At 45.9% G+C, this 144,179-nt stretch overlaps 5 protein-coding genes across 6 annotated transcripts in view; 2 read left to right on the plus strand and 3 right to left on the minus strand.

Moving 5' to 3' along the window:
• Positions 1–14,003: 14,003 nt before the first annotated feature.
• On the minus strand, positions 14,004–72,361 carry LOC119437254 (zinc finger protein on ecdysone puffs-like). Its single transcript, XM_049660394.1, has 14 exons — positions 72,277–72,361; positions 71,001–71,211; positions 68,364–68,654; positions 62,661–62,786; positions 59,120–59,143; positions 50,084–50,268; positions 43,430–43,529; positions 38,344–38,445; positions 38,198–38,246; positions 33,946–34,061; positions 33,349–33,499; positions 29,057–29,077; positions 21,509–21,949; positions 14,004–21,444 (listed from the first exon to the last, which is right to left on the minus strand). Exons 2-14 carry the CDS (start codon positions 71,205–71,207, stop codon positions 21,098–21,100), a joined length of 2,160 nt encoding a protein of 719 aa, XP_049516351.1. The 5' UTR covers positions 71,208–71,211; positions 72,277–72,361; the 3' UTR covers positions 14,004–21,097.
• A 250-nt stretch (positions 72,362–72,611) lies between these two features.
• LOC119437255 (suppressor APC domain-containing protein 2) lies at positions 72,612–88,256 on the plus strand. Its single transcript, XM_037704295.2, has 6 exons — positions 72,612–73,757; positions 73,835–73,959; positions 74,263–74,409; positions 74,877–74,978; positions 78,794–78,898; positions 79,172–88,256. The coding sequence occupies exons 1-6, from the start codon at positions 72,863–72,865 to the stop codon at positions 79,292–79,294; spliced, it is 1,497 nt and encodes a 498-aa protein (XP_037560223.1). The 5' UTR covers positions 72,612–72,862; the 3' UTR covers positions 79,295–88,256.
• A 4,191-nt stretch (positions 88,257–92,447) lies between these two features.
• On the plus strand, positions 92,448–93,877 carry LOC119437257 (alpha-(1,3)-fucosyltransferase C). Its single transcript, XM_037704296.2, has one exon. It carries the CDS (start codon positions 92,703–92,705, stop codon positions 93,801–93,803), a length of 1,101 nt encoding a protein of 366 aa, XP_037560224.1. The 5' UTR covers positions 92,448–92,702; the 3' UTR covers positions 93,804–93,877.
• Positions 93,878–101,776: 7,899 nt separating this feature from the next.
• LOC119437258 (calcium channel flower-like) lies at positions 101,777–106,733 on the minus strand. The gene is made up of 5 exons (XM_037704297.2): positions 106,442–106,733; positions 105,652–105,736; positions 104,201–104,326; positions 103,633–103,740; positions 101,777–102,931 (listed from the first exon to the last, which is right to left on the minus strand). The coding sequence occupies exons 1-5, from the start codon at positions 106,551–106,553 to the stop codon at positions 102,826–102,828; spliced, it is 537 nt and encodes a 178-aa protein (XP_037560225.1). The 5' UTR covers positions 106,554–106,733; the 3' UTR covers positions 101,777–102,825.
• Positions 106,734–107,433: 700 nt separating this feature from the next.
• LOC119437259 (hamartin-like) overlaps positions 107,434–144,179 on the minus strand; it is a 56,461-nt gene continuing 19,715 nt past the window's right edge. For both annotated transcript variants that reach the window (XM_037704298.2, XM_049660393.1), the window contains exons 9-21: positions 142,822–142,935; positions 136,801–136,883; positions 136,563–136,683; positions 130,490–130,821; positions 129,333–129,648; positions 125,580–125,752; positions 122,342–122,472; positions 120,068–120,164; positions 115,153–115,390; positions 110,854–110,942; positions 110,703–110,771; positions 109,739–109,847; positions 107,434–108,152 (exon numbers count right to left, since the gene is read on the minus strand). In XM_037704298.2, the coding sequence (XP_037560226.1) occupies positions 107,881–108,152; positions 109,739–109,847; positions 110,703–110,771; positions 110,854–110,942; positions 115,153–115,390; positions 120,068–120,164; positions 122,342–122,472; positions 125,580–125,752; positions 129,333–129,648; positions 130,490–130,821; positions 136,563–136,683; positions 136,801–136,883; positions 142,822–142,935 (2,144 nt within the window). In that variant the 3' untranslated portion in view covers positions 107,434–107,880. The remainder of the gene's footprint in view (positions 108,153–109,738; positions 109,848–110,702; positions 110,772–110,853; positions 110,943–115,152; positions 115,391–120,067; positions 120,165–122,341; positions 122,473–125,579; positions 125,753–129,332; positions 129,649–130,489; positions 130,822–136,562; positions 136,684–136,800; positions 136,884–142,821; positions 142,936–144,179) is intronic.

The raw sequence follows: 144,179 nt of genomic DNA on the forward strand, positions 1-144,179 counted from the left end.
ACTGGAATCGGTTACGAAGTGATATTGTGAAAATAACTTCAAATGATATGTCCGTACATACAATCAATCGCTTCATGATTTAACAGTATAGACATGAACATGTTGTGCTGTTTTATGCTATGTGGGCCTGTATTACGTTTCTTCCTTTGTTTTCTTTCCTTCTTTCTTTCATGTACTCCCCTCCCCTCCCCTGCTAAACTAAAACTGCCTATTTGCCCCCGATGTGCTTCGATAGTTTATTGCAACGGATAGAATAAACACTTTTAGTTTAGCGTAACAGTGGGCTTAGTGGAATAGTGGGGACGAAATGCGCATGCGCAGAACACTAAACGACCCATAGCGTTTAGCCTACGGACGCTATTTCTCAGATTTAACGTTACCGTCTTTGTGTGGTTTACGTAGTTCACGTAAACCATGGTGGTGGTCCCGGTCGCCCACTTCGAACTGAATTTGGTGTTGCTTTTGTAGAATTCACTTAGTTCTAAGCAAATTACTATGTACACGGCTTTCGCTTACTCTCAGGCCGCTTGTACGACGCAGTATTAGGCATAATCTTGCGGAGTTTTCGAGATCGCTTCTCGTTTCGAACGCGTCGAAGTCTAACGGGTAAATAAATAAATAAATAAATAAACAAACAAACAAACAAACAAACAAACAAACAAACAAACAAACAAACAAACGGACGGACGGACGGACGGACGGACGGACGGATGGATGGATGGATGGATGGATGGATGGATGGATGGATGGATGGATGGATGGATGGATGGATGGATGGATGGATGGATGGATGGATGGATGGATGGATGGATGGATGGATGGATGGACGGATGGATGGACGGATGGACGGACGGATGGATGTTATGAGCGCCCCCTTTGGAACCGGGCGGTTGGTTGCAATGGATGGATGGATGGATGGATGGACGGACGGACGGACGGACGGACGGACGGGTGCTAGGAGCGTCCCCTTTGGAACGGGGCGTTGGGTTGCGCCACCAAGCTCGTTATTATATTACTTAATGTCCTACCCTGTCATCAAAACAAAAAAACAAAAAAGGCAAAATAAACACGCAGAATTTTCATCATCAAACTTTCTGAACCCCTAATGGTTTTTGTACGCCTCCGTTGTTTGTCGTTTCCCTACTTCCACCAATCTTCCAATCGCCTCTCACTAATCTCTACATGTTTATTTTCCCCCAGTTAATTTCCTGTCCCTTTTCTCCTCTGCTAGCTTCAATACTAGTTAAGGGAAGGTGTTTGAGGTCCGAAGTCGGCGCCCCTCGACGACTCGAGTGCACTGTGGCAGCGCGAAGGAAGAGCCGTTGTCCGGTAAAGACACGCTTTATTCAACGCCAAGGCGTCTGTCCGGGTCCAAGCCCGAACCTCCGCTCTCTCTCTCATGCAACCAAAACATGATTCTTTAAACCCTCAGTTGCACAAAGAGTCACAAACCAGCCAATCACACTTGGTGGATCCACACTTGCAGCCAATAGTGCCAACACTTTCATGACAGACACGGCATTGGTCAAAATCATGTCACAATCTACCACACGCAAGGGGATAGGTTCACTGGACGCCCCGTCTCATCTCACTCTCCCCTACGTTAGACCTCGGGTATTGGCCTTGATTTGATGTCCGCCGGCACCGGAAGCCAGGCTCGACCTCGCACTTGTCTTTGTGTCTACGCACCAGACCGCGGGCTAAACATCTCCTGCAAGAAGCTGCCACACCAGCTGCGAGAATGTTCCCACGAAGCCACGGCTCTGGACGATATGTGTGCCTAGCTGCCTAGTTGCCTAGCTGCCTAGCTTAGTGCTGGCTGCCTAGCTGCCAGCGCTAAGAAGACTCGGTCACTCCGTGCAGCTGTGGGCCGGGTCGCTTGAACACCCCGAACGCCGTAATTGTGATCCGAGGGCGATCGCACACAAAAGCGACCATCGGTCGCAGCCGGCTAAGTGGTCGTAAAAGTATTTACGTCTTCTCAAGGCATTCTCAAAAGGCGCGCGCGGATGCCAAACAGTGACACTGAAACCGGGTGGCCGTGTGTCGCGTCGCCCAACTTCCGTGACTACGCTTGCCCATCCAGCGACGAGGCCCACAAACAAACGACCGTAGCGGCCGAGAATGTCAGCGGTACATCTAGGAAGTCCGGGGGCGTCTAGCGGTGTCTTCAAAAACACTCCTTCCTCTTCACGCCCGTCTCCCCGAACGCTTCCCATTCAGCTCGGACCGTCTCCCCTTTTGTTCCGAGTGAGGGTGCGCATCCGGCTGCTCTTCCACGGCGCAACGACTAAGTCGCATTTCTTTCCATGCGTGGGTGTCCCCCGCGTCCTCTCTTCGCGGAGCCGACCCGCGTCCTTCGTCTGCGGTAATTGGCCGATACAGCAGCGCGAGAAATCATCCTGCGCTTTGCAGTATACTCGCATAAACTGGGCCGCACAGCAACAGCAATACCAACTCCGTATACCTCATACTGACTGTATACCCTGCTCTCGCTGAACCCAAGGGCTTCAAGGAGGCCAGAGGTGCCTAAATCGACCGCTGGGCAGATATGTTCACGTTCTAATAGAACATGCTCCATCGTTTCCCTAGCTTTACGGCAGCAAGCGCATGCTTCTTCTTCTTTAATGTACCTCGCTTTACAAGTGCGCGTTCTAAAGGCATCCTGATCTCGCTTCCAGAAGTAAAGAGCTTCCCTTTGAGTTATTGTAAATTGTCTCTTTCCTGGTTTCATTTTTCTCCTCTTGAGTATAGTTACTCATAGAAGGTTCCTTTTCCATTGCCGCCACCCAAGAGATTGTCTCAGCCTCTCTGACTTTCCGCTTGACATTCTTTGTTGCCATGTTATAAACTTACCATACCGGTCGCGTACTTGCTGGTAAGCTTCCTAGTTTTTTTCCTCCACTGTGAATCGACGTTCTTCCTGCACAAATATCTGAACACTCTCCCAGCCCATTTACTTTCTTCAATATTCCTCGGTCGTTGTTCATAATCAATTTTACGAAACTTACATGTCCAGCCCATATCACCCTGCACAGCTTCATGTGTAGTCTTCCCGTGAGCGCCCACTGACCTTTAGTTGCCATCGAGTCCCGATTGTACCCCAGACTTCAAACAAACAACCGCATTTACAAATGAAAGCCCTGGAACCATTATACCTTTTCACATACCCCGGAGCACCTCGTACCTACTGTATCCCCATAGCGCTCTGCGTTTCATTATGGCCGCATTTCTGTTCCCCTTTGCTGCTATTGTTTTTTCCCGTTTTTACATATATCTATTGCCTTCGTTTATCCATATACCCGGGTATTTATATTATTTTACCCGAGGCTGGCCCTGTATTGACACTGTCTGTTGACTGTTTTCACTGAATACCATAACACCCGATTTTTTAATGCTAAATTTCAGACCTAAATTCTCGCCTTCCCGTCCACAGATATCAGCCAGACGTTGCATATCACTTTGGTTGTTACCTAGCAATGGATGGATGGATGGATGAGGCTAAACCCTTTAAACCGGGCGGTGGCATACGCCACCTAGCCATGACTATTAACATATTTTGTACTTTGTGGTGGGTGAAATTTCACCCCTGCCTTGATTTTATCCACCAATCAGATAACCTCTGTTTGGTTATTTCTACCCGCTTAAAGTCTATTTTGCCTTCACTGTCCCTAAACCCCAATGCTTTGAAAAAATCAGCCCCGTTGCTTTGCACTGTAGGGTTAAGCCCTTTACAGAAAAGTATGAGGTGTTCAGCCATTTCCTCCTCTTCTCCACACGCACAGCACAACGTGTCTATACCTTGGTACTTGACTCGGTAAATCTTAGTCCGCAATACTCCCGTCCTGGCTTCAAACAACAAAGAGCTTCCCCTATAATTATCGTAGATATTTTCTTTGGCAATTTCTTGCTTGAAAGTTCGGTATGTTCCCAGTGTTGATTACGTCTGCATCCCTGCTTTCCACAGACCCCTCTCTGTTTCCTTAACCTTTTTCTTAACCGCTGTTTCCTGGTATGCAGCCCTCCTGCAGTCCAAATATTTGATCGACAGTTTTCTGGTCAGCTTCCTCCATTTTGTATCAACATTCCTCATGTACAAATAACTGAAAACTCTCCTTGCCCACCGCTTTTCTGCCATTTCTCTCAATCGCTCCTCAAATTCTATCTTGCTGCTGGCTTCCCTGCCCTCGAATGACGTCCATCCCATGTCACCCTGTACCCCCTGATTTGGTGTATTTCCGTGTGCTCCCAGAGCCAGCCTACCTACCCCTCGCTGCTTAACTTCCAACCTTGCTCGAACCTCTGATCTCATGCACAGGACCGCATTGCCGAAAGTCAAACTAGGGACCATCACCCCTTTCCAAATCCCTCTCACCACTTCGTACCTATTGTAATTCCACAGTGCCCTATTTTTCATCACAGCTGCATTTCTGCTATCTTTAGCCGTCACATATTTTTCATGTTCCGTTAGGTACTCAGCCCCATTGTTTATCCACACTCCAAGATATTTGTACTTATCCACCACCTCCTGCGTAACCTCCTGTATCCTATGCCCGCTGCCCTGATTATCATTAAAAGTCATGACTGCCGATTTTTCTTTACTAAACTTGAAACCTAAGCTATCTCCCTCTTTACCACAGATGTCCATTAATATCTGCAAGTCTTCCTTGCTGTCAGCCATAAGTACAATGTCATCCGCATACATCAGTCCTGGTAATGACTGTTTAATTATCCATTCTCCTTGCTTGAAATAGGAAAGGTTGAAGCCAAGTCCGCTCCTCTCTAATCCTTGTAAATACAGCATGAACAACAGAGGTGACAGAGGGCACCCCTGCCTAATTGCCCCTGCTAGCTATATCTCTATAGGCCCAGATACCTTGTTTTCCCATTTTATAAGCACCTTGTTACTTTTATAGATATCTTTTAAAAGATTTCTTACTCCATCTTCCACATCTAGAGTGCCCAGTATGTCCCACAAATCCTTTTGGATTACACTGTCAAAGGCTCCCTTGATATCCAGAAATGCAAGCCATAGGGGCCTGTGTTCCTTTTCTGCTATTTCAATACACTGCGTCAAAGAGAACAGATTATCTTCTAACCTTCTTTGTTTCCGGAACCCATTTTGTAGTTCCCCCAGCACCTCCTCGCTCTCCACCCATGCCTGAAGTCTGTCCTTTATAATCTGCATCACCACCCTGTAAACCACTGACGTCACTGTTATGGGACGGTAGTTGTTTATGTCGGCTTTGTCCCCCTTTCCCTTATATATCATGCTCATCTTGCTCAGTCTCCACCCGTCGGGGGCTTTACCGTCCCTTATCATTTTGCTCACTGCCTCTCTTAATGCTTTCTTAGATTTTGGGCCCAATGTCTTTATCAACATAATTGGGATGCCATCAGGACCTGTCGACGTGCTACTAGGAACCCTCTTCTCTGCCCTTTCCCACTCGCTTTGTGCCAGTGGAGCCACTGCACTGACTAGTCCATCCTCACCTGATTGAGCACATGCTATGTTTCGTTCTTTAAATTTTTCTGTCATCATTGTTCTTATATTCAACTTCCGGGATTGCAGCGCCACCTATCGACGAAGCTGGGAGATAGATGCGACGGCATGAGGCCTCTGAGGACATATCGGAGGCCATGGTCGACAGCTTGTACTGATTTCGCCTCGTAGAAATAACACGCGCTCCCGGCTTTCATTGCGCTGCCTCTCGCACTTTTCGGACGCACACACAAAAACGGCGAATAGACAGAATCACTTCGGTGTACTATGTATGCGAAATTTAAAGCGCAATCGAATAACGTCCCGCCCGTAAACTACACTATACTATAACTCGCTTTCTGCAAAGTTAGTTTGCGGAACGGTAACGCTATTTCCCTTAACCCCGCTATTACGCTAACTAAAACTGTCGAATATTTATCACCTTCGTCGCACCGTAGGAGACGCGAAAGCCTCGCGTCGCACCTGTTGCCTTTTCGGAAGAGCGTGCGCTGAGCGCGGAACACAACTTAACGCGACATGATCACGTGTTGGGCCGACTTTTCTTGGCTTCGAATTTTTGTTGCGTAATGCCATCCTCCTGTTCTTTCCTCCCCTCCGCTGAGGCAACCCGTACTATGCCAAGAGCGAATACAAAATTCGGGCAGAACTCATCTATACGATCCGAGTGCGCGAATTGCCGAAACGCGCCACGTACGAGACGTGTGCATCAGCCGGGCTCCTTTCATGTGCTTCCCTCACGACGCGCTGCGCCACCTTGCAGCGCCGCCGCGAAGTCCGCACATACCGAGTGATGCAAGCTGGCGTCCGAAGTCGGCGCCAGCTTGCACATACCCAAGTTGGCGTACAAAAGCGGCACATACCCAAGTTGGCGTACAATATGTTTTTTTTTTTTTTTTTTTTTTTTTTTTAAAGCGGCACCTACCCACGAGAATGGCCCGCATACTTAGACAGCACAATCTTCGGGATCGGCTAATATTTTTGGTTAGGTTTGACAGCTGGAAGGAAATTGGTCCGACAGCCAAGAATGGCCATTCGCATTCAAAGGCCCCTATAACAAGGGGTATGAAAAGACGCATATCGCCATAAAGTGTTTAGCGGCCAGTCAGAATTCAAAGCTTCGAGAAGAGATGTGTACTGCTATATCTCTGAGGCACCAGCAGTTATTCACCGAGTGCATGCTAAGTGGTGCCACAATACTGTACCGATGCAAACACCCCCTGGCTGTTCTGGCCCATGGCGTAGAAGCAACTCTCACCTTCTTTGGTCGAGGCACGTTTGCAGTCGTCGTGAGAGCAGAAGCAGCTGTGGATAAAGTCACTGGAACCTGCAAAGTACCGCAGCCCTTTTCTCTTCGCCGCCGCGCCGCCGATTGGGTCAGTTGCCGTCAGATGATCCCTTTCCGACATAGATGGTCCACGCCGCGCCGGAGCGGACAAGCAGACAAAGGCATCGCTCGCTCACGCCTAACGTATGAGCGATCGACGAGGTTAGATTTTGCATTTTGTGTAACTTAGGGCATATGTAACTTTCGCAGACTTAAAACGAAAGGAAGTGCCCGGGTACTGCGCTTCCGGCTGCAGCAACCACCGCGAGTCTGGGAAAGCTCTTTTCGCAACACCAATTAAGCGGAAAGAGCGACAGCAAGCGCCGTGCTGTCTAGCTGCACCGGATAATGCTCGACAATTTCATTCCCACTGGATATATTTGATTCGATGAGAAGCTTTGTGGTATCATCGAACTGCCCAAATGCATAATGTGATCGAGAAGCTTTTTTCACGCGTTTGCTTCGAAGGCTGTGGTTTGCCTTGCCCAAACAAAACGAAGAGATGCTCAGAAATATGCAGAACCGAGCAAAATCTGGCGTCGGAACGCGGGCGGCTGCGTCAAAAATAGCGTAATGTAGTGAGAAAACCACTGCAACAAAGATCCATCGACCTGTCAATGTCGAATAATAAAATACACATTTTCTGGTGTGTTGTTGTTTATTACAGCTTAAAACAACGAGAACGTGACCTGAATAACTGTGTTGGCATCCCTTTCCTTGTACTGCACTCAGGGACCCGTTTATCTTCGTCAAAGTTGAATTGTATCAATCGTTTCGAGCGCGGGCAAATCAGTATAGCCACGTTAGAAAGCGATTACATCCACGCTTATAAACGATGCGCGGCAGAGCTTGATAGCTAGTCAGCCTAAAAAATACTCTGTGGCATACGAGCATCGGGTTCGTTTTGCATTTAGAACGAGTGACGCACAGTTGAATGCTTCACTTTCCGAGTACATGTAATTTATATTGTATCTAGCTAAGCGAAACTCTTTTTTGTTTGTGGATTTCACCATCGTGCTGTTCTTCACTCTAGCAAGACTATAAAAGCCGAGGAAGAGCCGCTCGAGTTTGCCGCAACGCGTCGAATAGCTACGAGTAAGCTACGAGGGTAAAACAGTCACTGTAAACAAGCCCGAGATACACGTAGGCCTGCGACGTATAAAGTGCTTAAAACACGAGCAATGTTGCTTAATTATGCACGTTGTTAAGCAATTTAGTATACTCCTTGCATAGCTTCTCAACGAGCACAAAAGTTATCGGGAAGGACAACAAACGAAAGGACGGCCTCTCGAGGGCCCGTCCTGTCGCTGGTCTCGCCGCATGCAATTTGGCGACTGTTAAAATCTTCCGACCGTAGTTATATATCTCTGCCGCTTCCCACGCATAGGACGATTAAAGCTGTCGATTTATGATAATATAAACCGCTGAAAGCGAAACTACATTGTGGAGCTGCTGCCGCCCGAGAGACGCGTTGGACCAAATCTGGCAACAACAGCGCAGTGTTGCCTGCGCGCGCTCCGGCGGTACACTCTAGTTGCGCTACTTTCCAAGTTCCAGTGACTTTAGCTGTTGAGTGCGCCGAGTGACGCCCGGTGTCCGATCATTGCACCAGTGCGCGCGCCTCCGCGCTAGGTGCGCGCCAGGGCCGGTATTTTGTAGCGATGCTTTTCCGATGCTAATGCCTTTTCGCGCTTGGTCAGTGGTCAGAGCGACGGTCCGCTCACGTTATCAACGGGATCAGCCGGCCGTGAGCGGTGGATGATAAGACTAGTATATAATAAGTCATAACTTGATAAGGCATCGCTACGAAATACCGGCCCAGGTGCGCAGTAGCTGAGCCTCTAGCGCGTGAAGGGGGCGGAGCTTCAGACTTCGCTGCAGGTTACGTGACCTTCGTTACACTGTACCTTCGTGCCCGGGACGCCCAAAACTATTGTATAGTCACGTGACGACCATCTTGAAGGAGTCACCAAATTTTGAGGCTATAAAAATTCTGCTGCAGGCTTCCTCTGCAAGGACACTCAACATGAAGTGTTGGACACAGCAAACGCTTAGAGGGATACGGACACAATCGTTGGGGGGTGTTTTTTTTTTTTTTTTTTTTTTTTGCGTCGGAATAAAAGTTTAACAGTTGAAAATAACGAATACAACAAGCTGCTTTGAAAAAAAGAACGAGAAACATCTTTTTTTTTTTTCGATTTTCTGTTGCACCTTGTCTCCAAGCGGCCGCCGGCAGAAACTGAAATTTGACGTCATAACACCCACCAAGTCGGCCACAGCCGTCGCAGTCTTTCCGGGGGTGTCGGTCCCTTGCAGCGTTTGTTTAACCTCTTTCGGCGATCTTCGCACGTGGTCCATCTGAAACATTATCCCCGTCGGCGCTCCACGCAGGTGGTGCGTCTTACATGCGCCTTCCCGCGGTCGTCGCTCGGTATTGACGCGTTCGTCGCGGCGGAAGGAAATGCCCAGACATTGCTGTTATAACGGCATCGGCGGTCGTGACACGCCGTCGCACACGTTTCCTAGAGACGAGAAGGTGCGTAAACTTTGGATACCTGCCTGTCAGCCATCACGCACAGCCTGGAGACCTCTAAAAAATGACTTCATTTGCGCGGACCACTTCGTCGACGATGATTATGTGACCAGCCTGGCTGTTCTGAAAAGCCTCGGCATGCCGCTCAAAAGGCAATGCTTAAAAAGCCTGATGGTGTGCTATGGGTCTTCTCATGAAAACGCAAGGCAGAAATGATCAGCGGCGCGTTAGAAAAGAGGAGGCGAAAAGATGTCGGTACTGTTTTCGTTCACTTGCAAGCCTTCTTGAGCAGTGTGAGGGCGAGGCTAGGGCGAGATGCCCGAGGTTGGGCACGAAGGCAGTAATGTCTTTAAAAATGTTGGCAAAGCATAGTAAAACAATACAAGGCTAGCGAGCGCGACTCACGAGATCAGACACACAGCTCTGCTTTTCCATAGGCTAAAAGCAGAAAAAAAAAACTGGGCAGAACGCCAGACAGGTGCTGCCATCTGTCGGTCGACTCGCGAAGTGGACGTGAGAGTCTCGGAGGTACTGATACCTCACAGCAGTTGCTCACGCCGACGGCATAAACTACTATTCAGTCATCCACACAGTGCTGAAGTACCCCACAGTTGCCTCGCCTGCGTGCGCGCTTGAAAAAGCAAGTTCACATAGGAAATGACAAATAATTTTTGCAAAAGTGTCTGGTGCACAGCGAAATCTTCGCGCTACGGTTCGCGAAAACCTGACCGGCATTTCCACGGCCGCCTGCTCTTCTTCGTCGCTTGAGGCGGAAATGCTCGTAACCGTAAGCGGTAATATTTCTTGCCAAGTTGGAATGGTCCTCGTCTTCAGACGTGTACTCATTGCTGGAAGAGGCACCAGAACTCGAATCCATGCTCGCGATGGCGGCGTCGGCGCGCTTCGAATGACCGCGGCCGGCCGGTTGGCTATCCGACGAGGGTGTCGTGACGTCGCGCCTTCTAACTCCCGCGGCTCGGGCGGCGAGGCGCGCGCTCACAAAAACGCCAAAAATAAAGCCATCGGCTCAAAAATGAGCTAAGTGACTTCTTTTCCGTGTAATCACACACTGAGGATTCATTATCAGCATTGTCGTATAATTTTCCGATTTCGTGTCCGTATCCCTTTAAGATATAATTCAATTCGTTTCCAAAGAGTGCCTAAATGCTCGTTCTCGCGATCGAGACCCATCGCTAGCGCGATTGACACCGACGTCACTGTGTTGAAAGCGTCACGAAAGTTTGTGACGTCATTCCACATTAGAGGTGACGTACAATGAGCGGTGACCCAGAGCACCGGGCAAGCCTAGAGAGCCTCGAGTCTAGAGAGCAGTGAGCCGCATCGGACGCAGCCGCAAAGTCAGAACCGGAGCTGCCAATGACAACTGTCGGCGTGGTTTTGTTTGCCTGCGCTCGTACAGAACGTGTGCGCCAGAGCAGACGATGCAGCAGTGCGTGCGTCACAGCTTTGTGGGCACACGTGACCAAGCTTCCTGCACAGTGACGCCACTGTCCAACTCGGCGCCCAGAAACCGAAACCGAAATCACTCACATAAATAATGCGATATTAAATTATTTACCGAGAACATATGAATCTTCGAACGTGTATCGTGCTTGCTGGAGCAATGAGAAACGTTTTATACAAAGAACGCGCAAGCCACAAATTTCACGTCTCAACCCCTTAAATGAACCGTTACTGAATAGATAATACAATTTTCTAACTCCCAAGTTAGGTTATCACTTCACACTCCTCACAAAACCAAGAAATTGAGTTTTATTTTAAAATTCATTGACTGCATATATCCTGCATTTTCAGTGTTATAGACATTAGGTGTAGTTTGATTGTAGCAATTCGCGGAATTTGTAAGCGGGAAAACTATTTTTTTTTTTTTAAGGCAGCAGGTGTGGCCATTTTGAGCTGACAAGCGCAGTGCATAAAATGCGCGCTCACGATCAGTTTCTGCTAAGAATTTCATTGTTACGCGCCGGAGAAAGAGAGAGTGATCAAAAGAAGACGATTAAAATTTCAATCTAAAACGTCGTTTGCCCTTCTCCTTGCGGGCGCCACGCTCCAAGACTATAGGGGATGACGTATATCAGCAAGTGCGCCTACGCACAAGTCTATGCTGTGACGTCGCCCATAGTGACACGCGACACTTCCGAATTATTCAAGGCAACATCTGTTACTTGTGTAATCTGTTGCTTCAGTACACAAATTACCGTTGAGATATAGTAAAACAGAAACCGAATGTCTGCGTGTTTTCGTTTTACGTCGCACCGCCGCAAGAGACCGCGAAACTACGTCATTTCCTACCGTGTTCCAGCGCGCAATCATGTTCTGTGACCCGCTTGCGCCTTGTGTAGCACTGACTGATTGATACCGCTAGTAAGGTGTTCTGCACCACGCGCAAAATCATGCACTGCGCGAAACGAGGGACAAACGCAACAGCTCGCGTGCGCGACTGTCAGCTTGCGGAGGCTAGAGGTGGCAAGTGGAGAGTGTCCACGTTGGCGGTGACGCTCACCTCCCGAAATCTTGGGTTCGCGGCACTAAAGCTGGCGCCGAGCCGTGCTCCCTCAAGGGCTGCAGAAGATAGCGCCAACCTTCCTTTCTCACAACGAACCACTTAGTATCCACATAAATTTTTCTATCTCGACTACTAATAAATCGATTAGAAAAATCCTTGCGGTACAACGCTCCCAAGAGGACACGTAACAATTTCCAGCGTATAACCAAAATTTGATATGTGGCCTGCCGAGGGGCCCTTTAAGGTGAACTGACACTTTTTTGTGACCTTGCCGCGTTTTCTGCGGAATGCTTCGCATTAATAATCGGCGCTTTTCCCACAATCAGACGCGATCTGACGCCTACGCGTACGCAGTCCAACGCGCACCAGAATAGAAACTGCGCACCCTAAGAGCCACGCCTTGCTTGCGTTTCGTACCCCTTTCGCTCTTTTGTATACCGCGTGTAAGAGACGTAACCTAGCAAAGTTTTATGCGATGCCTTTTTCTCTCCAATAATTCGACCATTTCTATATATAACGGTCGCAGCGAAATCCGAACGAACCTCTTTACTGTACATTACGCTCAGGCTAGCGTTACCCACATCGTGCACTTTTTAACATCGAAGCTGTTTAAACCAGCCGTAATTTGTGGTTCGTGGTGCGTTTCAAGAAACTACCAAGAAAAAAAAAAAGAAAATAAACTTTCTTGCGAGCGTTCTCAAGGGCTTCCCAAACCTCAATGAGGTGGCCCACGACCGTGCGCGAGAACTCACGCGCCGCGACGGTCCGGAGGGGCAGGAAGAGACTCAGCAGAACGATCCACTTCTCACACTTAATGAAATTACTAAACATTACCGACTTGGCAGGAGAGTTTAGCTCAGCAGAGCTCAGTCAGCTACTCTTAGAATGTTGCAGACGGGATCTTTCCCGTCGCGGGGATTCCTTAGTAGGATATATACTCAGACGTGGACCGTGGTTGTCCCGACTGTTATGAAACCTTTGCTCTATGGCTCACATGCTCTGGCGATTTCCCGCGTTGCCTAACGACCTTCTCTCCAGCGAAGCCGAATGGGAGGAGGCCATCAGAAGCACGGTACTCCGAAATCAAGCCCAGGTTATACAGATGGCCCAGGAAAGGGCGGAGCCTCACGGCGTTCTGTCCTCTACGTGGGCGCTGCCAGCGGTTATAATGACCTCCCGTTAGGGTGTCCCGACAGTAGCTCCTCAGGATCAAATAAAGTTCGTTGTCTGTCTGCCGAGGCGGGATTCGAGCCCGCGTACCCCCGGTCCCAAGGCGAGCGGCGTAACCACTAGGCTATACAGCCACGCCTGCAGAACATGCATTTATGCGAACCATATGATTGCGTTCGAGCGTCGTCGTCTTCGTCCACAGCGCCTTCGTACGCTCGTGCTCTGCGAAGTGGAGGTTTTGCGCGCTACGAGAGCGAGAGAGAGAGACGCATTCACGGAGCGGATTTCCTGGAACGCGGTGTCGGTGTTGCAAGCTGCGCTATGCAACGCAGTGACGGCCGTAGGTCCGAGAAGCGCGAAAAGAAATTATCATCATCATGAGTAATAAGATGAAAAGTTCGCGCGCACTTCCGGAAAATGCTGGGCTACGATCGCCCAGCTTCGCTGTTTCAAGCGTTGCACGGCCGAGTGCAAGGTTGTTGTTTACTTCCGACGTCATTTTACACAAGTTTGTTTTGTAGGCAAGAATTGTGCTAAGAGTATGCCAGCACATTCAACTTACTCCATGACACCCACTTGCACACGCACTACTTTAACCATGCCCTTGACCTGCAGGCACATGCCTCGTTTCTGGACCATCGTGGTCTGTTCAGCCTGTGCCCTAATAATCTGCAATTGCCTTTATCTCCAAGACCGGAAATGCAGCACTGCGCTGCTAAGCACGAGGTCGCGGTTTCAAATCCCGGCGGCGGCGGCGGGCGTATGAGGGGTGAAACACCCGAGTGCCGTGCATTGGGTACACGTCTAAGGGCCACAGTTAAATATTAATCCGGAATTCACCACAGCATGCCTGATCAGATTATGGTTTTGGCGCGTAAAACCCAACATTTTAAATTTTAATGCAGAACGCAGCATGCAGCTACAAGAACGACAATAGGCGGACCAGTGACACGACCATTACAGCAAGCTTTATTTGGCTTGATCAGCAAAAGAAAAAGTGTAGCAGCTTTCTACAAGAAGCAAATGTTATGTTCTCCGTGGGTGATATTTACAAGAAACCTGCAACCGCCCCTGTAAAAGCAGCAGTGCTTTTCACACAATTGGACACAATGAGGGCTACTGACACCATTGTGTATGGATAAACTGCAGTCATTGAAGCCCAATCACAAGTAAAAAGTTTCATTATGGTCAACAATGCTAGATAGCATATTAAGTGAAAATGTCACATGGAAGAATATTTGACAAGCTATTTTGGTCAAGACTGTGCGGCAATTGTATAAATGTTGATATGAAACCGTCTCCAATGAAAATGCTCAAAAAGGAAGATGGGAGGGGACAAACAAAAAAAATGGCTGTTTGAACAGACCACCAATAATTAAACTGCAGTATGAACAGCTCAAGGTGCACAGTGCAAGCATGCAGTTGGTCAGGCATATCCAACCCCATGTACAATCCCAAGTCTAAATGAAAACCAAGGACCACAAACTCCAATGCTGCACAACAGTTTGCTTTCATCGATACTCATCAACAAAAATCACTAACTTTTGACAATTCCAGTGTCATCTGTGACAGAACATGCAAGTGGTAACAGACCATACATGCAGGTGTACTAGTGAAAATATCTTAACACAATTCCGCAGCTTCGCTATATCCATATATTTAATGAAAGCATGGTAATCAGAAATTCATTGACTGTGGTTCCAATGTCTGCAACAAAGCATGCCAGCTGCGCCAAGTGTACTGAAATAAAATGTTTACAAACACAGCACAACAGCTTCCAGGTTGTAAACATGACAAACAAAAAGAAATATTGTCTTGAATCTATTACCACTCCGATACCATATACTATACCGTATATTCTTGTGCAAGATACACATCCCTAAGTTTAGATCTAAATACTCAATTTTAAAAAATGCAAATTCCACGTGCTATAGGAATCAGTTTAAGTAAAGCTTTTATTAGTGTTTGCGTGGAACTGTTTAGTTCCATGCAACCATTCGCAAGTACAGACCATACAAAGAAGTTGGACATGTTTCAACCGGGAAATGCCTCACTCAACATAAACTTACATCACTCCGACATTGCAGACATATCCGACCAATGCCAGGGCCAGTATAACGTAGCAATTAAATTATCCAGTGCTTATGACTGACTAATCCTGGTGATAACGTAGGCAGACCACTAACAAAGCACGAGAACAAAATGAATTGGAATAGGATCGTTAATTTTCTCAGCCCAGAGTCTATCGCACACTACACCTTGAAAAACAGTGTGTGAAGGGCACGTTACCTTAACAGTACTAGTTTGCACCCATAACTGACACGACCTAGGTCTGCTGCTGTCACGACTGTATCGACGCTGCCCGGCTTCACGTTTATGAGCAAGTGTGCACTCTCCTTCCAGGCCATTCTTTGCATCAGCCACATTTCACAGCAAAATGTTTACTGTGCTCCCATTCACAATTCAATGCTGCTCCACTTTGCATTGCAATCTCTCAACCAAATGATCTTTATTTTCGCCTCATGCGTACAAGATGCAGCGAAAACATTTACAAGCCAGGGCTGGTATATCCTCCCGAAACCCGAACACAGCTACGAGACATCACTCAAGGTAGTTTTCATTGTATACTGTTATGTTATGAACCTGCAAAACAATTTAAAATTTAAATACCACGTTTAGATGCCAAAAGCTGCATTTCCATGTCTCCACTATCTCCATCTTTGCTATGGTAAAAACCCCATTTCATTGCTTAAACGCAGATAAATATGGAAGTATGTGTAGTACATTGCCATGTTGCTGCCGCATCCGGTATTTTCATGCACAATCTCAGTGATTTCGAAACACACCTCAAGGTTGTTTTTGGCCATCTGTCAAATTTCTCGAAAGTGGATGACAAGAATGAGTAAACCACTTCTTTACAGTTACAAATGCACCGTACTTCATACCCAGAATGAATATTTTGCGTAATCACTCACGAGTGAATTTCGAAAATAAATGTCGCAGTTTCACCCGAAAGGCGAAGCATCAAGCAAATTAGTAGAGAGCTATATGGAGTAAGAATAGTAGTTTTATCAGCTGTATAAACTTGGACATGCAGCAGCACCAGCAACACGCAGAACTGTTGTCAACGCCGTCGGCGTTTCGCCCGCGTTGGCGTCGAACCTACACCGCTTTGGTGACTGTTGCCGGTGCCTCTGGGGGCTGCTCGGAGGTTTTAGACGAGATCAGAACGGGACACTCGTCGAGCAGCGTCAGAAGTCTTTACCACCTTCTCGCCTTGCAACGTTTTTATACAAATGCGCATTTGGTGCTGCAGCTAAACACTGCCTCGCCTCGCCTTTCCTCCCGTCCCCCCCGCAGCCTCTCGCGGGACGGAAGAAGTCGCGTTTGCTCTCCGCCGTGCGTTCGCTCCCCGTGAAAGCGCGCGTTCCTCGCGCGCTGTCACTCTCACATACAGCATACGGCGCGCGGCAACAATTTCATCGCCGTTGCTCTATACGGAACCTCACGGCGACGGGATAAATCCGCTTCGAGTGTCCATATAATTGCTATCGCAATAAAAGTTGAAGGCAATGTTCAATGTATTTTATACAAGGGGTGTGATCCGTTTCGAGTGTCCATATAATTGCTATCGCAATAAAAGTTGAAGGCAATGTTCAATGTATCTTATACAAGGGGTGTGTCCCAGCTATCACGCACCATTAAAAAAAGGGGAAAAAAAGTGGGCTTTAATCTACGTTGTGAAGGTGGTTGGCCAGCGATGCTGTGCTAGACCCGATAGACCAATGTGATGTAGCCTTGAATTGGGTCCTGCCGAGCCTGAGCACACCGCCGTTCCTTTCGTCGCTCATCGTACTTGCGTTGCTCTTCAGGCGACCTAACAGTGCTGTTATGAACGCACTGCACATTGTTCTGAACGCACTGGGCGTTATCAAGGCGCTGCGGCCCTCAGTCACAACGGCTTCCCCGGTGACGCTTCACCGCCGAACTGTGGGCATGTGGGCAGCCCCTGTCGCACTCGGACATGCAGAGCTGCAATCTCCTCTTCCTATGGATATAAAAGGCTGGGGCCTCTGGGATTTAGCGCCTTTTCGTCATAATGCTTAGTCCTCGTTAAGAAGTGAACATTCTTTACCGGGAACCGCTGCATCCTGCCTAGCCTGAGCAAGATGCCGTTGTGCATATTGACGTTGCTGTTCCCATTGCCACTCATCGTGTTCATGCCGCTCTTCGGGAGTCCCAACAACACAGATGAAATCAGTTGCTAGGCGGGTTCTTTTACAAATGAAAGTGCAGAGACACCACTCCCTGCTTCATATGCTTCATATGATTATGCAACCATAATCTTTACCGGGAAACGCTTGCGTTGATCGCTATGCACGAAGGCGAGCTTTCTGGTTCTTTTTCTTTCCCCCGCACAGCCGGTGCCGTCGCGGAGAAGAGCGCCATCAGGTGGTGCTCCAAGGAACCCAGTTGTTCAAGACTTAAGACTGTAGTGCCCACCCGTAACATGGGTGGGTGCTAGAGTCGGCACTCTCAGCCGGCACCTTGGTGCCGGCAGCAAAAGAGAAAAATAAAGATGCGCAGCGCATGCTCGAAGCGCAAGCTCGACATGCGCAGTCTTGTTCTGGAAGCTTGCCACGCTATTCGTCGTAGTTGAAGTAGGAACAACGGCACAGCTTGTGGGCCGCAGTCACGTCCTCCGACAGTGGTGACCCGGTGAAGCACTCCTTTCACCGAGCGACACGCTGCCATGGCTAACTGGCCAGCGCCTCCGTTTGACCCATCACTGCCGCCATTCTGGTCCCGCTGCGATGGCGCCGAGCATGGTTCGCCCAGTTCGAGGTGGCTCTGGAGCTGAACTACAAAACTATCCAGGAGTTCAAGTGCGCGGTGCTTCTTGACGTCCTGCCGCTTGATCTCCAGCTCCACCTCTGCGTTCCATCACCTCACCCGCACCCCTACGACGAACTGCGGCAGTCCATCCTGAACTTCTGCGGCGCTGCCTACCGCCCTCTTCCAGAGGTTGACCACACGGTACGCGACTCATCTCGACCAGCGCCCTCACAGCCAGCACCAGGCGCGTCTCTTCCTGTGCTCGTAAGCCGTCATCAGGCCAGCCTTCACTCGTCCTGCCACGATGCCGTCTCGTCGACTAATAGGTGCGCTAGCGCACAGTCCCCAGCCTCAGGGTTTCATCAGGGGTCTCTCTTGTGCAAGTGCACACACCCTGCTCTAGTCAAGGGTATCAGCACGAAAATCATACCAACCACTTCATCACCTTTCTCACCACCAACGATGGCACGTGACAGTGGTGTCATCGCCGACCCATCGCCGGCTTTCGTACCGCACGCCATCGGGTCTGTGTCAACCAATGTCGCACCTGTAACTCAGCCCTCGACCAACCCTCCACCCAATCGGTCCGCTGAGCGAGTTTCGAAGTGAGCACGCGAGATCTGCCCCGTGCCGACTCCGCGGCACCTACAAGCCAGTGAGAGTGACGCAGCTGCAGCAGCGATCTCTGTCCTTGCCCTATGCTGCCCATCCTCTCCTTCGGCAGACTTACCGTCGAGCCACTCTGGCGACAGCTTCGACAAGTCAGATGTTGCAGGCCATGAACAACCGTCGCGCGACGCGGATAGGGCAGATGGACTGACACCAACATCCCAAGACGCAAGTACTCATGCTGTCTCGCATCCACCACCTCTTCCTGACCTTCGCGTCGTGCCCGCATTGGAGCTCACCAAACAAGATGAATCGGCTGCTGCTGCTCAGGCTCTCGCAGCTTTTTCGCCAACTCGCATCGTAATAACCAAGCTCCGGCTGACATGCACCAGAACCTCTTGTCGATACACGGGCGAGGTCACATGCAGAAGCCTCCAACTTGCGACGATCATAAGTCGGGCAAGACCAAACAAGCAGTGAACAGGCTCAATCCAGTGAGGCTCACGCACCTGCAAAAGTGTGACGATCAAATTTGCGGCATGTCGTGTTCACCACAGACAACGCCCGGTCCTCTTTCAATTCACATAGCCTCCGCAACTCCTACAGAGGCATCTGCCTTCACACTCTGTGCAAACGTGCTCTGTACCATTCATCCAAACCACTCACAGCCTCGCCACCGGAGGTATTCGCTAGTCCCCTTCGCTTTCAACGGACTAGCACTACTTGGACTGCCAACGGACCCTTTTGACACTGGTTTCACCAACTTGCTTTATCGCCGTTCCGTCTGGGCGGGGAGCCCTGTAGCGCCCAACGATGCCACAACGCGGGGCACTTTGGTCGGCGCTCTGAGCCGGCACCTTGGTGCCGGCTGCAAAAGAGAAAAATAAAGATGCATGGCAAACTTCCAGAACAACACCACGTGCCGAGCTTGCGCCTCGAACAGTGTTGTTCTGGAAGCGTGCCACGCTGGTCGTCACAACCGTCGCTCAATTCGCCGCCTTCACCCTTCAGTTAAGGGAAAAGTAAAAATGGCACGGCACGTGGGCCGCCGTCATGTCCACCTCCAAGATAATACACACTTGAAAAGTTTTGCATGCGCCTTGGTAGCAGTGAGCCTGCAGCACCCAGAATCTTCAGGTCCTATGTCCTATCAGTTTACAATGCAGGGGGAGGATAAAAAAACTGAAGGGTCCAACATAGGAGACATGACCTTTATACGCTTTTAAATAAAATAAATGTGCATCATACCTCAAGTGCACACACAATATTCCCTGTAATTTACGGTAACACTGACTTGTGAATTTGTAATTAGCTTGAGAAAAGAAATTGTTGAAAATGTGCAGGCATGTTTTGCCACACTGCTGCAGGTCACCATACTCTCTTCCCTGCTTTACTTCTGTGAGAAAAGCCAAAACCTTGCCAGGGTATGTTAGTAAACAGCGAAATAAGCATTATTGTGAATACTCGTTTTGCTCAATTCTATTCCTTTCTTACCCACCATTCACAAGCAACCGATCGGTGATAACGTAGGCGATGCTTCTCCTTAAACCACTGAGAATGTGCGAAAAGGAACAGCATTATATTAAAATTCTTTTCTTTTCCAGCCCAGCACATGCTTGTTAAACGATTTGTCCCATATCTAAAACGATTCTGCTCCACTCAAAACTTCTTCCATGGCTCCGTCTCCTCTGCACTAAGTACACGCTTTAGCCCCATTGTGTGTTGGAACTGGTGATTTTTTTTTTTTTAACACCAGCTGTTGACACACTTCTGTACTACACACGAGGCGCACACCACCAACATTACTCAGGGCACCGACGTCATGCGAATTATGTAAGATGGCAGCAGCCAGAACTGCTGCAGCCTTTTGTAGACAGCTACTGTCATCGTTAATTGATTGAAAAGCATACCACCGATCCGGCCACTCAAGTTTGCACCTCCATACGACTGTTATCGACTGAAGCATGCCACCTTCCCTGTATTTTTTCATCATGGAACCTCGCACGCGGCGCAACATCCGAGGACAGCTTTATCTTGTAACAGTGCGTTTGCAGTGAAATAGATTGCAGCTGGTGCAGCTCCAAGGCTACGTCCAAGTAACGAAGAATAAGACAGCAAATGAATCTAAAACGAAGGTTTCTCCAGGTTGTCACGCCTGGAAGATACAAATCTCTTTTTTTACTCATGTGTGAGCCTTACGCAAGAAATTTGGCTCAAAATTCATGTAAAATGTGAGGCCTTTACACAAGAATATACGGTAGTTAAAATCAAGCCAGCTGCTCTAGTTCACACATTTTTCAGCCTGAGCTCAAGTATGCTGAAGTGTGGCACTTGCATTTAAGCAGAGTGCTGACACAACAGTTGTCAAAATAAGTGCTGGCCAAGGATCAGATAGTTTTAATAGAAGCCAAGAAAAAGAAAGTAAAGTGATGACAGAGTGGAAACCAAGATGTGTTAGTCAAATGACCTTTTGCCTTTAAGGATCTAAAAAGAGAGATTGGGAGTGAAAGAAAGAAAGAAAGAAAAAGAGCTTGGCAAGGGGGAAGAGCGGATGGCCTGCCACCCAGGAGACCGCCAGAGAAAGAAAGCAGGGCATTAGCGTTTGCGTGCCCGCACTGCTTTGGGTGCCCCCCTGCCGCGACCCCTCACCATGCTGCCCCTGCCTCCTCCTGCTGCTGCTGCTGACCCTGCCGCAGTTGGCGGCTTCTTGGCGGGTGCAGCTGCTGCAGTAGCAGAGGCCGCAGGAGCAGAGGTCGCGGCAGCTGAGCCTGCAGCAGTGCCTGCCTTTGAAGCAGGTATCCTGGTGGCAGCCGCTGCGACCTTGGGTGTTATGGCAGCAGCTTTAGAAGCTGGCACACTCTTTGCAGGCACTTTGGGGGCTGCAGCCTTCGGGGCAGCAGCTTTGGCGGCAGGCGGATTGGCTTTGGTGGCAGGCGGATTGGGTTTGGCGGCAGGCGGATCAGCTTTGGCGGCAGGCGGATCATGCTTTGGCGGCAGGCGGATCAGCTTTGGCGGCAGGCGGATCAGCTTTGGCGCCAGGCGGATCAGCTTTGGCGCCAGGCGGATCAGCTTTGGTGGCAGACGGATCTGCGCTGCAATCAGGGGCAACCACAGCAGGCATTTGCTCTTCCATGTCTTCCTCCAGGCTTTTGCAACCATTTGTGTCAGGAATGTTGCCCTCTTTGAGCTCATCCAAGGTGGAAGTAGCCTCATTCTCAAGCGCCTCTTTGTTCTCCTTGCAATCCTCCTCAAGGGCATCCTGGCCCTGTAATTCGTCACCCTCTGCCGTTGCTGGTTCAGTCTTGACCTCAGTTCCTGGATGCTCGGCATCCTGCTCAGCTTCAGGCCGTTCCCTTGTGGTGTCCGAAGCCTCTTTCACTGGCGAAGCCTCACGAGTCTCGTCAGCAGGCTTAGCTTGCTTGGGTCCCTTAGTTCCTTCAGCTGCACCTAACAGAAGGCACCGCGAAAGAAGGCTTAACCAACTGCACCTTACATAGTGATGCATCAAAGATTGCAAAATGCATTCAAGGCTCATGGCTGAATTAAAGGCTCATTCACGACTCTGGAGCTCTAATCAGTCCACCATAACGCTCAACAATGCACAGCAGTTTTTAGCCACACAAGTGCATGAAAGTCTGGCTAAGAACTGTAATGTGCACACATACACAAACAGACAGAACTAATAAAGTCACTTATGAGGTGAAGCTTGGAAATGCTTGAAACAGCTTCGAACTACCTTTACAAACAAGTTGTCATTAATGGAATGCCTACACAGCCAGCTGTTTACAGCTGCTATGGATGACTGGGGGTGTCATAAAAGTCACATTATGTTTGAAAGCAAGTTATTAAAGCTTTCCTTACACCTAGAAATGTGCTCATTTTCAGTGCTCTTACGTCTTATCTCTTTATTTCAAGACATATTAGTCTCAACATATCCTGATCATTAGTACTTTGAATGGAAGTAAAGCAGAAATAATTTCCTAAGTTTAAGAATTCTTATGTAAAACTTCAAAGCAGCACCTCAAGAAGCATAAATGAAGTAATAGTATGCTATTTTTAGTATAAATAATGAGTAAAAAACTGTCAGCCCTTCCACTGGGGTGAAGATAGAAGACCAGCGAAGCTGTACTATGGTGGGAATTATGTATTTCCAATTATGACAACTAAGATGCAATGGTGTAATTGGTTATTTGAACTATTAAAGAATGAGAAATATATATGATCCGGTTGTTTTTATTTATTTAGTGACCACAGGGACCATGGCCTTACAGTCGCTACATTACACCGCCATAGGGTGTACGCCAAGGGTTGGCACGTTCTTCATAAACACGTCACCAACGCCGCACGCGTTCGGTGCGAACACGGGCACAACGCCACCGTCGACGACAACAGTTGTGCGTGTTGTTTGTGTGACCACACACAACCGCTGTCAAAACGCTGGCTACGTGACGGAACGGCTAAACGCCGTTGTCGACACTGTTAGGGGAGAGGCGAGCGAGAGCCTAGGGAGAGTAGGCGTCTCCTCAGGCGGCAGAGGCCGGCAGGGCTGCGCGCATGCGCCGCAGTGGGAAAGCGGGCACGCACACGCACAGCATAGGGTGCCTTGATGCCCTCTTCGCTCACCGCTCCCCTTCCACTGGGAAGTCGCGTTTGCTCTCCGCCGAGCGTTCGCTCCCGTGAAAGCGCGTGTCCCTCGCCCTCGCGTGCTTTCACTCGCACATAAGTCACGTTTGCTCTCCGCCGTGCGTTCGCACCCCGTGAAAGCACGCATCCCTTGCCCTCATGCGTTTTCACTCGCAAATAAGTCGAGTTTGCTCTCTGCCGTGCGTTCGCTCCCCGTGAAACCGCACTTCCCTCGCCCTTGCGCGCTTTCACTCGCACATACAGCATACGGCCAATGAGGGTTTTTTTCTATTGCCGGACGCGACCATTGAAGAGTGAACCCTTAACAGCTTTCCTGTAAGAAAATCCCAAATACTATACAAAATATGTACCTTGCTCCTAGTTACCAACTTCTATAGGACAGACCTCGAAAAAATTATATAAATATGCAGATTTATTGCTGTGTATATTAGCCACAGTAATGCCCATGCTATACAGGAAAGCCATGGCACTGCAAATGTGAAATTGGGTAAGTGCCTATGTTGCAGGGCGCATTTGTTTTTACTCACTACAGTAAGCTTTTTTTTTTTACTGCATTTTAAAACAATAGCTTTCTTCGCCTCTTTTCCCCATTGTGCAGTTCATGAGTTTCTTTATTTCGACACACCTTCAATGCAACGCTAAACCTTACTATCATTTTCAATGCTTTGCCTTCGGGCAAAACTGACTATTTTTTTTTGTCTCAGCACTATGGAATAATGCAGCACGAAAAAGTGATGACTGTAAAATCAATCCAATTGCACATTTTTGATCCATATATCTTGAGCGTGGAGCTAAGCGCAAATCTTACAAGTTTTAGGTTTACTATATTTGCAGACTTCAATATTGCAGCTAGGTGTCCCCTAAGGTCATTAATTAAAGAGTAATTAGTGAACGTTTGGTACATGATAATCATATTGTAGACTTTTGTTCATTAAGCATAAAACTGTATGCAAGAAAACACACAGCATGAAGAAGGCAGGATGGGCACTCGGCGCTCAATAGGAATAAGCATTTTGTCCCATCGCTTTAAAAAAGCTTCAGGCGATGTGTCCTTCTTGTGTTGTAATTATGTCAGAGTACTGAAACTACCTGGCCCAGCTTTCTGCTTTATAACGATTAGTGCAGCAGTCTAGAATGCAATTACTATCTGTCATACATTCACTAATTACTGTAATTATTTTAGGCTCTCGAAGCAAAGGTTATGTCAGAGCTCGAGCATGCACAAGCCTCCTCATTATTATTGTGTTTGATCAGCTTTTCTGTGCAAGCAAGGTAGTTGCGCCTTGAACTGGCGCTGGAGCCTTCATGTGCTTTGCACAATACTGCACAGTAATAAATAAGAGCATTTGCACAGGCGGTGTTCAAAAAGTAAGAGATTACCGTATTTTCTCGCATATAACCCGCACCAAAAATTGAAAAAAACATTGCTTAAAAAGTGGGGGTGCAGGTTATCTGCGAATATTCGCGAAGGGAGGGGGTGGGGGTTGGCTTCACAGCAACGCGCGGCCTGCCGTGCAGAGTCTGCACTGTCCGCATGCCTATTGACATCCAAGTGTGTTAAGCCAATAAAGAGGCCAACACAGTTTATAGACAGATCCACATCCATAGTCTGGCCAGTGGTACAGTGGATGGCCGACGGTCTTTACGCCCTCACACCGACGGGACGCGTACGAAGGCCAGGTATTGAACTGCTCTGCCAGTGGATCGTAGATGCGTGGGGGGCGATTCCGGCCGATATGGTGCGCAAAAGCTTCAAAGAAAAAAAAAAATGTGCCATAAACAACAGCTTAGATGGTTCCGAAGACGATTACGTCCGAGAGTGGCGATGAAGCCTCGGATGACGGCAGTGAATCGGACGACAGCACTGACATTGTGGTGGTCGTTTTAAAATAAATTTGTTTTGAAAACAAAACGATGACTGCGCGTAGTTGTAACTTCCTAGTCCTCATTTTTTTCGGATAAGCTTGCGGGTTATACGCGAAGTTATTTTTTTCTTTTTCATGGAGTTCAAAGTTAGGGGGGCGGGTTGTATGCAAGGGCGGGTTATATGCGTGAAAATACGGTAACTGCTAGTCAAACTTCCGCCAAAGGCCGGTGTGAAATTGACTGCATGCTCTTATACAAGTGAAAATTCTTCACGACGAGAAGGATTGCGTGTAATTAGTTGTACATATGTTGCCGAAACACTGCTGAATCAAAGCAACTGACAGCAGGAAAAAGTGAAGTTGCAGTTGATATTAGTCGAACACAAATCGCCAAAACAACATGCACTCCTGAGCATGTACCAATGTTTGCGACATTGTTAAAACAGCGTAGACGTCGGATCGGAAAACTGACAACCTGACAGAAGCTTTTGTGTCTTCACTGCTGCTGTCATTCAAAAATAGTGTTGCCGAGTCATCTTAAGCACAAGTTTTGCATTGTTTGACTGCGAAGTGCTAGAAGCACAGGAGGCTCGTTTTGACTATACCTCCTGTCGAAGTTTTATTTTCCCAGACCCCCCAATGTGCCAAAAATTGTCAAATCTGACAAATAGTTAAAGTGCAGTCGTCATTTCAAACAGTGCACAGCTCTGCTCGTAGAAGTTTCAACGGCAACGTTAAAAGTGTCAAGAAATATAAAATACATCTATTTCTTTGGGCCTGGTAACAAAAGAGTTAATGTTAAAGGCAATAAAGGAGCTACCACAACAGGTTTCACAACCCCTACTAGTAGTATGTTCAAATGTCAAACCCACAGTAATGTCAATGCCAAATGAGTATTGATGCATAATTTGCTCAAAGTTTTGTTTAGCATTCTGAAGACCATTGAGGGTTTAATTTTCTTACCTTAATTACTCAAATTTTACTTGAAGTTGTGATACCATTCCAATGGATATGATTACTTCAGCTATTAAAAAAAAAAGAGGGCAGCCCCCCACCCCCCCCAAAAAAAAACATATTGTGCCACAATTGCTGTCGTACTCTTAGGTACACTTCATAAATAAATAAAAAATACAGTCTGTGCTTCTTTCAATAAGTATTAAGTGCCAAAAGCATGCTGTAAGAGATACAATGTTCTTTCTCCCAACACTGCTTCACGGCATTCCCAAGTAAAGAATTTCAAGAAACTGCTGAACGGTCAGGTCAATCATTCGCATACAGTGTAGACAGCTTATAACGTAAGTCGCCGGAGTCGCGAATATCCGCACTATAACCAAAGCAACAATTTTCAAGTCCCGCACATATGCAAAACATGTGCACCGAGCTCGCCACGCGTATGCGACAGTCGAGGAATGCGGCTAGAACGTTTGCATTCAATTTACAGTCGAATCTCGTTAATTCGAACCAAATCACGCGGCGGCACCTCCGACCGGCATTGCTCCGGCACTGCCATAGAGTAAAAGCTTAGGTGAGACCCCTCAATGTCGCGCGCGAACAAAACAAAAAAAAGAAAGAAAACAAACGCGCCAGAAATTTCACCCTCTCTCAAATGGCAAGGTCGCCGATTCTGCGTTGTGCCGGAACATGCGTGTACGTGCCGAAGTCTCAGCCACGCTACCGTAGCCACGCATAAAAAATGGCAGTGAACCCTTCTTTCTCCTTTATGCTGCCTCTACTTTCTAGTCACATGTTGACCTTGCACGTTGCGGTTACGGCGCAGAGGGAAGCAGCGGCGCTGTCCCAGGCCGGCCAACGAAACTGCCCACGCCGGCAAACGCCCGCTTCACGATAACGGCAGAAAACGAAACTTCGGGGAGCTGGCGCCGGGCCAGCTGGAGCGGCGACGCCTGCACGGCGGCGGGCGCGCACAGTGACAGTCGAAAGTGTGGGAGCTACGAGGGAGGGCGAGGGGAGCCACTGAAGCGGCGGAGTTACCGAGGCGAAATCCACTTCCCTGCTGCCCTCCTCCCTCACATTCCACGGTCTCCGTGTGCGCCCTTCGCCGTGCCGTGCCGGCGCCACCCGCTCCCCGAAGTTTCGTTTACTGCCGTTATCGTGAAGCGAGCGTTGGCCGGTGTTGGCAGTTTCGTGGCCCTCGCTCGCTATGCGCGCCGTGATATTTCACGACTCCCACTCAAGATTCTGGTTTCAGCCTCACTGGCTGTTCGTTCGCACCACGTGCCCTTCTCCTCCACTTCGTCTCTCTTTCTTCCTCGAGCACTCCTTGGGGCGCCCGTTTGAGGGGAGCGTTCGCCGTCTCTGCTGACTTCCGTACTCCCAGGCAGCCACACTGTAACCGGTATTTCATTTCTCGCAACTGCACTATAAGCGATGCGTGTATACATGGAGTGCTATGGGAAAATTAACGGGAGTTTGAAAAGACCGCACTATATCCGGTCCTGCACTATAAGCGGTTACGTTATAAGTGGTCTATACTGTATAAGGATGCAGAGACTTACTTCCAAGACATTTGAATTAAACCCAGAAAATGTGTTTTATTGTTTTCAGAAAGAATTGATCTTCTATCTCTGTTACTTTGTTACCTGCAGCACCTTTTCTCAATGTGTATTTGTGAAGGATATGGAGTGTTTTAAAGAAATCCATGACGACTTGTTCAACTTGGTGTGTATCGCCAAGCCTAGAGTGGGTGCCATGGCATTCTTGCAATTTATATGGTACCTGCACAAGTTGCATACATTCTCACATTGTCTGGATCACTACACATGCTGTCAGAACAGAAATACACTAAAAATCTGAAACAGACTACACAAATTAAAAAAAAAAAAACATTTGCACTAATCACTAATCATGCAATACAGGGTGCTAGGAAGAAACAGACTTCCGAAACAGCCTCTAAAGTTCAAGGTCCTGGATCGAGGTTTAGAAGCGGTCTTTGTAGTCTAGCAAAGTTTTGTTCCTAGCTTGAATTGACACCACATGCCGTTCGAGTTCTGGACATCACCAGATTAGCAAAGCTTCAGTTCAGCTATAACTGAACAGCTTACACTCCTTATTACAGTATATAATAGAACGCAAAACTAATTGAAGTACGACCAGGAAAGAAAAGAGCATCAATTTGTTTCACGTCCTATTACGCCGTAATATGTATGAACCAACTAGCCTAGCAGCAAGTCGTGATAGCTATCGCTCCATCCATGGGCCTGCTGCCTCTGTCCAATTTTGCTCTCATTTGCTGGCACGGAAGCAAGTGAAGCCCGGACCAATGTGGTTGCGCTCATGGTGCACATCCAGAGGAACGAGCCATCGCTGCAATTGAACCTGAACTGTGGAACCCCTGCTTGTGAACGGCATGTCAACAGCATCCATCAAGCTAATTATGACAGCTGATGCCTCTCATATGCACAACCTGTGCTCGTTTGACACTAATCTTTGCATTAGTGTCATGACAATAATCTTTACATGGCACCATTATCCTCGGAAAAGCTGGAAGCTGTGCAGCCCGCTAGCAATGTGTATACAGGAAGTTCCTAACTGAGACAGGGTTCACATTTGGAAACCAGCAAAGGCAAAGCCCTTCTTTCTTTCTGATTTGAGTTTCAGCACTAGTTTCCGGGTCCTATATATACTGCCCTCTACAGTACCCAAAGATTGCAGTGCACTGACTCTGCAGCAAGTTGAAATACTGAAACAAGAAGAATGTCTGAAAATACTTCACGGAGCACCAACCTGCTCGCAAAAGCGTGCAGCACTTCCCTGCACAGCTTAATGCAATCACAAAGAGTGTCTGACCTCACATGTTTGCATGTGACCTCACGCTTCCATTTACATGAGCCTCTACAGGTGTAGACCCCGAAAAATGTGGTGCAGTGACTCAGAGTCAGACCTTCATAGTAAATAAAGCATGAAATCATCTTTCACAATAATATCATTCCAACACCTTTAAACAGACCATGCCATGCTCACTGCAGTATTACTTTATCAAAGTGTGCAATAAACCAGAGTACATGAAATAATTAGGTTTCCTCACCTTTCTGATTAGCCTTGCTCGCTTCATAGTGGGTTACAAATACAAAATCAAATAAAAATTATCTTTGATTTCAATAAATGACAGTCCAAAAACTCTTATGCTTACATACGCTAACAAAATTTTTATACATTTATTTACAGTACACTGAACAAGTACACAAACACTAGGGGTGTGCAAATAGCAATTTTTGAGATCAAATTGAATCGAATAGAATTGAACAGTATAGAATACTTTTTCAACAGTTTTCGAATAAACAACAGTAGTTTTCTGCAGTAACACAAAACAATGTTCATATCCCAGTATTTAGAATGCAAGTATCTGTTATAAAATTGTTGATTATGATGCAGTACTTATTTAAAAGCCCAAACATTTAGAACAAATGGGCAGTTCGCATACCCAGCAATCTTATGAGTGTGCAAATGATCACGACTTAGAACAGTCTGGCTCCCTGGCGGATGTATAGCGTGCTCTACTGCACAACTCTAGTGTTGCATATCAACTACTTTGGCCACCAGGATTAAGTTATTCACATTTCTAGGTACAATTTTATGTTTGATTGGGCATACTAGAGGAGTTGTAGTAGAAAAAAATTTGTATTTACTAACACAGACTATTCGGTTCGAAGACCAAATCTAACAAGGCGTTGTATTTGATTCGCTATTTGAAATTTACGAATACAGTCAAACCTCTTAATACGTAACCGTTTAATTTGTAGTTGCGGTTTAAACGTAGTCGCGAAGATTCCCCCACGCAGCCCCCATCGAACCCCATGTATCAGCTGACCGCTTAAGCCGTAGTTGCTAATTGCCCACCAAACGGTTAGTGCGTACTAAATATTCTTTCATGTTCTACACGCACAGACAAAATCGGCAAAATATCATGTGCTCATTCTCGGCAAAATCTCATTCTCGAGTTGCGACGCCCTGATGACAGTCGCCAGCGATAGTGAACTTAAAACATGGCCATCATGACTTATTTCCTGCTCGTACAGCTGTTGCCGATTGCCGCGCACAAAAGCATGGCCTTCAACATTAGCTACCGGTAACGTAATGCAGCCACCAGTAGGGGGTGCGAATTCGCTGTCGCCTTCGAATCCAATTCAAGTAGTAACCACGCAAAATCACATTTTATTGCGAAGCGCGTTGCTGCCGTCACCGTGGACGTTGCTTTGAGGTTCGGTATAAAGTTCAAACACGGCAACATTGTCGTACACTGTATGTGCGAGTGAAAGCTTGCAAGGGTCAGCCGACTCAATCTCGAGCACGCGAAAGAGAAAGGCGGGGCAGAAGCGCACTTCTGCCGTGCGCGAGGCACGGCGGGGGAGGGGAGAAAGGGAGGGGTTTACTTCAGCGGTGGCCGCGCGGGCCTCATCTTCAAAGCAATTTGCAGACAAAGTGCAACTAGTGCCGGTAGCTTCATATGCGCTGTGCTTTTGACGTCTAGCTCGCGTTGAAGCGAGATAAGGCATGCTCACTGCTGCTGCCGCGCCTATCCTCACTCCAGCGTTCTGACAGCGAGTTTCCGCAGTCATTGAGTGAGGTGTTCATGTTTACCTGCGCAAGCGTTAGACCGTGCTTGTTATATTGGTAGTAAGCGGGGCCTCATAGACAAACTGGCGGCCTTATCGCGTTTGAAGATGCCGTCGTCGCGGCAAGTGAAGATCACCGATTTTTTGCTGCTTGGCCACAAATAAAGCCTGTCTGAGTGCATGCGTTTGAGAGCATTGCAACGTAGTTCTTTTCCGGCCGGTAAGTAGCCACTAAACTGGCATTGGCAGTTAATTCATACATCGTTTAGTGCATACCTAAACGTCGTTCCCGACCGACTACGTATTAACAAGGTTTGACTGTTTTCGTACACCCCTACATACCAATGATGTAATAAGTGTGTGCTATAGTGGCACAATGTTAATAAGGACCCCAAATACAGTCACCAACCGATTTTTCGGACTCCGAAAATTCAGACTTGTTGGATATTCCAGACTTCATAAATGCCCCGTAAGGGTTTCCATAGAGCTAATGCATTCTCACGACCGATTTTTTGGACGAATTTAGGCTCCTAAGTTAGCTTCCCCCCCCCCCCCCCCCCCCAGACTAAATCGCTCGTTCCGAGCCGCGCTACCTATTCTCAGAGGCCGCCATGTTGGATTTTCAGCTGGTTTGCCCAGGCTTGGCTTCCAGTGGCCCGCTGTATAGCCTCCAAGATTAGGAAACGCACGAGAGAGCGCGTGCCATCCTTCCGTCTCAGAGGCCATACCTGCTCTTAGCTGACAAAACGCTCTAGGGGAGGACACTTTCTTTTTTTTTTCTTTTCCGGTCAGCACTATCGTCACAATCACTTTGCGAAATCCGTTTTTATTATTATTTTTTTTAATTTGGTTGCTATTTTGCACGTTGTGTGTGCGCCTCGGAGACGTGTGCGGCTTCACATTTGTGTGATCGGCACCACCTCCTGTGCCTTCATGAGAGCCAAGTGGTGTGAAGCGTAGCCTCCACGATCAGCTCCGGCAGCACGACGTTACTGAGCCGTTACAGAGTTAGCAAGATTACACTTCTCCGCTGGTCTACGCACCGAATGGGAATGAATGAATCAAATCAACTTTATTCAAGGTCCTGCCAAATGGGAAGGCCGGAGGAAATGACGTGCTGCCGGAGCCGATCGCGGAGGCCACGCGCGAAATAATGGGGCTCATTTCTTCGATATCACTGGCAATCTCCGCTAGTGGTGATCGTCAACGCGGCGACGCTCTTGTCGACCGTACGTGGAGACGTCAGTCTTGCCCAAATCCAAGCAAATCTGATCCCCTCCAAGCATAGTATGAAGCACGGCATTATTAGATTTTTTTTTTGTGCCACTCTAAGCCTAATAAATTTTATTTTTTAGGGTGAACGAGTTTTTCGGACTATTTTTCGGTCCCCACGAAGTCCACAAAATCGGTCAGCGACTGTAATAGGGTAACAACACTGTAAACACAACTGTCCTCAAGCATTTTTTTTTTTGGTCACCAAATGCATCGTAAAACATCTCTTTGCATAACTAAAGCTATAAAAAAATGGTAACAGTTCTCAGCCAACAAGTTTGCCAACAAGTCTTTCGTTCATGCTGTTTAAGAACTTAGTCATGGCCATACGTTCACTTTCTCACCAGCCCAGCTCACTGTTTTTTATATGAAACTGTCCAGAAACATCTCATTGCTGGCTGGCTGCTTTCTTTTCATCCCAAAGGTATACAGGAGCAGTGAGCTCCTCGGCATAAAATGGCAGGTACTGGTGTACAATAAAATCTGCAACTTCTTGAGCCTCCACGATAGCATTAGGTACACTTTTGCCTGCCTCTATTTATTATTTTGATTTGACCATTTTACAAGAAACAGCAGGGCACTTAAGGGGGGATGGATAGCAAACCTAGGTGTTCAGCTACTACTGCCTCTAACTTTGTTACTTCCGATGCAAACTCAACGAACTTCTGCAGGCTGTTTGAAATTGGCATTTACTAAAGGTATGTTAAATTTGGTGCAAAAATATTGAACCGTTCTTACAATATAAAGAAACTTATTTCATGAAAGAACGTTTTAAAAAACATTTTCATAGGTACAAAGGGCAAAACTTTTCTGGTTGTTGGACGTGTATTGGGTGTTCTTCTGAACCAAAAGAATAACTGTAGGTCTGATCATTATTTAGTAAAAAACTTGATTTCTAAGGACTTCAATTTTACGGCTTTAATAAAAAACAAAATTCCGGTGGAAACATATTTGGTTCTGTAGGGGCCCATGGTATTAAGGAACAATTCACAAACATTACCATTTGACAACTGCAGTGGTTGCCGAGAAAATGTTCCTTTTCTAAGCAGATTGCGGGTATGGTAACGGCGGGAACGCAGACGTAAACAAATGTTCGTGTGCGAACTCCCGTGACAATCATGGCCCTTTTTGTCCCTATACTGAAATACTGAAAGCATTAATTTAGCTAGATAAACTATATTTCTAAATGATGATATATGTAAATACATTTAGGCATCCTTTAATAAATAATAGAGCAAATGGCACAGCACATAAAACAAACTAGTGCGGCAGGTAGGCGGAGTCATGGGGGTAGGCGAGTTTGGCACTGTTGCGCACCTGATGGTGCCACTTGGTGGAAACGTTTGCCAAGAATGCCGGTATATTGTGGTATTAAAATAAACAAATTGCATCAATACCAACGTTTGAATCACAAATAATTCGAACCACCAAACAGCTATACCCACCGGTTTAGCTGTTTGGTGGTCCCACACTTAACTGCCTAAGAACTCACCTGCGGCATCAGAGGCTGCCCTGGCTTCATCGTCGCTGCCTACTTCATCTGTGATGGTGTAGGCCACCTGGTTAGTATCATCCTCCTCATCTTCAGCCTTCTCTTTTGCAAGTTTAGCTTTAAGAGCCGCTTCTTCTTTGCGCTTGATGTCCTGCAATGAGATTTTGAGTCTTGCATAATTCGAGAACACTTATCCGCAGCAGTTACTACGCGACCACAATAGAGACCTTAAAGACGGTGGCTTTCAGATTTGACAACGCAAGAGTGCACATCTCGACATAAAAGAGATGACATAAGATTAGAAAGGAATGAAATAGAAAAGGTGATAACAAGGCTGTTTTTGCATGCCCATTCAATTTTTGTGGGGTGCCAGCAGCTCCTAAAAGCCTTATCAAAAACACCAGCCATCACAAAAATAATGGTTCGATTTTGTACCAATTTATCAAACCTGATGGCACTGAATAAACCTGAAATCGGCAACATAGAAAAAAAATCTAGAGCGCATAAAGAACAATTTGTGACGCCCCCAAGATCCGCATCACACAGGCTTGACTAGCTTGTCTGCTCACAGCAGTGAAGAAACAAGAGTATGCTTACTCTGTGCCTCCTGTAGTGACCCTGGGTGCAGCAATGATGAGATTTCAGTTCAATCTTCAGCAAGAGCTTGCACAATGTGCAAAAATAAGCAGGGACTTCCTCAAGGTACTCCTCACCTGCACATACCATACACACACATCAATGAGAATGATAAGAGCAGCGATTCACATAGCTATAGTGCAGCAACACTGCACTATAGAATACTACTACTACAGAAATATCAGTGTGTTGCTCAATAGTGCATTCGACGAAGGAACGCGGGAGTTTTATACTACAGCACCGCACAAGTGCCGAACCCAGAGGAAAGCAATATACTCAGCGTGCAACAATCAGGTGTCTTTTGGGTTTGGAGCCGAATCTAGTTCGTTGTATCCATTGGCAGGACTATTGCATTTCATTACAGTCACCGACAGATTTTTCGGACTCCAAAAATTCAGACTTGTTGGATATTCCGGACTTCATAAATGCACCGTCAGGGTTACCATAGAGCTAATGCATTTTCGCGACCGATTTTTCTGATAAATTCAGGCCCCAAAGTTAAGATTTTTAGGACTAAATAACTGATCATATTTTGAGTTTATCACTCTGAATACTACTAATTGTTCGACCATGTTGTTTTGTTATCGTTTATTGTACCCACCTCCCTGTAACGCCCTTCTGGGCCCTGAGGGTACTGTAAATAAATAAATAAATAAATCACTCATTCCGAGCGACGCAACCCAACCGTGGAGGCCGCCATGTTGGATTTTCCGCTGGCTTAGCCTGGCTTGGCTTCCAGTGGCCCTTCCTATAGCCTCCTAGATCGGGAGGCACGCACCATTCTCCGTCTCCGAGGCTATGCCCGCTCTTTCTTAGCTGACAAAACGCTTCAGGGGACGGCACTTTTTCTTTTTTCGGTCAGCACCATCGTCATAATCACTTTGCGAGACCGTTCTTTTTTTACGATAAAATCATAAACATTTGCACGTATGTTATTGCCACTGTGAACGTGCAACTTTTGCTAACTACAAAAAAAGTTTCTTTGCTGCTGCAGCTTGATAAGTTACTATTGGTTCGGGGTTCAAGCTGAGCAGGTCTCAGCTACAATTTAGTGCTACATTAAAAAACAATACGCGGATGCAAACAAGAGCAGCTCCACCCCATTTTAGGGTTCCCAAGAAAAGAAAGTGAAATTAGTACAGCGGCCGAGTTCCTGTGATAACTCCGTTTTGTGGGTGCTATGCTGTTTATGCTAAACGTATAGATAATTTTTTAGCTTCATGGTCAACATCCGGCGACGGTAGATTCAATTCACCCATGAGTGCCTTGCTTCATGAAGAGGAAAGTTTGGTTCACTGGAGATACTGCACTTGCAAAAGCAGCTGAGTGTTTAGCACTTGGTGATTTCAGAACGGCAGAAGAACAACTACACACTGCAATTAACAAGCAACATGGCAGAGAGTTCTCATCGCCTACTTCAGCCTGCGAACATGACGCAAAAATACCTGAAGCTACTATTGATGGGAGGCCATCACCTTAGAGGGACACTTGTTGAGGCAAAGGGAGAGGGTCTCCGTTGGCAGTGACGCCCCCTACCTGGTCGCTATAGTAACACGACAGTTAAATTTCTTCTATCTCGTCCAATAAAAAACATACTTCAAAAATTATTTCGGTAATACGCTCCCTAGACGGTACCTTACAACTTCCAATGTACAGTCGAACCTGGATATATAGAAACCACATATAACGAATTATTGCGTATAATGAACAACAGTAAAATCCCCTTGAAAATTTCTGTAAAATTTTTATTATATACATTCTACGCTCGTTACAACGGACCCACATATGAGACTTTTGGATATAAGACCATATTTCAACCTTCGTTTGCTCTATCCATTTCATTAATGCAACTACGTTTGCTTTTAAAGGACCGGGCTACAACAGACTATCAGCTATAGCAGACCACATTAGCGGCAATTTTTTTCAAAATCACCGACAATGCTCTCAGCAGCACGCCAAATCACGTGGCGGTGCCTCCGACTGGCATTGCTCCGACACCGCCATAAAGCAAAAGCTTAAGAGAGACCCCTCAATGCCGCGCAGAGAAATAAAAAAGAAAGAAAAAAAAAAATACCCCGGCGAAAATTTCCTCTCTCAAATGGTAAGGTCGCCGTTTCTGCGTCGCGCTGGAACACACGTGTACGTGCCGACGTCTCGGCCAACGCTGCAGCGCAGAGGGAAGCAACACAGAGGCCCAGTCCAGCCAACAAAACTGCCCACGCCAGCCAACGCTCGCTTCAACGGCAGAAAACGAAACTTCGGGGAGCGGGCTAAGCTGGCGCCAGGCCGGCAGGAGCGGCGGCACCGGCACGGCGGCGGGTGCGCACTGAGACAGACGAAGGTGAGGGAGCTACGAGGGAGTTGAGAGGGAGGGCGAGGGGAGCCACCGAAGCGACGGGGTTGCCGAGGCCAAATGCGCTTCACTGCCGCCCTCCTCCCTCACCTTCGACGGTCTCCGTGTGCGTCCCCGTGCCGGCGCCGCCCGCTCCCTGAAGTTTCGTTCACTGCCGTTATCAGGATGCGAGCGTTGGCTGGCATGGGCAGTTTCGTGGCCCTCGCTCCCTATGTGCTTGCACGCCGCGATATTTCACAACTCGCACCGTTCATACGTAGCGCTATGGTGCACAAAAACGTCAAAAATAAGTCCTTTTTTAAATTCGAACTTCTTTTAATTCGACCAAATTTTCGGGCCCCTTCGAGTTCGAATTATCGAGATTTAACTATTTTCTGCTGGTACGTCACACCCTTGGGCCGGAACAACTCCTTTTGCACACATTGCAGACCCTTATTCGCATTTTCATTGTCTTTCGTGCGAAAGAAGCTTTGTAAGGCTTCCAGGCCAGCAAGGGCTTCGGTGAAGGTAGCCGGTGGGTGCAAGCCTTCGTTCTTGCCGCCGTCTTCAGGCGCCTCGTCCGCCACCACCTCCGCTACGATCTTGGTGAGTCATAGCGCCGCGCACGCGGCATCCGCCTATTTTTGTCGCTTAGTAGTTTGCGTTGAAACTAGGGGCGAGGTAGCGCAAAGGCCAATTCGCTCGCCGCTGCTGCCGCGCTTCGTCACTTCGGGCGAACGAGCAATGCAGAGAAGTCGCGGAGGGGGGGGGGGGATTGAGCACTGCAGAGAGGCCGCGCAGCGGCCGACTGCCACTTAGCGCTTCACAAGCACATGAGAGCAACCTTTTTTCACACCTGAATGATAATTTTTCGCTGCAAAACATATCACATGACCACAGTTTGCCACAATGCTGAACGTTACTGCCAAATAATCGTATTTCCCGGGAACATATTAACCGGAACGTATTAACACATTCCTCTATGGGGTTATGTTTATTTTTCGCGATTGCGAATGTAGAAGCCGGGTAATTGTATTAAGCGGGAACGTATCAGCGAGGTTCTACTGTAACTGGTTTTGTAGCATAAGATGCCATTTTTGCACACTCTAATTTTTTGCACTTTGCTCAAAAAATGATATTTCCAAGTCTAAAATTTTGGGAGCAGCATTGTGTCACTGTTACTCATTCAATCCTCCTGCTTTTTTTCTGCCTAAATGCTAGAGTCAGAGAATGCACAAAAGCTATGATATAGTGCTTTAGGACACTGCAACATTGAAATCTTATAGAAATCCCCAATAAAAATTCACATTTGCAAAGTTGCAACTCCAGAATTTCATAAGTTCAGCTAAAATACAGATATAAATATTAAAAATTTAGAATGCAAACTTGCACTCTTTGAACATTCAGGAAGATGCCTGCTGAATTTTAGCTCTTTTGGTGCAGTAGATGTTTTGCAAGTCACATTCCAAATTTATAACACATAAATAATGGGAACTTTTTTTTTATTGACGTGGAAAAAACTTACTGCATATTTTTAATCAGCACCCAAGGTTGAATATTTCACGAAAATTTCACGTGTCTAGAGTCAACAAAAGTGCTTATCCTACATCCTACGATCGTGGTAGGATGCGTCACTGGCTCAAGTTTAGCTTCGTTAATGCGTCCAAAATGCAAAATTGGTGACTGTGCAATTTGAAATGACCAAAGCTCATATCAGAGGGGGGGGGGGGGGGAGCCAGGTCAGAGAGAAAGAAGCTTAGAAGAACCCCCCCCCCCCCCCCGGTCACAAGTTGTCCACCTCTCAAAGACTTTGTGAGAACACCAATACAAATCTTATAAGCAGAAGTTTCTGAAGTTTAGTGAATAGCACCCACTACTCACCCAAAGGACCAGCTGTCTCATCCACTTCATTATCAAGTATTTCCACATTCTGTTTCAATGCAAGAACAATTGCCGATTACTTATGTACACCTTTGTGCGCAACAAAATACAAGCAGCTTACTAAATAAAAGACAACCCATTCTCACCTTGCGGTGAAAGTCACCAGAGCAGTGTTGCTCGTACTGTTTGCGATTATTAAAGCCCATGCTGCAAGGGTGACACTTCGGATACTTCTCATCCCGCTTCACCTACAGAAGGAAAAGAAAAGGGGGGGTAATTGAAACAAGTTAAGCAGCAATATCAATCTTCTTGAAACAACTTCACTACCACCCACTAAATCTCATCATGAGACATTCCAGGTAACCAGCCAAGCAATACTGATGTTTAGCCGGCAACAACAAGTTTGAAGCTACAGGAGTCATTAACCATCTTTGTTCTTGATAAACATACCTTATCGCCAACAGTGCAGACCGCATATCACAGGGGTGTGCGAATACCAAATAGTAGATTTCAAATTGAATATCGAATCGAATAAAAAAAAATGAATATTGAATCGACTATTAAATTATTTCACAAAATTCAATGCTTACAAATTTTGGGCAAGAAAACATGGTGCTGCACATGCTTGGGAGTCTCCAAGCATTGCATAACAAGAATGTTGCAAGATATCAGTAACTTAGGTGCGTATTAGTATGCCAGCACCGATTACAGCTCAGTTCTAGTATATACAGTGGAACCCCAATCATACAATTGGGAGGGGACCACACGCAAAACTGTCGCTTCATCTGGGCGTCGTATAATCAGAAAAACTATGAATATAGGCAGTGACACTCAGTCTTGCTAAAAAACGGGCACAGACCGCCTGAATAAGCCCGCGGCACGAACCTGCACTGCTCCAAGGAAGGAAGATTGAAATTATTAAAAAAAATTGCCTAATTTATTCGATTGTAACGAGGGTATTTCTCATGATTTTCTTTGCCTGAACTCGACCCTCGCAAATAACTACAAAATTCAAATAACAAAATTGACCATTTTAAAACAAACAATTCAAATCCAGAAATTTTTTTAGTTACGTTGGCAACCTGTAACTTTACGTCTCAATCCAATCCGTGGGCAAGCCGACTGAAGTCAGAACTTGTTTATGGTTGGAATCGACGCTGTTTTCGCTGTGCTTGCAACTGGTTACGATGCTGCTATACCCGAAGGCCTTTTGCAGTTCAACTCCGTTCATTTGCGATGTTATGGCGAAGCAGTCCATTCGGTATGACGGCCACGAAAGACGAGCAATTCTAATGGCCCAGGAGCTGGTAAAGTACGCCGCGGCCTGGTGTCTCGACGTCAACAAGTCGATTTGCGGATCGCAGAACCAGCGGCAGGCCCTCTTTGAAAGCTAGGCCAGTAGGAAAGGCTCTGTGGAACGTGAAGTGGCCTGGTACGGACCCCGAATGAAATGGTTGTGCGTTTTTTTATGACGTACTTGAATCTCAAACAAGCTCGGCGACAAGGAAGATGACTTGATTCTCAGGTGATCACTTTTGGAGAAGTACTTAAATCTCAAACAAGTTTGACGGCATGGAAGATGACGATTCTCAAGTGTTCACTTCTGGAGAAAGTTTCACTTTTGCAAGAGACTGCTCGTCCCTGCATACAGTATATACAGCCGACAGCGCCAGAAACACTTGTCGGGGATGCTTTCATTGCCGAGTCATGCGAAATTGCACAAAAGTAAAACTATCTACGAAAGTGATCGCCGGATCACTGCCTCACTCATTAGGCCTTAATTGGTGCTGCTTCATCGGGCGTTGGTGTCTAAAGTTAGGGTTTGATGCAGAATCGATGCAGATCTATTTGCAGCAGCCACATGACACTTGGAAAGCCAACAAACTGCCTTGCAAACGAAAGCGAGAGGCGACAGTGAATGATGAGAGGAGAGGGGGGTGGACGAGTGCAATCTTTCCGTGACCCTCTAGATCTCAGATTATTTCACAGGTGACAAATCGCACTGAACCTGACAATGAAACGGCGCGGACGGTGCCTGCTCTTTACCGTCCTCATCGGCTACGCGTGGAGCGGTGATCGAGTCACTTGATGCGCGGTCCTTTCGTCTGTTGCGCAGATTGGTCTTACGATAATCCAACTGCCGTGAGGTTGTTTTATCCCTTCTGTACAGTGGAACCTCGATTATACGTCCCCTGGTCATGCGACGACCCGCATTTTACGATGAATTGGTTTGGTCCCGACAAAACCCCTATAGAAATAATGTATTAACACCTCGATTATACAACGCAATTCTATGCCGACCCGCTACGCACGACGCCTCCGGTACCGTTAGAAAAAAAAAGTTCTAAGCAGACGCAGACTTGCACGTAAGCACACTGCAACTGACTGATAAAGGGTGTGCAGTACCGTATTCACCCGAATGTAACGCGACCACTATTGTAACATGAGCGACTTTCCAGTCACGCGAAATAAAGAAAATAAAACCACTAATGTAACAAGAGATGAACGGAAACAAAATAGTACCTTTATTCAAGGAATCTCAATTCGGAAACATTCTATTCACTCTTTATGGTCGTCTGAAGAGGAAACAGAGCTTTCCTTGGGCGTTCTTCTCCGGCGATCACTTTCGTAGATAGTTTTACTTTTGTGCAATTTTGCATGACTCAGCAATGAAAGCGTCCCCGACAAGTGTTTCTGGTGCTGTCGGCTGTATACTACTGTATGCACTGTATGCAAGGACGAGCATACAAGCGGCCAGAGTAGAGGCTTCGCCACCCAGCACACTGCCGTGGCGGCTTTATTTATTATTTTTAAAGCGAAATAGTACATGGCTAGGCGAAATCGCCTGTGTACAGAAAACTATCATTAGCATTGACTTGAGCGTCGTCGTCGCCTTCCGCAGCTGGCTCGTTGGCGCCCCTCTGGTTGCGCTCGTGCCACTGCACCCGCGTTCGTCGTCTTCTATAGCTGGCTGCGTTGCCGCTTATCATTCCAGCGTAGAATTTCACTTCTCTTTTGTCGCCGTAATAGGGAGGCCATGTTTATGGGGGTATGAGCCATTCATTGTCTTACGTAATGGACAGATTTAGTTTCAAAGAATCGCAAGCGGCAATGGCGGGCGAATGCTGCTAACCACGCCGCCGAGCAAACTCGAGACATCTAACGCAAGCGACAACGGTGGGCATACCATCAGTGACGTCGTTCTCTCCGTCGCAGCCGAACGTGTGTGTAACCTCATAATTGAGAGAAATACTTTGATGAATCCTCAGGATTAACCCAGTGATAAACACCGGGGCTGCACATTTCAGCTTCGCTGGTTAACTATCTTCACAGAGTGAAGGGCCGATCAATTTTTTTTTTTTTTGTTTCTTGTTTGTTTACTGTGTGTCTCCTCCCCTACACATTGCCCTATCACACTCTCCTCGGCGGCGCACCTAGTTGACAAGCACAGATGCTGCCGCACTAGCCTGCGGGATTTTCCAGCAGCTGCATCGTAACCAGTATTTCGTCTCATGTGACTGCACTATAAGAACAGTCGAATCCCCCTACAACGAATGCCGCTACAACTAAATTTCTGCCACAACGAAGATTTTCCGATTACCCTTCAGCTGCCCATAGAAAGTAATACAAACAAAGTCTCTCCATAACGAAGGCGTTTTATTCGGTATTTCCACTTCAACGAACTTTTCAAGAACGAAACTGGGACTGAATTGAAATTGGAACTGCCGAGTAGTCAAATTAGAAGGCCCTTCCAATGCTGTGACGAACGTATGTCCGCTTGAACAAGGTTTTCGCAAATGAAATCAAGTTCAAAGTACCGATTTACGCCACTGCAATCCATAGCCACGCGTGGTCATCACGCGCCTGTGCGAGACTGCACGGGATCATCACAATCGCTGCCATTTTCTGTGGTGTGTGTGTCCGGTCAAAATGGCTACCCTAACGAAGAAGTGCAAATTTCTCTCGCTCGAGGAGAAGGCACATATGATCGCCAAGGCAGAAAGTGGAAGGAAAAAATTTAGCTGTTTCGCCCGAAAGGCGGAGCATCGATTGCGATAGCAGATTAGTAGACAGCTATACGATCTAAGGATCGTAGTTTTATCGGCCGTATAAACTTGTAAACATTCCCTCACTAACTAAATTACCAAACACGATGTCACACGCGCACAGGTAAACATGAACACAACTCGCTCGATGACCGCGGAATCTCGGGTGTCAACACGCTGGAATGAGAAGGCGTGGCAATAGCAGTGAGCGAATTGATCTCGGTGCCGTCTCTCGCTTCAACGTGAACTAAACGTCGAAAGCACAGCGCACACGACTCTACCGGCACTAGTTGCACTTTGCCCACATTGCAGATCGCTTTGAAGATAAGGCCCACGCGGGCGCACACTTTGTGCACAGTGCAGATTGCTTTCAAGATACAGTGGCTGCGCCGCAGCCGTTGCTGTCAACATGATGCCAACGTCTCGTCGTCAGGAAAAAATGACAACCCGCTAGACACACTGACTCCGGCGACTGCTTTGAAAGTTATCAGAGCCCACGACAATGACATTGCGATGGCTCTTTTAATGAACTGTGAGACTCGCGTAACGCCTTTGCTTGCCGTGAAGCGTAAGAAATCCAGGCTGACGAACTTCTGGAAATAAAACTTCCGGTAAGCGCAAGTTTGCCGATTTTGTCATAAGTATGCAATGAAATTGTGATAATCCAAACCGCTTCATTGCGACGGTGCATGTGCCACAAAATGAGTGTTTCACGATCGCCAGCGTTGAGTTAGGCGTCTGCCGCAATGTACGAAAAATACTGTAACAGCGGTGCGAAATGCATTCTCTTGCAAAGTTGACACTTTATTGACCGCCTTCAGTACGTCTCTACCTTTGACCTCACGCCAGTGCCAAGATTTCTCAGACGATGGTTTCGGTTTCGTTCGCGGCTTTGCCGTTTGGTGTACGCATATACATACTAATTTTGTGCCAACAAAGTTCCTCCACAAAGAAATTTTCCCCGTGTCCCTTGAATTTTGTTGTAGCGGAACTCGACTGTACTATGATGCGTATGCATGGAGTTCTATGGGAGGGTAAACGAGTCAGAAAAAAACTGCGTATACAAGTGGTTACAAGTCCTGCACTACAAGTGGTTACATTATAATTGGTTTCAACAGCACTATAAATGCTCGCTTCCTGCCCGGAAGTGCACACCCGAGTACAATTTCGTATCAAAGTGGCCTACCTTGTGTTCCTCAGTTCTTCGGTGGTCAAGGAAACTGCCATCAAAGTGCACCTCGCAAACTGTGCACCAGCCCTTATCCTTCTGGCCGCCTTTCCTCATCCTGCATCAGAGATATATATAAGCCGTATCACAGACCTGCCAACCTATAAGTTTGCAAAATGCTACAGTTGAAGCCCAAAAAATATAAACATTTCGTGCAAACGCTAAAAATTAGTCTGATAACTCAATTTGTTGACTACCGTATTTACTCACAAAATGAACACACTTCTTTTCGCGAAAAATATGCACAAAGTTTGGGGGTGCGTTAATTATATAGGGTAAAATTTTGAGCAATTTTTCTTCCACAGCCACCGATAAAAAAGTTGCAGTTTTGCTCGAAATGCAAAACATTGATTGCGATAGCAAATGCGTAGGCAGCTATACAGAGTAAGAAGAGTAGTTTTAGCGGCCGTATAAATGTGCAGTTTCGCTAACTATGTAAATTAACAAGCATGGTGTCAACGCGCTTAGGTAAACAACACATCACCCTCGATGACTGCGGACACTCGCTGTCACAGATGCTGTTGTGAGGAAGCACGGCAGCAACAGCAAGCGGACGTTCGTGCTGTGTATCGCTTCAATACGAGCTGAGCGGCAAGAACAAATGCAATGTACAAATGCAATGTACCAGGACAGAACCAAGGTAATGTTTTTTGCTGTCGTTTGTAGATACTGATATACTTTGCATTCTGCCTAATTACATAATTAGTCATAATTAATCAACTTCTCAAATATTATAAGTAGATGAAAAGTGCCAATGAGAAAATTGTAGAGCAACATGAAAAACTCCCGATACAGCTTTTTGTTGCTCGAAACGTGTGGCATAAAAGTGCTTTTGCGAGCGTGAAAGAAGCCCGCGAATACACGCAAAATTGCCACGCAACTGGCCGCTCAAGCCACTTTGCATGCATTCGCGGGCTTCTTTCACGCTCGCAAAAGCACTTTTATGCTGTATGTTTCGAGCAACAGAAAGCCGTATCGTGAGTTTTTCATGTTCCTCTACAATTTTCTCATTGACACTTTTCATCTACTTATGATATTTGAGAAGTTTATTAATTATGACTAATTTTGTAATTAGGCGGAATGCAAAGTGTAATACCAGTATCTACAAACGGCAGCAAACAACATTACCTTGGTTCGATGCAGCTACGTGGCATTTGCATACATGCTGACATTGGTAGAAAAAAAAATTGCAATAGAATCACTTGTATGCAAAAAAAAAACACAAGCATGACGCCTCCAACGGATCAGCAAAGTCCCTCCCCTACCGATTTTCATGGCCCACTGGTTGCTTGCCGCACCGATATGTGGCACGTAGACACTAAATTACACACACTTTACGCCAGCATTAACATTTAGGTGTGTGCAAATATGCAAAAACTTCGAATCAAATTGAATATATTGCTGGCTGTGTGAGAGCAAACACTGTTCTTAGCATTTGTTTTTATCTAATCTAAGAATATTGGGTTGATGGTGCGCGAAATTTGGTGATGATTTCGTACTGCTCGCGAAATTTCGCCCGGAAAGCATACTTAGCCACTACACGTTTAAACATTGCGGGAAAGGCAGCCGCTCGGTAGCAAGAGGCACAGCGAGGGTACACTGAGCTTGCTGCTCGACAGCAAGTGCGATGAGTGATGACTGGCACAGGGTCAAATGCCTCCGAGTTTACGGGAATTTGATGCGGTATAATAAGGCACAGGCTGCCACGGACAGCCTAGTAGGAATTACTAAATTTTCCAAGTTAACATGAGCCAAAAACACAATGTTTTAGTATACTGGCTTACTAGTCTAGTTTTTTTTTACATTGACAAGGTTCAACTTGCTAATACATGTGCATATCCCTATTTGATATTCGAAGCTAAGTATTCGTATTCGATTAGTATTTGAAAATTTTGATATTTCCACACCCCTACTTAATATGCAACCATGCGGTTAGAGTTATCCCAGGGGATTAATGCATTGGCTTGCCGGTTGCAGGCTAGCAAAGCCAAGCTGTTGGCCGCAACACGCACATGTGCCCAGAATGTGCTCCTTCAAGTTGCGCTTGGCAAGTACTATTCGACATTTTCGCTACCAGAATACATACTCCAAGCTGCAAGTAAACAAATATTTGCTTCGCTCTAGCCAATATTGCCTCAATTTTTTTTTTTTCGCTATAGCAGTAGAATAATGCTCTGAAATAAGGCATGGCCAGCCAAATTTTAAGTTTACTTCATTGTATCTGTTCTCTATGCTGAGGTTCGACAGTACAAGGACAATTAATACAGGTAGAGACGACAGGTTTAGAAGAAAGCTTAAGTTTCTAGTGTAGTTTGAACATAACACATCTATTTCATGTTTTCAACTGGACCTGCATCGATCTAGAGGGCACAGCTTCACAAATGGTACTCAAAATTAAAATTGTGGGGCTTAATGTCTTCAAAACTGCGCACAGTGGATTATGAGTAGGGGTGTGCAAATATCAAAATTTTCAAATACAAATCGAATACTTAGCTTCGAATATCGAATAATGACATGCACATGCATTTATTGCAAAGTTGGCTTAATTTGTTATGCTGGAATATTTCAATTTTTTTAAATGTTAAAAAAGTAGGCTAGTAAGTCGTTATACTAAAACAGTGTGTATTTGGCTCATGTTGGCAATTCCCACTAGCTATCCTCGCCAGGTTGCGCCATATTATACAGCATCAAATGCCCGTAAACTCGGAGGCATTTGACTCTGTGCCAGTCATCACTCATTGCACTTGCTGTCAAGCAATAAGCTCAGAATTGAGAGTGGCACTGAAAAAAAGAAGAAAGTGCACTCTCGCTTGCCGCAAAGCCATGCCCCCTTGCTGCTGAATGGCTGGCTTTCCCGACAGTTTAGACGTTTAGTGACTAAGAGTGCTTTACATTTGAAATATTCGCAACTCAAATGAACTGCAGGCGGCGCTGCGAATCTGGCCACGTCTGGCTACACTGTGCAACATGGCGGATGCACCGAGGTCCCTGCGTCCCAGCAACCTCTGTGTTTGATGATTTTCGTGCAGAGTGATGCCGGTTTGTGCTGTTTTGTACAGAACCTCGCTGTAACGCTTTTCACGGGACCGTAAAAAAAAAAACGTAAGAGCCGGGAAACGCAAGAGCCAGGAAACAGGAAAAATTGAGAAATGGGAGTAGTGTTGAACTGCACACAATATTATTTTAATTCTTATGTGTGACAAAAAATAGTTTCGCCCGACAGCCGAAGTATCGATTGCGATGAGCTATACAAATTAAGAATAATAGTTTTATCATCCGTATAAACGTGTAAACACTCGCTTATGAACTAATTAACAAACATGGTGTCAGCGCCCACAGGCAAACGTAAACACATCACACTCGATGAAAGGAGGTGCTGAACACATCACACTCTGAAGCGCCGCTGCAGAAGCGAGCGAAGTGACCTTTGTGCTGTTGTCTATCGCTTCAACGCAAACTGAGCACCGAGAACACGCAGCACGCACAAAGCTACGAGCCTCCGACGCACCTACACTGCGTAGACTCTGCCCCCGCACAGATCGCTTTCAAGATACGGCCTGCGCGGCGGTGCATGATGCCAGAGCACAACGCTGCCCGCTATCCCTCCCCCCTCGCCAGTGCCTCAAGTGCAACGGAAGGAGGCGCACTTCCTCCCTGCTTTTCTGTCTTTCACGCGCGAGATGCGGTTGTCGGCTCCCCTCGCACGCTTTCACTCGCACATGCAGCATACGGCGCCATGTATGTGCGAGTGAAAGAGTGCGAGGGGAGCCGCCGACCGTGTCTCGCGCGCGAAAGAAAGCATACGGCGCGCGGCGACAGCGTTTTCGCTCTTGGACTTTATACGGAACATCTATGAGCCAAAACCAATTTTATAGACACCATCTTTAGATAGCAAATGCGGATCTCAAAGGCCATACTTTTGCTGGCGGAAACCGAAAATACGTAATAAGTGTCGCCCCCGGCACTTTGGGCAGCCAATGCCATCGTCAAAGAACCAAGCCAAGCAACATGAAAAGTCAATATGGCCGCTCGGGCCGGCGCGGTGTGGCAGTTCGCAACGTATGATGTGGGAACGGTTCCGCAGTTGCGACGTAACAGCGGGGTTACCAATGCATTGGGTTCTATGGGAACTGTGCCGGGACCGGATGAAAACGACGTAACAGCCGGAAAAACGCAGCACCCGGGAACGTAACAGCGGGGTTCTACTGTAGCAGGAAAGCGGGTAGCTGACACCGAGCACGCCATTTTAGTCTAAGAGAGGCACAGCGGGTAATGAGGCTGAAGTGGTCGTACGGGGTGTGCAAACTTCTGGCGTGACAGCGGACCCGCACGAGATTCTGATGCAAATCACCAATGTATTCTTGAATCCATTGGTCGTGGAACGAAGTACTTGTGCACTGTTGGATTGTCGGAGAAGTACATGCACGTTTCTGCTACTTTGATTCACTATTAAGGCACGAATAGATAGTCCGGCGTTTCAAGCGTGCGAGACAGAGGCCGGCGAGGTCGGATACGTCATGCTGGCCTCGCCAGGATCGCCGAAAGTTTACTACTTGCTCAGTTTGCCACATTTAACATGGCCTGCAGCAGAGGAGCGCCGACTTGCTCGATCAGCTGTTGCCGCTGTGCATGCACATAAATGCGCAGCCAACGCGCACTTTTTCATTGCTGTTGCCTCAACACATTTTCGTTCGGCGCAGGCACAAACTCTGCACGCTCTTTTCAGTCCAGAGAGCCAGCGAACCTAAAATCAAGCATTGCAATTTATGGTGAGCAAGCACTACAAATCTGTGGCGAACCTTTCCCGCTACTTGTGGGTTCCTGTTATCTATTTTACATTCAGAATTTGCGCAACGTGACCACTGCTTCGCTTAGCCGTGGTTATTGCAGTAGTTGGCCCGTTGTTTCTCTCGTAGAGAACAGAAACAATAAATAAGAAAGCGAAGGATCTGCTTACTACAATAAAAACACTTTTGCACACCATGTACAGGTATGGCTTGTGGTGCGTGGCCTGACAATGACTGATTAATCCCCGCTGTCTTCAAACGTATCGCTTATGGCTGCTGTGTAAACTAATGAAAGAAAAAAATATGTTTGTGCAAATTAATGTTAACTCACCTACTGCATGAATCTAACTAATTTTCCATGTTACCGTATCCTGCATTTTAAGTGGCCAAAACTGTGTTCGCCTCTGAACTGCCACTTTCCTTCAGACACTGATATGAAATGTAATTGTTTGATAATTACGCATTTTCAAATGAGCGCCTACTAATTTACACTAATTAACGGGTAGCGTGTCCAGGCCGGGAGGAAGGCGTACCGCTATGCTACTCCAAAGTTATTTTGCACGCTGGTGTGTACATATTGTGCTTACACAGAATGATTTACCGACGTTACTCGGGAGAGAGAGAAACTTTAATGAATAAAATGAAATTTTAGTCGGGAGCACCTGAAACTCCCGATTTTCGCTGATATACCATACGCGGTAGTTCCACGTTGTGCGCCGCATGTATCCGATATAACAGCTTTAATCAAGAAAAGATCGAGTACCGCGGCGACATTCCCATCATAAACTGCATTACCACGCCAGCTATCACATGAAACTGCATGTTGCAGCCCACCTACGGTGAACGTTATCACGATGGCAGTAACAACCTCAACGCAAACTTTCTGGAGTTCGCTACAGCGCTTTACTGCAAACGTAGTACAAGCAACAGGATCGCATTCACTTCACACAAACATGTCGTTATTCCCTTCAGTCATGAATTATGGTAGATTATAGATACTGCAGATAAATGTGTGAAATGTAAATAATTTTATGCCAATGTGCTGGAGACCGCACTGAAAACAAGTCACAGTGGCAGGGCTGGAACCTTCTAGTAGGTCATCGTAATTGTAGAGTAATTAAATATTTATGTATTCTCAAGGCCAGTCATGCTACATTTTTTTTCTTTTTATAATTAGAACTGAATGTTTAAAGCTAGAAGCCTATTCACATGTTAGTGATTGGTACAAGCATTACGAAACAAGAAAAATAACTACTATTTGGCCATTGCTGATGGAAAGCGGTACATCGAACATCCCGTCAAACATGCCAGTGGTTGTCTGTAGCAATAAACTGCACTCTGAAATTTTAGTGAAGCAGTGCTAAGTTTACCCTAAGCTTAATGTCCATTGTTAGTTCCTTGACACGACTAGACAGAAATTTCAAAAACAAGCTGCATACGCATGTGTGCACACTGACGAATACACTTTATTAAAAACTTGTAAATTAATTTAAGAATTTAAAGGTTAAGAATTACCGGTGGTCAAACCGCACGAATTGCTTGCCTTTGTAAGCGGTGCATTCGTAAATGTGTTTATAATGATGTGCAACAAAGAGCACTGCTCTAGACTGATGTCTGAACACACATTAGCTATAGCTCTGAGACAAATAGCAGTGGCAAGCTAAGGACGTTTCTACGCGTTTTTATTTACCCATCTGCCGTATAATCACAGCGATACACATATTCTTTACAATCCTGCAAGATTTGTAACAAGGAAATTTACTGCTGCATGCAACTACTCCATGCAGTGGGCAGAGCTGATTCTGCAATAAAAATGCTTCATCACCCTTCTTGACGAGCCTTGTCAGGTGCCCGACCTCCGGCTTGTCCCTTGCCATCGGCTCCTTTGGTGGGAGACTTGGGTTCGGAAGCCTTAGATCCAGATGCCTTGGCCCCTGTCTTGGCAGGTACTTTAGCACCAGACTTCACTAGTGATTTGCCTGCAGGCTGTGCCCCATCTTCTCCACCACCCTGAAAAAAATAGCAACGCTGTTTTCTCTACTCCTCTTGCTCAGCGACCGATTTAAACGCTGGGATTCTAAAAAAATAATAATTTAAGGTATATTAATAAATTACGCTTCTATAATACAAAAACATCCCCTCTTACCATGAATGGAGGCTTAGGCAGGGCCAGAAAAGACCCTAACACTGATTTTCCACGCAAGCTCGCCGTGACGTCACAGGTTTTGATAGCATCTGCTCAAGCCTGGTAACTGTTTACTGGCAAGGATGACCTACACTGCATTCTTAAGAAGCCAGAGACTGGACTCGGCAAACTTGTGCTGCACCATGACAGCTCAAATACGGAAAGATACTTTGAAATCCATTTCATCACACTGAAATAACGGTGCTGGGGTTCGGCACAAAGTTCCGAGAAATTGAAGTTGGGCCTTTGTTTACTCTTATACTAATCAAACTGTTTCTAGCAAAATGAATGAAAATAAAGTTTGGGAATAATACTTTAGCAGCGTAAACTGATTTAGTGTTTCTCTTTAGCGTCCCTTTATAGGAACACTAAATAGTGTGGTGTAGTATGCTTCTCCAAGAATCAGTATGGCAGACAATGTTGAGGGAAAAGCAGCGGAGGAGGCCCAGTCCGGCCACCTTCCCGATAACGGCAGAAAACAAAACTTCAGGGAGCGGGCTAAGCTGGCGCCAGGCCGGTGGGAGTGGCGGCACTGGCACAGCGGCGGCCGCGCACGGAGACAGTCGAAGGTGGGGGAGCTACGAGGGAGTTGAGAGGGAGGGCGAGGGGAGACACCGAAGCCACTGCCACCGAAGCGACGGCGTTGCCAAAGCCAAATCCGCTTCTCTGCTGCCCTCCTCCCTCACCTTCGACGGTCTCCGCGCGCGCACCCGTCGCCGTGCGGGCGCCGCCCACTTCCTGAAGTTTCGTTTTCTGCCGTTATCGAGAAGCGAGCGTTGGTCGGCGTGGGCAGTTTAATGGCCCTCGCTCACTATGTGCTTACGTGCCACATTTCACGACTCACACCGTTCGTACATCGCGCTATGGCTGAGGCACGAATACTACAAAAATAAGTCCTTCCTTTAATTCGAACTTCTTTTAATTCGAACAAATTTTCAGGCCCCTTCGCGTTCGAATTAACGAGATTCGACTGTACTTGCGTTTCAATAAACTATTACATAGTCCTGAGATGATGCTGCTCAATTCTCGTCACATCACAAGGAGCCGGTGTGGCACCCACAAGCCCCTCATACATTTTACTGTTTTCTAGCTGCAGTTGTGTGCACTGATCACAACCTTTTCCGGTCACTTGCAGAAAGTGCAAAAATGCACATCTTAAGAGGAAGCTTTAGCTCGGGGGCTCCTATCCCAATACATGGGAAAGGAGAAATCGTTTTTTTCGGCAACCACTGCACCAAATTTCATGAGGTTTGTTGCATTTAAAAGAAAAAGTTACAATCTAGTGACTTTGGCTGTGAATCTCATTTACATCGCCAATTTTTCCATAAAATTTGGCAAAAATCACAAATTCTCAGAAAATGAAACTATTATGTTTACACCAACATAACTCAGCAATAAAGAATCCGCCTTTTTCATTTTCCTGTGCTGCCCTCTGCCGCGCGCCGCTGGAAACGTTTTGGTAGGGGGCTGGGGCTTTCGCAGGTTGATTTGTGAACCTGCGCCCGTGTTAAGTGCACATCGGTTGTGCGTTTCGTGGATTGCGAATAATTATTAATGGCTTCTGGGGGGGCAGCATGTCGTTCCTGGCAGCCATGAGCAGGCCTGAGTGTACTGTTTTGTTTACAGTGCGGCCCATAAAGGCACGCTGAGTTCCCTCTACCGTAGCGGCTGCTTTGGAGTTTGTTGGCGCTAACTCCTGCACTTGCACCTCGCTTTTTTTGTAATTCTTTTTACACATTCTTTAGACATTTCGCATCAATAAGATGTTTTCGAGTGCGAAGCCTTCTGCGTCGGATTTAGCAAAGCGATGCACTTGTTTACATCGGCATCTACAGCCACAGATCGTTGTTAGCCTAAAAAAATGGGGGAAATGTGCATATATGAAAAGGCGCTGATATGAAACAATGTCAAAACGTATAATAAAACACATATCTGCTCATATGAGCCGCGTTGTTCCATCGTGAGACGAGTCAGTATGAGCGGCTGAGCCACTTAAACAATAGCGGCTGTGATCCAGTTACAAATATTGGGCTGTTAATTTATTACTGATTCTCGCTTTTCTTTAACTTCGCGATAGTTAGTTTGCGCGTGTGATAAAACATTATTAGAGCAAACTGTGCTCGCATAAGCGTTCATTTAAAGGCCGTGTTGTTCTCCTGCAAAAACGCGGATGCCATCGCTGACACCGTTGGTATATAACTGAGCGAGGCGGCTGTTTATGCTGCTGTGCCGAATGTATCGTCTCTTGTTTCGGGTTTGACGCAGAGATAAAGAGTACATCTCAGGAATTAAGAAATGTGTCAGCATGCCAACACGTAAAAACCCACCCATCTACGTTGCGAATACGACCGGCAGCCTACGGGAACGGTGACGTACAGATGTTGGCACAGGCGTTGGGCACAGCGCTGTGTCCCCGCTTGCAGCTTATTGTGTACGCGGCGATCGATGCGAAGAGTAGTTTATTTCAAATCGCTAAAGCTAGAACTGGACTATAAAAGCACTTTCCTTCATCCTAACTAGCTTACTTTTCAGTACAGGTCCGCCGGTAGCGGATGCGCGAACTCGACGGCGCCAGGCCTAACCTCCGCTGAACAGGATCAACATTGGCTCAAACTTATGTGCACGGATTGAGAGGGTCGAATCTTGTGCATTTCAACTTCGTAGGCATGTATTGACTCATTTTGAGCACGATTATTTATATATACCAACGACGGCGTTGCGGCTATCGCGTTATCGGTTCGACGGCCGATCGCGCGGGGTTCGGTCGAATGATGGTCGGCACGCTGATTTTATCGGTGCCGCCAACAAGAAAGCCCGTCGCAGTACAACTCGCGCTCGCCGGTTACGTCTTGTAGGCCTGGTATGATAAAATGGTCTCCGCGACACAGTGCTGAATGGTCGGCCAATCGTAAGCGTCCGCGTCTTGTCGGTCTCGTATCGACCCAGTGTTACCGCGTCTTGAAAGAGTACGTGAAGTCGGGCACACGCTGCCACTACCAGCAAGCGAGGACCGACGCTGCAAGATGTCTTCGTCAGCAACGCGTTTTTAAGTGTGGTCAAGTGTAACGCAGGGGTTTATCGATAAACTTGCTATTACAGCCATCAATGCAAGGCGGCAACTACGTGGTTCCCTGTGCAGTCTGGATGAAGCCCTCGCCGCTTTCTGTTAAAAGTGGAGTTGCAGTCTTACGCTATGCACGTTTTCGGTACCACACCGACGTCGAGCTACCAGTGAAGTTTCAACGAGGTACACAGCACGAGTTTGCACTAGTAGCGCGCGTGCGAGCGCATTTTTTTTTTTCGGGGGACGTTTCCCCGAGACTGGGCCGCACGACCGCGCGCGCGACCCTTCCAAAACGTTTCGCGACTAATCCCCCAGGGCAGGGCGCATGCGCCGTAGCGCCGTGAAAAAGGCGGATTTCACAGTTCCGTAAATTGCACATACTAGTACATCTAAAGCGGACAAAATTGATATATCGCAAGACTCTCAAAAAAACTAGTAATATGCGAGTAGAGCTTTTGCAAAACCCTCGTAAACAATGTAACAAATTCACGTAAAATATACATTGATATATTAAATTTGCCCATTTAGGATGATCTCATGGATGCAGTTATATTCGCCATCCGATTTCCCGGACTTTTTACTGTTAACCGCCGACCGAAAGTCACCACCGACGCCGCCATTTTGGCTGTTTTCATATCCTCGAACCCACCATACTCGCATCGCAGGTGTGGCCAGCAGCACCGCCGCACCGCGCCGCGGCTGCCGTAACCTCGAAACCGCACGTGTCAATCCGTTGCCAGCCGTAGCTTAGCCAAGCCAAACCTCACTGTGTTCGTTCGCGTGTTGTTTGGTCAGCTCTGCCAGCTCTGCCAGCTCTGCGGTCGTGTCTGCGGTTGATCGTTTGCTGCTGCGCGCTATCTTCAGTGATCACGTTTCCCGACCTTCAGCATCCACCGAGTTCCTAGCTGTTTCGTGCTGCGCTTTTCGTCGAGCGGATTCGCCGTTTACAGCGATGGCACCGACTGCTCCTTCGTCTTCGTCCGCGCCTTCGAACGAACTGCCAACCGCGAACTGCCCTCCGTGGACGAACTGCCATCCGCGGACGTTGCCTTCGACGATCTGCGCGCTGCCGGCGTGTCGATTCCAGCCGGGATAACCTTTGAGGGCTTCGCCGACGCTGACAAAGACCTCGAGCTATGTGCGGAGTTGACCGATGACGAAATCATTCGTCAAGTTACGGAGGATTCCGACGACTCCGACACCGAGAACGAAGAGCCAGCTCCTACACAGCCAACGAGCTCGGAGTTGACGCGAGCACTGATGACACTGTCATCGGTGTACAGCGGCAACACGACGTTGACTGAAATTGAGGCAGACATGATCGCGGGCAAGCGGACCGTGCAAAATAAAATAAGCGACTTCTTTGCGCCCAAGTGCTGACCTATGAGGTAGCGCCGGCCACGTCGTATTTTTTTTTTTTTAACGGCTCTTTTCAGAGCCACCTAAACGATGCATTGGCTGAATAGCAATGAGAATCTTGTACTCCGGCCGTGACCCTCTCCGTCAGCGAAAAATACCTACCAAAAAGGTGCGTTTTCACGTGCATTCGTTTTTCCGGACTGCCCGATTTCCCGGACGTTTTCGCGGTCCCTTGAGGGTCCGGGAAATCGGACGTCGACTGTATACAGAACTGCAATATCTGTAACTTGTAAACTTCGTACTTCTATTTTTTTTTTTTGAACTTACTCATTTTTGAAATCGGGCCCCAAGTCAATATTCCACTTCCAACAGTCAGTAGAATTTACATTTCTCTCTTAGTTGCACCAAATTTCATTAAAATCGGTCCAGGGGTTACCTCAAAAAGCATTTTTGCATTTTACATGTACTATTTGAATAGGCGGCATCGGAGTTTCCTCTCAAGCTTCCTCTGCAGGAAAATGCGCACTAGCGGCATGTTCCTCACAGTGGCATGCTGCACGACACTTCAGCAGCTAAAAATGACTTTTTGGGACAACCTTGCAAGCAGCTCACCACCGCCCACTGCTGCGGGCTCGGAACCAAATACATAGTAGGTGCAGAAGGTACTGTTATGGCACGTACACACTAGCGGCAAAACGCGCGCGGCGCGCCGCCGGCGGTCAAACTCAGCAGCGGCAGGGCAGCCACACCAACCGGCGGCGCGCCACTGGGGCAATCACGTGACAGACTAGACTCCTCTCCCCTTCTCGAACTATCCGGGAGCTCACGCGTGCAGATGATAGTGCGAAACGAGAAACAAGTGGTCGGGCGGGTCCGCATGACACCAGTTTCCCGCGCGCACGTCACGGAAGCGGGCCGCTCTCATTGGTCTCCTTCATCCGCGGCACGCAGCAAACCGCAAAAAATCGGTCCAGGAGCGATCCCTGCCGCAGCAACAAAAACCCGTTTCGCGGCTGCTTTCGCGGCGCGCGTCTTGCCGCCGGCGGCGCGCCGCACGCGTTTTTCCGCTAGTGTGTACGTGGCATTAGGCTAACCTGCTTTGCTTCAAAGCCACAGAAGACAGCACCTTAAAAACAACCGCTGACAATCGCAAAATGCATTGTTTTGAGAACTCCTTTACCTTCTAATCGGATCAATTCACACAGAGATGAGATAGGAAGATAGGCTGCTACTCACAGCATCCAGGCTGTGAGCCATCTCGCATGCAGTGCAGCAGTTGCACTCGAATTTGCCTCTTATCACAACATCGGTAAAACAAGGTTTTAAATACACAGATCTTAATGGAGATTTCAAGGGGAACTGCATTTATAGTACTTCCCTCTGTACATTATTTCGTAACATCCCGTTTCATTATAATGAGGTTGGAGTGTGGTACGATTTTTCAGGGCAAGGGCATGCCTTGCCAGATGTGTGAACTCAAATCCAAGCAGCAAATGAGCCTATCGAACTATGGAGAGTCACTGCGTTCTGGGCCTAAAGGGTGAAGACCAGCTGTGCTACCATCTTGTTAACCCATTTGCTTCCACAGCTGGCGATCTGCCGGCCGCGACAACCAAGGCCAAAGTCGGAGTGGCCAGCGATTTGCCGGCTGCTCAAAGAACGGCTGTTTCTGGCTATTTTTCATAAATGGCAGCATATTACAGGCTATTTACTAGTTGTTTTGGGTTTCACTATTTGTTTACACTTTCAGCAGGTGTTTAAAACAATGGAAAGCTTCCTGCTCGCCAAACTTCTCTCTGTTGTTGTAGTTGTTGCAACCTGAGTACCAGGCTAAAAAAAAAAAAACGTACAGCCTTCAGAGTAGGTTGATTTGTTTAAGCACATACCACCAAAAAACTGTGAAGCAGAACAATTTGATGCTGTGCTTAGTTTGTGAAGGCCAAGTCCTAAAGTCCAAGAGGCATTCTAAGTGCAAAAAATGCAAAGTACACTTCGTATCCCTGCACACATGAAACTTTTTTTATGTTCACTTTCCTGTTTTTTTTTCTTTTTTACTGTATCTGACCTGGAAGCCTTTTGTGAACAATATAAATCATACATTTTGTATATGCGATGTCTGTAGATTTTAGAGAAATTTTCTTACAACACGGAACATGCTCAACGAAGCAGGAAAATGAGCCACAGAACACCAGGCGCAGCGGAGCGCTGAACGGACGGAAGCGAAGGGGCTAATCAAGCCGAGTTAGGTCAGATGGTATAGAACAAGTATTGAATGAGTCTCCTATTGAACAGATTGACGAAGCAGATGAGCTGTTTTATACAGGTATCACATGCTGCATCCTGTAACACCGCTTGCACTGTTCAAGCAACTGGGCACCACTGCGCTATGCCGATCGACTGGCTAAAGGGCATCCAAAAGGGGTGGAGAGGTGGAGAGCGATGGATCAATTCTACACTTGGCATCTAACAAGTAGAATGTTGCCATAAAGAGCACCCCCGTTATTCACTGCCTCAAACAAAAATGCTGTACCTAAGGACTGGGACAGGAGGGCACAAATAGGCCTTCGTTGTCTAACGTTATGTCAAATCCTAGTTGGCTGGCACCAGATATGTGGATGTTGTGGGCTGGTGTACCCTATCAGCTAGCTACAGCCTACAAAAACACATGCAGCTCATCTCCACTTCCCAACATGCTGAAGGGGTACTGCAGCAGTTTTTCTGATGTACCAGCAAGGTGCCAACACAACTTCAGCACATGAATCAACAAAGTCATCTAAAAGGTGCAATTGAAATACAAGGTGGCAGTTGTCGTTTACAGGCTAAAACTTCTGGAAGTCCACTTAGACACACACGGTTACCAGCAAAGTTCACCGCAAATGGGCCCGGCCGCCTTGCTCAGTATGGTATGCGACCAGGTGGGTCCAGGGCTAAGACAATGTTTAGCAATTGTAGATTTAAAAATGTCTTCAAACAGCACAGTGGGTTATGAGCGATGCCACAGTGGAGGGCTACAGACTAATTTCGACCACCTGAAGTTATTTAACATGCACCTAAATTGAAGTGCACAAGCACTTTTGAATTCCACCCTCACCGAAATGTAGTCACTGTAGCCGAAAATCCAACCTGTGACCCTGTGATCCTGTTCTAATGCTATTCCTTTTCAGAGTTAGTTTTTGTCTGTGAACCAAGCAGTGTTCGGCCACATTATTAATGGGATCGGCTGGCCATGAATAGTGGATGGTAAGAAAGGAATAGAATCGAGTGAAAGACATCCTTGGCCCTGAGCGGCCAAGGTAACTTATTCAAGTGAAATGGATCTACACACCTCAAGTGCTGCCAGAGATTGATGCCAAAGCCAGGGCAAGAAGGGCCCGCAACGCTGTCACCGTTTACAGTAGAACCTCGTTCATACATTTCGGAAAAATATGCCAAAAAATTTACTCCAGAAGACGTACGATCCAGTCAATAAAAAAAAATATGCGGATCCCACACACTGTGGAAATCAATGTAAAAGAAGCTTTGTATGCCCCTTGCTTTGTTTGACAATAATTAGCAGTAATGTTGGCGGCGAATGTGTTATATATAGGGGTGTGCGAATATCAAAATTTGCGAATAAGAATAAAATAGGAATACTTAGCTTTGAATATCGAATAATGATAGGCACATGTATTTATGAATAAATTTGTTATGTTGGAACATTGCAATTACATTGTCAATGTTAAAAAACTAGACTAGCAAGCCGTTATTCTAAAACATTGTGTTTTTGGCTGGAGGCATGATGCTAGAAGAGCTTTGCTAATCATCAAAACCACAATTGGCTTAACTTGTTTGGTTGCTTGCAGTTCGTTTCGTTTTCATCATGGTAACTTTCTCGCACAGAAATGGTCGCATAGGTTCATCTTGTCTTACCAAGGCAAGTAAACATGTGTTGCTCGATAGCTAATGGCACAGTGCAACACTTCCAAAAAATCTATCTTACATGTGACACAAACGACTCCCACAAATAATTAAATTCCAAATGGCAAAAGGTTACATGAAAGTTGATTGATATTCAATCTTGTAAATTTATGAGCCATGTGTGAGCAACTACTGCCATGGTTGTATGCAAGTGTACCAAGCCCAATTATTTTGCCAAGTCATGCATCTGTGTGATTAGATCAGTACAGTGTTCCCACTTGCTTTTAGCTATGCTAGCACACGTCTGCGCACAACTAAACACCAAAGCACCAGCACAGGAAGAAATGAGCACTCACTTCTTCAGCACCTGCATCTGCCTCCTAAAAAAGAAGACATGCGTGTGAGAAGGCCATACATAAGCAACAGCAGGAAAATAACTGCATGCACCCATAACAGTCAGTGGCCGCAACATTCAGTAACTATTTTATGATGACCAAATTCAAGAAGCAGAGAGAAATAGAAGTAAAAATTTTAAGACTGGCAAGTATACACTACTGCAAAAATGTGTAGGTCAGCCGGCCAATGCTGGCCTTAGCGTTTTTGCAATAGGGTGCACTTATGCCAACAAGCTTGGCGTGAAGGGCATGCAAAGATTAACTGTAAGCACCAAGATCAAAATTTTATCATGCAGTTTTATTATTTTCCTCCTTATATGCTTGCAACTACAGACTGGTATGTCCAGTAAAGAGCTGTAAAGAACTGTTTACACCATTGTATTACTTGCACCGAGAACTTTTGCAAATAAAAATATATAATTAATAATCACATTTTCTGTGTAGCAGGTGCAGTTGTCAGTTTTGCAGAAATACATAATTGCATCTGCTAATTACCGCATGTCTCATTTTACTTCAAGCTTTATGGTACAGAGAAAACTTAGAGAGGAATAGCAATAAGGGAGGAAAGGTGGAAGGTGGGTGGGGGGCGGTGACGTGTGTGGTACGCAGTACATGCACGCAGTCCACCCAGTGAGCTGGCAAACATCAGCACAAACGCCAGAGCTCCATAGCTATGGGTGCAATGGCCAAAGCCGCAGGCATCTGTCCTTCCTGGCTCGCTTCGCGAGTGCCAAAAGTTCTAGGTGTCTGCTTCAAAGCCACAATTCGCACCAACCCCAAGCTTCTGAACATAGAGAAGGTTAAGTACGTCAAGATGTATTTGGACAGACTTACAGTGTGAGACATTGAATCGATACACCTGACAGAGAACAACTTTAACATCACCATTGAGGTCCTTACCAAATGATTTGGGCATCCTGAAGTACTAGTAGGTGACCACATTGACAGCCTTCTTGCTATCTCTCCTGACAAATGCTTGTGGCATGTGTCACGTCCCTGGGACCTCTACGACCACATACAGTTCCGTACCAGCTGCCTCTAAAGCCTGGCGTGCCAGAATCCAAGTACAATGCAGTTTGTGCGCTTTCTACCGGAGGACCTGGCTATACCACCAGCATTTCAAGATGACCCCTACCACCAACAAGTCAAGAGCTGAGCAGGTAGAGGAAGAGGCCATTTTGAAGTTCTCGCAGATTCAGGTGGAGAGCGATGGAAACGCAACGCAGCAGCACTAAACTCGGCAACATTTCGCTGCAACACTAAGCTTAGCAACAAGTACGGTAATGCTCTCGCATTTACACATATGAATTGCTTAGGTACCCCCAGTTTTTTTTTTTTTTTTTTTTTATTTCAGCTGCCGAGTTGGGTGCATCTCCTACACGAGTGCAGCCGCAACTCAAGTGTATACGATAAATAGCAACTTCGAGAAAATGCCTTCAAATGAAAAAAAATTTAATTATGGAGTTTTACGTGCCAAAACCACGAGCTGATTATGAAGCACGCCGTAGTGGGGGACTCTGGAAATTTGGACCACCTGGGGTTCTTTAACCTGCACCTAAATCTAAGTACACGGGTGTTTTCACATTTCGCCTCTATAGAAATGCGGCCGCCGTGGCCGGGATTCGATCCCGCGACCTCGTGCTCACCAGCCCAACACCACAGCCACTGAGCAACCACGGCGGGTTGGCTTCAAATGCCTTTGAGAAAGAGCATGAAAGAGTTCCCGCAGTTTATGTACACCAAAAGAGCCAGGCTGAGGGAGCGCTGCATCCACAACCAGCCCATAAGCCCTACGAAGTGCCGCTTACAATGCAACATAAGCTGCGCAGAAAGCTTTTGACAGGCATCATGAGGAGTGCATCAAAGCCGGTGGCAGTTGGGCAACAGTGGCAGGAACAACCCACTCTTTAATTGCACTCATTAACTTGCCACCAAATTTTTGCCACTGACTCGATCAAGGTCCCTTTCTTACAGGGTTGGAAGGCAACTCGCCGGAGTGCCTGGCGTGAATGAAGGAAAGCCATTTCCAGAAACTCCATACTTGGCATTTGTCTTCCCCAAGTGATGACGATCCCCGTGACACACAGATTGTGGTGCCCTCTGTACCAAGCAGTACAAATACAAGCAAACTTTGTAGTCTATGGCCTAGGTGATAATACAGTGCACGTGGCTTGCCATGGCTATGTTCAGCTAGTACAGCCTTTCGTTAGGCCTACAGCACAAAAAAATTGAGAATGAAGCTAAGGAACAGTGCCCAACTGACGCCAACATGTTGCTGTCGAAGCATCATTACAGATATCTAAAGCAAATGCAACTATCAGTTGTGAGCGAAAAGACCAAATAGTGAAGGATGACGGCTACTACCTAACCTTCGATCCAAGCAGCCAGGCACACTTTCAACAGGTGCCCCCATGTTGGCCTTCATGTAATAGGAACCTTTGATTCACCTGCACCACTTTGAACCAGTTCACAAATATGCATCAGAAATTTGGAAGCTCGATTTTTGTGCTGCAGGCACAATGCAACACACGAAGCAAATGCCAAGGTGCAGATGATTTTTAGCCGAATAATGTGCATAGAGTGCGTGAGTTTAACTGTCTCAAACTGCAGGTATGAGCGGCTTCCACGGCGTAAATACACCCTACAGTTGTGTAGACACATCAAACGCGTGTAATCAGGATTGTAAGCCTGAGTGCATCATCTTCTGCTGCTTCGCACCTGTACGCCTGCACCAAGTCTGCACCGACAGTGGAGAGGGTGCAGCAAAATAGTGAACCAGCCCTGCACCTTTAATACACCTATTGAAATGAACGGCGTGGTTCAGAGAGTGCCACCGCTGAAACGAATAGTAGGATGCAGCACCTTCTGAAGTGGTTCAGGTGGTGCAAGCGAATTGAACAGACCGAATGTCTTAATGGGCATTAGTAAAGGCGGAAAAAGTGTACGCATTTGAATATTAGCAATTTAATGCAAAGAAATATTGCATGAACTTCCTTTATTTTGATGAATTAAGATGTCTGCACAAGGCTTATGACGGGTGCCCTTGAACACAGACGCGTGGTATCCTTTCCTTACCTAACAAAAAAGTTCCTTTCGTAAAGATGGATAAGGGAACTTAAAATACACTTTCCCTCCATCCATGCTTCACGGCAAGTAAGTGTGAAGGGCTCCTCACCCAAGGTTAGGTAGTAGCCCAAAAAGAAAGGTTTCAGAATTTGGCCCCGTTTTCCCCTCCTGGAAATAAATTCTCTGCCTATACTGACAAAAGTAGCCAAGTAAGCAAAGTCCTCACTGAAAAACATTACAGGCCATCATCCACTGTGCTACACAATAAGCACACCATGCAGAAGAGAACTAGCAACAAAATAAAAGAAAGGACAAAAAAAAAATAATGGTACAAGTATTCACTTCCTCACATAACCAGATTTCTTCCCATCTCCTTTCCCAACATTGTCTAGCTAAATTTGCAGGTTCTGTGTAATCCTTACATAACTTTTCTTACCATGCCTCCGCTTTCATCTTTAGACTCTGAACCTTCAGCTTCCTGATCACCATCTCCATCGCCATCCTGTGCACCCTCTTGAACCCCTTCACCAGAATCGTCCTCTTCCATTTCAGCATTTTCGGCCTGAACAACAAAAAATGCACACACAAGGCAAAGCGTCAAGTTGCTATTTCGAGAGCACCAGACATTCAAGCTCAACCAATGTTGCAACAGACAACTGTGCAACCGTTAACTTAAAAAATGGAAATGAAAATGCTGTACAACTTCAAGGAGTACCGACACATAGTTTTGAAGTTGCAGAAACTCTACGCACACTTTTTGCATGTTAAAGTATGACAGTCGGCAAGTATAAAGGTTGGGAATTATAAGGTATGTCAACTTGATACTAAAATTAAAATTGAATTCTAGGGTTCTACATGCCAAAATCTTTATCTGATTATGAGTCATGAGTCAATCTGATTTTTTGTCGTCGTCACGGAAAACGGGTGCGCATTACAATCAAGGGCGCGTTAGAATCGAGTAAATATGGTATTTTCTGCCTAACGCAAGTTGGCCTCACTGTGCCCCCGGATCGCCTCCGGAGAAAGCTTGCGAGACTGCACTAAGCGTCAAGCCTCTCAGTTCTTCGGATGTTCGGCTTGGGTTGTATACGAAATCCCCTTGTCCTGTGGGAAGGTTTACATTGATCAAACAGGCCATTGTATAAATGAACAGCTAAAGGAGCACCAGCTTTCAATAAAGACCGGAAAAGGGTCTAATTTTCCCTTGCACTGCAGCGTATGCCCTTTGGCTACACATGATAAACCGTGCCGGTCTTTGCTGGCAAAAACAAAAATTCTGAGACGCAGTTGTGACCAGATGGCACGTGAGCTTTCAGAGGCTTTCTTCATAAAGAACAAGGGAGATTATTGTGTCAGTGATAACCTGATCAGATTGCATCAGAAAGAAAGCAGGTTTCTAGCACGCGCGTAGGCAATGTTTTTGCAGACATGAAGGTATAAATATGCGTGTTCTTTTGAATAAAACCCAGTCACAAGTGTATGCCTGTCCTTGTGCTCTTCTCGTCCATGTTTGTATCGCGCAGCACCTTGCTTAACAAAGAATCTTTGCCCAGCCCTGCTTGCGCATAACCCGCTGTCACGAAGTGACACGTCACTATAATTTTTTTCTGCGAGATCTGCGCAATTATACACGTTTTTGGGGGGCTTGAGGCACTGTGTGAAACATACTAGACGACTTGAAGCACATAATACTTCCGTTTTTTTAAAAGACAAGTATCATATTTGTGCCACACGCTACTGCCATACATTGTGCTGCATTTTTACCCTTTGTCATTTCAATCGTCGTGTGCTCTTAGCATGCAATCGATGTGAGAACATTAAAGCTATTCTTTTTATGTTACACAAGCTGCATGCAGTAGCAGGGAAAGCTTTAACTCCTACGTGTTTATGCAAGACTGACATGAAGCAAGTATGAGCAGCATTTCACACTGACACCAGACACACACGGCAACAAAACCCATTACTGGGCCAGTGCAGTGAACATGAGGTACAAGCATTACATTTTATAGCAAGTGTGCAGCCAGTTACAGGCGCTTAATTATTTTCTCCCTCGCAGTCAACAGAGAATGCACTATATAATTTGCTTATCCATGTACAACATCGCTGAAGGGGGTGCCAGCTCTGTTAGGAACAACTGAACCTGCTTCTCGTGTAGCCGAGTGTGAGCATCGCACAATTAGAGCACTTCAAGCCCCGACACATTCAGCAAAAGATAAGAAAAAAAAATCAAGTGAGGCAAAGACGCGTGTGCAGCCCTGTTTCTGTACAGGCTAGTCGTACGCTGCTTTTTTTCTTTTCGCGGTCAGAAGTACTCGGTCATGAAAAACACAGGACACAAAAACCATGCAGCAGCTTATTCATTTGTCATAACGAAACAATCGCTGCACAAGTTGTGGGTTCAGCTTCTGCCGGCGACAAGTTATCTTTTCATCCACTTCCCCCCCCCCCCCCTTTTCTTCATTATTTTCTACATTACAATTTCAACTGCACTTAATTTCCCCGATGCTTTCCTTGGCTTCATTGTCTGTTGGCTTTATGTGGTTATGATTAACAAAATCGAGCCCCTCAGTTCACCTTCTTTCGTATTTCATTGCGAGGGCCTCGAATCTGGCAGCCTTGATGTCATTAGGTCCATCAGTGTAAACATTTGGGCTTGTTGGTGTAACGTGTTTGCAGAATGTCTTCTTATAGCGCAAAAAACACATGGACGTAGAAAAAGAATGAAGACACAGACAGGCGCTAACTTCGGTTGTGGGAAGTTAGCGCCTGTATGTGTCTTCATCCTTCTTTTTCGGGTCAGTTTTTATCCTATTGGGAAGGGTGTAATTAAAAAAAACTTGTCTTTAGCTTCGAGAATTGCAGTTTCTGTAAGGCGTGCTATGGTTTCGTAATTTTGCCAGTCTTCTGGAGCATTTCTTTGGGCAGCTTTTCTGAACACTCTTTTTTTTTCTTTCTTGTTTATGCATTTCTTCCCTTTGCGGTTAAACCATGCATCGTTCTGCCTTAACTGCGGGTGTGAGACCCACATTTATGAACTTTCTAAATAAAATAAAAAACTTAGTTACGCATCCTATCAGACTTCAATATAGTTAGAAAAATGTTGTAAAGGTGTGCTAATAATGTAATACTCTTCGCCAAAAAACATTTTGTTACGGCTTCACACGTTAAGCCTAGAAGTGCGTCATTCAGTCAGCATTCAGCTAATGGTGGCTCTGCATGGCTCCTGGGGCTTCACTTGACATTTCACAAATGCTTTGCTCTTTCCAGCACTGATAAATGTCAAGCAGTCACCTACCATGCCCCATGACTTGCTCACATCACATTGTATGCTAAATACAACTTCATCAGTCAATGTCAACACAATCTTTCTGAACAGATGCAGCTAGCCTAAACTTGTTAAGACAGGTTGCTCGTGTAAACAACTAATTTCTCCAAAAGCTACGGCAAAGTGGCCACTTGGATGACTCATAAATGGTTCTTATACACGATAGAAATTCCCAAACTTGCTCAGCACATTTTACATTGCAGTTTCCTGTAGCTATGTCACCCTAGTCTTGTGCATTTTTTGTCCTCGTACCATCATGCTGCTTCAATATGCCTTCAAGATGAACGAACTCGCCCAAATCAAGTTGCTGCTACCCCTTTTCTACTGACTACCTGGAGTTACTTGCACCTAGAGCATAGTACACAAGCAGTTTCACATTCCACTCCCACTGGAATGCGACCACCACAGTGGCAGGGAATCGAAGCCACAACTTTGTGCTCAAGAGCAGAACACCACCGCCGCTGAGCCACCACGGTGGGTATAGAGCGAGCTCTCGCACTTCATACTGCACAGGCAGCATTCTTATGGCTAGGCCTTCCAGCAATGCAGAGTTGAAGCCGACGACGTAAGGTAAGTACCAAGTAGAGTCATTAATTCGAACTGGACAGGTCCGGTGTATAAACACGTGACAGCACTGTTGCCTCTAGCTCCGCATGTAAAATAACTTGTCTTTGAAAGCAGCACATATTTAAGTTACCGCTCCTACATGAAAACTTCAGCGGCAATGTTGTAACCATCACGATGACACTGGCCTGCAGGCACAACCTTGAAACGTTCGAAAAGCGAACCTTTCGCATGCCCTTGCATGATTGGTCAGAATCGTGCTTTGACTAGAGCAACCGTTCGCTTTCCCTCACATGACTGGTCATAATTGTGCTTTCGCTAAAGCACATTACAAGATGGCACCCCTTGATTCACACAGCCCTCACATTCCAATCCCATCATCACACCAGTTTCTGTCAGGAAAGAATGTTCCCTTGCCGAGGTTTCCTCAAAAACGGCATGCCGATGACGTTGGCCGACGCTCTGGTTTTCCGGCACTCGATGGGATACCGACCAAGCAGAAAATAAGAAAGCCATCGCTAAATTTAATGATCCTTCAAAGCAGCAGCAGGCAATCACCACGGCTCATGCAGCAGCTGCACAAATTTAGATTACAGTAGTCTAGTTTCAGAGGAACATACAGCGAGTCACTCATCACTGTACAGAAACGTGCTGCAGATGGCATTGGCACCACCATCGCCTGTTCGATTACTGCTCCATTGCGCCAAATAGTGTGTTTTTTTTAAACATGATAGATGACTATGTGAATGAGGCCTAACGCCTCGAACACAGTTTCATATTTGATAGTTCTGCAAAGGCAATTTCCGAACAAATTCTTTTTGAAAAAGGGCACACCTTAAAATCGGGTAGATACAGTAACTGTGACCTGCCAATTTCACGTTGAAAAATGCCAAAGGAGGGCAAGAAATCAGTGTTTTCAGCAGGCGATAACATATCCTATTATATAACTGTTCCCCAGCACCACAAAGAAAAATGCTGCAGCCAGTGGGGCCACGATCAAGTTCGAATGATTGATGAAGGCAAATTTCAGGTTCGAAATAAAAGTTTGGCCCCATGGAAATGCATGGGCGCCGGCCATGGCCTTCAGTCAGGGTCTAACTGAACGAAAAATTTAGTTAACCAAAGTCAAATTTAAAAAAAAAAATGATATACAGTAGAACCTCATTGATACAATACTGTTAAGTACGATTTCCTGTCACCAACATCCGCAATCGAGAAAAAAAACATACCCAATAGAGTTACTTATTTTTTACAGGTTCATATGTTCCCAAAAAATATGATCTTTCAGGATCAACGTTCAGTACATCGCCAAATTGCAACAGTATGATATGTTTTCCGGCGGCTAGATCCCATGTAAACAAGAAAATGCAGTCAAGAACAGTATATAGCCGACTGCCGTGGCAGCTTCACCACAATACTCACCCGCCCGTCTCATGTGTGAACGCCGGCTCGCACTCAGTTTCTTATTCCGGTACCAGCAAATCTTCTCCAGGCACTATTCACAGCTTTCACCACCAACCCTATTGCAATAATCATCTTCGCTTATCTGTTGCACAGCGTGTGGTTCCGTTGGAAGCGTACTGCACGCTTTTAATACGCAATAACCTAAACGCACCGCCATTTCCTGCTGCATACTGCGATCGTGTACCTATGTCTTCCAGCCCCAAGATACATTTTCCGGACATATACTGTTCTCGATTGAGCGCGCCTCGTGCATTTTTGCTTACATAGGATCTAGCAGCTGGAAAACGTATCATACTATAGCAGTTTAGTGATGTACTGAACGTTGATGCCGAAAAATCGTGTTTTCCGGGAATGTACGCACCAGTAAAAAAATGTATCGAGTATGAAAGGCTTAAATTCCCGTTCTTAGTAATTTATAATCATGTAAAAATAAGATACGGCACGTACTTGCAAATCAAGACACAGGAAACATCACAGCACAGACGCAGTTATGTATGTACCCCCTTCCACATGCACCATGAATTGGATTCACGTTAACGAACCCCAAGTGGTCAAAATTAATGTGGTGCCTTCTATACTGGCATCACTCATAATCCAGTATGCAGTCTGGGGACGTTAAACCCCACAATTTAAGTGGCACTTCTGCAACACAGTGCCTAATAGATACGCGAAGTTCCCTTCGCATATCTTAAACACAGGGCAGGCAGAAATGATTAGTACCACTTTACTGTGATGCACCCCTCCTTTACAATCCAAAAAGCCACCCTTGCAGGCAGCAATGCTTACCCCGTCTGCAATGTCCTCTGTGGTAGGTTCAGCAGGATCATAAAGCTCATCATTCTGAGTGCCAGTGGTGTCCTCCTCATTCTCTGCAGGACCCTCTCCTTCAGATGCACCTGCCTTCTTTGGCCGATCCTGATCTGCCTTTCGGTTGCCATCACGCCGCGCTGTTCTTTTCGGAGCAGGTGATCGAGAACGGTCTGGGGGACCAGGACGTTTGCGGTCCCCACGATTGTATGCACCTTGGCGGTTGCCATAACGGTCGTTGAATCCCTGGCGTGGCCTGTAGCGGTCCGGCTGCACAACCCAGTACTGGAGTTAACTACTGTTGGCCAACAACAGAGAGGGCAATGGTCTGTCACTAATTTGGTCAAACGAAGGTACTGCCAAAAATGGGCCATGACATGGTCGTCCAACTCATCATTGCAAAAGTAGAGGGCCAATATGGTCATACAAAGAACTAGGCTTTCGGTACACATTTTGACCCGAAATTTCAATGCGAAATCGCTACCTCTTAAGCTCCTTCCAATAACAGCTACCGCCATTTTGGCATGGCTTCTGTGACGTCAAGAAGTGCGGCGCCACCGCTACATCACCCACTCCGGCAACCGTGTGCGTCGTGCCAAACTTTCCTTGCTCAGCAAAGGCATCGCCTGTTGCATAGTGCCTGCAATTCTTCCACTCGCGCAATAAGAACAGCACAAACCAGGGAACACCTGTCAAAACTAGCTCAGACTGACCACTGAGACGCATGTACGAGATACCACAAGCCTACCGCGCACATCGACCATGCAGAACACATTTCATTTTGTCGCCATCAGTGTTCAACTGCTATATAAAAGATTCAAGTACAAATTGTCTATCGTGCCAAATGCAAATTTTGCCAGCCTGCTGTGGGACATGTATAGCTTAACATGCAATGCATACATAATTCAAGCTCAAACCTTTTGTCTCATGGCCCCTTTAATCTTGTGCACATGTTGCAACAAGAGCGAATTTAGCTACTGAACTTAAAAGTACTGAGAAACACTAATTTCACAGCCCCAATTGGCTTTGGCCGTATTCATATCTACTGCAACACCGTAGAGGCTTGGGCTAGTCGGTACATACTTGACAGGGGAACCAGCGCAAACTGAACTTTATAAACTCCCATATCTACTAAACTTCACTATTTCAGATTTATGCCATAAGGCTCACTTAGGCAACAAAAATTCTTGTACATTGAAATTGGTATGCTGATACTATCACTACACAAATGAAGCAGGGCAAAGATGACAAGGTGCCTCTAGCAGCCCCACTGATGAAGCTCCTGCATGCCACCTGGCTCATCTAAGTATGGCCCTCCCTCTCTGCAAGGCTGGAGATTCCCTGTATAGCATTTGAAAATACTGGCAAATGCAAGTTTGTGCAGCCAAGTAAATCAAATACGCCCTATTTTAAACAGTACTTCCAGTAGAACTAGCTGGCAAAATTTTTTTAGTTTTCAGCATGGTGTCCTTATTTCCTGCCGTTAAATTCTGCGACATTTTCCAATCACGAAATTCCTGCAAAGTCAGGACACCGAAACTAAAGGGCTTTATAGTACCTAAATTTTTATGCTCCAGGAGGATTCTGTTGCCAGAAGAATAAAGCAAGCGATCTACAACATTCTCCTGGTGGCACAAAAAAAAACCAAAAAAAAAATAGCCATACACTGGCAGGCAGAGAATTCCACACTAACTGAAAACTGCTTCTGATAGCAAATGAATGAGCTGCTTCTAACAAATTGAGGACTCTCCACACACTGTCTGGCCTCACTCGAAGTTTTTCCAATGTTCCCTTAAGATCACCATTCAAAAACATGTAGTCCCAGAAGAGGGTCCACCATCTGTGATCACGGCATCTGTGCAGACAAGTAACAAGCACAGTGGAGCCCATTCTTAGCCACAGCAGTAGCTTCCTGTTTCAGTGGATGAAAGGCATTTGAACCTAAGCAGCACCAAAGTGATGGTCACTCAAATGTGCACCACGCTGACAGCAGATCACCTCTGGTGACTCATCTTTTTCAGAAACAGCTCGCAGGATGCTATACGTCTACCCAATCCCACAAGTGCAAAGCTTTAGTGGTTTTCATCGACATGCAGCACTTTAGAGGTGCGCTTTACAAAAACGCTCAAAGGCAAAGCCTTATAAAGAATGCCTGAAGAATGATGCACACGCTAGAGATAGAGCGCTGCAAGCAGTCATGAGCCTTCGTGATCATTGTGTCTGGATCCGACGCTGCTCCTCCAGCACTTGACGTCCCTCTTGCGATTCACAGGTGCCGCCGAACATCAATGCAGAATATGACAGAAAAAGGGGCCACCCACTCCGAGGGCTGCCCAACCAATCATTCCCTGAGGACATCTCAAGTCAAGAGTGGCTTCACAGAGCGCAGCATGAGGCCTGCCTTACAGCCACGAGCTCGTTCTGGCCTCCTCCTGGCCGAACTGCTTTTTATGAAGAGCAACCAAAGCATGAGGGACGTCAACAGGCCCATGCTGCTGCTTTTCCAAAAAAAAAAAAAAAACAATTTCACACAACGGGCACAAACAAGCGCATACCAAAATCAAGGGGAAAAAAAAGACATGACGGGCCAGTGCCTGCTGTGAAGTCTGCTCTCACCTGGTCGTAGTTGCGTCTAAAGTTCGAACGAGAGGAAACGTTGCCTCCAAACCTCATGTCGGGAGCCATGCTCCCGCCCATAAAGGGGAGGTTATGCTGTGCCCACACGGGGCCACAATTCATCATTGGATTGAACTGCTGCTGGCAGAGACCAAACGGTGGCATTCCATTCTGCCAGGGGCTATCGGGAGCGGATCTTCTCGACATGATACTGCAAGCAGAAGTGTGGTCCGACGTCAAATGCTGCACGAGGCTGGACTCTCGAGGGAAAGAAAGAGAACAGACATTTTATGTCGGCTTAGCAGGATGCTCTGCAAAAGCTTTAAACATTTTGTTTTGTGAGCGAATGATGCAAGCATTCTCTTATACTCATTTGCAAGACGTGGCCAGCTCAATTTCAGCCGTTCCAAGGATGTCAATAATGCAGGCAGCCACGGCGAATAAATAAAATAAAACAGTAATAACAGATAATCAAAGCTTGCAGAACACACACTTCGTTGGATGCTGGCACTCAAATCACTACAGCCGCTGAAGTGAAAGCTCGCCCGCAATCATGAGTACCGCTTACAAGTTTCTCGCACGCGACGCTCTCTACATTAATGTAAGAATGGTTCAAGTAGCGTAAATTATTTAGTTCGGCCAGAGGTTAGCCTGAGAACACGCGTCACGGCCACAGCATTGGCAGTCAAAAACGCTGCTCAAATCATCAAGCAACGCGTGCGTCAGATAACCAAGCCTGGCTGACCGAACGGCCCGTTCGAATCCAGCAGTAGGGCAGGCCACGTCTCACCGAGTGCTTGCCAGCGAAGACTGATCACTGCAGCCGCTGAAGTGGTAGCTCCTGTCAACCGTATCTTACATGCACCGCTTATCACTTGCAAAACGTTATGGCCACTACAAATGGACACCGGAGATTTTAGCTACCGCCGTTACCACCACAGGCTATGCCACAGGATCTTTTCCATTGCTCTGCACTCGCAGTAGTAAATGCTGCCGGCTTCACATAAATTTCATGCAAGGGAGCCCTACCACAGCTACTAATGAGACCGTTAATATTTCCTCAGCCCCGGTAGAAATCCATTAACAGAAAAATGCGCATGCAATTTTCTTTTTCTTTCCTTTAGGCCTATCGTACATTTCGCGCACCACAAAATAGTAGGTTTTGGTGCACCAGTACAATACTGCTGCTGCACCAAATCCTAGATCCAATCAAGCCTTAGTCGAATTGCATGCCATTAATACTTAAGACACTGATCTCCATCAGTAGTGTTCCTACCGGTTGAACTCCAACGCAACGGACGACCCAACCACGACGACCGGCAACTGCACACTGCACCAATCGAACGTAAACACAAAGAGATGAAGAAGATGTGTCGAACATTTTGATGATGATAGCGGATCGAGCAAACTGAAAAGCTTTGCGCTCAAAGTCTTGGAGTAGGCTCAAAATAGTTTTATTGGTGTTTCAAGCAAACTAGTTTTTCTCTTTACGCAGTACAGTGTGTCATACACTTTCGTTTCTTCATGTACAGTGTATGTGACGGCATGTTTCTGAGTTGTTTTATTTTTGAACTCAAGTCGGTAGCCAATCATAAGCCAGCAAACGGACGTGCTTCTTGTTGAGCAACAGCAGCAACAGCACCACTGATGCCCGCCGCCCGCTACTGCCGCTACCCTCGACCGACTTCACCAACTTCACTCCGTTGACTCGCCTCGCTCCGTTGACTTGAGTCTGTTCTTGGCAGTCAAGAGGTAGTGCAAATTGGTTATAGGTATTCTGTGGTTGTGCGCGACGAACAATCGCATAGGTGTTCTCTGCCATCACGTTTTGTGTTGTGGTAACGGCGTGGACGTTCGCAAAAATGACAAGTTCGACTCAACGACACATCAAACCATCCTTGGACGACTTACCTAAACGCTTTGTGGTGGCCATGAAGACTTTATTTGATATTATGGATGATCAGAAGGCTGGTCACATTAATCTCAAGGATATAGAGGCACGGTGGGCAAGTGGTCGCGATGACAGTACATCTTCGGTTGTTCCTAACGGCGTAATCGAGTCCCTGCAGAAGGTCACTCCGCCGAATGGTCAGCTGACGTTCGAGCGCTTTTGTGCTGGGTTAAAAATATGCTTGCTCCGTCATCGGGTGTCGAACCACCGCCAACCTGCCCAGCAGGGCGTTCTGCAAAGACATCGCAGCGTCATGCCGCCCGCACCGCCGCAACCTCTAGGTCAGGTCGCCGAACCAAGGGGACGGCCTTCGTCCGTGCCGCTCCCTGACCGTGTCGAAAGGTCAAACGGGCAAGGAAATGGCCTTTCAAAGCCTTCGGCCAAGGTTTACGGTGGCTCGGACCGGTCCCTTAATAGGTTGTCGGCAGTTCGGCCGCCTTCCAACACGGCGACGGTACGGCCCAGTGTTGTGGCCTCGCAGCAGCGATCCGTAAGTGTGCCGCACCTCCAAAACACGACGGGCGCCGAGCAGCCCAGGATGTCAAGCGATCCGCGTCGGGCTCCCACGAACGCTCGGGAGCTGCCGAGCAAGCTCAGGGGCTATCGCAGTGACAACAGGCTGCACCACGGACCCCAGCAAGCTTCGGCGGAGCCCTCGGGGATATTGAGATTCAGCCGGGTGCGCAGCAAAACTCCCGATCCGAGTTCCGAGCTGGCCAAGAGTCAACCAACGCAGGCCCACAGACGCAATCCGGATGCACAGAAGGAGAACAAAAACCCTGAGCAGGGCACTGACGACAACGCGAGTATGTGCTTGTTTGGATATCCCAAAGTAAGCAGGAATGTGCACATGCTAGTGACTCACTGCGCTGTCTATCTGCAGGCTCAAGCAAAGCGAAAAGTGTTCTGCCAGCTGCACCAGCTCACACAGCAGCACCAGAGCGAAAGTTCCCGAAGAAGAAAGAACCGCGTAGGCATACACTTGGTCACGGCATAGAGTATAACATGGTAATGACATCTGTTAATTTCTCGGTGAATGGACTTTAATGGCGCCTGCTTGAGGTAAACTTGAGCATGAACACTGTGAAATACGTGTTTGGAGCTCCTGTCACCAGACGAACTGCAACAAAGGACCATTCTTGTCTAAGATAATGGAGCATGAAAAATACAGTCAAAGTAGCTTCTGAAGCGCACAGTGGTGCAGAGCAAGGGTGGTTCTACTTTTGTGCCTTTGATACTTGGGAATATTAATTACGGTTGCAATTCAAGCCTAAATGAGGTGCATGACAACATATTTTTTTGTTCTCGCAGCTGCGGCGTATGAAGCAACTAGAGCATGAAAAGGATGCACTCCAACAAGGTTTGCAGGCCATAGAGCGAGCTAGAGAGTGGTACCAGCAGCGCATCAGTGCTGTTCAGGAAAAAATGCAGCAAGCTGGAAAGTGTCATACAACACCAGTAAGCAACATACTATTTCTGCAACACTTCATTGCCTAACTGAGCATACCTTATCATGCTGTTAGATGCTCTGTTGCAGTTTGCCACTTTGTATGAGGCCTAAGTGTTTGAAAAGAATATTTTCATTGTTATATAATATGCCACAAAAATTCTGATGTGCAGAGCATTACAATTTCTTTCAAGAAAATATACTGCTCTTCATCAAGGCCAGCTGTCACAAGTGTCTGAAAGCATGCTGCATCAAAACATTGCTAGGAATTTAGTGCTTTGTATTTCTGTTCATAGTGTTTAGTAGTGCACCTTGTGACTGAATGTGCAGTATGTTCTTTGTGTCCTGTGATGATTCACCAGGTAGTGTGCTGTCGTAATTACGGAATCACGTTGTGAGCAGTCAAAGGCTCTGTCACCTTCTCCCTTGTTATGAAGTGGCTAGCGTGTGAGCACGTTTCTTATTTGATCTTCAACAGGAGTATTCCATGGATGCCCAAGATGAAAGACTGAGATTCCAACTGGCAAGAATCTTGGATGCTAACCAGCACCTTAATGCATTGATTGATAGTTCAGACAAGGTAGGTGTGCAGATCATGTTGCAATATTTCTCAGTTGGGGCACCTTTTGAAAAGTGCTCCGTCTTTCTTCACTTTCTAGAGATAAAGCACAGAGCATGTTCACTAAGTTTCACTCCGTCTTATGCACTAATAGGGTGTATGCACGAGCGACATGTGTACGCCCTCGATGCGACGCATTGTGGGCAGCGCACCAACGTCGTGCTGCAACTGTTGATCGTTTTTTGTGTGTTGTTACTGCATGCACTGGCAACAACGAATGCTACTGTGACTACAGATTCTTTTGACTACGTGACAATGCTCAGTGGAAACAACAAGGCTTAATACTAGGAGAAGGTAAAGCTATGGAGTGTCGATCCCTTTGTGCTGCGCTCGGGTGACTACGCTACAAATGAATTGTCCCGCATCAATGCCTTGGGAAATTGACGAATTCCTTGTTCTGTGAATGAACCAGGCTTTTTAGCAAGAATCAACTGAAGTTGCAGAATACATTGGGGGGGGGGGGGGGGCACAACTTCCTCACAAATGGCTGGGTGCATGAGCCATGGCTGAAGAAAAAGGATCGGCCAACACAGGGATCATCATTGCACTGGTAAACCAAAAATTTAGGTTTCGTGCTTTGCCCTTCTTCACAGTTAAGGCTGTTATTTATTTATTTTTTTTCAATGAATATTAACCACTCCCAAACACTTTCTGAGCGCTCTACAGCTGGTGTATTCAGCGCAAACCCCCTGTGTTTTGATGGAGACCAGTTAGGTGGCAGTCATTAAAGGGCTCTGACAAGCGGTCTACAACATGAAAACACCGAAAAGTGGAGCCTCGTTTACAAGTCACATTTGTAAAAATGACTGTGCAGCGACACATGCAAGAGAAAAGCGATACTCGCGCCGATTTAATGTCAACAAGGTGCTAAATCTGTGCATGTTGCCCCGCCTTGGAAACTACAGTGAAAAATATGCATGACCGCGATCCGACACATTTGCACCTGACACATACGCATAGTCAAATCACCGATAGTTCACATACTTGATAAAAAGCGCCGAGATCAGACCCTGTATTTAACAGAGTTCACAGAGAGTCTGCACATGTTGATACGAGAAATCCATCGCGTCATCGCTGTTCGGAAAGTTTCCGAGTGTTATCGCGCATGCATATGTGCACCTTGGGAATCCTAAAAAACACGCATTTCCACTGCTTTGTCTTTAGCTTATCTTCTTTTACTTCGGAACGGTTGCTGCAACCATGGCTGCAACGCATGATGGCGCATAGCACCATTTATGCGACGTACAGCCATGGCAGTACGCACTTCCCCTCGCTGTGGAGTGCACCAACATGTCTTCGGGCCGCCATTGTTCGTACATACACTCTATATACCAAGTAGTGCAGCTGTCCGCATTACCTCCCCGTGTTGATATTTCCAACAAATTATTGATTAATTGACTTTTGCATCCCAATGCCGTGTGTGTGCACGATGAGGCACATCATGTAGAAAGCTCCCAAATAGTCAGCCACTTACGATTTCTTATGTGCACCAAACTTCAAATTCTTGCCCCATTGAATTTTCATTCCTCAAGGCAGCCCAGAGTAGGCACATACAACTCATAGTGCTAGCACACTGGCAACACAGACAGAAAAGGTAGCTCTGGTAGCAATTCCCTATGAATGGCCAACCAAAGCATGCAGAACTACAGTGAGCAATACATGTTGCACTCACCTGCTGGCACAGGAGTGTAGTTGGCCATGTAATCTTCCAGAGCATGTTTTTGGCTCCTTATTTTTGGCAAAAAGGATTGTGCAACACTACTCCATCTCACTAGTTCCCTGCAGCACTGCACAGGCTACAAACATTTCTGGCCAATAAGGAGGGCAATAGTCGTCAAGAATTTGTTCATTTGCACCCTGTTGTCTGCTCATCGTCGGCTTGTACCTGTGATGACTCCCTGCACCCAGCTCACGCAGTTCGTTCCTCCAATTGAAGATGTGAATAACACGTCACGGCACGACAAGGAGCTTTTTTTCATGCACTCCCTTAGCCTCTGCCACCACCGGAGAGCGTTCTTGGTGGCAATACTCTCCCCACTCGCTCATGTTCATTCAGCAGTCCGATTTTACAATGAGCGTTGGCTCACATTTATAAGTTCTGCTGCCTTCTTGATGGCAGCACATGTGGCCACTTTGTTCCCAGGTATTTTTTTTTTTTTCCCTGAATTCTCCTAATGTGTTGGAAGCTACTTGCTATACTGCCTTTGTATAAGAGTGACTTTTGAGCGGTACCACACAAATGACACCATGCGCTACACACCCGATGCCATGTTGCACAAGGCAGTGCTCTACGCAGCCGCCCAACTTTTGCGGTTCACTGTGGTGTTTTGCCATAAGTATTGACTCTTTGGTGTCACAGTCATGGATTGAACTGTTTTTAGGTGGCGTAATAAAGCATGCCAGGTGGTGAACAGTTTTCCTGCCTATTTGTCTGACATTATGGGCAGAAACAGAGAACTGTTCTCTCAATATTCATGCACCTTGTCATGGAAAAGAAAGAAACCTTGCACACACAAATTGAAACATTGTGTCTGTAGCTCATAAAAGATTATTCCCGCACTACTATGTATGTCAGGGTGTCTATTGTTGTGTGTATGAGCAACAAGTGTTTGTTGCGACCACTACTATATTGGCACACCCTCATACACCTCACAGCGTCCTCAGTGCTGCCGGGTACTACTGAAATTGAGCTTTTCCATGTGCTGTAGTTGAGTGTACCGCGTCATGAGATGTCATTGCCAGTGCTACTGTGCCTCCAGTACTGTAATCACACACATGCGTCAGGCTGAAGCTTTCTGTCACTTCCTCTGGCACTTGCTCCAGACTTCTGCCATGCTTATTTGGGGTCTGAATGGTTAAGCAGGACATAAAATTGGGCTAGTTGCTATGGGCTTAGACATGATTCACAGTAGTTTCAGAAGATAAAGCCCAAGAAGCTCAGTCGTCTGCTGTGCTGCTACTCGTTGCACAGCCTGATGTAGCAGCATAACAGACCACCAAGTGAGCAGGAGTAAGTGACATAATGTTGCAATATCCTGCTCCCAAGTGGTCCTGTGTCATGACATCACAACCCATACGTCTCCTGGGAAATTGAACTGAAATTGCTTAGAAGAAAAGCTGTTATAGTAAATTATTTAGGGTTCTCTGATGCTTGCCATTGTTATTTTGCAGGGTTTCGAGGCCCAGAACTTCATCTAATGCTACAAAAAAAAATAGAGGCGGGGAGTACAAGATAGCATGTCACGCCACTGGTAAACAAACATGTACCAGTGTCAAAGGGGCCCATGAAAGGGAACTTTGCAACCAATGGCTCAACTGTAATAATATTTATAAGGCATATTTTAAAGCAATAGTATAGGGCAGGGTGCCAAATTTTATCATTATTGAATAATTGGTCAACTAGTTGTGGCTCTTCAAACGCAAGTGACTATGGTTAGTTCCAAAAACTACCGTTTTGAAATGACAAGAAAGTTTTGCCTTTTTGTACCTTATATATAATTAGGAATGCACCAACTATGCTACTATGGAGTAATTTCTCAATATAGTTTAGTTTTCATAGAAAAAAAATTATATATATATGTATAATTGGCACCACTACAATTGCATTTGCACCTTATGTTCAAAATTTCAATTTTTCTATAAGGAGAAAGGAAAAACTTCGAAAGCTGAGTCCACAGTAGCATCCTGCATAAAATTATCTGATTGGAACTGGTTAAATTAAATTCATGGTATAAATGAAGCAGAATACATTTTTTTTCTTTCTTTTTTTTTTTCAGGGCTTCCCAACGCACATGAACTTGGCTGTCCAGCCGCCACCCTATGACGTTCATCAAAACTCCATAGTTCAGCGGCTGAAGGAGCAAAACCATCTCTTAACTGAGGTACGCACAAATTAAGAACTGCCTCGTCACACAAGTTCATTCCATGCCATACCTGGCAAAAGATGTAAATTTTGCTCTGTAAACAAGCTTAGCATGCATTCTTAGTGTACAGGCTCACCGAACATTTATTTATGGGACACTGCTCTTTGGCACCAAGAAAAAGGTTCAACTGCTGCTAAAATTTTGACTTTTATTGGTGCTCTCAAAATGGTCTTACTTCAGCAACACCCCCCCCCCCCCCCCTTTTCCCCCATATTTTATCTTTGCTTTCAGGAAGTGAGCCAAAAAAGTGAGGTGATTGCACAGCTGGAAAGAGAGAAAGCAACGCTGATACGAGAGCTGTTCCAGGCTCGATCGCAGCACAGGGCTGCTGTTGACGAAACGACTCTCATGTGAATGCACATCTTTCGCTTTACCTGCTCACTTCGAAAGGCTGTTTGCCGTGAGTCCCCCTCTTGCGAAAGGGCAGAGAGGCGTAAACAGTTGCGTGGGACCTACTGTGCAGTAACCCTGCAAATGTCGACAACAGGGTGACAGCAAGGATTTCATTACAAACGGACGAATCTTTTGCTCTTGTCACTGAAGTTCTGCTGAACGTCACTACCTGGACGCGGGTTTGCTTTAGACTTGGATGTACTAGAACTGGTCGGATAGCAGTGGAGAGTATTAACTTTTACAGCAGCCAGACATTAAGCCACTGCCATCAGAATCGCATCTTTGTGGGCAGCATACACAGTGCACTTTCACATTCTTTGCCCTAAAGCTGAACGACATTTCTTTATCCCCGTGTAACAGGGGTGTTTGCAGCCTCTACTTGTCATATTGAGTCCACCTTTGGCACTGTTGCTTTTCAGGTTACAGTGTGTTGGTTTGCCAGGTAGGATAACAAAATATATCGCTGAGCATGCCAGCATTTACCGCAGATTGTTCTGTACCAGCAGATCAAAAGCTTTTCCAGCTCCCATGATGTTGACACCACTGTGCTATTCGATAAGGCGCTGACGTTTTGCTCATGCTATGTGCGTGCCCGCTGCAGATCTTGTGATTACCTCCTGGTGTGAGCACACTGCAAGGAGACCTGCAGCACCGATGCAGGTGTTTCTTTGTTTTCCCCTGTCCTCTCATCATTTGCAAACAATGCTCAGTCCAGCTTGGCCGCAGCACGTGCAATACCTGCAATACTTGACCAGTCATGAGAGGCTGTACTGTACTACTTTATTTTTGTTTGCTGGTGCTCATGTGAATGTGCTCCACTCTCCCCTTTATAGATAGATGACTGAAAGTGATCGATATTCCACGTGATCCACTTGTGTCTGCTAAATATGAAGAAATATCCTGATGAACCAAAATGAGAGAGAGGGCAAACAGTGGTGTTGCAACGACCCCTTTAAAGGAAAACTAAGAATACTTGAAGAAGTGTCACTAATATGAAACTTCATTGAGTTGTTTTTTTCTGCTGCAGTGAGTTGCCGTTTAGCAAGTGATTGTGGTATGGAACCTTGTTTACTTCAGCACACTAGGAATGACCAATTGTGGCCTTCTTTACTATGACCATTCTATCTTTCAATGTAAAAAGAAGACACAACAAGTGCCACAGATGTTTACAGACTGCCTGGTAAGCACAGCAAGGTTGCAAAATGGCATAACAAAGCACTGACAAGCATCATGGGACCCATCCACACTGTGCTGCAGAAAGCACGGGAAGGAAACCGTGAATAAGCTTGTCATGAAGCTTGAAGGGACTGTCCATCGTTTTTCAAGGATTTGCTACTTCGTAACTCAATTGAAAGCCCGCTATTCGAAGTGTCTAAAAGGGCAGTAGTTTCTTTGGAAAGCAAGTAGAAATTTTCAAAACAGATTTTTTCTATCTGCATAGGCTCCTTGAAACTGTGTACTTACACCCACAGGACTGAATACTTATCGCGATGGAATAGCTATGCCGGTAAAAGTGAGGAACTGGAAGCATATGGGGTTTCCATAAGAATGACTACTTTGTGTTAAACACTAAAATAATGACCTTAAAGGGACCCTGAAACAATTTTTATTGAATTTGAGAAATGCATTGGAAGTTTAACTATACTATTTCAGAAATACCTTGCAGCAGAAAGTACTTCAATGCTAGAGCTGAAATTCAGGCTACAGTGTAGACCACTTATAACGTAAGTCGCCGGAGTCACGAATATCCGCACTATAAGCGGTACCGCACTATAAACAAAACAACTGTTTTATTGCGATAATGGACACTGCAGGCGCATTTCTGCCATCGCTGTCACCGTGCTTAGGTTCCGTATTCACTTACTAAATAAATTAACAAGCACGGTGTCACGCACGCACAAGCAACATGAACACATCTCGCTCGTTGACTGCGGAAACGAACTGTCAAAACACTCGAGTGACGAAACGCGGCGAGCGAATTGACCTTCGTGCTATAATGCCTCTCGCTTCAACGCGACCTATAAGTGGCGAAAACACGGCACGCGGCGGCCTTTCCCCGTTGCAGATTGCTTTCAAGATAGGGCCAAGGCGATCGTATCGCCGAAGTGGGTCGTCGCAGATTACGTCCTGCTTCGGTCCACTGAAACCGTTCTGCATTGCTTTGCTGGCGAAAATCCTCTACTGTTCCCGAACGCAAGTTTCGGATTCTCAGAACGCCCGTGATGCAGCTTGATTTCCGTCCGTCTCCGCACACGTGATCACTTTCCTTTTAAATGCGGCATCATGATCAACTCAGTACTTCATGCTGATAGAGCAGACATAAAGACAGACGGTAGACGATTGCCTCGGCACGTGTACTACAGCACATGGAGGAAGCTACGGTAGCTAGGCTCGAGAGTAGCTAGGCTCGACGTGCGTGCAAGGGGGCCATTTTGAAATGCCGATGGCTATATGGTAACGCAGATTTAAGGTCATGCTCGATTCTAACGTGCACACAATTTTTTTACCTGTTTTATCAGAAAAAAGTGCGCATTAGATTGGAGTAAATACAGTATTTGTGGCTTGGAGGGGAGCGTTTGGCGTCTAGGTTGACTGCCGAACTTCCAGGCAGCCGCACTGTAACCGGTATTTCGTGTCCTGCAACTGCACTATAACCGATACGCGTATACATAGAGTGCTATGGGAAAATTAATGGGAGTCTGAAAAGACCGTATTATATCCGGTTCTGCACTATAAGCGGTTACATTATAAGTGGTCTATACTGTAGTTGGTAATTCATAATCGTGAAATAACAGCACGTGAAGAAACAAGGGACAAACATAGAAGAGACATTCAACTTCAAGCCCAAACCGCATGAGAGCGATTTTGTGCGCGACAGCGACAAGCGACGGCTTAGAGCAACGAAACTGGCCGTCGCGCGAACAGATAGCTCGTTTTTGAGCTCGATCGCTCGGTTCTGGAAATCTAGAATTCGTCACTCGGTCGCCCGGAAGTGCTATAAGCGACTAGCCAACAGCGTGAAGCCGGAACAGGATGTACATCAGTCAAGCACTACCGATTGTCGCACAGAACAAGCGATCGACTTAATTTTGATACGTGCAAGGATAAGAACCTAGTGCAAGACCTTTAGAAATATTTGTGCTGCTCTTTGCAGTAAAACACATCAACCTAATTAATAACGCACACGTCATGCCAATTTCAGCGCATATTTGCTGTCCTCATACCAGGCAACACTGGGGAGACGTCGCTCAATGTCGTCGCTCGTATGCGGTACGACTTGTAGGTAACGAGCAAACGCAGCAGCCATCTCCCTTGCGTCGCTTGTCACTGTCGCGCGCAAGTTCGCTTGCATGCAGGTTTATACTTCAGTGCTTTCAGCAAAAGCAGAGTTATTGGCAATCAAAGAACGCCTGTGATCACCTTCACAGTGCTCCTGCTCCTTTTTCAATGCCGTGCACTGTGAAGGCTATGGCGGAGTGGGGTGTGCCCACAGTTTAATTCCTACACAGGTGGCCGCGGCCGAGCATGAGCAGACTATATAGTCGGCTTCTTCCGGAAGTGCGTAACTCTTATCAAAATTTGAAAGCAGGTTATTGCTTACTTCAGCCTGTTTATTAAACTGAGGCAATAAATATACACCGTAACAGTAGGAAGAAGCAGACAGATCGAAACACCTTTCTTGATTGATGTCAGCTATTGGCCAAAAGCAGCCGCATATGGGAATCTGCTGTATGACAAAATATGGCAGCAGCCGGCAGCTTCTTGAACACCTATAATCTTGCATGTTTCCTACAGACGCAGTCTGCGTAGTCTGTAGCTTTCTGTTGGCGCTGCTGCCGAAATCAAAGCCTTTTATGCGACAATCTAGCAGGCACATTGTGGTAAAGAATGCCTACTTGGGGGTGTGACAATGCCAGCATGCCAAAGCACACAGCTTTACAACATCCTGAATACGACAGCGACCCTCGCACCACTTCTACAACGCGACACGCAGTGAGCGCTGTCACCATGTCAAGAGGGCACACTTGAGCACCCATTGATGCACCACTTCCGTTCATCTGCGCGAAGGCCGTGCTGCTTTTCAACATGCTGTAACTGTAAATCTGAAAAAAATGATACTGCACAATGCAAAAGAAGTTAGTGGAAGTACATGAAATGCAATTATAAGTAATGCATCAATGTATCTAAGCAAAATAACTGTCCCTGCATGGGTTTTTAGATGGTACACAGATTCATTTACACTGTTCACTGTCAAGCGATGCCACAGGTCATTTTGCACCACTTTCAGACTCCAGTTAAATATATTCCTTGTTTATGGAATAAAAACATGCTTGTTTCCTTGAATGTGACACACAATCTTCTTATTCCCACCATAATGCAAAGACATGTTCTGAGCAGTGGACATTCCCTTTAAACATGTCAAGCCACCTCTTGTGCCGTCAAAACATTTCCCACATTGCAACTCAGTCAAGTTCCTTCTCATTCAGCGTGTGTTAGGCACGGTTACCACAAGCTACCATGAGAGAGATCATAGGATGATCAATATGTTCAAAGCAACAGTGCAGATTTAACTAAAGGATGGCTCTTTGGCCCGAGTGGGTTGGAGGTGTAAAACTAGTTTTGAGATGAGGGTCATGCCAACTAGCATGCCGCCCCTTTTTCTGCATGTACAAGCAGCCAAATACTTAGCTAGGCCACACAACCGCTAACTTTTCTGTAGGCCATCACCTTATCACAGAGAGAATTTGCAAGACGGTTGATGTTGATGATCATGCAGGGGCTGTTGCATATAGTGGACACAGTACCCCAGCTTCCTACAATTTATAACTGTTACTGTAAATCTGTTCTCCAAAGGGTGTCACCACTGGTACTAATTTGGCACTCATGCTCACACAAGCAGTCTCTGCTTCTTGGCAGCCTGCAACATTGCTTTACAATCTATGTTTACGGTGTCTCTGTTCCTTTATTCTATAAACAGGCTGCAATTCCACGTTTACGGGAAACTCATTTGGTCAAAGTAATCTCGGCAAAATGACCTACTTCAAATGACAATGTTGCAAATTGTTACCAAGTCTGATTTTTCAAGTCACTCTGTTAGCCAGTGACACAGTCACAAGTGATGAAGCGTCCTGCTGTTCAGCATGGTTATACAACCGCTGCATTGCATGCACGTACAGTCGGCAGTCAGTAGTGAAGGTAACTAATTGATGCTTCAGCAGTTTCCTCCCTCTGCTGTGCTTCGTATGCCGACAAGCATGTTACATGCCCAGTGTAATGCCAGCAATATGTTATCATCATGGTGGTGTTTATTATGCATATCATATAGACTATTGTGAAGTTTACCTAAATGGGGGGGGATGCATGGCAAAAATGTATTAAACTATCCCTTGCCTGCTTCCTACTCAGTGATCGAGCCAGTTCTTGCGTGCCACATTTGCAGCCATTGCTGCATCAACTGAAAGTTGCTCAGGGTAATTTTTCTGTATTTGTCACTGTACTTTTATCTTTTTGCTTGTTATACCACTGCCATCCGTGCCACATAGGGTAAATTTAGCAAGATTCCACAATAAACAACATTTGTAACAAAGCATGTAACTAGGTTCTGCACTTTGTCGCACATGTTGCTTCTTCAAAAGCTGACCAACTTTGTGCACATTCACAAACTATGTGCACACTGTTGGTGTTTATTGCCAGATAACATGATAGCAACATTTGCAAGTGCACCCACTGGCATTGTCTTGAGTGGCACACATTTCCTTCCTTGTCAGCAGCATCAAGGAGGGTCCTGCATTTTATTACTCAAGAAGTTATCTTTCAGTTTTGTGTGTGATAATTAAAGAGCTACAGGTTACATGCTTTGCACTGAATTTCACCATCGCTTAGCAGAGAGCACTTGGATAGTGCAGAGAGTATTCTTTGAAATGACACTATACCTCAATGCATATAAATGCCTTACACACTCATCTCATGACTAAATTACATATGCTAGTGCAAAAGCATACCTGCCAAGTCTCCCGGATTACCCGGGAGACTTCCGGATTTGGACCATTTCTTCCGGTTGTACGGTTGACAAAAAAATCTCCCAAAATTGCTGTTGTGTCCTGTTTCCGAGTCTAGCGCTTTGTCAGGCCACATTGGCAAAAAAAAAATCCAACCCAATCTAATCCAGTTAGAGGTTCACCGCGCAAAATTAAAAAAGTAGTGGGGAAACCCTATACATGCGCTTTTTCATTAACCGTAGAGCCGCTCCTTATGCTGACGAGGTTGTTGGGTGCCCAAGTGGTCCTAGTCTCATTAAGCTAGCCAGCGAATGCCGCCATCCGCAGCTGGCAACACTAGACTCTCCATCATTCTCCTCGGCATCAGTCACTTTGGCATTGCATAGGCCTACGGTCAGGCATGGCTTTAACAGCAAGGAGCGCTAGCGCAAAAAGTATCTTCAAGTATTTTTAATGTAGTGCTCAGCCGAAGTGACGCTGGGTATTTTTTTGATACGAGAGAGCAAGGCTGAGTGCGAACGGCAATTTAACATCGTGAAAAATACGAGGACGCAGTGCCGCTCGTTCAAGTCGCTGGGAAACGTCAACCTCGCAAAATGTGAAAGAAATGGAATTTCTTACAATCAATCATTATCTGAATAATTTTTCAACACCTGCTGTGGTTGCTTAGTGGCTTTGGCATTGCACTGCTAAGCACGAGCTTGCGGGATCAAATCTCGGCCGTGGCGGCGAAATGCAAAAGCGCCTGTGTGCCGTCCATTCGGTGCACGTTAAAGAACCCCAGGTGGTCGAAATTAATCCGGAGTCCCCCACTACGGCATGCCTCATAATCAGATGGTGGTTGTGGGACGTAAGACCCGAGAATTAAAGTTTTAAAGAATTTTTGAAGGCAAAATTAGCAACAATGAAATGCTTGCAACAATGAGACCTTGATGTTCATGTGGTCATTAGTATATCTGTAATTAAAATTGTAATAAAGTTCATCTAGGAGTACTTGAAGATATCGACATTGGGGGGGGGGGGTGCTACGGGCGACGGGCGTACCCCCCCCCCCTCAGTCGGAAGATCTCCGAGATTTTCTCCGAACTTGGCAGGTATGCAAAAGTTTTGTGCACTTTTATCTGTGCTTCAGTAACAGCATTCCATTCATTGAGGTGGTTGACATCATTTTGTTAATGGCGGCTTCCTTTCACGCTCTGTCCTGCCCTTTTCTTGCTGTGTTTCCATTATAATGCAACTAGGAAGTTCTTTCCATATTGCCTCTCTAAACCGTCTATCAGACAGGCTAAAACGCATCTTAGGAAAGAACCCAATTCAGCACAAACATCTTGCATGGAATTCATTCTACAAATTAATAATGGTGCCTGTATAATGCAATATCCATGCTCTATTAGTATGTATGCATTATCTTTGAGGCACAGTTATGTGTACATTGTTGTTAATATACTGTTAAATTATTTTCTGGTTCTTAAAGGGGACACTAAAGGAAAATACTAAATCAGTTGAAACTGGTTAAAGATCCTCTGAAAACTATGTTTTCATTCATTTGATGAGAAAGGGTTGATTACTGGTGCAGGAAATGAAGGCCAAACTGCCCCTTGCTTGAATTTTGCACCACAGCCTTGCAGCCGAAACATCACTGTGATGCTATGGAATTCAAAAGTGTTTTCTTGTATATTTAGGCCGCTTTAGCAAAGGAAAAGTTCTCAAAACTTGCTAGGTTGGGTTTTCTGTTAAATTGGAATGAAATGCAGTCCCTCGTTAATAACAATGCTTTACTAATAAACCCACGTCGACACTGTCAAATTCCATGACATTGTGGTGAGCTGGTGCAAGAACATAACGGCAGGGTTGCCGCTTGTCTTTCGTGTTTGCGTCTTTTCTGGCCTTACCAAGAGCCTCCTATTATGGTAAAGGCGGCTGTTCTTTTATTGCTGAAGCGCAGTTTACTAGTGCAGCTCATTAATACTCGTCTTTAGTGTCCCTTTTATCCCTTCTATCATTGATGCTCTGAAATGTTATGCTATTTACGTGCCGCTCATTTTTTAAAGAGAAACGAGTACAATTTGTGAGAGAACTGACATTCATGAATGAATAAGTGCCAATTGCTTCTTTTTTACTGTGCACGAAAGATGCACATTCATGTCTACAGGTACAATTTGCTGTTGCGTGATTATTCGTTTTGCAGTGAAGTTTTTCAGCCAAATCAAAAGTGTAAATGGTGTACGTTTAACTTAGGGGTTTATGTTACGCAGGAAGAAAATGCCGTTCTTATGCAAATGTTTAATCAGCGCTAAGTTGTACACTCAACCTTGACTTGTTCTAATGGCTGCCATTGTTATTTGCTTGTTGGGGTGCCTCAACGCTCGTGCCTTATTCCTCCTTTCGTCTACACCATCAGTGCTTTAACTTAATGTCAACTCGAACTGTTAGTTGGATATCACCTGTATGACAACGCTATTGAGAATGCAGTCACAGTGCAGTATTACTCAGAACCATTCCATTGTTTGACTTGCATGTACAATTCAGGAAAATAACTTTCCTTTGGTACTTATTTTGTTATGACTGGCTCTGAATATCTGAATCGGAAAACTTGTTTATGAGTGTTCCACCCAAGCCAATTGTGAAATGAATGTTTTCTGTACTCGTGGTTATAGTGTATGTGTATTGTGATGAAACGACCAGTTTATATGAAATAAGCAGTTTATATGAGATCCTGCCATTTTACACAGGTGTTCCTTACATAAAGTTCTTACACACTATTGCTATATTTTAATGTTGCTTTGCTGGAAAAATTAATATTTTGTTGTATATGTACATATAAGAAATTTTTTACCATGTGTATCTTGAATACTGTAATACATATTTTGAATAAATGTAACAGTATTGAAGCCTTTTAATGGCGAATAAATATATATAAATATTGGTTGTGGATGTCACTCAAGTTAGTGAACAATCCTCAAATGCCGAAAGATGGGGTATGCTATCATCGGGTAGTTCATTCGGCGTGACATCAGCTGCCTTGCCAGGCATTTCAGTTGCGGTGCAATTGTAATGAGAATACTAATCAACAAAAATCTACTGATTAACATCTATATCTGGGCAAGATAGCCATTGCATCATAATGGGAAGTTGGTAATGCTTTCGAAGTCCGTTTTTTAGATTTACAAAGTAATGATGCAGTGGCAAGTACATCACTGTTCAGCTCGGAGCTAACTTGTACAGATTTCCCCAATGTCACAGCGGTGTTGACCGTTCTATAGCGTACGTCTCACAGGAGCACAGAAATTAGGGGTAGTGTGGTTTTGTTGACGGAGCTCGTGCTGAACTCTGGGAGGTCGTTCCACGCAAACGGTTCCAACTGTGGTGCCTGACCATCAACAGTTTTTTTTTAATAGCGTAGGCGATTATTAGCATAAGATGGACTGTACTTGTCCAAAATATTTCTTAGTGAAAAAAATTTGGAAGGGGAGCGTGAATGCCCTTTCAATTTTACCAAACGGCGGGAAACCGGGTGACAGGTGACAAGAACTTTATTTGGTCCTGAGAAACTCCTGGGGGAGCTGAAGGCTCCCTCAGGTCAAGTCGGTGGCTCCGCCCACGATGGCACCGGGAGGCAAAGTTCGGTTGCGATGTCGTGGGCCGTCAGGACTGCCTGGAGCTGAATGTGGTGCTTGTCGCTTCTGAGGAATTCCTCCCACCATTCCTTGGTGCATACCTGCCAAGTCTCCCGGATTACCCGGGAGACTCCCGGATTTGGACCATTTCTTCCGGTTGTACGGTTGACAGGAAAATCTCCCGGAAGTTGCAGTTGTGTCCCGTTTCTATCCGCATCCAGCGCGTTGTCAGGCCACATTGGCAAAAATAATCCAACCCAATCCAATCCAGTTGGAAGTTCATCGCTACAGTGTACTAGAAGAGTTGTATTCATCGCGCAAAACATTGTTAAGAAAAAGTAGGGAAACCCTATACATGCGCAATTTCGTTAACCGCAGAGCCGCTACTTACGCTGACGGAGTTGTTTGGTGCCCCAGTGGTTCTACCCTCATTAAGCTAGCGAACGAATGCCGCGTTCCGCAACTAGCAACACTAGACTCTCCAACATTCTCCTCCTTGACGTCAGCCGCTCTGGCATTGCGTAGGCCTACGGTCAGTCATAGCTAGTGTACTAGAACTCTAGTCATGGCTTTAAAAGCAAGGACCGCTAGCGCAAAAAGTGTCTTCAAGTATTTTAATGTAGTGCTCAGCCGAAGTGACGTTGGGTATTTTGTTGATACCACAGATCAATGCAGAGTGCGAGCGGCAATTTAACATCGGGAAAAATACGAGGACGCAGTGCCGCTCGTCTAAGACGCTGGGAAACGTCATCCTCGCAAAATGTGAAAGAAATGAAATTTCTTACAATCAAACATTATCTGAATAATTTTTAACACCCGCCGTGGTTTCTTAGTGGCTTTGGCATTGCGCTGCTTAGCACAAGTTCGCGGGTCAAATCTCGGCCGCGGCCGGCCGCATTGAGTTGGCGGCGAAATGCAAAAACTTGCATTTGCCGTCCATTGGGTGCACGTTGAAGAACCCCAGGTGGTCGAAATTAAGTCGGAGTTGCCCACTACGGCGTGCCTCATAATCAGATGGTGGTTGTGGGACGTAAGACCCAAAAATTTAATTAAATTTTAAAGAATTTTTGAAGACAGAATGAGCAACAACGAAACGCTTGCAAAATTGAGACATTGATGTTCGTGTGGTCATTTGTATATCAGTACATAAACTTGTAAGGAAGTTCACCCTGTGAGTACTTGAAAATATAGACGTCGGGGGGGGGGGGGGGGGGGGGTAACCTACAGCCCCCCCCCCCCCCCACCCGGTCCGAAGGTCTTCCGGATGTAGTTTCTTCGAACTTGGCAGGTATGTTGGTGGCAAGTGTAGTTTTCTAGGGCTGGGCACAGCCAGAGCATGTGGTCGAAAGAGCATGAATGGCTCCGCATTTGGGGCACGACTGCGGGAAGGGTGAGGAAAAACATTGCCAAAAATCTACTGTTACACGCACTGCTGCAAGGCTTGCATTTTTGTAGCGTTAGCTACACTGGCCTAGCCAAGCCCGTTTCGCGCGGCACATCAAGAGCCGTGCTGCGCATGCGCAAGGATCAGTGATGTCACACGGCTTGCGCACCGGAGCCGGCACCTCGCGCACTCCGCCGCCGCCGGTCTGCGCATTCCAGAGGAGTGACGTCGTAGCCGTGGTACATAGAGTTTCATATTACTATAACGTTTTTTATTTAGAAACTCTATGCCGTGGTAGACGCACTGGCGCCGGCGCGCGCTCGCTGTGCAGTCGCCGTCTGACACTGCGCTGGAGCCGCTGCGCTTCTGACTGGCGTTTGCCAGTGTGGTATAGCCATGGAGAAGGAGAACACAAATGCTGCTCAACAGCGCAGAAGAACGGAGAAGCTTGACTCATCGGATCCCGAAGTAGTTGCCTGGCAATTAGCGGTTGAGCGTAGGAGACAACCAGGAAAGCTAAGAATAATCAGCTGAACCTTTCCTAACGCTACGTATATCCTGGCATAGCCGAGCTAAGCCACTGCAACTTTTTTTTTAATTTTTTTTTCTACTAAGAATGGTGACGATTCGCGACACACTAGTTGTTTGGCAACGTTTTCCCTCACGCCCCGATTTCTCGTTGTGTAGTGAAATTCAATAGCCCTCGCGTGTCCGACTACGAAACTTTTTTTTTATTTTTTGCTCAAGATATTTTGGGAAAAATACAGTCCATGTTATGCTGATAATCGCTTTTTTTTTTTTTTTTTTCCTGGGTGTGGGTAAAGCCCCTCCATCCACGCGCCACCGCCGCTCTTGGAAAACGCGTATGGCTTTAGGATGTGGGTATCGAAGATGGGTCTACCGCCCCGGTTGGGATAGACTTGAATGGGAATGAGTCATTCCCATTCAATTCTATCCCAAACGGGATTCCATACCCCCACCCTGACCCATACATAGAGCGTTGGGCCCAATGAACGCTCACCTACCGTTATCTCAACCTGAAAGCACAGGTCAGACGATGGTGGTTTGCAAAACGCCTGCGGAACGGCTGCCATGTGTCGACACTTCGGGCCTAGGCCACCCAGCCTAGGCGCTATGACTCGCATCACCGACGGGTATTTTCTTTCGGGTGTGGTAGCTGCGCTCCCGAAATGCTCCCACTTTCAGGTTTGGCCGCGGCCGTGTAAGCCTCGGCACTAATATTGTTCTGGTAGTCTCCAGGCGAATAAAAAATTTACTTGGAGCGTGGATGTGGCAGCCATACCCAAGCCACAAACGGGCAGCGTACCAACGTTATATTTGAATAGAAAAATGCACAAGCGCTGCATCATAACAATTAAGCACTAACTCACGGGGCTGAAACTTGGGCGTGTAACAAAGAAGCTTGAAAAATGGCCGCGCGATTGACGAGCAATGGAGCGAAAAATGATGGGCGTGACGTTGAAAGCCAGGAATAAAGACGGTGTGGATTAGAGACTCAAGTAAACGGGTGTATATTGATATCCTAGTTGATATTGAAGAAGTGGGAGTTGCAATGGGCAGATCATCGATTGCGAAGGGCGGAGAATCGGTGGTCTGTTGAACGGGTGCCAAAGGAAAGGGAAACGCAGCCAAGGACAGCGAAGTAAAAGTTGTGATAAGACGAGGAAATTGTGAGATAAGAAACAGAGAACGGTGAACGTCGGTAGTTAATGGCACTTAGTAGCTTTAAATATTTTGTCTTTTTAAAAGGTGGCATGGAACACTCGGCAAAATAACGCTACAAGTTTCAAATTACAACGTATAGCGCACATCTCGCCCAGTTGTATAAGTAACTAAGAATTTTGAGGCATTTTGAACGTACGGCAACGCGGCTGAAGCTACCCGGAAGAAATCGCTCAAATAACTCCACTGAGCCCTACTCGGCCGAAAGTGCCCAAACGCGCGCACTACCCTGTAGAACAATCTGCTCTGCAACGCTCTGCGGCGCTGCGGGGCAGCAGCAAAGCAGCGTTCGCAGCGACTCGAATTTCGTCGGGCGGGGTTTCGGCCCGATGTTCGTCGTACAGGGCGCATAGTCTGGCAACATTGGTGCGGAGGGCGCGGGTTTGGCTTTTCGTTTTGTTTCGTGACGAAGCGCTTGCTCGAGTCGGCTTCCTTCGTGCCGCGTTTTGTATGCGCCCCGACGAAGCGGCGCGTGCTGCATTGGTGCGTCGTATGCGGCTGTCGCAGGAGCACGCGCAGCTACCGCGCTGCGTGGTCCGCGCGTATCGCTGAAATGTGAGGAGCGAGCTTTAGATCGGACGGGGGTTTGCGGCGCGCGCCCGATAAAGAAACCGTCGCGCGCTGCCATGCACGACTCGATGCGCGTGCCCTCGAGGTGCGTCTTGGTTCTGCTCGCGGGCGCCGTACTCGCCGGCGTCTACGTGCTGCTGCCCGGCAGCGGGAGCAGCGCGAGGCTCTCGTCGGCGGTGCGGCGGCAGCCTGCAGCCGCCGCCGATCCCCCCATCATCCTCATGTGGACGCCGTTCTTCCGCGACCGGGTGTGGAGCACGGAGCTGAAGCCCATCGCGTGCGGCGGCGGCGAGCCGGCCTGCGTGCGCACGTCGAACCGGAGCGCCCTCAGCGCGAGCGCGCTGGTTGTGTTCCACCTGCGCGACGTTCGCGCCGACGACTTGCCGACGGCCGAGGAGCGGCCGCGCGGCCAGCGCTGGGCGCTCTTCACCCACGAGTCGCCCGCCTACGAGTCGTGGCTGCCGGACGCCCTGCGGAGCGCGATCAACTGGACGGCCACGTACCGCTCCGACTCGGACGTTAACGTGCTGCCCTGGTTGCAGAAGGCGGCCCGCCCGCCGCCGCCGCGCAACTGGTGGGCGAACAAGACCCGCCAGGCCCTGTGGCTAGTGAGCAACTGCAAGACGTTCAGCAACCGCGAGGGTTTCGTCCGGGAGCTCTCCAAGTTCGTCCAGGTGGACGTGGTGGGCGCCTGCGGCGCCAAAGGCGGCGCCTCGTGCCTGCCCAAGATGGCCGAGCGCTGCTATCGGCAGGCGTCCAAGACCTACTACTACTACCTGTCCCTGGAGAACTCCATCTGCACCGACTACGTCACCGAGAAGTTCTTCAACGCGCTGAACTGGGGCATGGTGCCTGTGGTGCTGGGCGGCGCCAACTACAGCCGCATAGCGCCGCCCGGTTCCTACATCGACGCCCTGGCGTTCCGGAACGTGCGCCAGCTCGCCGACCACATGAAGCGCGTTGCCGCGGACGTGCGCCTGTACAACGGTTACCACGCGTGGAGGCAGAATTACTCGTACGCCTGGGAGGACTTCGGGTGCGGCTTCTGCCGAATGCTGCACAACTCGTCTGCGCCGGTCAAGGCGTACGGCGATTTCAATGAATGGTGGTTCAAGCGAGCTCGCTGTTATACGTGGAAGAAAACGTTTAGATACTAGCGCTTGGTGCGGATTAGTGGAACTTTTTGTAAATACTGTATACCTGTCGTCGTCTCATTATATATCAAAAGATGCGCACATTGTTCTTACATATACATATGTAGCTTTGGGCGGCGACTTCCACCTGCTCACATTCACTTGTGACCTCGGTGTAGTTGTGACCAACGGCACGCATGCACCCGCCGTGGTTGCTTGGTGGCTATGGTGTTAGGCTGCTAAGCACCAGGTTGCGGTATCGAATCCCGGCCACGGCGGCTGCATACCGAAGGGGGCGAAATGCGAAAACACTCGTGCACTTAGATTATTCCCCCACTACGGCGTGCCTCATAATCAGATCATGGTTTTAGCACGTAAAATTCATCATAATTAACGGCATGCATGCGGCAAGTCGACACATCGGAACGTTCTCATGTGGGCCGTCATGCTAAACTGATTGTTCACGAAGCGCTTTAATAAAGGGACACTGAGAAGGAATGTGATTCTGCAACAGCAAAACAGCTCTTGCCGTGAGAGGAGGTAACTGTATGCCAGTAAAGCATGGTCTCTGAAATCGCACCGCCCGATCTCAGAGGCCATATAGAAAAGCTATGCGCGCGCTCTCCTGAGAATTAGTTCCCGGACCAGCACACCGTGACTAAAGCCCCTCCATATATATATATATATATAGAAGCGGCGGTGGCGCGTGGATGGAGGGGCTTTAACCGTGACCTCATGGATTTTTGCAAGGTCTAGTTAATCGGTAAAGAGGGAGACTGCGGCCGGTATATAACGATTCTATGCCAATGCTATTCCTTATCTCGCTTCGTCAGTGGTCACAGCAGCGCTCCGCTCGCGTTATAAACTGAATCAGACGGCCGTGAACGGTGGATGATAAGAGTGGCATAGAATCGAGCGTAAGGAATCGCTGCTTCGCTCAGGGGGGCAGACTTTTTGGGCTAAACCGCGATTATTCGCACTAATATTTTGTCCAAACGTGGCATTCGGCAAATGGTATTTGTAAATGCAACGCCTGTTTGCTCTCTTCGCGTTAAATTTGAATACGCGTCGTTGTCACATTATTTGATACACCAGTGGCACCGTCCGTCGCGACGACCGTTCCAGCTAAAGAAAAAAAAAAAAATTACTGCGCTTTCTTTCTTTTTTGTTCTGTCGTCACCGCAGCTACATAGACTTCGCACGGTTTTGGCTTCTGCCTTTTAAATCTTGATTCCGATAATGCAATTGCGCGTTGCGAAGAAACTGCTTGCTTATTTATTCATAGGCGCGGCTTGCCAAGAATTAGTATCTTGCTTCTCGACCAAGAGGAAAGCCAATGGATAGCACGAAGCTACACTGGAGCGCGATCGAGTCAGGTGAAAGTATACACTCATAAAATTGTACACCCTTTAGGGTGTAATTTTGTCACACGCCTATTCACTCTTAAAACGTTTACACCCTTTTGGGACCTATCCTGTCCCCAAACAATCATCGTCATCTCTCTTAACTGCTCGCGGCTTTCCTGTCAAGAACGCTGTGTCAGGCAGATTTGCGCATGCTGTTTCTCTAACAACGCCCTATCATTTGAGGGACTATGGCCCTATTCAATCTCTCTCTCTCTTTTTTTTTTTTTTTTTTTTGCTTACAGCGCCGTACCGGGCCGTAAGAACAGTCACCGCTCTCCCGTGGGCGCCGCGCCATGCTTGATCACGTGGTGACGTTTCCAATTAGTGCGGCCGCTCGATGAAACCGATGAAATATTGAGCTGTCGTTCCATTACGTGCCTCAGCCTGCCCACGGGGGCTGTCGTTGACAGTGCCTGGGTGAACGGCACGAAGGTTTGGGCAAAGTTTCAGATGACATGTAAACGTCGCATTAAGTCCTTCCGTGCTCATCACGTCTTGTCCAAATGCATGGTGCGAGCACCGCTGACCCATGTGCGCGTTAGGAAGCAGGGCTAAAAACGATTCCAAGAGGCAACTATATATATAGTGCATACTTTCCGCCTATGAATTAATCCTGGATCACTGTATCTTGCTCACCGTTATCGCGTTTTTTTTTTCTATTTTTTTATCGCTTTGAAGTCACAGCTTGTCATGTTTGTGAATCAGTAACGTTTTTCGGCGAGATGTGATCTGGTTACATAATTTATGTAAATCTCTCGCGAGTGTGCCTGCAGTTGCGGCAGATTTGTTTTTGCCCGGAGCGCGGCTTAGAAGATACGAGGTCTGTCCCATATTAAATAAAGTTAGTGCGGTTATTACGCTTTAAAACATTAATTCACAAGCTTTCAGATACATCACTGCAGTCACAATGCGGATACATGCATCAATACACTGGTCCCACCTCTTCTTCCATTGCAGGACGTACCCTTTGAAGTCCTCTTCTGTTAAGCGCTTCAGCAGCGATGAAAATGCCACGCCTGGAGCACCAGATTGCATTTGAATAATAATAACAACAACAACAACAATAATAATAATACAAATAATAATAATAATAAATACGCAGGGCGGCTAAATCCGGCGAGTATAGGCACCGAAAATTGTCCACCGAAGCGCATAAACCGCCCGTGCAAGCAGATATTGCGCACCTATGTAGCTTCGGATTTTAGTTAAAATTAGAGTTAGGTTAACTTTGAAGATCCTATGCCTGGTTCTGCGTAGTTTGGTTTCTTGGAAGTGTTACCGTGTTTCTTCACGCAAAGCTCCCGGCCCAGCAGCGCGCACTGATATCAGCCCAATGTCACGCGCGGCTGATATCACTTGAAATGATGCCTTTCAAGACATGCACGTCGCCACGGCTTCCTAAGATTGCGTTGCATGACAAAGAGCAAGAAAATTGAGTCGCCGGCGAACAAGCGGACACGTTTCCGGCACCGCTGCTCTCGACAACAGCTGAGGCACGTGACGCAGAGCGAGCGTTTGGCACACGCTCGCGTACTCCGTAAACTTTTGCTGTCGACTGTATACCCTCATTTTCTTGGCTTTCTTCCCGACGCCACTTGAAGTAGAAATAGCTTTATCTCGAGAGCCCGCTTCACTAGGATTCTTCGGCGTTATCAGCGTCATCGTCGGCTGCCTCAGCATTTCTCTGTGCGCGGAAAAGTCCAAGTATGCATTTTTAGTCACGATAACTGCGACGTCTTCGAGATAACGACTTAGATAACGTCAGTCAGCGATTTGCAAAGTCACTAATTTGCTAATGTGACGAAATCGACATTTTTTTCAAGCCTGCTGCCATAGAAAAAAAAAAAAAAAAAAAAGGGCAACTGCAGCTCCTGAGGGCACAGTCATATTTAAAAGGCAACAACCACTATACATGCATGCTGAATGCACGCGCTTAATTTTTCTTTTTTGTTTCAGCTAGACTGAACTATGGAGGCGGCAATCATGGGAGGCTAACATCAGCGAAAGAGATTACTTTAATCGACGCTAGAAATTAAGGGTATTCAACGGGATCTTCAAGCCCACTATCGCGTCGTTGCCGCCTAAACTTTTTCAGTTTTTTTTTCTTTTTTTTTTTTTCGGTTTGTTTTCAGTTATTCAGAAGGAGGGGGAAATAAATATTCGGATCCCACGCACTGTGGGAATCGATGTAAGCGAAGCTTTGTATGGTGTTTGCTAAATTTGATTAACGATAATTAGCGGCGATGTTGACGGCGAATGTGTAATTTCCCCAGCGTTTAGTGCAATACGAGAGTGGTGAGTTGATGTTGAACGTTACCTTGCGTGCACCACTGCTGTTTGTCTGCGCAGTACACAGGACATAGGAAGGCGTGTTAGCTTGAGGCGCCACTGTTCATAACCTCCGAGAAGGTTGAGCATTATCACTGCCTCACATGGCACATCGAATCGTGGCAGAAGTGTTAAACTTTAATTGAATTACGAGGCTGTACGCATGCCGAAACCACGATCGGATTATGAGGCACGTCCTAGTGGCGGACTCCGGATTAATTTTGACACCCTGGTGTTCTTTAACGTGCACCTAAATATAAGTGCACTATAAGGCTTTTGTATTTCGCTCCAGTCGAAATGCGGCTGCCACGGTCGGGATTGAACCCGCGACCTCGAGCAATGTCATAGCAGTCAGGCTACCGCGGCGGGCACACAAGTGTTGATTTGACGTTCGACCGCTTCGCGTCTGCACGCTGTGCATCAGTTGTCCGCTTGATAAATTTGTATGGCGTTTATTTTTCAGAAAGAGCAAAAGGCGTACCGTGCTCCACCTTCAGTTTGCCCGCAACCGCTGTTTTCTTCCCTCTTCCGCCCTCTCCCCTGTATGGGAACTGCGAGAGTGGCAAGGCTTCACTCGTTTCGCGACTGCGTCGGTTACACCCATTATCGGGGCGTGTTGGTACATCTTGACTGAGAGCTCAACCACCACTAATTGTTGACGGATTGCTGTTGTTATTATTAGAACGAAACTTTGTAAAGGTTCGACTGGACTAAGTGAGCCTGTGGTGACGTTAGCACAGTTCAAGAAAATTAGCTTGCGCTACACCAACTGTAAGATGCTCAACCACCTTTAGTTTAGTTGAAAACGGAGTGTCTCAGTTAAGACGATAAAAAAAAAAGGCTAAGCCTTTTGTGCGGACGAAACCACCTGTTTTGCAGCAACTTCATGGAGAAGCCTCCACCATTTTATTATTGAAGCGATTATATTGATTGACAATTCTAATTATCAACTTTATGGCCACAATGTGAATTCAAAGTTTGTAAATGATATTTGAAAATATCAGTTTTGCTTGCGTGCCACAGCGGCTTTCTTTTAAATGCGGAAATAGCTACACAAACGGTTTCAAAGTGTGCTTTACACTGACATTGCGGTTGTAAAGTTGAAAAGATTAATTACTTTAATTTAAGATTAATTTAAGAACAAAAAATAATGGCAGATTCTTCCGTAGGAAACTCCATTCTTTCTTTGTCTCTCTTCCTTGGGACACGCATTATTAATTTGGTGGGCAGCAGACTAGCAAAGCTTGGGAACTATTGCATTAGGCATTGTGGAGAGAAAGCATCCAGTCATATTTGCAATCAGGGATGTTAAAAATTCACCGACGATTACGATAGTATCTAATGCGAAATTTGTATACGTTTTCAGTTCGCGATATATTGGCAGGCGCGGACAACCTGTCTCGTGCAGCACGTTGCAAACGGAGAGAAGTATGGCGCGACTGCCTCGCTAATCGGGAGATCGCGAGAGGCAGCGCGTGGGCGCGATTCGCACCAGCCGCCGTAGACAGACCTCCCAGGCGACGCGCGCTACTCTGGCGCCATCGTCGCCGCAGCACGCTTTTCTTCTCACGCTTTCGCCATACCCTCCTCCACCGCTTTGTGCAGCGGAACCTGCGTTTGCTGTTTCATTCGTCGCTGTGCTCGTTCGCTCGGTTACGCCGACGCTCGCCGCAGGAACAGGCGCCTATGAGCTGCGCCGCTTTAGAATTTCTTTATGCCTAGCAAATAAAGGTGTGTCCCTCGAGATCTTGATGAAGAAAGCCTACTGGTGCGGCTTACATAGCAGCTAGAACGTATTTTTCCAAACCTCCAGTAGCAGAGGGCACCACAAAGGATGACTGTTAAAATAGCATGAAAAACACTGCACCCGAGTGCATTGGCGCACACATTTGCGGCTCGTCAAAATGTGGCACACAGCATGTAAATGCATCAGTAGAGGTTGTGTGTTCAAAACTGATCCAATTAAGTTACAGCATAAATCAAATATACAGCATAAAGCTGGTGCTGCACTTTGGCTGATTGGCAGCTCCTGCAAAACCTCACCATGCGCAGTTGCTGTGGTTCTTCAAGTTGCATAGTGCACTGCCACCTTAGGCACTATCCCAAGAAAATGCACTTGAAGTATTCTCAAGGTGGCCTTTCTCGGAATGAGATGCGCAAATATGAGATGCGCAACAGGATCACCCTGCTGCTATCAAGGAGCCGAGATGTGTACTGTTTGCCATCCACTTCAATTGTACTAAGTGGAACACATATTGGTATTGTATCTGTCATCACGCTACGAAAGACAGCAGTGCTGAGCCGATGACGGGAGATTCTCCATGATAAAAGCATTTTGGAAATTCATTCTTGCTTCTGCTTTAAGAGGGCATAACGATAGATAAGCAGTGCCATTTCATGTCAGCCTGTAGGTTGTACTCTCCCTGTGGGTGACATACACGTGAAATGTTGCATGCCAGCAGTTTAATTACTGGGCCATTGATAACTTTAAATTCCCACCTAAACCCTCCTTGAAGGGATATATAGCCATCCAGAAAAAGTCACTGCAGTGAAAAGCCAATGTAATTTCATTGAAAATTTGGGTAAATCAGCAGAAAAACAGTTAAACTTGGTAACAATGTTTCTTGTTCCAAACAAGTTTAACTGTTTTTCTGCTCATTTACCCAAATTTTCAATGAAATTACATTGGCTTTTCATTGCTAGCTTGCCCGCGAAGTAATTCATAAGGGTGTTCTATACCGCTTGCTGATGCACTGTGTTAATGACATAATGGTTTCAATATCGGGCTTCTGTGTTTGAGGTCGTGTGTTCGAATCCTGCTGTCAGACAATAGTAATGTTTAATTTATTACACAGTACTTTGTTGAAAAATGACAAGTTACAAAGTCGCGAAGCATTTTGAAGCCACAATGACTAATGGCATTTTTCACTGGTCGATCTGGAGTGGCTGCCGAAATCCTGGAGCGAGCGCTCGCAATTCACCAACCCTAATCTGCCAGCGGAGAGCGAAAATGCTCCGCGCTGGATCGTACTGGAAGTCTGCGCACACACGTCACAAAAATCGACTTTCGCTCTGCATGTTTGTATGGTCACCAAGATCGCCGTCCCCCAGCGAGTAGAAGTGACGTATCCTCTCGTCCTATTTCCGCCTGAATCCGCAGTCTCGGCAGCGGAGCAAGTGAGAGCGATCCTGCATGGAGCGAGTCGATCCGAAATGACCAGTGAAATTCGGATTCGCAGCCGTGAAGCAAAAAATCCTGCTCCAGATCGACCAGTGAAAAACGCCATAAGTTTAGGCAAATCTGTGTACTAGCCATCATTCTCATGCTGGCAGAACTGCCCTGCTTGCAGCTCCCATAGACACTAGTGCCAGATTTCCTTCTAGTAATTATTGTATAAAATTCTATGGCGTGGTCATATAAGTTGCACTCTGCACATCTCCCAGTGCACTTTTATCTGCAACATTCTTTGACATAACTCTTATATTACAACTGCCACTTGTGGACAGAAGTTTTCTTCAAATCAACACATTTATGCATATTTGTGCTTCCATAGGCTATGTACCGTTTTGGTCGCTAGTGCGAGTGATGTACTGTGGCCATAGAAATATGGTACTCCACTCGTTTGGGGGTAAATAGGTTTAGATCTCGGACACCTTTCATGCAATGTCATATTTTGAGACATGAAATTAAGATGCCCAATTTCACATCGAATTACATGGTGCATTCCTAATATCTTTCATACACGATACACTACTTTTCGGTCACAAATGTGAACTGCAAGAAGGGTCTCAACCCTCGTACTGTTGCCTATTATGTATGCAACTGTAGGCATAAGCTCATGCTGTGCAGCTGATTGACGGCTCCTGTTAAATCTCGCCATGCGCAGTTCCTGTGGTTCAGAAATTTCCGAGTGCACAACTGCCCAGAACTTTTCTTCAGCAGCCACAGCAACACCGACAATGATTACATTGAATCTTCAGACTTACTTTTGCCTATTAGGTTAGGGCTTGAAGTCAACAATACAAGGATTAATGCAGCAGTATTCGCAGTGCCTTCACAGGGCTATGCTTACAATGGGCAACACTGTGATAAAAAAAAATGTTAAGATTAAATTCTAGGGTTCACATGCCAAAACCACGATGATTGTGACGCACGCCGTAGTGGGGGAATCCACATTAATTTTGACCAAACACATACGCTTACCAAGGTGCAAGATCTAGAAATTCTGCTGGCACCCAATGAAAAGAACGTTCTCATGCTGGCACATTTTAGGCACATTTTATTCACCACACAATGAATACATAGCACATTCAGTGAACAGATGTAAGTGGAGCAGTATACTTTGGTTGGGGTTGCTACAAACTTGATCCTCAGTACACAAGTTACAACACATGCTGCACCTTTACAATAACCTACCTTGCGTGTGTATGCTATGAACTGGTGCCATTTGCACACATTATACATTGTGCCTAAATCCAAACGTGGCATAAAACACTGGCTTGCTTCGGCTAGATCAAGCTGCTTAACCCCAATGACTACTATACTGCATTTTCACACTCCCACACACACAGTCTATAAATATGTTTAAAAAAACAAAAACATTCCAGGATGAATGGGACAATTTACACCAACAAGACACTTCTGTCGAAGCAGAAGGCTATTACAGACGCCCAGTGGCAGTAATTCAGGTTGACAAAAACCATAGTACGGAGCTGCTTTTAAATACCTTGAGCAGCACTTCCCAACAAGTTCTGGAAACAGGCTTCACAAACGAATAAAAGGAGGTAAAAGTGCAGCAACACAACAAATATCACCGAAGAGATTATGTATATAATGGAGAAATCGTGCTCAGCGAGAAAACACCCAAACATGTAAAATACCTGCACGCATATGTCGACTTGAGCAGAGTGCCTCCTTTAACACCTTAAAAAAATAAAAGAGCAAGAACATACTGATATGCCAGAACATTTGTGCAACTACACCAAAAGGAAGTGATTAGCCGACACAAAAGCCTTAGGCAACACAGTGGATATAAAGAACAAGTGACAAAATATTGTCCTGCACATCCCACACCCTCCCTCGTCCGACTCCACAACACCAATCAAAGTCGTTCAAACACCTTTGAAACATTGTACAGCTTCAGAATGGTGTGTGGCGGAAGATTTGTTCTGCTCAACTGGAATGATCTGTCAGATTATCATGCTGCCTGAACAAGCTACAGACAATAAGAATGTGAAGGAGTTTGCAGCAAAAATAAAGACAGCTTCCAGACCTCAACAGAATGATGGCTGAATCTTGTTTTAAGCTGCCTTTAGCTGGGTGTAAACTTGTCCCCTGATGGTGCCTCGACGTCTCCACTGGACGGAACCAGGTTGGCGGTACTTGTGGCACGAGCTCTCATTTCATCGGCACTGGCTCTACAAAAGGCAACAGGTTATCATTTCGGAATGCCCACACACACACAGTGTGTACTAAAGCAGCTTCATCATACATAATTATACAAGCAATGTTTTTACAGCATGCCAAGGGAGTGACTGCAGCGAGTGAGCTAAAACACCTAGCTTAAATCACTTCTTCTGGCAAAGTAAAAAGTGAGTAATCATCCTACTCAGAGACTGGAATAAACTTTGGAGCAAGTTTCTATATTTACGAGTTAAAGCAACAATTTCCTCGCACAATGCTACACTACACTTACATATATGCTAGCCTCGTGTCCCGAAGTACCATAAGCACACATTGTCTGAAGTGTACGACAGCATTAAGGAACCAAGGAACCAATGCCTGACTGTTGGTACACTTTCCTTATCCACACTGGTTAATCAGAAATCAGGGGGTCATTCCTTCGCACTCGTCTTATCAGCTGCTCCCTCCTGGATATCTCAATGAATACTCTATCTAATGATGTTGAGCAAAGTAACCAGTTGGGCTTGCTGGTTGAACATCGTAGAAGGCTACAGCACGGAACCGACGAAGACGAAGTGTCTGCGTACTTTGTGCGTCTCTTGTCTTCGTCGGTTCCGTGCTGTAGCCTTCAACGCTGCTCTGTCTAATGTAGTGTAATCCCTTTAAGCTCTTATACCCAAGAAATGAAACGATATCTGCGTTATAACACACTCACTTGCGACCCATGGCCATGATTCCATAAATGCATCCAGCCACAAATACCAAGCCACCACCAAAGAAAGTAGTCACGCCACCGCACAGTGCCACAGGTAGCACACCACCCCTGTAACAATATATAGGAACATGTTATCATAACAAGTATAACTCTAATCATTCCAACCTGGACACACAACTTGAAAGAACTGAGGGACACATGGTAGCATGCACAGTTGGTGCAAGTTTACAGGGCATAGGCACGGCCTCTGTGAAAAAGTTCAATTCTGGCTTGCTTTGAGCATGCAACTTTAAATGTGTGGAACACCGTACTGTCTTGTCACACATATTACTGCAAACAAACTGAATGCCGAGCTCTGGGGCTAGGCTTTACAGGAATTTAGCTTTTACACTGATCCTGCACTGCAAAACTTTTGATACTGACAGTACAAATGACATTAATTTAAACTTTGTGCCCGTTAAAATGTGTATATCACTTCCACCATGAGACCACTGTTCCAAGGTTTGGCACAGTGTAACCCAATGGCCTAAAGTACACTGATGAGTAATCAAAGCTGCACAGCACTTACACCCCGTACAGAAGCGCCTTGTACCAGTATGGTTTGCGGTCAAAGAAGTTGCCTGGAGCTTGGGCGAACTCCAGAAAAGCACAGAAACATGGTGCCTCAATCAGGGCCACCATCATGCCAACAATCCTGGAGGAGAAAGTTTGTATCAGTATGTGTTAACAACGTTCATTTAGAAACATGCAGCTACACTTCCTTTTCCTGCCCTAACGTCAGTAATAACATAGTACAAGAACATAGTAAGCATGCACTACAAATTTCTTGCATTGCTAAGAGTGAAACCTATAGCTATTAAGTAGGGGTTTGAAAATATTCAAAATGAATACGAATTGAATACAGCCTTCGGTGTTGGATTAATAAACGAGATTCACATTTTAAAGTGTCGAATATACATTTCTGTTCGAATAAAGGGATTAAAAAAAATTTAATTCTGGAGTTTTACATGCCAAAACCATAGTATGATTAGAGGCATGCCGTAGTGGGGGACTCCAGATTAATTTAGACCACGTGTTTTTTTTTTAACATGCACCCAATGCACGGCACCTGGGCATTCTTACATTTCTCCCCCATCGAAATGTGACCGGCGAGGCCAAGATTTGATCTCGTAACCTCAAGCATAGCAGTGCAACACAATAGCCAATATGCCACCACAGTGGGTGAATATAAGGGATAACAGCACCTATTGGAGCCTCAGGGGGAAAAAATCAATTACAGTGCTGACTGTTTCGAATGATTCTGCAGGAGCGCTCTGGTTATTGTACAGAGGCGCCAGTTCCAGAGTAAGCACATGAGGCAGTTAACTTCTGCTCAATAAGCTCCAGTGTTCAAAAGGAATGGCTCGTTTTTAAGCAGCCTCCAAATTTGTTTCCCAATTAATGCAAAGCAAATTATTTTCCAGTCTTATCACATTTACATACCTTTAAACAATGTGAAGTGCTGTTCTCTTGTTACTTTACTGTAATACGATTGTGCACCAGCTAACTAAAAACATTAATTGACGAGCTCCTCGGTTGACTGAACGTCCAGTAGTGAGTGGCTTTAAATGCATATATATATATATATATATATATATATATATATATATATATATATATATATATGGAAGCCTCTTTTAACTATATGGCCTCTATACAAACTGTATACTTCCCTTACTTAAAAATTAGAAAACATTCGGTATTCGATTCGAAAATGTCACTATTTGAACCCCCCTACCAACAAGGTATCAACGCAAGAAATCGCACTGTGATTTACCCAGTACTTTTATTGATGTTTAAGCGAGAGCACGAGAGCATAGTCAGTGGATAAATGCAATATGCACTGCATTGCTTCTCTCTAATCCGCCACACAAAAGGAACAGCTGTACACAGATCATTTCCAGATACAAACTGTCAGCAATATAAAGTGTCCTGATGCACTAAGTACTAATTCGTAAAAGGTTACATGTGGCCTCTTACATTTGCAGAATAGCGGCCAAAAGGCATGCCGATGATATGGTGATGGCAGAGAGAACTGCCAACTGCGCGCCCAGACCAATGGCAACTGAAACGAAGGAAAAAAAAAAAAAAAATGAGTGCACCCAAACACCATCCGGATGACCTTTTCTCGTAACACACTACAGCAACTACAGCTGTCCGTCGAATGGTGTCGGAAAAGGCAACAACAACCTTCCGGATAAGACAAGTTATATCGTGCTACGAGTGAATTGAAAAAATGGAAGTTCACAAACGAGTGCGCGTAACGCTCTCCTTATGGGCTCAAAGTTAGTTTTAATGAAGCAGCGTCACGCTGTTATGAAACTTTCGTGGCGCTAGTCTCGAATATTCCACATAAACCTTTTGCGTTGTTCACGACATCGCGGAGCAGCTGTCGCAGTGGCACCTGCGTTCAAAATCAATCTCGACCGCTTTAAAGTTTAAGTTGAAGAATTATTTGTTTATAAAGGACCGTTAAACGTCAGCGCGCTAAAAAAAATGTGCTAACATACGGCCAGTGGTCACACGCGATTAGTTCAGTTAAAAATATGTGTAACAATCGCGCAACTCGAGCAGGGCAATGAGCTGCTACACCTCGTCCTTCATCAAATATGCAACCGCTTCACACTGCCGGCTTTATCCTTCTGAATAAAGCGTACCAGGCTTGTCAGCTGCATCACTCCTCGAGGTGCAGTCGCGATACAACTTCAAAAGAAAAGTACTACAGCTCTGCGAAGTCGAGAAAGAAGAAAAAAAATTCGATTAGGCTTACCGAGGGCACTGACAGTTCCTACGAACCTGCCCAAGTACCGTAGCCACCACGGCGCGTCGTCGCTGGGGCCGCCGGGGCCCTTATCGTCAATTTTGCCGACGTTGGGAAACATTCCTGCAAGTTCGGCGTGCTCTAATGAAGTAGCTCACATAGCGCAACAGCCGGAGGCGGCTGCCGCTGCTGAGAAATCAGCTGCCAACGCGCCGTGCGGTCGGTCACTGCGGCGGCTGCGGCCCCTACCGCCCACTGCGAACTAACGTCAGCAGTGACGGTACTTCCTGCTTCCGCTTCCGCGCACCATACAAGGTCAACATGTAATAGTTGGTAATAGATTTGGTAGATGGTGGCAGGCTGGTAGATGTGACTGATGCCTGGCTTATGTTGGCCTCTCGTATCTCCGTTCTAGACTCAGACGTACTAGGTTACATTCAGCGCGAACTTATTACCTCCCCTCCCCCTACCAGATTCCTCCCCCCGCCACCCCCATTCGGTTTGGCATGTAATGAAAAATCGTTTGGAACACACATACTTCAGAACCGTTCCATAAAATACAACGGTGATAACGAGGATTTGAAATTTCTACGTTCACATGGTTAGAAAGTGGAGCCAAAAGTTAACGAACACAGGGGCTGCATTTAATGATTCATTTGATTTTCCACTCTTTTCACCCTTTGTCACTACCTTGCACTACGCCGTGGCGCCGTTACTACCAGGGTAGTAAGCCACTTAGTGCAAAGGATGAGAATTATGGAAAATGACCAGGATAATTACAAAATATGGCCCAAGGTTTATGATCCATGGACCACGATGCACACTGGTACCTGGGCACACTGGTATGCCATTCCAATGTATGGTTGTACCAATTAATCCTATGCATCATATGATCATTAATACTTTCAGCCAGGTATTGGGAAAACACATTCTATGCTTATTTGGTTCCACTAATGTGGTTATTTGTGGTGTGCAATTTATTTCACAAAGCACTTCCAGCATTTAGAGGTATGTACAAAAACTTTATTAATAACATTTCCACTCAGAGCCAACATCAACGTGAACTTTCCCTTGTTTCATACAAAGCCTCCATGACCACAGTGATTAAAAAAAAAAAAAAAAAGCCCAACACACCCCTTGACAGGCAAGGCCAAAACCATGCAAACAAATCTGCACCTTCAATATGTTCATCAGTACGCAATTCTCACACAATTCCCCCTTTATTTTTTCTATAAGAACAGTAACTAATTAGGAAACATTTTTAGAAGAAGTGCCAGCAAGGTCCAGAAACATGCAGCCAGTTTATGATTTCCCAGACACATGTGCTGCATTAAGTGTATTTAGCAAGGTTTGTAACCAACACAATCAGTGTGAAATAGGGCTCTGCCTTGAATCCAAGTCCTCATGATTTAAGTATGTTTCTACATTTGAGGCTTGACTGTAGCTGCTCATTGTAGGTGACTTGTATTTTCATCTGCTACATTTATCAGAGGTTTCTCCTCATGGGCTTCAACAGTGCCACTCAACTCCAGCTCTTCCAGCAGTGGACTGTGCTGCCGTTCAGGAGAGCACATTGCCTGCTCTGCTTCTTTGAGCATGTCGGAAACTGGTGTCATCTCAGTGTTTGAAGTGTAAGAACCCAACAGTCCGGTAGGGTCGACCGTTGGACTGCTTCCGTCGAGCTCCATGCTGGCGCACATGTCATCGAAGCCCCCAGATGCTGTGTAAAAAGAGAGAAAATGTGTCACGAATAAATAGTTTTGGGATCTGTCAAGTAAATCCCCACAAAATCATCAGCATATTTCCTGCGTACAGCCAAAAACCTCATAAACAGGTACACACAAACTGTTGGCACTCTGTACTATCAGCATGACATGGCATTCAAGACTGGCCGGCACACACAAAATTACCAGGAGTTTCAGCTTAACAACCTCTCAGAAGCAGCACTACGAAATGTAGGCAAGTTGCTTCATTTGTCCCTAGCCGAGCTACTCCGAGTTCAAATTCCTAATTTCAGTATGGTTCACCAGTGACAATCAGCCGTGTTGTTAAGCTGCATTGTGATCTTGCTGCAAGAAGGGTGCACATGAATTTTAACGTGTGCGGTGCCGTTTTGTTCAAGACAGTCGTCAAGAGCTTCAAGGTGATGGGAATCTCAAACAGTAATGGACGACATGGAGAATGACACAAGATTCTTTCTTGCATTTGCCCAACTCTTGAGTTGTGAGAGAGAAATCTGGGGACTTTTGCTTTGTCTCCTTTTCTAGCGTGGCCATGGCTGTGCACGGCTGTCAACGCGGCGGAGTGCATATGCAGCCTGCGTGGCCTGATTTAGAGGTAATCTGCCACATGTGCGAAGAGTGGGCATGCCGAGATGGCACGCTGTCGGCGCTTTTCAGGATAGCGTCGTCTCACTATCGGTCGCGGGCACGGAGTGAATGCAAAAGCGTGGCTGGCTTCGCTTCATACCGTTGATGTGAAGATATCATCGACACTGCATGAAATCATACTTTTTGTCACCGACTCCCAAATTCAACGAAATTAATTTTTTTTCTAATTCAAACTTGATTTTTCCGATTGCTCGATATTTCATGAAGTTTTGCGGCACCTTCTGTGCAAAAAAAATGTATCGCTGACTGTACTTATTTACATAAAAGGTCAAATTTCGATACAATTTTCGATATACTATAACGAAGGAAACTGCCAATTTTACCGACTTCGTTATATTGAGGTTCAACTGCATCACGAAATCGAAACTGCAGGATCTGTCACTGTATTGGTCAGAGCGAAGCAAATTTTTGTTCGCAAATTGTCAAATACGGTTGCCAACTGATTGTTCAGAAGCCTGATTTTTCAGACCTGTGCGATTACTCCGACTGCGGCACTGCCACTGACCACTAGCACCAATGCATAATGGCAATGATTCAAATTTCGGATGATGCATATTGTTGTTGTTCTTGTGCCTCGTATTGGCACAGCAAAATGACAACGGATCATCAAAATACTATGCAGGAGACCCTTTGCTGGCAGGCACCCCGCTTGTGTTCCTTTCGCGCAGACGTGATCACAATTTCTTTTTCTACCAATATTTATGTGTATGTTTATAATGAATATCCAATATTCGTACGGGTGAGTACGAATTTGAAAACATGGACAGGGGTGGAAGAGAGTAAACAGGAAAACATTCACCCTGCTGCATTGTCCTATTCACTCGTTACTACCATGGTCTCCATATTCAAATGCATGCTCACTGATCTCCTTTACACATAAATAGCCAACTTATTTACTAAACAGCGAGTCACTCACCTTCTGAACTCGATTCTCGTTTCTGCTCTGTGCAGCAGCGGGCTTCGACCAAATGCGCTTCTATTCTCTGGCACACACTGATCAGAGCGTTGATTCGGTTCTCCTTGGTCTGTGTAGACAGAAGGAAGCAACAATGATCAAGTTTTTTGGGGTCAACTGTTTACTAAGATATTATTTTTCTGCTGAAATGTGCAACATGAGAGGTTGAATTTCAGGGCATGCAATAAGTAGACTGTATTACGATATTAAAGGGACATACTTTATCAAAATATTGCAATGACTACCAAGAGCACTTTTGTGCAACAAGCTGGAAGTTTGGATAGGAGCAGCTACTAGTGGTGGAATCTATTCAAACTTTCAGCTTGTTGGTTTAGAAGAAAGAAAATTCCTGAAGATGTCCTTTTCTGAGCAACTCTGACTGGAAAAGCAATTCCCAGACATGCAAGATGTTCAGGCCTTTTAGAATTAGCCTAAAGGCTGTCGGAGATAATCACATGTTACTTATGGCCCAATTCACAAAGCATCTTTCTTATGAGCACGCATGAATGGCCATTGTCTCGAAGCACAATAGGACTCCTCCCCACCCCTTTATTGTTTACTCATGATTAGCTTCTGTTTACCTAGTTTCTGGCATATGGTATCAATATCACAGCTGTATAACTGTGCTGCTGAGGCAGAGCCAAGTGATGGGAAATTCTAGTGGGTGAAGTTATAAAATATTGACTTGACTGGTGGCTGCTCTTTTCTTTAGGTGCATGAAAAGGTTTAACCTCAGTGGCCACTTTGCACTGACTAGAACCTTCCTGATAAACAATGATTTCAGCAGGACACATTGCATCAAATGCAATTTTCACAGAACTCCATTGTATAGCGCAATTAAATGCTAAAAGACACTTCTGTGGTGTGAAATTATGTTGTGAGAAGACGTACACCATAGAAATTACTGACAGTTCCCAGCACTGACCTGCAGCTGTTCTTTGTGGATCGCTTCCATGCGTTCAAGCTGCTCCTTGAGGTCACGAACCTTAGCATCCTGAACAAAGAGAACGGACGACAATTACATTGTCTAACTGAACAGGGGTGGAACAATGATTGTTATAAAATAAGTTCCATACCCTGTTTGAGAGAGTTGCCTCTAGCTGCTTCACGCGAGAGCTTAGCGATTCCACCTGGTTCTGTCTGGTTTCCAGCTGGTGCTTTATACCTGAAAAGCAGTATAAAGACAGTTCAGCTTCTCTGTTGGTGAGGTCCTCTGGAATTTAATTTATATTCAAAGACTTAACTACAAGACCACTTTCAAAAATAGCACTGGGCAAAAATTTCTTGCACAGCCACACGAGCCAAAACAGGGTGGCAATGGTTATCAAAAAAAGTGGTGGTTGTGTGTTATGCACACAGCAGAAAGTGCATACAAATCAATTATGAAATCTACACAAAAACACCAGACGGCCTCCCTTCACCCCCACCTCTCTCTCTGTCTCACACACACATACGTGTGCACACATACAACACATAAATCACATGAGATGCACAAATAATTACCATCTCAAGAACAAGTTTACAGTCATGTTTTCTGCAATGAGGCACTGAGGAAAAAGGCTCCATAATGTTTGGCCCAGCAATGCTTTTCAACCTGTTAACTACAGTGGATGAGCTGGCCTTGTCCACAATGTTTTGTACCACATCGCCCGATTTTACAGCAAAAGCGGTTTTTGCCGAGGTCTGCCACAGACTCCCATTGCACAGATGCAACGAAAATTGCTATTTATTTTGCTTGACGTGGCAGCACCTGGCCTGCCCAAGCCTGCCTGCTTCAGGTTGCCGGAAAGGCGTCGGACAACAGTCTGTGAGACAAAGAACAGGCACAGAACACAAGATTCCTCATCCGTCTTTCCATTCTTTCCCCCTTAATATCAAAATTCTGATGAGTGCATTGCCATGTCCACAGTGAATGTGAAATAAATGTGAAAACCACACACCCCATCTGCTGGAAGATTGAGTTCATTGTGGTGGACCTTTAGTTACCAAGCAACCTATGGTCAGTGCTAGTTCATGAAAGGTCTGAAGATTGGGCAGAGAAGCATTGAAGTGAAACCACGTTACAGTCCCTTACAAAAATGAAACAATGAAGAAAACTTCAACGTGCTACTCTGCAGTATATAACACTTTACGGCACATTTTCTATCTCAATACATCACATAGTGTGATGTAAATCTGGCGAGTAGATAGGGTTTTCCTGCACAGTGATGGAAATGTGTGACAAGAACTAGCACACTACCAATGCAGAGTGCACAGGGGCATTATCGTAGTAGAGATTCCAGTGGCGCTCTTTCGACAAATTGGTCGCAAGTGGTGCACACGATCTCTCAGACGCTTTGGGACCTTCATGCGGAGAGATGCATTGACAGTTTGACCTTCAGGTACAAATTCATGGCGCACATTTCTGTGGCCATCAAAAATCACGATAAACATAACTGATTTCTGCCTTGTTCTTCCGCGCTTTTCTTGCGCGGACGACCCTTTGCAATGATCGCTGTCGTCTGAAGTTTTCCAATCAATGCAACATTCGTCGCAACTTTTGCTTGGGAGTCAGCACTATCTTAGTGCAAACCTTTTTCATTTCAAAATTTTAAAGCCAAAATACGGTGAATCGACAAATTTCACAAAGCTAGTGCTTCTGATACCATTCTAATAGTTACTTGGCGGTCACTGAGCACAAGAGAACACACACGATTAATGTTTTCATCTTTGCACGAGGTGGAGGGGCGTCCTCATCTTGGGTCCTCACGGCCTTCCCGAAAACGCTGGACCTACTCAAACACAGTTCTTTTCTTTAACGCATCCCTTTGAAAGGCCTTTTGCAAGATTTGATGAATTGCTGCACCATTCTTGTCCAATTTCATAAGAAATTTGATATTGATCCTTTTTAAATCTCCATTTCGACGAAGACTAAAAATGGGTTGTGCAAAAAGTGCATGCATAAAATTTTGCCTTGTCATACAGCAGTTCGGCTTGTACTAGCGGTCAACCTGGTCCATGTGTTGCTACACTCTCTTCTGCTTTTTCGCTCACTCACTGCATTAACTTTTGGGACAGACCTCGTACTACTTTTATCATGCTGTTTCTCCTTTCATGGAGCAACATGAAAGCAGAAGGAGATTCTCCAGGCATCACTTTCTGCGTGAATTTTTCAAAACCATTGAGTATCAGCAAAGTTGCAAAGATCAAAACGTTACCCTCCAAGCTTTTTCTCTCCCTATCACACTGCAAACTGCAATGCACTGTGACAAGAGGAATTCGCTCTGTCTACTGTAGCTTGACCATGCTTCACTTTTCAGGTTTAACGCCTGTGTTTTTACTCTTTTTACAGGCAAAGAATTTAGTACGCATGAACTTAAGATTTGGGCACTGTTGTGTTGCAACTATTGCAGATGACATCGCGCAGTAAACCAATGAGGATGCTCGCTCCTAGTGACGTCACCTGCCCAATCTACGCAGGATGTGCAGACGTGGTAGATTAACATGTGGAAGCGTTACTTCAACAAAGAGGGATGCAAATTTATAACTTACAAAATTTGCATACAGCCCTTAAAAATTGGCCTCCATGCTCACCGGGAGACTTCTACTAAAATCAATGCGCTTTGTGCAAAACCGCTGAGACTGTTTTGGGTGCTTTTTAAAGCAGTTCGGCCAATGTAGCCATCAAATACCTCCTTGGTATTATAGTGCTGATAGAAGGGTGGTGGAGATTTAACAAAGCTGCAGCAAAGCACAACTATCTTAACTATTTTACTGATGTGGTTTAACATTACAAAACTGCACAGTGGGTTATAAGGGACGCTGTAAGGAAGCGCTGCGAATTAATTTTGCCAAGCTGGGGTTCTTTACTGCATACCCAAAGCACAGAACGCAAGCGCTTTTGCATTCCACCGCCATTGGAATGCAGCCACAGCGGCCGGGAATTGAACCTGTGACCTTGTGCTCAGCAGCAGAACTCCATAGCCACCAAGGCACTTCAGAAGGGAATAGGTTTCGGCATGTTGGTTATTCATCATAATACAAATAACATAGTGCAGTAAGGAAGAGGGACAAGTCCCTCGTCCTGTCGACTTGTCCCTCGTTCTTATTGTGTTATGTTATTTCTATCACCAAGGCAGACAGTGCAAGAAATATTGAGCAGGATATTTGAAGTACCTACTTCATGCTGCGCAATAAACACGGATGGAAAGGAAAGCATCGACGATACGAGTACAACATGAAATATGAATCAGTACCAACTCGCTCAGCTTTCAGTTTTGCTGCATATTTTAAGTTTCCTGAATTTTACAAGCTGTTAAGACAAGCATTGTATGGCAATTATGAGGCTCTGTCTACCATGTTCAATGGGTGTTGCAGCAGGTGCCTCCTTAACCTGCATGTACAACTGACAGCAAAAGTTAGGAGACTGTAAATGCTCTGAAAAAAAAAATATATATATATATATTTTGCAGCCTGAAATCTACTTGTACGAAAGCATGTGCACACTTCCTGCCAATTCTTTATTTCAAGTACCCCTCTGGCGTCCTGTCACCATCATAAGACTTCCCAAAGAAGGTTAGGGGACAGATGAGCGAAAATTTCTCACGAAATCTCTATTTATAATACTTGATGCAACATTTGCAAAACCAAAGAATGAGCCCAAATTTGTAAACTTTATGAAAAATTTGGGAGAGTTGGCAGGTATGCTACAGCTGTGCAAGCAGTGCTGTTAAATGGGATGCTAAATCAATTTAAACAGATAAAGTATTCTTCTAAAAGACTATTTTTCATTAATTTTGCAGAAAGAACTTGATTACTAGAAGAGAAAATGAAGGCAAGGTTTAAATTTTTAATATTTCAAGTCGAGACCCCAGTGCCGCTTTGTGTGACGTCACAAATTTCAAAGTATATTTTCTCACATTTGGGCCATTGTGGTGCAGTAAAATTTCTTGAAACCTGCCAAGTTCTATCTTTGGATCCTTTAGATTACAAGTCAGTTCATATTTACCAATAAACAATTAACCAGGCCCAAGAAACCGCCGTCAAAATCCATGGCATCATTGCAAGTTGGTGCATGAACTTCAATGTGGTGTCATCACCCGCCTTTTGTTTCCAAGTCATTTTCTGGCTTGTCAAGCTTCCTCTGACAGTAAGAGTGGCTTTTTGGGTATAACAGAAGCCTAATTTACTAACAAAGGTCCGCGTATTTTTCTCTTTAAGTGCCCGTTTAATTTTCTGTGTCAAGGTTACTCAGAGCAGCTTCCAGCATTTGTTTCCGACTGGGTCTAACACTAACACGACCCAACAGATGCAATGCTACAACAGTGACTTCAGTGACACTAAGCAAAACCAGAACTTGACTACAGACACAAACGGTGAACCATCTAAGCCCTCACCAGTCACTTCGCTTAGCGCTGCCTGTTGAAGCAGGACCAGCTCTGCTTCGGTCTGAGGTCGGGGCTCGCTGGCCTGCAGGCGTGCCTCCAGCCGCTTGTACATCTCGCCCAGGGCCACCAATTCCTTCTGCAGGGATTCCACCTGCTGCCGGTAGTTGCTGCTCATGGCAGCCCGACTGCGCGCCGTCTCCAGTTCCATGTCCATTTCCATGAGGAGGCTGGCATTGCGGTCCACTTCCTGCCAGACACCAGTGGGAAGGGGCACCATTGCACAGGCAGGACTACTCAGGAAGTGCCAGGAATGTTATTCTGGACATAGTCACATTCTGCCATATTGCCAAATTCTGCAATGGCGGTATTTTTTGGCCAATAACAGAGGACATAGCAGCCTTCTGGACCAATCAGAGTATACAAGATGGCAGAATTTGGCGAACATGTCCAGAATAGCACCCCTGGTTGAAATTAAAAATTTATTGTGAGGCTGCGCCAGAAGCTGCACAGCGAGTTTGAGGGATGCCGCAGTGGGGAGTTCTGGATTAATTTTTCACCCCTCAGGGTTCTTTAGTGTACACTTAAAACGAAGTACACAAGAGTTTTTTGCCTTTCACCTGCATCGAATTGCAATTGCCGTGGCTGGGAATCAAACCTACAACCCCGTGCTAAGCAGCACAATGCCACAGCCACTGTGGTGGCTATGGAAGTGCCAGGTACCAGAGGTACTGGGCAAGAAAGGACTGCAAGCAGTGGTCATATTGTCCACCGAAAGCTGCGCTTGAGGCAACTTGTGAGCAGGGAAATGTGGATCTGCCACCTTTCTTCCACCCCTATGAGTATCGAGCATTTCCATTCGCTGTGTGCCCGAGGTTTTCTCAAAAGGCATCAAATTCTTAGCGGGCTTTGGATTCAAATGATGTTTACTGGTGCCGGTATGCTGCTGAACATCTAAAATTTCTTGATCTCAATATTCGAACAAAAATTAATAATTATGCTTATTAATAATTTGGCCTCTTCATTGCTATCATTGTGAATCTAACAAATCTCGTGATCAATATTGCAGTCCTTAGAATCGGAGTTCATAAGAAGTTCTTGAATTTATGCATCACTAAAAAACTGTGAGGGCTTTTTGTGCTGGTCCTCAATGCTGGAAAACAAGACATCTGAGCTCGGAGATGGAAACAAGCAACACCAACAGAGACCGTGCCACCTGTCATACACAAAGAAAAGCTGCCATGCAATTTCAGTTTAACTACCCAACTTCTGTGCAGACAGCGTGTCCAGTACAAAGGGGTTTCATGTTTGCGAATAATCTTGGAAAAGGCAAGGAATGAGTGGAAATTGTGACACGACTTTATTTGGGTACAGCACTTAAAGTTCTCAAATGGCGGTCTGAGTTATTGCTTTACTTCGCAAGCTTCATAATTACTGATAACTCTTGCAACAGGGAGATTAGAGCTTGACAGAACACCCGAGTGAAAGGTGATGGCACTATAGAACACTGAACGTAGCCGTTGACAGAATTGATGGTCGTACGATTATACGTAATGCCAATACCATTTATTTTCTTGATGACCCACTACTATTAGTTTTTTACCTAAGCTCTTTGCCAAGCAATGTTCCTGCATGCAATGAAGATATAATATTAGATTTTAGAAATTACTAGAACTACAGAAACAAACTTGAAACACACAAAAAAGTGTCCAAAAGCACATGGCAAATGGTCAAGAGCAAGAAGAACTGGTTCAAGAAAGCTTTACAGGGTAAACAAGACTTTAATGCTCAAAGCCTTGTTTACCCTTAAAGTGCTCCAGGTCAGCAACTACAGCAATAAATGCTAAATATTCTTGTGTAGGGGCAGCATCCATAACTAACCACAAACCTAGAAAAGTTCATTAGTAAAATTGTGTTTGTGATTGCATTGGCTCTTATCTGCACAAATTCGGAGATGTCCGTCACTGCTCTGAAGCTTGGTCAGCAAAAACTTATCATTTTGTCTTCCATCCCCTATTCTTAATGATCTGAGACAGCTGGTGCAGAAATGCAGTGCTATAGCTAAACTAAAATCAAATTACGGGGTTTAACATCCCAAAACAATATACAGGCTATGAGGGATGCCCAATGGTGTGATGCTCCAGATGAATATCGACCACCTGGGGTTTCTTAACGTGGCACCTATACCTATAAGCACACAAACATTTTTGCGTTTCGCACTCACTGGAATGTAGCCGCTGCAGCTGGGAATCAACCCTGCAACCTTGTGTTCAGCAGCAGAATGCCATTGCTGTTGAACTAGTGCCACAGGCTACACAGTATAGGCACTGGGAGCGGAGGAGTTTGGGCAGGTGGAGCCTTCATGTGGCGGCGCTGCAAATGTAATGGCACGTGACGGCCCGGATGCGTGCAGCAGGCACAGCTGCCAGCAACGTTGGTTGATTATGTTGCATCGTTTCTTCTGTTTTGCATTGCCAAAATACCACGTGGAACCAAATCCAAACAAACATGTTACAGTTATATTCAAACATGACTGAAGCTGATAAGGCCATTCATTTCTTGTTTTCACCGTGGCCTCACCAGATGGAATGGCGGAAAGCCTGGATATGCGCAGTCCATAGGAAACGATACATACATTTCCTATGCTGTTTTGCTTTTGTCCAATTGTGCTAGCATAAATAAAGGAGCCGTGCATGTACAAGACCTTCATGTTCCAAGTAAATTGTGTGTCTTCACCTCTGGAGGTGTGACGGCTGCGGAGCTTGGGCAGCGAAGGCAAACACGCGGATTTGTGGTCGTCATTTTACCATCCTAGGACCTCAGTCGCTCAGTCTTTTTATTTCGGGGTATATGTTCGTTCTTCGTGCTTCCCAGCTCTCGCTACATCTGGTACATGACTCTGTGTGCCCTACATTGACAGTGAGCGCCAATGTAGCAGAGTGTTCATACTCGCCCTGGTGCACCGACGGGGGGGTTGTAACCCCCCCCCCCCACGCGTCCAGCCCCACCAGTCCAACGTGTACCTTCAGTGCTCTGTTAACATTGTTATTACAATTCAGGAGGTGGCTTGAGGTCGAATTTTCCTGATTAACAAAAGCACTCTATCACTGTCTTGTATTTATTCATTCACTCTTGAATTACTTTGAGTAAAACACTGAAGCAATACAGATTGTCATCATCCTTGGTGTCATTATATTATCATAATGATTAGGCATTTTATTTGCTGTTGGATTCCTCTGGCTAAAGCAAGGAATTTGCATATCATGCAAAGTGCTTGCTTCCTTCCCTCTCCCCCACACCACAAAAATTCAACCCCCCCCCCCCTGGCAGAGGTCCTGGGTGCGCTACTGGCGCTAAGCTGCGTGAAACAGACAAAGAGTGAAGATTGGGCTAGTTGCTAGGAGATTAAGATCAGCAACGCATAGCAAAATAAATAAATGAATAAATAATAAACAAAGAGAAAGAAAACAGACAGAGAAGAGGAATGTACAGACACATGTGCGATTGGTGCAGCAGCGTAAGAAACCCATAAAAGGGAGACATACGTCTTCCTGCATCTGTGATTTTTGTGCTGCTTCATCAATCTACACAATTAAATGCACGAAAATGTTAAATTGCACAGCAAGACAACAAAAACTGCTAGAGTTCAACATCTTAGGTTGCCGCAGTGAGCTTTGTTTGCGGGGTGCACCTGCATCCCAACTTGCTCTTGTTTTCTGCTTTATATGCTACCTGATGCCATGAATGTGACCTGCCTTGTACAAGTGGTGACCTTTATCAAAAGCAGACGCACAAAAATGCATTTTCCAGTTTGTCAGACCTTGGAAACTGCAGTGCAAAATGACTGGAAGCAATGTGTGCGCCTTTGTCCTGTCGTCTACATCACATGCCATTGCTGTTACTGCTGCTGTTAGCGGCACTGGGCCGGTATTTTGTAGCGATGCCTTTCGATGCTAATGCCTTTTCGTGCTTTTCGTGCTTGGTCAGTGGGAGTGACGGTCCGCTCACGTTATCAACGGGATCAGCCGGCCGTGAGCAGTGGATGATAAGACTAGTACAGAATAAAACATAACGCATCACTACAAAATACTGGCCCTGTTCGCCACTGCAGAGTTGGCACCTTATGACGGCCGCCCGGTGCCTCTAGCACTGGCAGCAATTGTGTGCGTGTGTTGTGGGCTTGGTGAAAGTGGCCCATCTACTCTTGGCAAGTGGCAGCCATTAGCCAGCTAAATGCACAGGCTATTCCTCCAGTCGGAAAAGGCAGGAGAGGACAAGAAGAGAGAGAGAGAAAAAAAGTTGTCGCAGTTTCACCTGAAAGGCGAAGCATCAATTGCAATAGCAAATTTGTAGAGAGCTATACGGAGTAATGATAGTAGCTTTATCAGCTGTATAAACTTGGACATGCAGCAGCACCGGCAACACGGAGAACTGTTGTCGACGCCGTCGGCATTTTGCCCGCGCTCGCACAAAATGCGTGCGGCGTTGGCGACTGTTGTGGGAGCCTCTGATATAAATAGGGACTTAGTGCCGCAGCTAAACGTCGCCTCCCTTCCCTCCCCCTCCCCCCCCCCCCCCCCTCACGGCCTTTCGTGCGTCGGAAGAAGGCGCGTTTGCTCTACATATATGGTGATTGTAAAGGAGGAAAGAGACGCCTACTTCTGCAGCCCTTAAGGGAGCACGGCACAGAACGCGCGTTTGTTCTCCGCCGTGGGTTCACTCCCGTGAAAGCGCGCGTCCCTCGCGCCCTTTCACTAGCACATACAGCGTTCGGCGGCGCGCGGCGACGATTTCATCTCCATTGACGTCATACGGAACCTCACAGCAACGGCGGCGACGACGACGGCGATGACGACGGCAGAAATATGCTTTGGAGTGTCCATATAATTGCTATCGCAATAAAACAAAACAAAATGTGTGCACCTACCTTCTGAAGGGTGGCTCTCGCCGACTCGGTGTGGCGCATCTGCTCAGCCATAGACCTGTTCTCCCGAGTCAGAACTTCATTCTTCATCTGTAACTCCCTGCACCGACCGCAACAAATATATCAAATATGTATATATATATATATATATACACTGAGTGTTGCAAGAGTATAAGTGCCATGTGTGCATGACTCCGCCAGCTAGACTGCTGGCTGATTTCTGCTCCTAAGAGAGAAACTCTTTCTTGGAAGGCAGAGATTTTTGATAGCGTGCATAGGACCGATGACATGCTAATCTGCATAGCGAGGGGGAAAAGTTTAAAAGACTTAAGATTCCAGAGAAGAGCAGAAAAAAAGGAAAATAAAAATAAAATGAGCGAGTAAGGCTGATAATGATACTTTACAGGTGACATGATGGCGAAAAATTCTGGTCTTTCTGTATCATGAAGCGAATTTTGTCTAAGGTTTCCGAGAAGGCCAATTTCTGAGAGTTGTCGGAACAATAAATCCAAGGCCTGCCGCTGTTTTCGCACAGAGGTAGCATTTTGCAAAAGGTTCAGTTTACCAGCATTCTTTCGAGCGTTATTTCCCTGTTTTGTTCATAATAAAGTCAAATTGCGCACCATCTCCAGTGACGCCAATAAAAGTGATGTTGATTTTGCTGTAACGGAACAGTGCCATTATCTGTCAGTGATATGGTGGAACATGTCTTTCACCGCAGCAGTGATAGATAAAAAAATCTACATTTTGTTTTTGTGTTGTTTGGTTTGGTAAAACTTTGGTTTTATTGTGAACAGGGAAGTAATGCTCACAAACACGCTATTAAATTGAACAGCGTTACAACAGTGAGTGTCCACGGTCATCAACTGAGATGTGTTCGTGTGTGCTTGTGCGCATGTGACAGTGTGCTTGTTAATTTAGTTAGTAAACGAATGTTTACAGCAGTTTATGCACCCGATAAAACTACTAACCTTGCCTCGTATAGCTGTCTATTTAATAATTTGCTATCACAATCAATACTTCGCCTTTTGGGCAAAACTGCAACTTTTTTACAAAACTTATTTGAATGGATCTTAAAGCTGCAAATTCTGCAGTCTGACCAAAACATTCGATTGGTGAACGTTTGCAACCGGAGCACTAAATTAATCTATCAAAACTAATTTCAATAAAGTGTATGGTGTATGGCAGCTGGGCTTGCTCATGCGAATCTGAACACAACGCTTTCGTTGCTCACGGCTTCAAGAGAAATCAATACTGCATGAAGTTTTCAGGTGGAACAAGGGATGGAAGCGAAGTACGTCACCTACCACGGCTGGTCTGGAGAGCATGCGGCTGGCATCTGGTATAACACATGCGCTCTAAATCAGCCGTGGACCTACGTCAAAATCACGTGCACTTGTCATCGTCGTGCTTGCAATGTATGACCAAGCACATGTCGAAATTTTTTTTCTTGCACGAGCGTTGAGAGCTGCAAAATTTGCTGGAGAAAATCACCTTGCCAGTGTTTTTAAAAATTCTTCCTAGCTTTGTAACCTCACAATCTGAAGGTATATGCAATATTTCAGCTTGCCTCATCCATTGTTACGTAGATATACTAGTATATTAAAACACTATACACACTACCGGTAAATTTATTATTTATTCCTCACCTGCACAGACCCCAGACAAACATGAAACGCTTCAGTGGATAATTTACACCCCATTAGCATATGTAATAGGGTTCGAGAACAGCTACATCATTTAAATTCACTCAAAAGATTTAGCTACAATTTTAGCTACTTTGAGCAAAATTTAGTAGAAATTTAGTGACTTCTTTGTCTCAGTTCAGCAACACACATCAAAAAGTTGAGTCGCAATTTAGCGGTAAATGCGAGAGCAATGCCTTAGGCATTACATTGCACCTCTTTGAGGTCCTGGATCCATGATTAAAACTGTGTTGCAAGGTGCTGTTCAGGAGCTCACTCGACACACGTTCTGCCTTTTCGAGGGACAAAGTGCAACTGACGGTGGTCTGGAGCAGACCACAGTCGGTTGCATTATATATATATACACCTCTACCACGTGACCGGCTTCCCACACTTCACACACACACATTTTTTTCCACTTTGACACTTCTAATGCTAATGCATTAAAAAAAAAAAGGAACAAAAAGTAGCAACACTGATCGCCATCATTTCCACATCCAGCAAGATTGCGATCACGCAGATCAGACTGCATAGGCTGCTTCAACGGTATTGAGTGAGCGGTATTCGCCAGCAAAAGAACAGCGACGCTTACGCAATTTTGCTCTCCAACATTTTGATGGCTCCTTCCAGCTCTGCCTTTTCTTTCTTGGCCTCTTGGGATGACTTCTGCAGCCTCTCTTCATACTGCCTGATCTCCAACTCTAGCAAGAACAATTGGTCCTTCTACAGAGAGAAAAAAAAAAAAAAAACGGGGGGGGGGGGGGGGCACTAGTGTCACAGCAACGAAGAGTGCTAAAATCGTTAACATGGCACTGAAGTCACATTCATACAGCTTTGAGGTTCACAGACATGGCCAGGAAAGTATTAATATTACAGGGACCATGACACACCTCTTCTTGAAACTGAGCAACATGCTGGACTGAGTGCGGTGCTTTTCAAGAAATATATTCCCATAAAAATGTTTCAAGAGGATTCCCAGTTTCCCCTCAGCTAGGGCAGTGCTGATTGCTCCTTTGTTTCTTTTTATTCTTTCCATAAAGCGCTTGTGGTAACTCTTTAATGCTGACATTTAATGAAGGTGCCCGAGGGCAACAAAGAAGCAGCGACAGGATGGGCGAGACGCATTAACCACCACTTTTCCAATTCCTTGGAAATCTGAAAGGGTGTTCCCAATGAGTGGCATCAATCACGTTTCATTAGCTGTGGCCCAGTGTGTAGGGTGCCTGGCTTGGCTGTGGGAGATGTGTGATGTGATCCCTACCGACAGATCTATCGCACCAGTTCTGATGTGCCACTATACTACTATAAATCTTGGCCAAAAACAAAAGCTATCATTTTCTCTTAAATCAATTACCATATTTTCATAATAAGTCACTGTTGTCGCTGAAGCACATGGTATATTGCTGCATTATGGGTTTGCTCTAGTATTCCGTTTTCTTATCACTGCCGATGCCCCCCCCCCCCCCCCCCCAATGTCTGATCATTTTATCTTTCGAACCACAAGTTCTTGCAGTACAAGCACACTTCAATGAGACCGGTGTATTTTTGAAGTTGTGCTATTATCGTCCTATTTGAGTGCATTTTCAACTTGAAGCTCAAGCTTCATGAACATTGGCCGTGTTGTACACGGGTCATTGAGAAATTTCTGTCATGCGTAATTAAGTGATCGGCCAAGGGCTGTGTCAGTCGCTGCCAAGTTAGTTCTTTCCTTTACAGGCACAAGTTGTGAGGATTGAGGGAGGCGCCGGTGCCATTGCGCGGGCTCTGCCATCCCTCGCTTTCGTTCCCCACTTGCCCGCGCCGCCTAACCGGTTCCCACGGTGGCGCTGCGCACGCGGCGGTTTGCGGTGAGGGCGGGGTGCTGATGTCACGCGGCCGCGCGTTTGGGCTGCTAGCGGCGGAGCGTGGCTCGGGACTTCTCTTCGGGACCAGCGCACGGTACGTTCATGCTTTCCTCTCGTCCGCCGACACCTTTGTGACGAGGACTGGAGCTCGCGCACGGTGCCTTTGCCCGTGCGGGGAGCGCGTACTTTGTGCTGATCCTTTCCTGACGCTAAGCCGACGAGCGGTGCCATTAGTGCTCGCGCGAGGTCGTACCCCGCCGAGCCGCACTTGCCGAAAGCCTAAGCCGAAGGATATTGCCCGTGCTCTCGCCAGTTGACCCATTGGTTATCGCCAGAGCAAGTAGCATAGCCGCTGGGACTTTTCCTAGCGGCGTGTCCCAGCTTGAGCCTGTGCTCTCGCCGCGACGTGCTATAGGCGCCTGTTATTGTATTTTCGCCCTGGTGCGGGACCCCTTTGGCTCCCCTCCGTGCGGGCGTTTGTGCAGTGCTGGTGCCGACGGTAACAGTAAACGGTTTCCGTCAACTCAGGGCTTTACTGTGTTTTTGCGTGCGTCGCTCGGTAGCCCCTTGCGGCCTCTGAGCTCGCGCGTGAGCAGTGCTGGAGGCGACGGCTGACGCGGCCCTGTGGCTCGCTAAGCTCGAACCCGCGGTGGTTGGTCTCCTGTGAGACACCAAGAACCCACAAAGTTCACTAAATAAAGTTTTTTTTTAATTTAGTTTTTATCTGTTTCAAACAGATTGGATTTTACAAAGTCTAAGCAGGAAGGGCTAATACTATAATGCAGTGTAGACCACGTATAATGTAAGTCGCCGGAGTCGCGAATATATGCACCATAAGTGGTATCGCACTATAACCAAAACAACGATTTCATTGAGATAGGAATTACATGGACACTCCAGGCATACTTCTGCCGTTGCCGTCGCTGTCGCCGCGAGGTTCCGTGTATAAAGTCCAAGAGCGATAAAATCGTCGCCGCACGCCGTATGCTGTCTTGTGCGAGTGAAAGCGTGCGATGGTGAGTCGGCGATCGCGTCTCAATCTCGCGCATGCATGAAAGGAAAGAGGGCAGGAAGCGTGCCATCTTCCGTAGCGCACAAGGCTCCGGGGGGGGGGAGGAAGCAATCTACTCCCAGCGCGCGCCTGCCGGGGTCACTGTATCTTGAAAGCTATCTGCTACAGGGGCACAGTCCGCTGTGCACTGTGTTTTCCTTACTTAGATTGCGTTGATGCGAGACGCAGCACGAAGGTCAATTCACTCACTGCGGCTGCCGCGCTTCCTCACTATAGCGTTTTGACAGCGAGTCTCTGCAGTCATCGAGTGAGATGTGTTAATGTTTGTTTGTGCATGCATGACACCATGCTTGTTAATGCGCAGAGAGCCGTGGCGGCGGACGCGCTTTTGCACGCTCCCGCCATTATGTCATTCTGCCCGCTCAGCGCGAGGAATGCTGGGATGCATGGCCAGCGCGGCTTGATGCGGCGAAAAATAGGAACGGAGCTATTTACGTGCCAGCAATGTTGGAATGTGCCCGACGGCGCCAGACACGGCAGTTATTTGGCACCGTAACGTTGCGGAGCTCGATGCGCGCGTTATGTGGGAGTATATCTACAGCTTGAGGGGAACGTTCGCAGTCTCGGTTAACTGCTGAAATTCCAGGCAGCCGCACCAGTATTTTGTCTCCCACAACTCCACTATAAGCGATACGCATATACATAGAGTGCTTTGGGAAGATTAACGGGAATCTGAAAAGACCGTATTACATCCGGTCCTGCACTATAAGCGGTTACGTTATAAGTGGTCTATACTGTTATTCAGTAAATTGCTTTGTTGTTGCCTTATTCCAATGCCATGTGACAAGCCATGTGACAATACTTAAGTTTGTAAGCTACAACTACCATGCACTCATGTAGTGAGCAGGTAGCACAGGAAACCTAAACGGCAAACACACAGTCAAGGTTGTACAGTGCAGAAAACAAATGCTCACATAGGCGGCAGTTTGCTCTTCAAGAGCCAGAATCTTCTTGGCCTTGGCTAGAAGACGACGGTTCCGCTCCATGTGGACGTCTCTGCGGTGCCGCTCATACAGGAGCACTACGTACAGCAGGCACACTTGTCCTTTCAGACACTCCACTTCTTCCGATTTATCTTCTCTCATTCCTACAAGAGAGAAAAAAAAAAAATCAGCTGGTTTTTCACCTTCAAAATGTTTCTACCAGCCATATTTTTGGAGTTTCATGTTGACAGTTTCTCCCACTTAACCAATCACAATGTGTGCTTACACTAAAGCACACTGTGAAGCTTTGATAAACCAGCAAAACCAAAAAACAAAAAACAAGAAGAAAACTATTCTGGGGTTTTATGTGCCAAAACCACGGTATGACTATGAGGCACGCTACAGTGAGGGACTCCAGGTTAATTCTGACCCCCTGGTTTTTTTTTTTAACGTGCACCCAATACATGGTACACGGGCGTTTTTGCATTTCGCTACCGAGCCAGCAAGACAAAATGGCACATTAAAACAAGAGATGAGCTGCAGATTTCAGTGATGAACGTGTCCCTCGGCCACCATATTGGACCTTGCAGAAGAAGCAGAAGTTCAACCTTCTGGTTGTTCACAAGACGCAATGTGACATGCTGTAGGCACCGGACTTCTGTGCTGCAGTAACAGTGTTCAAACCCAACCATCAAGCATGTAATTTCTTTTTTTAATGAGCGATAGCTTTCGCTTACTATTAATGTGCACACGGGCAGTGCACTCACAGCATGTCAATAGCGGTTAGAAATGGGCACCAATGTGGGAGAAAGAGGCTATGCTTCGCTTAAAAAAAAAAAAAAAAAATCCATTTGCAACCTAAGAGGCACTTTATTTGCATTTTCATTCTTGTTGCACATGGCATGTAAAACAAAGGCTGCCTGCTCACATTATGAACACCACAAAATGGTCCTTCTGTGTTCCCAGACATGCAGCTTACAAAAAGCACCCGTGCACAGGTGCAGCTTTTCTCACATTACAAACAAGTTTTCTGTTACATTTTTTGCCACAGGCATATCAAGTGTTTTGTTTATATTAAAAAAAAAAAAACTGCACGGAGCATGTAGTAGTGCAATGCAGTGTATTCAGGTGGATTACCTCTAGAGGCGTACACTACTTGCACAAAATTCTGCAGTGCCAAGGTGGATAATAAAAGATTCCCTAAATTAACTTCAGTATTTACTTTATGGCACATGTTGTAATTGGGAAATTGAAGCAGAGCAGTAGTGAAGCCACGTCTGTTTAGCAGGAATCTTAACACTAGCAGTAGTACTTTGCAGTGCAGTGCGTATGGCTGCTTAGGCTGCAGAGTGCACTGAGGCCTAAGCAGCCACTGTGCTGCTCGAGTGGATGAATGCAGGCTTTATTGTTAAGAGAGATTTAGAATAGGGGGCCTCAAACAGCTTTGTGTGCACCAACTTTGGTGTATGCAGTAGGCAGGAGTTTTAAGTGGTGTTCTGCGTTCATGGTTTGTGCCTTACATTTGCAGTACCACTGTGCCTAGAAAGCGAGCCTACAATAAATAATACAATAAAATATGATAGACGAACTGCTTTCAGCATATGCATGTCAAATTAAGAATTTTGAGTGTTACTGATACATAAACAGTGAACAATTTATTGCACTTAGTTCTGAGTGATTAACTTATTTGCAGTCATAAGTCAATGCGATCCACAGTAGGGAACACCAGCTGAAACCTTTCTGCTTTAGGGGTATGAGCTCTCGAATTGACAACTGATCGAGAAAAGAGTAGTCATTTCAGAGAAAATCTTTCTGCTTTAGGCCTATCAGCCCTTGCATTGGCAACCGATCTTGAAAAGAGTGATTATTTATCACTCCATTGTTCCAATTTTTGTGAGATAAGAAAAAGTGATTGGCTACATCATTATTTGTTGCCTACAAACATTATGCATTACTCAGAAATCAAGTCGGATTTGGTGCTAGGCGAGAGCTGCCGCTTCGATGGGTACCACCATGTTTGTTGACACAATGTTTTAGGGGCAAGTTTGGGGCACCCTGGCTGTATCATAAAAAAGTCGCAGTTTTGCCCAAAAGACGAAGCATTGATAGTAATAGCAAAATATTAGACAACTACACAAAGTAAGGGGCATAGTTTTATCAGCTGTATGAATTTCAGTAAACATGAACAAGCATGGTGTGATGCGTGCACAGGCAAACTTGAAAAGATCTCACTCGATGATTACATACACTTGCTGTCACATCGCTGGCGTGCTGAAGAGCGGCATCAGTGACGAGTGAATGCTTCGTGCTGCTTCTCGCTTCAAAGCACCTCAGAAACTTGAGATTACGTGACCTTGAACACTAGGCTCGCACGAAAACAGCGCACATAAAGCCACCAGCCATCTCGGCTCGCCCAACTTTTGCACCCATCGAAAATTACTTCCAAGATAAGGTGCGCAAGCTGCGTATGCACTCAGCCTCAGCAAGCTGCGTATGCGCTCAGCTTGGGCACAGCCAGTGCAGCCTGGCTAGAGGAGGAGACGTGTGCTCATTTGCACCACCCCCTAGCGCATACAAAATCACATTGCCCCGTGCTTAATTTTTCATATGCTGAGTCACAGCCGCTTAATCAAAACACACAAGGTGCGGCCTGTCGTGTTGTGCTGGCGCACAAGTACGAGGGCAGTAACGCTGTCTCGACTGGTGGCACTGCGGCGGCGGCGGGCTGAACTAGGCGCCTGCCACAGATTTCAGCTTGGGCAACAAGGTGCCTAGTTCAGCCCGCCACCGCCGCTGCGTCACCATTCGGGACAGCGCTCCCGCCCTCACACTTGTGCGCCAGCACAACACGACAGGCTGGGCTTTGTTGCGCAGTTTGATCGGGCAGCTGTGGTCGAGGTGCATACCTCAATATTCCGATTTAAAAGCGGAAAGCATAGCGCAAAGCCCATAGTAGCACTATCGATACACTGGAGCAAAGTTTAGGTAGTGGATAGCCCAGAAAACCAATTACTAATTAATTACTACCTCAATTAATTTTGCTCAGAAACAGTTCATCGTCGTTTTTTTCTGGTACGAATGTACCCTTCATGACTAGAAATGAAGGCGGACAGGTTGTTCTAATTTTCCTTAATGTGGAGTGGTGTGTGAATTCAATAAACACACTGAATCCACAGAAGTAAGTTTGTCTTGTAAGGCACGCACTTTTACCTAGGCATTACAGGACAACCATGTTCGCAAAATATGCACTGAGGCCAAGAGGTGAAGGTAAACCAAAGAGTACATTATTATTGGTGGCCGGCTGGTAACATAGATATGTGCACAGGGCGTGTCAACAGCCGATGGAACACCACCACTCTCTCTGCCCACAATTAAGGCTGCCGTGTGATGTCATCAATGCCAGATAGGGCTATCTAACTGTCTTTCTCTTTTCCTCCTATTCTGCTCAGACAGGTACAGCCTCCATCATACTTAACCAGAATGTGCCTTGAGTGCCTTTCGGCTTCTCCTGCAGAGGATGCTGGGGATGTCTGGCTTGGGTGATTGGAATGCGCTAGCCTAATGTGTCTTCCTTCCAAAGATTTAATGTTTGCTCTCTACTGCCTGCATTTTTCTAAAAAGTTTAGTCCCTAGATATGTGCCTTCACTGTTTGGATTAAGCTCGACGGTGACTATACGGTACACTAGCTGTGTGCAAGACATGTGGCCTGTAATGGCTCTCAAGGGTGACCGTGGGTTTCTCACCACTTTGCTTGTTTCCCTTCTTGGCGAGCTGGGCCTGTTGCATGTAGCAGTTGCTGACCAGCTGCAGGTGCTTTTCGAGCAGCTCGCTAGGTGACATGTCGGCAAGGGCCAGGCTAGAGGCATCCCCGGATCCCTGCTGGTGGGGCCTGGACAGTGAGTACGAGAGCAGCGTGCGGTAGGGATCCTCGGGAGGAGGTTGGGGAGGTTCTTTTTGTGCTTGGTGCCCTGTTGCTGCTGCCGCTGCTGCTGAGCAGACCTGGTTGTTGGTGGGTGCCACAGGGGCCCGGTGACGGTTGCAGGCGTCCACAGAGTCACCCTGCCATAAACGGACAAGGAGTTTGCTACCCTTTCTTTTTCTGTATTTGCTCTGATTTGAGACTTTTGTGGTTTACTGGTCTTGAGTTAAGCTGGATGGGCAAGGTATATTACTTTTGGAATATTAGAAACGTCAGTCCTACCATGAGAAGAGTTTTAATAAGACAGAAAGATGCAATGACAAAAGATGGGGCTGAAGTTCCTGGCTAGCTCTTTGGCACATCATGAGAGAGTTGGAGAATATCTGCCCAAGACTAACAGTTTTTCTATACACAAGGATTACACTGAATTCTATAGAAACTAGACGCTCAATCTAATAAGCTTGCATAACTTTTGCTGGACAAAAATGGTCTAAGCATGTGAAAGTACTTTGAAAGACATGACAGCATACTAATATGTACAGACGCTGTCGTTTCGGTGAAAATTCAAAAGGGAAACTTTGCTCCTCATTTTCCGCAGGCAACCATCCTTTTTCTTTCAGAAAAATGAATTAATTCTGGGGTTTTACGAGCCAAAACAATGATTTGATTATGAGGCACGCCGTAGTGGGGTACTCCAGATTAATTTTGACTGCCAGGGGATTTTTAACATGCCCCCAATGCACAAGACATGGGCGTTTTCGCATGTCGCCCCCAATGGAATGCGGCCGCGGCAGCCGGGATTTGAACCCGCGACCTCGTGCTTAGCAGCGCAACACCATAGCCGCTAAGCCACTGCGGCTCGTAGTCTTGGAGAAATGCTTGGAGACTAAGCTAACGCAATGTTGCTTTTTAGTGCCCCTTTATTGCACCAATGGCAAGTGTGGTAGCTGTGTGCTCCACATGGGACTCTTGAATGCTTACCTGGTTGGACCTGTCGGCTGTCCTCCGAGGCCGCACAAACGGCTCCTGGAGCCGGGGGCATGAACGGCTGCGCTCCAGGGTGGAACGAGACGTGCCTCTGCTGCTGCCACTGCAGCACCGCACGGGACACTGGCTGAAGTACCTCAGCCGATCCATGCTGTGCGCCAGCTGCTGCTGCTCCTGGTACTCAGGAAGCTCGGACACCGAGTTGTGTGGCTCCGTGGTCAGGTTGTTGGTCGTCGAGAAGAAAGGTGTCTCGCACCCCACGGCACCACCACTGGCCCCTGGCACAGAAATGATCTTCTCCGCCATGGCTGCGGCCACCGCTTGCGCTGGAAGCAGTTACGAAAAAAGGACCATTTGCAAAACTGCCTAAGCCGGCCAACCTGCAAGGCTGTTTCCCAACCAGGAACTCTAGCCCGCAGGCTACATTTCTCCTTCTAAGTGCGGTCATGCCAGGAAGAAAGCACAAGCACGAAGGCTTTCAGAAAATTATTCAGAAAATTTCATGCGTGTTCTTTTCACCCCAAGGAAATGTGTGGCCATCATTCAATAGCCTTTACCACCAATGAACCTATGCAGAGTAGAGGGCTGTGCAGGGGTTCGGTGGTGTTAAAGGCAAGCCCTTTGAATGGGAACAATACTTAGTTTTACTAGTCTGTGGGCGAAAGTTTCTGGTTTGAAAACAGCCTTTCTCGAGCATGTGCAGCATCTTTTCTGTAACTGATGCATTACTTGCTCCAAAAGAACAAAAACAAGGAAAAGCACGCAGAAGAAAGGCAACCAGGAGGAAATGCACTCCCCAACCCCAAACCTCATCTAATGGGAGACAAATCAGCGTTCCTTGTCCCAAAGATCAGAATGAATAGAAAAGAAAGACAAAGTAATTACATAAAGGCAACGTTCCTTCAGTTCTGATCAAGTACTCCAAATGGAGCTGCACTTGAGTAATACAATTTTAGGCTAATTTGAGTGGTATGGAAGCTTTATAAGAGGGCGATTCAGAAAGTAATGCCTCCAAGCCCACTACTTTGCCAATAGTACTGCAAACATTTTGAACCCTTTATCATTAATGCACTGATGTTTAAGATACAGAATGCCACTTGCCTCCACCTTCCTATCTCTTCTCATTCCAGAGTAATTGAGCAATCCATGGCATCCAGTGGCGACGTCCGGTTGAAACAGCGGGCTGCAATTGAATTTCTGACTGCGGAAGGTTGTGGCTTGTGTGGAGATTTGATGAGACTGGATTTTGGTCCTTTCAGAGTCCTTGCCCACTTCCACAAAGTGCTGACGTCAACACAGGCATCCCCGTAAAATGCACTCGGACGGCAATGAATGTTGATGGGTGCACAACCTTCCGCAGTCAGAAATTCAATTACAGCCCGCTGTTTCAACCGGACGTCATCACTGGATGCCATGGATTGCTCGATTACTCTGGAACGAGATAAGATAGGAAGGTGAAGCAAGTGACATTCTATAGCTTAAACATCAGTGCATTTATGATAAAGAGTTCAAAATGTTTGCAGTACCATTGGCAAAGTAGTGGGCTAGGAGGCATTACTTTCTGAATCACCCTCGTAGATAGCCACAACGAAGCAAGCAAGCAGTCTTGCCACCTTCTTGCTGACAGTCTACAGGGCTGGGGGTTGAGCACTGCTCCACGAGCTTTTTGCACTTCCATACATTTCAAGTCACTGTGTCCACATTTTAACCTTACCAAGACCTACAAAAAGACCTACACACTGGGGTGAGTGTAGGTCTTTGAATTCTCCAAAATGATGCGAGGCAATGCATTTAACATGACTGTGCCATGCAGTGTGCATGTGCATGAATGCAGTATTGGTGCAGGTTACACTGTTATCGAAGACACCTATGTCTATGACAGATTGCTTCTATCAAGATGCTATTTTTGTAGCCGGGCGATCAGCCAAAAATGCACATGCACGCAAACAAGCACACTCTCCTCTCCGCGTGAGAATATTTCACTGGCCTGGTTTGCGAGGGCGTTTGGAGCACTATAAACATTGTACTGCAAACACCATAGCAGTACTGCTTTGGTTAGTTATCGAAGTGGAATTTGTATACACTGGCTGTGCCCTGTCATATGCTGCTTGTGACTACTCAAAACAAAGGTGTACATTTTGATGGTGAAATAGGGGATATCCAAAATGCCAAGCGCCATCTACTGACTTGTCGCAAAGCACCAGCTGCCATCTTGTTGACATCGTGAGAAAACGACACTGCTTGCTCAACAGCATAGCCACCCACAAAGCTGCTTTCACTCTTGTTCTGTGATGTCCTCCCACCACTGTTTGCTGCTATAAGTGATGCAATAGCTCATCTGGTAGACAACTCCCCCCCAGCCACGTATCCTACAAGAAATAATTAACCTACAAAACTACTACAGCCAACAAACATTACAAAACAAGCTTAATTTAAAGAGTAAGTTACAAAGAATTACGCATTTATTTCAAACCCCCTTAATCTATTTTATTGCTTTTTATCACTTTATCATACTGTGAATGTGACATCACTTTTTGTTAGAAGTGTTTTTTGCTGCTGTAAATGTAAAATGTTTTCTTCCTAAACAGCAGCAATTTATTCATTACGTGCCTTACCATTGTTAATATATGTTTATGCAAGCTTGCTACTGTTTGTGTATGTGGCATCATGTAGCTGTGCAGCTGCTATTTATGGGGGTGTGTGGCTTCACCATGCTGTCGATCTGAACAGCTTTTTCTGCTGGCCTCCAGTATTATGCATGTTGCCTATAATGAAAATAAATTTATTTATTGTTATTATTTATTAATAGATCCCTAGAACTGCGAGCAACAACCTGAGGCTGTTTTTTTCCTGGCAGTGGACACAACAAAATGAGGAAATCAAATAAAATCCACATGCTAAACAGTGGCCTATGCTGACGACGCTGCAGACCGAGTGCTACTGCTAGCATGTATGGCCTTTAATTTACATCTCGGTCCCTTGTTTTTTTACTGAGACTAGCACAATAGCCGATCTCCCCCCCGATCTCCCGACCCCTCCCCCATAAAAAAAAGTTATTTCTGTATTACTCTTCACCATGTCGGCTTCATTTAAGTTTGTGTTTAAGAGCAACTGTAGCTTCCATATGAAAAATTTATTCAGAAATGACAGTTTAGCCTACTACAGCAACTATTTTTTTTTTATGTTAAAGGATTGTTCCATTATAGATCTCTTCCATAATGCCAACAACCCCGTAACCATATTAGATTTCCGGCGCCACTGTGAAGGGTAGATGTGCGGGCGAGTACAAAATGTGTGTAGGAAGTTTGTAGGCCATGCGAGCTCTGCCACAGGCCGTGCCAAACGTTTGTCCGTATTACGCACCAACTGTAACAGTTAAGTGCTGCTAATAGAAACCTGTACAGCACACACCATGGCTAGTTATCCGTTTTCCACATTCATGAATGACAGCGGCGCCGTAAGCTGCGCGTCATTTATCTAAAGCCGTGTAGGTCATGTTTCTAGGTGATAGCAGTCATGTTTCTTGAGGCAATGCAGGGCAACAGTGGCTACGACAAGCTGACCCAATTGTTTGGCCGAATGCTATAACACTTGCGAGGCTACTTCTACCGTAGTAGAGACAGCGATGAATTGCTGCACCAGTACCTAAGGTATTGCAGTACGCCGTGCTTCTTTTTTCGTGTGATTTGCTCTGATGGAATCGGGAATGACGTTAGACCGGACAAAAGTTGTAGCTCCAGCAGTGAAGGCCCCTTCAAGTGGCTGCTTTTGCATTGTAGTATGTCAACGATGCATTTGTGGTGCTAACATGGGAACATGCCAAGATATATTTTACCTATCCTATTGTGGGGAACCGAGCTTGCATTCGCAGGTGTATGTTATGCAGCGAACACGCTATGCATGTGTCAGAACACCGCAGCAAACTCAATGAGATCTGTAGCAGAGGCCGCGCAGCCCACAAGCTTCCTACGTGTGTCCTGCGGTCGCCTGCGAGTCTGCCCTTCACAATGGTGGCGGGAATACAATGTGCACCCAGGGTTGTTGGCATTTTGCCAAAGATCTATAACAGCACACCTTGAAAATTTCAAGCATTTTAGCAGCTAAATTATCTTCTGCGATAGGAATAAAAAACCTTGCGAGTGTTGCGGCACACATATTGCTCTAAAATTGTTCCAGACTGAGTAAAATTGAAAAAATTCTGCGAAGACAGCGAAATGCCCACGAAAATTGTTTTTCAATTTGTACTGAAAAAGACAAAAAAAGAAAGAAAAAGTGCTATGATGCATTAGTGTAAGCGTTCAGATGGAGCATTTATTATTGCTGTTTATTCACTCAAAAGTCAAGACAGCTCAGCAAAGGTCATCAAAGAAAGTTATGCCAACCAGGGAAACAAAATGGAAGAGCGGCTAAAACGTTAGTGCACATTAATTGCTACTGCACTTGTTCACTGCAGCACACCAACGGTAGAGACAGGCAAGGCCTGCGTGCTCTATCCTCTAGGTGTTGCTGCTTCATTACAGCGAAGTGTGTTCAATTGTTGCTGAATTGGATGCACATTCGTTTTGCATAATTTGGCATTTAATCAGCTTTTGCTTTTTTATTTTCGGCTCTGGTATTGAGAAGCCGTGCTAGTGGGCCTAGCCGTGCACTTGCAGAGTTGCTCATGTTATTGCACTGTGCTTGCAGCCAGAGCATCTGCAAACACTGAAGTCCTAAACTTAGACACAAAAGCAGTCCTAGCATTAAGCAGTGCACAGAACGCAAGCGAGAGAAATCAAGCACAACACCCCGTCATGCGAAAACTTGATACGTGCCGTGGTGAATGGAAGAAAGCAGTGCACGGAACCAAGCCCTGACATTCAGCCTGGCGATCATGTCTGTCCTCCGTTTTCACAGCACATGCATGTGGAACCTGACTTGCTCAACTTTAGTTCGCACACTCGAAGCAAGAATCCAACGTGAAGAGATCAACCACAGTTCTCATTAGTTGCGTGCATGGAGCTTCATTATCAGCTCTATCAAACAGCACTATTACCAGATCGTCAATTTTTCATGTGCAACATGTTTCCTTGCAGACGCAAGAAACCTGGGGCATTGCATAGTAAATAAAGGTTGTTTTAGAGGCTCGATGCGAAAATTGGAGAGCGAATGATAAATTTTTCAGGGCACCTCGCTCAGGTTTGAAGTGCACATCACCGCAAAAAGAGACTCGACGCAAGTTTCAGTTGCAAAGCAGCACCCCTCTTTTGAATGCCATCTGTCCAGATATCTAAAGGCAAAGCCCACTGGCGTTGATGTGCGGCAGCAAAATGAAGTTCACTGTTCATTAATCATGGGACAATGATAGAGGATTGTTCCACTTAAGAGTCCTGAATGGCTGCACGGCAATAATGGTGTAGCCTTGCAACATAGAGCTGCCTCACAACCTAGGTATACTCGCCTACGCCTATGCTCAAAACTATGCCAGCTGGCAGATGTGGCCAGTGTTGACAATGACTATGCATTTTGAATATCCCCTATTATCCACTATATTTCTGGAGAAATCTTAAATATAATCACACATGTGCTAGGGAGAACCAAGCCTTTTATGAGAACATATGAAAATCATATGTGAACTGCTTAAACATAATAAAGCCTTGATTTAACAAAGCCCTCAATTATGACTATAAGTTGTGGTTAGACCTCATTCTTAAGGCACCAAGCAACACTCACTACACAAAGTGACAGATGAACTGGCCTGCTTTAGTTGCCTAGGAGGCATACCCTTGGTGTTAACCAATAAAATGGAATAGTAGCTACGGCAGGTGAACAGAGGTGACATCTGGTCAGGGTATACAGCAGCAGTATACAAACACAGAAGTGTGATTATAATCACATGAATGAAATCTAAAAATTAGTACAGCGTTAAAAGAAAGCAAAATTAACCAGTTTGCAAAGCTTTGCAAGTTACAAAGAGCAACTTTTCTTTCTCCTATTAAAATCACTCAATCAAAACAGCAGGAACATGACAACACAAAACAGTGTACGTTTGTTATCTCATTGAGGACAACAGATGTTGCTGCCATACCATCGCCACCATGCGGCAGTGCCTTGTTTCCAAGATCCCTGAGAGGCATGTCATCCTTGGTGGCAGCTGCAGCAATCCTGGCCACGTCACTTTTTGACTCCAGAGATACCTGCTGCGATGACTGGAGAGCAGCGGATCAGAAGAACAAAAGCAGAAGCAAAATGTCACTAATGTTTCAAGAAACATGCAACAAGGCATCAGATGAGACGAGGTATCAGAGAATTACACAATACCATACCCCTGTGCAGCCCGTTTCCTCTGGCGTTGCTTCCACGGCAAGGTCGAGAGGCAAACTAGCCTCTGTGCTCTCGTAGGGTTTTTCTTCGAGTAGAAAAAAAAGAAAAGAGAGTAAGATGAGCAAATTAGTTACTTTTAACTTTGTCTCCTTAAGCAAATTAAATGCAGTCTTAAGAGTGAGAAAGAGAATGCTACAGGGCAAGAATATATGTCTCATCTTAATAACCCATCTACAGTAATATTTCCTGAATTTCCTATGGACATCAAAACACTACATGCCAAAGCAAGCATCCTAGCACAGTGGAGGAATGCAATGAGGAATGAGGAAGGCAATAAAGAGCGAGATGCAAGCACAGCATGTGAGGGTGAGCATCGGTTTTGCTCGCACTACCATTTGGTGCGTTTTGCCCGGTAGTTTGTTCTAGGTTTGCTCAAGCATTCGAAAGATGTCAAAAGAAAACAAACACATGTGACAAACAAATACAGATGAGCTGCAAACAACTCCTTTCGGCAATTTCTGGTACATCACGGTAGTACAAAACTGACATGAATACAAGTGAGGTGAGCCAAGGTGTGCTGTGAACCATACAATTAAAAAAAGAGGATGACAGAAATCACGCACTTCCAGGCCTGAAGCTATAAATAAATTGTGCTTTTTGTCCCGAAACAGATTGGCTCATGCAAACAGCCGCTGATGTGTCCATGGCCAGCAGTTACAAGATTGTGCATCTCTCTCTTTTTTTTAAAGGAGCCTTCAAACACTTTTCTAATTAATCATAGGATAGCCTCACTATTAATAGAGCGCATCTCACAAACCTCATGGTGCAAAACTTTTTCAAATCCTTCAACATTTGTGCAGTTATCACTCCGATTCCCAGCTTTCTCTCTCTCTTTTTGTCTCCACTAGCGCGCTGGAAGCTACACAGCGGAGCAGCCAAGAGGGCAAAGCCCCGGCCAACAGTTGAGGGTCATGGCGGTGAAAGGGCTCACGCAGCACACCGCGGCGGCCGTGGTAGACTATGCTATGCAGCATGCCGGTGCCATCTCGGCGGCCACGCACAGCTACGCAGCTACGGGCAGTGCAAAGTCGCAATGATTTTTCTGTCTTTTTGAGGTCGCAGACATATACAGTGAAACCCCGACTATACGACTTTGAGGGTACCACGAAAAACCGTCATGTAATCCGGGCGTCGTATAATCGAAAAATGAAGAATATAGACAGTGTTGCTCAGTCTTGCCCAAAAACCGGTACAAGACCGCCTGAATAAGCCCACGGCACGATCCTGCACTGCTCCAAGGAAGATAAATTAAAAAAAAACATATTTATTCGATTGCAACGGAAGTTTCTTTCATGATTTTCATTGCTCGAACTGAATCCTCGCATTACATTCGAATGATGGCAAAATTGGCCATTTTAAAGACTTCGTTGATTCGTGACATCATGGGGCAACGCAGCGCCTTCAGTATGACGGCCACTTCGAGAGACGAGAAATTTTTGTGGCCGAAGAGCTTTAAGAAGCTCCTAAGAAGGTCCTTTAAGAAGTACTTAGGTCTCGAACAAGCTCGACGGCACGGAAGATGACTTGATTCTCGGGCGATCACTTTTGGAAATAGTTTCGCTTTCGCGAGACTCTGCTTGTCCCGGCAACGAACCCCTCAAGGCTGGAAGTATATGGCCGACAGCTCTCTTGGCGCTGATAGCGAGCTTAGGACAGCGCCAGAAACACTTGTCGGGGACGCTTTCACTGCCGAGTCACGCAAAATTTCGCGAAAGTTGAGCTATCTACGAAAGTGATTGCCCGAGAAGACCGCCCAAGGAAAGCTGCATCTCCTCGTCAGACGACAATGAGTGAAGAGAACTAGTTTTTCAAATGCGGTTCTCGAATAAAGGTACCATTTCTTTTTCTGTTCATCTTGCGTTACACTTGCCGTTTTATTTTTCTTATTTCGTGTGACTGGAAAGTCACGGGGAGCATTTCAGATAGCAGGTGTAATAAGAGAGTAATGCCAGAAGTAGTTTCTCCAGACCAGCCTTAAACCGCTCACTATGCATGCTCTTGCGTGCTTGCTACCTCAACGTACTGTAGGGAAAATACGGATACAGGAGCCCTGAAAACCCAAGCTCAACTGATTTTGTGGTTCATCAGAGGCAAAAAAAAAAAAACACAATCTGAGTCACTTTGCTTTATTACCCTCAAAAACAACGAGCTCAGATTACAATATGATTGTAATTTCAATTTTTTTATTAGAACTACACAGATGATAGGGATGACCATACGGGGTTCTAAAAATAGGCTAAATTTTTCCGCTTAAAATAAAGTGATGCAACATGGTTTTGCAATACTAGATTTATCAGCCCTGCAAAAGAATTCTGTAAAATTTTAATGAAAATCAACAATGATTATTTTTCTTAAACGCCCTTTAAATTGGGCTAACTTTCGCTACTTCTGCAATTTAGGCATTTTTGGGATTGCATTATGAAATAAATAAAAAATGTAGCTGCACATTTCTTGAGTTAATTTACGAGAAACCCTTTGAAAGTATGGTAGAAATTTTTTTATCTTCGTCCCTGTCCCCTTAGCTAAAATGGCCCAACAAAGCCATTGAATTTGGTACCAGTGGGAGGTACTTGCTCAAAAAGCAAAGTTTGGCAATTTTTCTGAAAAATGCTGTCAGCGGCATAAGTATAAGTTTCCTTGGGCCAGTAGCTCTAATGGTGTAAAATTACCAAAAAATGTTTGGCAGTGTACAATGTGTGAAGAACAAGACGCGCCTCCGTCCAACGGCATCGCTAATGCTCGAGCCGCTCTGCTCGCGCCGCTGGTCGCTGGTGTCTTTGGAGACGGTGCCCCTCGCTGTCTCGCCGTTCCTTGAACTCGTAGCGTCCTTGAAAGACACCGCCAATAAACCTCTTCTCATATGTTTGAGTTTTTGAGTGATAGGCCTTCAAATTTGTAAAATCTGCAAGTCGCGAAAGTGCTCGTCTTCACCTTTAGTGAATTACATTTTTTTCCTAAAAATCCGCACTGTTTTGCATGATGAAGGCTGATAGGTGCTGTTCAGATAAGTTCGGCTGGGCATGTTCGGGGTGACCATTTTTAATTTAGTCGAAAATATTTTTGCTGCCAGAGTGCCAAGAAAACAACATCAATTTTAATTGAGAGGAACGTGTGTCTTTACAAACAAAAAAAAAAGGAAGCGCCCAGTCAGTCAAAAGCAATTTTGCAAATTTTGCCAAATCTGCACTTTGGTTAACTCCCTCCAAATAAAGTGTAGTAGCTATGGCTCTCAAAATTTTAGTAATAGAGTGTGGGTCAATAGCATCAATAATCATTAATTATTACAAACTATCATCACTATGATGATGATAAAAAAATCGCAATAATGAAACATTGCACAATATTGGCCAAAGTCCAGATTTTTTTTTTTCTGTGCATCTGTGGAGAGCACGGTTTTCAAATTTTGTCAGCCTGTTGCCATGAAAGTATTTTTAGAGCCATAGTCACAACACTTTTTCTCTAGGAGCTAACCAAAATGTAGATTTGTCAAAATTCGCAAGAGATGTTTCTCACTGACCCATGCTTCCATATTCTTTTTGTGAAGGCAAATCTTTTTCTCACTAACTAAAATTGATTTCGTTTTTCTTGGCCCTTGGGCAGTAAAAGTTTTTTTTAAATCAAAATTAAAAATGGTCATTGGACATGCCTGACTGAACTTATGTGAACACACTCCTTGAACAGAGACATTTACCCATGTCATGAAATTTTCGCTGAAAACAAAACATAGTCTGGACTCCCCCGAGATCTGTCCTTATCTGAACACACCCTGCTGAAGGACTACCTTTCCAAAAACGCTAAATAAATGGTTGCGGAAAACCACTATAAGTTGTGAAAAAAGAAAGTGCTACCGAAGGACTTGTGTGCAGTAAACACATGTCAAACAGTCTGTGGCAAGGAAAACGTCACTAGCTGTAGCGTAAAAGGTAAAACTGCTACATGACTAGACAGCCAAAAACACTAAATGTGAGAATGCAAGCAAAGCTCGCACATTAGTATGCAGTAATGACTGATGTAGTAATGTACCCCTAGTAATGACTAAATTCTCTGGCGCAAATGCTATCTGAGCGCTTTTAGTTTAGTACAGGTAGTCTAAGTTAGTGAGTTTGCGTCTAATATTGTACTTCAGCCGTTAGATTCTGTTGGCCCCAGCAACAGCAAGGTGGAGAAAAGAAATGTCTTGCAATATGTAAAAAATGTTTGACATTTCTAGGAGTATGCAAAAGGTTAAGGGGGGACGCGGCTTTCGGTACCAACTTTCTTGTTTCTTGGTGGATGTCAATGAAAATTGGTACATAGAATAAGAATGGCTCTATGATGCTTTCATAAAAATTTCAAAGCGGTACCATGAAAACTTTTTGCTAGACAAATTATTTCTTTCTTGAACCTCGTGGAGGGACTGGAGGATTTACGAAATCAAGTGAAAAGTTTGTTAAATACTGTATGCACAGCCGAAGGGGATATGCAGAAGGGGATAGCGTTCTCGAAATAATTTTTTTTCAACACTAAAATTTGTAGTTTATGTTTTCTCCAGTCCCACTGCAGTGAGCACGCTTACACTGCAAACAAGGAACCCTACTACGAATTCTTAAAACACTAGGATAAAAAAAGAAGAGCGCTATACCCTAAAGTACAGTTCAGTGAGTCTGACAAAACAAACGCAATCAAAATGTGTAAAGTAGTTACCAAGATATCAGCTCCACGAGCTGAGCAACATGCCAAAAAAACTGTACTGAGAAAACAAGGTTCAAAGTTGTCAAAATTTAATAGGCATCAGGGTTATAGTCCTTTGTGTCCTTTGCGATGCGGCATCGCTTGACCATCTGACCTGATGGTCTGATGAGCTTTTGCAGCTTTCTTTTTCCGCATTGCATCTTTTTCGGCTGGGTTCCTGAACAGTTTCGCCAATACGCGCGGACGATGTTCCATCCGTGCTTGAGGTGCTCAGCTGCACGTCCGCGTCGCGCTTCATGCCACCGTCATTGTCACTGCTGAAGTCGCCGGAGCAAACTTTGTTTTAGAGATTGGTGGCTTCGACTTACGAGCACCAAATTGATGCGCAGTCTTTCGTTTCTTCTTGAACAATCGCCGGCCCATGATAACAGACGAGAGCCGTTCTCCAAGCTAAGAAGGGCCGAGCTTGACAACGTTTTTCGTTTCTCTAACAAGCGAGCGCCGGTCCGTTATCATGAGTGAGATACGATCTCTAAACCACGCCGCGACGAGTTGAAAAGACGCGAAATCGGCTCCTCAACGCCGTCAGCGCGGCGAGCAGACGACCTTTCCGCCGGTTGCTAAGGGCAACCGCCCGGGAGACCAATCCGGAGCCGCATACAGTCACGTGGCGCGCGCTGCCGATCAGAAACCGCCGCGAGACCTTGAAACTTTTGCTTGCTGTGCGCTTGCTCTTGCCTGGTGCAGCTGGCCGAGGCGCCAGATTTGAAGACGGAGAATCGTGCTATCCATAGAGACCAAGATGGCGGCGCTAGGTTACGCGGTTGCGGAGATATCGCGGCTTGAAAAATGCCGTTTTTTCGCTATTTTCGAGAAACTCCCCGCCACCTTAGCTTCGATAAACATTTTTTACATCATTTCCGCGCGATTTTCCGTGACGAAATTTTGAAATAAAATAGAAAAGAAGTCATACAAACTGAAAATGTGATTTTCAAAAAATCGGTTTTTTGGCCAAATATCGCGATGCGAAAGCCGCGTCCCCCCTTAAAGTGACACTAAAGAGAAAAATAAATTGAGCAGCTCAATTTACTTTTCCATTGAATGTGTCTCTTCTGCATTCCTTTATTGAAGACAAAAATTTCAGACGAGCTTGACTGGATATCACTAGCAAGACAACACACTCAGGACCTTGAAAGATTGAAGGAGTAAGTGATGGCTGCCAAAAAGGAACACCAAGGTGCCGATTCACAGCAATAAAGTGCGTCAGGGCGATGTCTGAACTTTGCACTTACCACATGACAATGACCTAGAGTATCCTACAGTTCTCCAGGCGGGAGCAAGGCCACAGGCCTCCACAGGGCTCCAGCAAGGCGTTGAAACCACCGAAGATGCCACAATAGCCTCCCCTGTAAACAGAAGCACAGATGTGGCAAAAGAAGGAGCAGACGGGCTGGTTGATGCTCAGAGCCAGTATTCTTTCACAAATGAAAACAGCATTCGCCGTAGCCATGTTTGTTTGCTGACCTATGACCCTGTTTCCAGCAAACCATGCAGGTCAGGCTCATTTATTAACCTTACAATAGTACTGACATGACATTTCCTAAATGTCTTTCTTTCCTTGATTTTTTGCTTGAAGTGAAGGTCAAAACCCTCTGAACCTTAACGAAAAATACTGCCAAGCTTCATTATTCTCGAGTGCACACAAAAGATGAAGGACACAGGCAGAGTTAACAAGTGCTGCTTGTTAACTCTGCCTGTGTCCGTTTATTGTGCACGCTGGGGTTGAAGAAAGAATCGCAACCAGCTTGCCCACTTTCAGTTCTACTGCCAAGCTTCAAAAGTACCCTAGGTAATTTACTAAATAACATTTGTTTCTACGAACCAGCTTTGGTTTTGGTATCCAAGAGGTGTATGCGCCATGACATCACGATACACTGACTCACTCTATTTCTGCGATAGCTATGGCTGCCCACATCTGAGCGTACCCAGAAGAAACAAACGCATCACCCTCAATTACTTTTCACAAGCAAAGTTGCCATACTTAGCCATATTGCTACAGAATGTCAACAAATCTTGCTCTTTGTCATCGCACCACGATAATGTCAGCAATGCCAAGTCCGGCATTCTGAGGCCAACTTCAGTATCAAATTAAATTATCTCATAACCATTTCTCAACCTTCGTACAGTGGAACCTCGTTGAAACGATTCTGCATAGTACAATTTTCGGGATGTGTTTTTTTTTCTTTTCTCGATAATACGATTTAGTTGGACAATACGTTGGATGATACAATTTTCAGATGATACTCTTTATTTTCTGGTTCCCGTGAAGATCGTATCAACGAGATTCCACTGTACTAGCCAAGTGTCTTCCTTTTACGTGCGAGAAGCGCGCAGCAGAGTTTCTACAGCCTCGAAATTATGTGGAATACAAGTTTGAAATGAGGAACGCACAGTCATTGCATTCCCACTTCCAGTCACAGTCACTGGTTCACATATCATTGAGTGGGTGGCAGCGATCTTGCTCGCTTGGTATTCTATGATGACGCGCCAGGCTGCTTCCCTGATTGTGCCAGGCCATCAGATATGACATCACTGGTGCACAGGACAGTGATTGTAATGAAACACAATTTTAAGGCAGCAATCCTACATG

The sequence above is a fragment of the Dermacentor silvarum genome, chromosome 1 (assembly GCF_013339745.2).
Source record: "Dermacentor silvarum isolate Dsil-2018 chromosome 1, BIME_Dsil_1.4, whole genome shotgun sequence".
Taxonomy (NCBI): Eukaryota; Metazoa; Arthropoda; class Arachnida; order Ixodida; family Ixodidae; genus Dermacentor; species Dermacentor silvarum.

Coding starts and splice junctions, on each gene's coding strand:
- LOC119437254 (XM_049660394.1), bottom strand. CDS start 71,207: ATGTCGAGAAGATCCGCTCCCGATAGCCCCTGGCAGAATGGAATGCCA. Junction 59,144..62,660: donor AAGATGAAAGCGGAGGCATG/GTAAGAAAAGTT, acceptor CTTCTTTTTTAG/GAGGCAGATGCAGGTGCTGA. Junction 38,446..43,429: donor GAAGAACTGAGGAACACAAG/GTAGGCCACTTT, acceptor TTCCTTCTGTAG/GTGAAGCGGGATGAGAAGTA.
- LOC119437255 (XM_037704295.2), top strand. CDS start 72,863: ATGACAAGTTCGACTCAACGACACATCAAACCATCCTTGGACGACTTA. Junction 73,758..73,834: donor GGGCACTGACGACAACGCGA/GTATGTGCTTGT, acceptor GTCTATCTGCAG/GCTCAAGCAAAGCGAAAAGT. Junction 74,979..78,793: donor TGATTGATAGTTCAGACAAG/GTAGGTGTGCAG, acceptor TTTTTTTTTCAG/GGCTTCCCAACGCACATGAA.
- LOC119437257 (XM_037704296.2), top strand. CDS start 92,703: ATGCACGACTCGATGCGCGTGCCCTCGAGGTGCGTCTTGGTTCTGCTC.
- LOC119437258 (XM_037704297.2), bottom strand. CDS start 106,553: ATGTTTCCCAACGTCGGCAAAATTGACGATAAGGGCCCCGGCGGCCCC. Junction 105,737..106,441: donor AGGAACTGTCAGTGCCCTCG/GTAAGCCTAATC, acceptor CCTTCGTTTCAG/TTGCCATTGGTCTGGGCGCG. Junction 104,327..105,651: donor TTGGCCGCTATTCTGCAAAT/GTAAGAGGCCAC, acceptor TTTCTCCTCCAG/GATTGTTGGCATGATGGTGG.